Here is a 142,757-nt window from a genome sequence, read left to right as displayed (position 1 = left end):
CCGTTCCTGTCTGTCTGTCCCTATCTATCCCTCTCTTTGTAACAAATAAATAAATTAATTTAAAAAAAAAAGAAAAAGATGCATGAGACCCCTATCATTCACATGCTCTGGGTCTTGCATCCCCCTACCTGTGTATCCATTTCCTTTGCAAACAGTAAACTTTTTTTTTTTTTTTTTTTTTTTTTGTATTTTTCTGAAGCTGGAAATGGGGAGAGACAGTCAGACAGACTCCCGCATGCGCCCGACCGGGATCCACCCGGCACGCCCACCAGGGGCGACGCTCTGCCCACCAGGGGACGACGCTCTGCCCACCAGGGGGCGATGCTCTGCCCCTCTGGGGCGTCGCTCTGCCGCGACCAGAGCCACTCTAGCGCCTGGGGCAGAGGCCAAGGAGCCATCCCCAGCACCCGGGCCATCTTTGCTCCAATGGAGCCTCGGCTGCGGGAGAGGAAGAGAGAGACAGGGAGGAAGGGGGGGTGGAGAAGCAGATGGGCGCCTCTCCTATGTGCCCTGGCCGGGAATCGAACCCGGGTCCCCCGCACGCCAGGCCGACGCTCTACCGCTGAGCCAACCAGCCAGGGCCACAGTGAACTTTTTTGAGCATAGCCCATTTCTTTCCAACATTTCGACCTCCAGGACTCACTGCTCAACGCACGTCTCAGTCTCGGTCAGGTTGACTTACCTCGGGCCGGGGGTTCCCCAGGTGTGTGACACCCATCACTGGGCTTCCCTTGAAAATGTAAAACATCCAGAAGGTTCTGTGACACCCCCCCCCCCCCCCCGTAGCCTCAGAGGACTCAGTCTGTCCCCAGGACACCATCTGTTTATGCAAAGCAGTATGTGTAGGGAATCTCCCCCCACCTCTGCACGGTGATATTAGATATGCAAGAAACCGTGGATAGAAATAAAGTAAACCCAAAAGGGGAGATGAAAATAAGAGGGGGGGGGGAGCTCTAAAAATATATTTTTTAGGCCTGACCTGTGGTGGCGCAGTGGATAAAACGTCGACCTGGAAATGCTGAGGTCGCCGGTTCGAAACCCTGGGCTTGCCTGGTCAAGGCACATATGGGAGTTGATGCTTCCAGCTCCTCCCCCCTTCTCTCTCTCTCTGTCTCTCTCTCTCCCTCTCTCTGTCCTCTCTAAAAATGAATAAATAAATTAAAAATATATATATATTTTTTAGGCAATGCCACAAAAAACAAACTCCTATCTTCCCCCCCCCCCACACTAGGGATTTGATATCAGAATGCAATTATGATTGAGATAAATTGCATAAGCTACTTCCCTTTTCTATAACTTAAACACTAAATCGATTATTATTTAAGTGATAATCGTATAATCCCCAAACAGAGAGGCACTGGTTTTTAACATTAAGTGCTCTCTCAATCCGAAAATCAGAACTGTAGTGGCGACCGGACATGTTGTCCATTCCAACAATCAAGTGGGTGCCATTAATGGTTCGCAGAGAAGGGTCTGTTTTTCTTTCTCCGTGAACGCCGACGTGCGGGAGACAAAAGCCTTCCACGACTCGCTTACGCTCTAATTAAATTCAACAGACGAGAAGAAGCATCCCAACCAATGAATAACCCTTCTGGTAAAACACTGAGAAGCCGGATTTTCCTGGGTTGTCCGTTGATTTTTATCCAGCAGGGCATAGGTCGGGTGGTCTGCCTGTTTTAATTCATCATCACTTTAAGAAGGGTGACCGGATGACCCGGTTCTTCCTGAGAATACAGATTCGACATCTCATTCCTCTGATTCTTTTCTTTTTTTTTTTCTTCTGAGTTTTGGATGCCTATGTTCTTATCTTTAAAAAATATATATATATATTTTTTAATGTATGTTGCTACTGCCATCTGTTGGATGGAATGTGAGTCCTACTCAGTCAGACCCATGGACTTTTTAAACACCCAAATATCTGCCCCTTGTCATTGTTTTTTGTTTGTTTTATTTATTTATTTTTAGAGAGAGAGAGAGGGGAGAGAGAGAGAGAGAGAGAGAGAGGGAAGGGGCCTGACCAGGCGGTGGGCGCAGTGGATAGAGTATCGGACTGGGATGCGGAGGACCCAGGTTCGAGACCCCGAGGTCGCCAGCTTGAGCTCATTTGGTTTGAGCAAAAAGCTCACCAGCTTGGACCCAAGGTCGCTGGCTCGAGAAAGGGGTCACTCGGTCTGGTGAAGGCCCACGGTCAAGGCACATATGAGAAAGCAATCAATCAAGAAACTGATAATTGATGCTTCTCATCTCTCTCCGTTCTTGTCTGTCCCTATGTATCCCTCTCTCTGACTCTCTCTCTCTGTCCCTGTAAAAAAAAAAAAAGAGAGAGAGAGAGAGAGGGAAGGGGGAGGAGCAGGAAGCATCCACTCCCATATATGTGCCTTGACCAGGCAAGCCCAGGGTTTTGAACTGGTGACCTCAGCATTCCAGGTCGATGCTTTATGCATTAAGCCACCACAGGTCAGGCTGCCCCCTTGTTTTCCCTTCAACTTCCCAGCGATTTCCAAAAGGGTCGTTTTCCTGCCTGTAACCCACGGACAGGAGGCATGGCTTCGGGGTCCCAGCCTCAGAACCTAACTGTATTGTAGGAGCATCTTCGGCTGCGGTGGGGTCGGCGGTGGAGGACCTTTCTCTTCAGAGGTTGAACTTCCCTCTACTGATGGGCAAGTGTGCAATGTCTGTGTCCTTAGGAAGATGGAGGACAGAGAGGCGGGCTTGTGTGTGTGTGTGGTGGTGGGGGGGGGTAGGCAGGCTGTGGACGTGGGTCTGTGGAGGGGCAGGCATATTGCGTGCACAGGTCATAGATCTGATGTTGGACGGAGAGGCAGATGAACGCGGCAGGGTTCTGTGTCTACATGGCAGTGCATTTCGAGGTGAGCAGTGATCTGTCTTCTTGTGTCTTTTATTTATTTATTTATTTATTTATTTATTTATTTATTTATTCATTCATTCATTTTAGAGAGGAGAGAGAAAGGTGGGAGGAGCAGGAAGCATCAACTCCCATATGTGCCTTGACCAGACAAGTGCAGGTTTCGAACTGGCGACCTCAGCATTTTCAGGTCGACGCTTTATCCACTGCGCCACCACGGGTCAGGCTCTTTTTTTTTCTTTCTTTTTTTTTTCTGAAGCTGGAAACGGGGAGAGACAGTCAGACAGACTCCCGCATGCGCCCGACCGGGATCCACCCCGCACGCCCACTAGGGCGTGACACTCTGCTGCGACCAGAGCCACTCTAGCGCCTGGGGCAGAGGCCAAGGAGCCATCCCCAGTGCCGGGGCCATCTTTGCTCCAATGGAGCCTCAGCTGTGGGAGGGGAAGAGAGAGACAGAGAGGAAGGAGAGGGGGAGGGGTGGAGAAGCAAATGGGCACTTCTCCTGTGTGCCCTGGCCGGGAATCGAACCTGGGACTTCTGCACGCCAGGCCGACGCTCTACCACTGAGCCAACCGTCCAGGGCTAGTCAGGCTCTTCTTGTATCTTCACCGCCCCAAGTCACATCCCCCTCTGTCACCATCTGTCCCCCTCAACCCTCCTCGATCTCCCCTTACCCCCACCCTGCTGGCTGTATCTCTAAGTTCTCTTTTCTTTGCTGCGCCCTTCCACCTCCTTTCACCCAGCCCCCCCGACTCCCATCCGCCCTGACAGCTCTCAGTCCTTCTCTGTGTCGGTCGAGGAGTCTGTTTCCATCTTGTTCGTTAGTTGTTTTGTTTCTTAAAAGACCCTCCTCGAAGTGACATCATACGGTACCCGCTTCCGAGTCAGGCAGATTCCGGGTAGAACCCTGACTCTGTCTTTGAAGTGGGAGGTGCACCGGTCAGGTGACCTCTGCGCCCCAGCCTCTCCGCCTGTGACCTGCAGGGAGGGACGCCTGCCTCGCCCCCGTGCCATCGTGGACAGATCTGCAAGTAGGACTGAGGTCAGGAGGAGGTGTCAGAGGAGACAGGGCCAGTGCAGGGACGGATGTGGGAGACCAGGAGAAGGAAGGGACCGAAGCCCGAGGGCCGCCGGTGGAGGTGTGCTCACAAGGGCCCAGGCGCCGCGGAGGCAGATGGGACTCAGGAAGAGAGTCCCGGGGTGGGGGGTTGGGGGCTGGACTTTTCCCTTCAAGCCCCAGGAACTCCCAGAAGTTCCAAGTTTCACACCACGTTCTCATGTCCAATGCCACATCTGCAGCAAGCAGTGGCCAAGGTCTTTCTGTTTCCCTCCAGAGCTCGAGAAGCAAGTCATACACACACACTCACACACACACTCACACACACACTCACACTCACATACACACACTCACTCACACATACACACACACACACACTCACATATACACACACACTCACACTCACTCACACACACTCACACTCACACTCACACATACACTCACACTCACATACACACACTCACTCACACTCACACACACTCACTCACACACACTCACACTCACACACACACATACACTCACTCACACACACTCACTCACACACACTCACATATACACACACTCACACTCACACACTCACTCACACTCACACACACTCACTCACACACACTCACACTCACACACACTCACACTCACACATACACACACTCACTCACACACACACACACTCACACTCACACTCACACTCACACATACACTCACTCACACACTCACACTCACACACACTCACACACACACGCTCACACACACTCACACTCATACACACACTCTCACACTCACATACACACATGCACACACACTCACACATACACACACTCACACACACTCACACACTTACACACTCACACTCACACTCGCACACTCACTCTCACACTCACTCTCACACACACTCACACTTACACACACACATACACACATACACACACTCACACACACACTCACACTCACATACACACACTCACACACACTCACACTCACATACACACACTCACACACACACATTCACACACACACACCCCATGCCGTGGTTTCCTCCCGAGCAGCCAGCCTGGCCAAGAAAAGCACCCTTTGTTTGGCTGTGAATAGGAGGCACGCTGCTCTGTGGCTCTCAACATTGACTTCGCCCCTGGGCTGGGGCGGGCAGGGGACACAGAAGCAGAGCTGCAGCTTGGCCCTGGGCTGGCCGTTGTGATGAGCGGGGGCGGAGATGGGAAGAGTCTCTCCAGTCCTCGGTGGGCACAGCAGCCCTCACATTTGGACGTGGGCCCTCAGCTTCAATCACGGTGTGTTCCCTAATGGCACTGTTTACAACCGGGCTTAGAAACACAGAGTCAGGGACTAGAAATCACACACGGTCCCTGAGACGTGGTGAGACAGATGCTTGGCCTAACTGCCCCCAACCCGCACCTCCAACCCCAGAGAGATGAAGCAGATGTGCACACCGTGGAAAACGTATCACAAGGAAAGGCCACAGGAAGGCGAAGATAAATCTGCTAGAGGGGGTACCCAGGGACCGGCTCCCTAAGTCATGTGATGCTCCGACGGAACGCTATGTGGCCATAAAAAAAGAAGGAAACCGTCCTGGCCGGTTGGCTCAGCAGTAGAGCATCGGCCTGGCGTGTGGGAGTCCCGGGTTCGATTCCCGGCCAGGGCACACAGGAGAAGCGCCCATCTGCTTCTCCACCCCTCCCCATCTCCTTCCTCTCTGTCTCTCTCTTCCCCTCCCGCAGCCGAGGCTCCACTGGAGCAAAGATGGCCCGGGCGCTGGGGATGGCTCTGTGGCCTCTGCCCCAGGCGCTAGAGTGGCTCTGGTCGTGGCAGAGCGACGCCCCCTGGTGGGCAGAGCTTCGCCCCATGGTGGGCGTGCCGGGTGGATCCTGGTCGGGCGCATGCGGGAGTCTGTCTGACTGTCTCTCCCCGTTTCCAGCTTCAGAAAAATGCAAAAAAAAAAAAAGAAACAGACTCACCGATACAGAGAACAGGCTGGCAGCTGTCAGAGGGGAAGGGGTTGTTGGGGACGGGGTGAGAAAGGGGAAGGGATTAAGCAAAGAAAAAAAAAATAGAGACCTGACCGCGGTGGCTCAGTGGATGGAATGTCGACCTGGAACGCTGAGGTTGTCTGTTCAAAACTCCAGGCTTGCCAGGTCAAGGCACATATATGGGAGTTGATGCTTCCTACTCCTCCCCCATTCTCTCCCTCTCTCCCTCTCTCTCTCTCTAAAATAAATAAATAAAACCTTGAAGAAAACATAGAGACACAGACAACAGGATGGGGATTACCAGAGGGGAGGGAGAGTGGGGAGGGATGGTGATGGAGGGGGTGTGACTTGGGGCGGTGAACGCACAATGCAATAGACAGATTCTAGAATTGTCCACCTGAAACCTGTATCAGCTTAGTAACCAAGGTCATCCCAATAAATCCTAACCTTTTTTTTAAAAAGCCACTGTCGTTCCTCCCCCCCAAAAAAATGGTGCAATGCTATAGAATAACACTTATATGGACATCAGGTATGGACGTCTATTCTGGTGGTGGTGGGGTTCCCAAGGGCCCTTTGAGTGTCCCTGGAACTTTAGAAGTCCATGATGACAGGACTCGGAAATTCACGTCACTTGGAGACACTTCCAGATCCTGCACAAATACGCGCTTCTCTGTTGTCACCAGCAGAGGTCACTGTCCACATAGGAAATAGAAAAAGCCCTCTTCCCGCCCTTCCTATTCTGAAACAAGACCAGCTCGTTTATTCACTTTTTTTTTTTTTTTTTTGTTATAAAGCCTCATGACACGGTCATTTTGTTGTTGTTGTTCCGGACAAGAATGACACTGTTGGCCCTGGCCGGTTGGCTCAGTGGTAGAGCATCGGCCTGGTGTGCAGGGGTCCCGGGTTCAATTCCCTGCCAGGGCACACAGGAGAAGCGCCCATCTGCTTCTCTCCCCCTCCCCCTCTCCTTCCTCTCTCTTCCCCTCCTGCAGCCAAGGCTCCATTGGAGCAAAGTTGGCCCAGGCACTGAGGACGGCTCCATGGCCTCTGCCTCAGGCGCTAGAATGGCTCTGGTTGCAACAGAGCATCGCCCCCTGGTGGGCGTGCCGGGTGGATCCCGGTCAGGCGCATGCGGGAGTCTGTCTGACTGCCTCCCCGTTTCTGGCTTCGGAAAAATACCAATAAATAAATAAATAAATAAAATAAAATAGCCCTGGCTGGTTGGCTCAGTGGTAGAGCGTCGGCCTGGCGTGCAGGAGTCCCAGGTTCGATTCCCGGCCAGGGCACACAGGAGAAGCGCCCATCTGCTTCTCCACCCCTCCCCCTCTCCTTCCTCTCTGTCTCTCTCTTCCCCTCCCGCAGCCAAGGCTCCACTGGAGCAAAGATGGCCCGGGTGCTGGGGATGGCTCCTTGGCCTCTGCCTTAGGCACTAGAATGGCTCTGATTGCGGCAGAGCGAAGCCCCAAGATGGGCAGAGCATCCCCCCCTGGTGGGCGTGCCGGGTGGATCCTGGTTGGGCGCATGCGGGAGTCTGTCTGATTGCCTCCCCGTTTCCAGCTTCGGAAAAATACAAAATAAATAAATAAATAAAAAATAAAATAAAAAGAATGACACCGTTCATCCCTTTAAAGGAAAACTAGATACATGAAAGAGGGACCGGCTCACTGGAGACATACCCATTTCATAGAGTAAGCCATAGTGTGAATCTCTGTTAAAAATAATTGATGGAAACGGACTTATATGTGAAGAGAGGCATTCCCCAAAAGCTAGGAGTCCCGATCCCCCTCCCAGGGTCTCGAAACTCTTTTTGGAGAGATAAGACTTAAAAAATAAAATTAAATTAAAAAATGACAGAGTCACAGAAGGTACAGGAAGCCCCCAAGACAAAGAAGTGACTTGGTTAAGGCAGGCACCTGAGGGTGTTTGTGGTTGTTTGTTTGTTCTGACGGGGTTCTGACATATGTAACAGAGGAGGCCCATGAGACTGTGGGATCCGGGAGGGAGAACGGAAATCCCTTGCTGCGGTTTATGTAGAAACAGGACCAAGTCCCAGGGACATAAGGGAAAGGACAGGCCACCAGGTCACTATACCTGTTGTCCTCTCGAGTCCCAGATCCCGGTGAGAAGGTTGACACAGGCCACAAACTGGAGGTCAGAGCCGTTTCCAGGGACGCTCTGGGCTTACGTAGCAAAACAAGTCTATGTGGAGAAGCAGGTGACTTGAGTCTTTGAATCTTGGGCCCCTGGTGGGGCGACGGTGATGACGTCCTCCAGAGAGCTGGGAAACCTGAGGACGAAGGTTGGCTTGAGTGGAGAGACATCAGGTCTGCTGTGGTCCACAGAGGCTGGTTGGTCCAGATGTAACACTGGCTCGGGTCAGTTGGGGAAGTGATTGTGGGGGGAGGGGGGTGTCTTTAAGATCACGGGTTCAGGTAAGCAGCCCCAGGCAGTCCTAGCTGATAGCATCACTCTGGATAGATAAGACCAGGTGGATGTCCCAGACATTCCTAGCCAAAGGTAGCATCACTATCAATAGGACGAGACCAACACCAAACGGCGCTAAATGCTTCTCTTAATGTTAATCCTTACAATGGTCCCGTGAGCTGGTTATTATTATATTATCCATCTCCCCATTACACAGAATAAAACACTGAGGCTAAGGGAAGGGAAGCACCTGGTGTAAACATTACAAAGGTGAGTGAGGGAACCGGGAACTCAGCAGGTGGTGTGTTCTCCGAAGTCCTTATACTGACGCTCCGGTCCCTGCTAACCGTTGAAGAAGAACAATTTCATCCCTCTCACTGGCTTTGGGTCATTATTCATGTTTGTTCATTTCTACGAGGGTTCTAGAACACCCCCCTCAGCTTGCACCCGTCGGCAGTGACCCTACTGAAATGAAGAAAGGCACCTGTTTTCATGGCCGAACGGGGGGGGGGGGGGGGGGGGCGCATGCCAGACCTCAGCAGCCACCTGTTGACGGAATGCATCCCTGATAGTTTCTGAGGGTCACCGCCGCCTTCACACAATCTCGGAAGCTTGTACGGGAGGCTTATGGGTGAGTCACATGTGGCCAAGCCCCAAGTGACACAGAAAATACCACTTTGAAGGCTCCTGACACCTGTCATTGAGACAGATCACTTCCTGAATCATAGGAGGAATAATTCTTTTTTTTTCTTTTTTCTTTTTAATACTCTTTCAGATGCCTTGTCCCTGGAGGCCATGCCTATCTTCCCTTACTCGAACATGCGTGAACACCACCCCACAGACAGGCAGGGGAGAGTCTGATCCCTGCTCAGAAAAGCAGAGCTCAGCGTGGGACCAGGAGCCGTGTCCGGGGATGGATGGCCATTCCCCATCCCTATCTCTCCGTCCCCATGGTTACCAGCCCTTGACCATGGTTGGTAAGAGATTCTGCCTCTCTCTGTCCTGAGGCACTGAAGGCTTCCTTCCTTGTGTGTGTAGTGAGTGTTAGTTAACAACCTACAGAACACGAAGATAATGTTACCCTTCCCCACAAAGGGCTCCTAATTCTCTTAGCTACGCCTCCGGGTTTTTATGCCAGGCTGCTGGGAGCGCAATGAAGGCTTCCTAAAATAATACAGTGGACGCGATCACTGTTCACGGAGGAGGACCGAGAGGGCATTATCTCCTGTCTCAGAAGAAACGCTTTTGTTTTTTTCCTTCCATGGCCGCGGGTATGGGGGCAGCCCCGCCTCCACGTAATTATCACAGGTTAGGGACCTCAATCCCCCGAGGGACCTAGGACCTGCGGTGAAGCAACAAGGAGTGACTGGCACGAACCTGACCTTCAAGTCAGACAGACAGCACTGGGCTGAAACCTGCCTGCCTCCCGGGGTGCCAGGGTGGAGCCAAGGGCCCAGAGGGGATGCCTGCGGAGTGGATGTGCGTGTCCTGTCAGCACCAGACTGGTGACTCTCACGTGGCGTGGGTGTGGGTGTGGGTGTGGGTGTGGGGAGAGGTCAGGAGCCCCGTGGGAGCTCTCCTCCGTGGGCACAGCTGATGGATTATTTGACCAGAGATAAGAAGTATATGGGCGTGGCCCTGGCCGGTTGGCTCAGCGGTAGAGTGTCGGCCTGGCGTGCGGGAGACCCGGGTTCGATTCCCGGCCAGAGCACACAGGAGAAGCGCCCATTTGCTTCTCTACCCCTCCCCCTCCTTCTCTGTCTCTCTCTTCCCCTCCCGCAGCTGAGGCTCCATTGGAGCAAAGATGGCCCGGGCGCTGGGGATGGCTCCTTGGCCTCTGCCCCAGGCGCTAGAGTGGCTCTAGTTGCGGCAGAGCGACGCCCCGGAGGGGCAGAGCATCGCCCCCTGGTGGGCAGAGCATCGCCCCATGGTGGGCGTGCCGGGTGGATCCTGGTCACGCATGCGGGAGTCTGTCTGACTGTCTCTCCCCGTTACCAGCTTCAGAAAAATCCAAAAAAAAAAAAAAAAAAAAAAAAAAAAAAGAAGTATATGGGCGTGAATAGTGCAGGTCCTGTCCCCTCACCCAGCCACGTGAGTCACCAGAGGCCGGTTCCTTCCCTGTAAAACCCCGTGCGCTTCATCTTCATCCAGAGAAAGGTGACAGAACATTCCGGGTCCACATCCCAATTGGGATGCTGGCAAGGCTAGTGTCTTTGTGAGAATGTTGAGCGATTCATCATAAAAACAGCAAAACAGGGCACTTTTATTTATAGAGAACTGTTGCTAAGCAGATAATAGACCCCTTTCAGGGCTCACGTGTTTTGTGTGGGTTTTTTTTTTTTCTTTCTTTCATTGAGACTTTCTTGGCTTGTCCAACGGTTTCTCAGGTGGAATAAAAACCCCTGCAGGTGCATGACAAGCCCCGAGTGTGTGTGGCGTTTTAGGCCAACGTCCTTGGCTGGCATTAGCCAGCCCCTGCAGGGGGGGGGGGCGCGGAGAGGGGAGCAGGCCTGTGCCGGGTGGCCGGGGAAGGGCTGTGGCAGGCTCACTTTTACAGCTGATGGGGTGGTAAAGAAGTCCCTACAGCCCTGGCCGGTTGGCTTGGTGGTAGAGCGTCGGCCTGGCGTGCAGGAGTCCCGGGTTCGATTCCCGGCCAGGGCACACAGGAGAAGCGCCCATCTGCTTCTCCACCCCTCCCCCTCTCCTTCCTCTCTGTCTCTCTCTTCCCCTCCCGCAGCCTAAGCTCCATTGGAGCAAAGTTGGCCCGGGCGCTGGGGATGGCTCCATGGCCTCTGCCTCAGGCGCTAGAATGGCTCTGATTGCAGCAGAGCGACACCCCAGATGGGCAGAGCATCGTCCCCTGGTGGGCATGCCGGGTGGATCCCAGTCAGGCGCATGCGGGAGTCTGTCTGACTGCCTCCCCCGCCCCCCCCCCGTTTCCAACTTCAGAAAAACACACACACACAAAAAAAGAAGAAGTCCCTTCAGATGGAAAATGAGTGAGCCACCCAGGACAGCCCAGATGGGCTCTTGTGCCTTCCTCTGCAGGCTGCCATGTCCTAGGCCACCTCCTGCTGTGCTGGGCACAGGGGGCGGGGGCGGGGCAACACAGTGGTCATCAGTCCATCGGACTTCCCTTTCCTGGCTCCTCTAGTCTAGAGGTCAATGCCGCCGCCTTGCAGGAAGTGTGTGTGTGTGTGTGTTTGGGAGTTTAGGGGGGGCAGATACCAGTTCCAGAAAGCCCCCCCCCTTTGTACTAGCGAGACCTAGCAGGATGATTCCCCAAGTTCTTCAAAATCCAAGGGCTGAGTTTTCACAGTTCCTACACGGAGCAGGTGCTCAAGTCATTGGTCAAGTCCACGAGGGACCCCAAGCATGCCTTTGGCTCTGTACTTTAAGCAAATAGAAGATGTGGCAGGCTAGAAACTCCCCTCCGCCACCTCCTCGGCCACAAAGGTACTTCCATTCTTCTGATCCCTGGAACCACAGCCTGGGCTGGGCTGCGTGGGAAGGCGGGGCGGGGGGTGGCTGGAGTCGGCCAGCCGGGTGAGCTTCTTGTTAAAAAACCAAGGGCTTGCCTGACCAGGTGGTGGCGCAGTGGATAGAGCGTCAGACTGGGATGCGGAAGGACCCAGGTTCGAGACCCCAAGGTCGCCAGCTTGAGCGCGGGCTCATCTGGCTTGAGCAAAGAGCTCACCAGCTTGGACCCAAGGTCGCTGGCTCCAGCAGGGGGTTACTCGGTCTGCTGAAGGCCCCCGGTCAAGGCACATGTGAGAAAGCAATCAATGAACAACTAAGGAGCCGTAACGAAGAATTGATGTTTCTCATCTCTCCCCCTTCCTGTCTGTCTGTCCCTATCTGTCCCTCTCTCTGTCTCTGCCACACACACAAAAAAGTGGATAGAACAAACAGGGAAAAATTAGATGCCAGATGTAAGCCTGACATAAAAACCATTACATTAAATGTAAGTGGCCTAAGTATCCTAGTTCAAAGGCCAAGATTAAATGTGAGTGGTCTACATCTTCCCAACTAAAAGGCAGAAAGTGGATTGAATAAAAGAAGTGAGCTAACTCCATAGTGTCTATAGTAAACACGTTTCAAATACACAATATAAACAAGTTGAAAAGAAAAGGATACAATAAGGTGCATAATGAAAACATTAGTCAAAGAGAAGCCAGAATGGCTACATTAGTATCAAATAAAGCTGAGGTCAGGACAAAGAAAATTATCAAGGACAGAGAAGAATATTTCATAATCCTGAAAGGTTCAATCCATCACGAAGATGTAGCAGCCATCTCGACACCAAACAACAGAGATTTAAAAATATGCAAAGGGCCTGACCTGTGGTGGCGCAGTGGATAAAGCGTCGACCTGGAAATGCTGAGGTCGCCGGTTCGAGGCCCTGGGCTTGCCCGGTCAAGGCATATATGGGAGTTGATGCATCCAGCTCCTCCCCTCTTCTCTCTCTCTGTCTCTCTCTCCTCTCTCTCTCTAAAAATGAATAAATAAATATTTAAAAAAAATAAAATAAATAAAAATATGTAAAGGAAAAAAAAGTTAAATGAGAAATAGGAAAAAAAATATCCACACTTTTCTTTAAGGGATTTAACACTTCTTCTTCCTGATATAACAATGACACAGACAACATGAGAGAACTCAGTAAAACTGTCAACAAACAGGAGAGAAGAGAACCCTCCACCTCAAAAGAGCAGAATTTAATTCTTTTCAAGCGACTATGGGAAATAGACCGAGAGAGAGAGAGAGAGAGAGAGAGAGAGAGAGAGGATAATGCTGTGAAATAAGATAAAACCTGAACGCACGGGAAGGAAGTGAAATCGTACAGAGAGCATTTTGCAGCCACAAGGAGTCAAACTGGAAATACAGTCAGTCGGAAAAACAGACCCAGCAGAAAAACCAGAAAAATCTCTCAACAGCCTCCTCCGTTGTTTTGTGGGTCAAAAAGGAAGTCTCACATGAAAAAAAAAAATTTTTTTTTTAAAGCATTAGATTTTAAAAATCAGCAATAAATGAATCAGTCGTTACAAAACGGTCACAGGGATGTAAAGCACAGCCTGGGAAGAGGGCTGATGGAGTTGGGAGAGTCGTGCGTGGTTACCAAGCGGGTACTGGAAATATGGGGGGGGCACTTTGTGAAGGGTGTATTTTTCTAACCACAATGCTGTCCGCCTATACTGAACACAAAATAGTGTTGAAAATAAAGAAAAAGGTACCCTCAATAAACACTTGTTGAATGAAAAAAAAAAGAAAAAGAAAAATATTTTTAAAATGTATTGAAGTAGCCTGACCAGGCGGTGGCGCAGTGGATAGAGCGTCGGACTGGGATGCGGAAGGATCCAGGTTCGAGACCCCGAGGTCGCCAGCTTGAGCGCGGGCTCATCTGGTTTGAGCAAAAGCTCACCAGCTTGGACCCAAGGTCGCTGGCTTGAACAAGGGGTTACTCGGTCTGCTGAAGGCCCGTGGTCAAGGCACATATGAGAAAGCAATCAATGAACAACTAAGAAGTCGCAACACGCAACAAAAAACTAATGATTGATGCTTCTCATCTCTCTCCGTTCCTGTCTGTCTGTCCCTCTCTATCTCTGCCTCTGTAAAAAAAAAAAAAAAAAAAAAAAAAAAATATATATATATATATATATATATATATATATATTGAAGTAACTGAAAATAAACAAACAATATAGAGCGCTGGCTGGGTGGCTCAGTTGGTTGGAGTGTTATTGTCCTGATGCACCGGGGTTGCAGGTTTGCTCCCTGGTCAGGGCACCTACAGAAACAGATTGATGTTTCCATCTGCCTGTCGGTCAGTCTCTTTCTCTCTCCTGCCCTCTCTCTCTCTCTCTCTCTCTCTCTCTCAAATCAATAATAATAACAAAAATACAACATATAAGAATCTGTGGAACTAAAACCATAGCAACACTGAGAGGGAAATTGATAGCACTAGGGAGACATTTTAAAGCGAAACGAACACAAAGCAAGTAGAAGAAACATCAAGGAGAGAAGCATCAGGTGAGTGTGTTGAGGGTGTGGGATGGGCTGCATTTTATGAGCAAAAGGAAGGCTAAGGGTGGGGTGGGGGGTGGGGTGGGGTCCAGGTTCAGCCAGAGCCCAAGACGCAAGCTCATTGGCTTGAGGCTGGAGAGAGAGAGACCCTTGCAGGTGGGTATTCACGGTCAGGAGATAAATCTCGGTCTTCCTTCCGTAAAGAACTCGGGCGTGGACAGGAAACCAGCCTCCCCGTGGCTGAGTCCCATTCTTCCGACGGTGGGTGCTCAGCTCTCTTTGGAGAGAAATCCTTTCACCCTGGGAGGGAGGTGTCTCTAGGATCCTGGACTACAAACCCAGTTTTACCCTATCTCTGTCTTCCACGGCTGTTTACGGCATCAACACCCTTCCAAGGGAGAGATCCCAACAAAGGGAGCCTGTCCCTTCGTTGTACATCACGCAGAACCGCCAAGAGAGGGACAGATGTAACAACAAGGATAATAACATTCACAACGCTGTTTGTGCGTGTGTGTCTGTGTGTATGTCTGTGTCTGTGTGAAGTTGTTTGCTTTCTTTGGGGGAGGCAGAGAACACAGTCCAGGCTTTGCACTTTTGAAAGGCTTGGCCCCGTTCCTGAAACACGGTAAGTACCGAGTAAAAAAGGAGTTGCCAACTTTTTGGAACATTTCCTCACGACGGCAGCGGCTCCCTGTCAGCGGTCACGTCACCTTTCTTCTCCCCACCTGCGCTTCCCATGAAATGTTCACGACTCTGGCTTCTCACACGCCAACATTTTTTTTTTTTTTTTGTAAGTCCTGCTCCTTCCTTTGTCTTCTCGGTCGCCAAGGCGTCAAGAACATCTCGAAAACAGTGAGAAGGGACGTCTGGCAGCTCTGTGCGGGCCACTTCATCTCCCCAGGACGAAGCTGATAAAATAAATGATCTGCTTTGGGCCGAACCGCTTTTTCAGATCGCCAAGGTTGACATTCCATAGGCTTGGGCTAGGGATGCCTTGCAAAGTCTCCGCTCCTGGTTTATTTCTGGTCTCTACCTTGCGTTGAAGTATAAAGCAGCCTGACCTGTGGTGGCGCAGTGGATAAAGCATCGACCTGGAAATGCTGAGGTCGCTGGTTCGAGACCCTGCACTTGCCCGGTCAAGGCACATGTGGGAGTTGATGCTTCCTGCTCCTCCCCCCTTCTCTCTCTCTGTCTCTCCCTCTCCTCTCTAAAAAAAAAAGAATAAATAAATAAATAAAAGAACTTAAAAAAAAAAAAAGGTTTCTCAGCCCTGGCTGGGCTGCTCAGTGGGTTAGAGCATCGTCCTGATACGCCAAGGTAGCAGGTTTCATCCCCGGTCAGGGGCACAAACAGGAATCAACCAATAAGTGCAGGAAATAAGTAGAACAGCAAATCGATGTTTCTCTTTTTCTCTCAAATCAATTTTTTTTTTTTTTTTTTTTTTGCATTTTTCTGAAGCTGGAAACAGGGAGAGACAGACAGACTCCCGCATGCGCCCGACCGGGATCCACCCGGCACGCCCACCAGGGGGCGATGCTCTGCCGAGACCAGAGCCACTCTAGCGCCTGAGGCAGAGGCCAAGGAGCCATCCCCAGCGCCCGGGCCATCTTTGCTCCAATGGAGCCTCGGCTGCGGGAGGGGAAGAGAGAGACAGAGAGGAAGGAGAGGGGGAGGGGTGGAGAAGCAGATGGGCGCTTCTCCTGTGTGCCCTGGCCGGGAATCGAACCCGGGTCCTCCGCACGCTAGGCTGACGCTCTACCGCTGAGCCAACCGGCCAGGGCTCAAATCAATTTTTAAAAAAGGTTTCTCTTCCGTCTTTAGTTTTGCACCAGGAGACACTCAGGACACCACCCAGCGATGCACCAGCTCCGTTCTTAGAAAATTCTAGCAAATATTTATTTTTTAAAATTTTCTTGCCAAAGCCTGACCTGTGGTGGCGCAGTGGATCAAGCGTCGACCTGGAACGCCGGGGTCACCAGTTCGAAGCCCTGGGCTTGCCTGGTCAAGGCACATACAGGAAGCAACGACAGTGAGGAGTTGACGCTTCCTCTTCTCCCCCATCTCTCTCTCTCTATCTCTCCTATCTCCAAAAATCAATCAATACACAAATTTAAAAAATAAATAAATAAAAAATAAATTTTCTTGCCAAAGAAACGATCTCAGCTTGTCATTGTGATCCTTCCAACCTAAGGTCCAGGCAGAGGAGAAGAGAAGGGAAAATAACCGAGACAAAACACTGCAGGGCCCACCCGGCCTCCCAGACCGGTCCAGGGCTCCATGCTTCTCTCAACCCTAGAGAAATGCGATGTTCAGCTGGTTGTCATTTTCAGATGGCCTCCTTTCTCAGAGCCTCTGTTTTTTGTTTGTTTGTATTTTTCCAAAGTGAAAAGCTAGGGGGAGGCAGACAGACTCCCTCATGCATCAGACCGGGATCCACCCGGCACGCCCACCATGGGGCAACACTCTGCCCACCAGGAGCGATGCTCTGCCCATCTTGGGGCGTCGCTCTGCTGCAACCAGAGCCATTCTAGCACCTGAGGCTGAGGCCATAGAGCCATCCTCAGCGCCCGGGCCAACTTTGCTCCAATGGAGCCTCGGCTGCGGGAAGGGAAGAGAGAGACAGAGAGGAAGGAGAGGGGGAGGGGTGGAGAAGCAGATGGACGCTTCTCCTGTGTGCCCTGGCCGGGAATCGAATCCGGGACCCCTGCACGCCAGACCGATGCTCTACCACTGAGCCACCCGGCCCGGAGAGCCCTTATTTTATGTCCAAACTTATATGTTGCTCTTGTTTTAGAATTACAGGTGGATGCTTTATCCACGGCACCACCACAGGCCAGGCTAGTACATTACTCTGGACTGTTTCCATGCGTGTCTGTGGGCCCTTCAGGGTCTGGTCGGTGACAGGGTTCCCAGTCAGCCTAGATGGATGAGATAATCAGGTGGGTGTGACCCACGCGTGGTGGTACGTGGTTGTCCGACTTGCACAGGAAACAAGCCACGTGTGATATGAATCTACTGTCTCTCTTCTGTTCTTGGGGACACCGGGCGTTTCCTGGGGCATTGGAACCAGCCCCGAGGTTTCAGAAATACATGTCCTTCCTCCCTCCCAGCCAAACGAGAACAAGAAGTTCACAGGGGCCTGTGGAAGAAAATGGATTTTTCTCTGCTCACGTTTTCAGGTGGTTTTTGTGGAATTTAAAGTCGGCCCCCTCCCCCCCCCCCCAAAAAAGCACATGAAGTCTACAACCCAGATAGGGTCCGACCTGCTGCTGTGTCAGGAAGCTATCTGAAGTCTACAACCCAGATAGGGTCCGACCCGCTGCTGTGTCAGGAAGCTATCTGAAGTCTACAACCCAGATAGGGTCCGACCTGCTGCTGTGTCAGGAAGCTATCTGAAGTCTACAACCCAGATAGGGTCCGACCTGCTGCTGTGTCAGGAAGCTATCATGAAGTCTACAACCCAGATAGGGTCCAACCTGCTGCTGCGTCAGGAAGCTATCTAAAGCCTGTTCCAGCGAAGGGCTCCCTCCCTGGGCCCATTTTCATCCTGTTTTCCTTCCTTCGAAAAGGGGTCAAAGAGAAGTTAGAAATAGCCCCCCGCCACCAGACTGGAGTGAGGAGAGGAGAAACCCCCAGTCCTTCATTAGGGACAGGCTTGGCTCCTGGGGAGAACCCAGAGTTGGCTTTCAAGGGACAGTCCTGTCCAACTTCTGTGGGTGCTGAGCGGTCAGTCCGAGTTACCATGGGCCGCACAGCGTTTGGGCTGTTTGTGTCCTACTAGAGGTTCACATCCCACTGGCCCTCCCACCTCGTTCCTGCCATTGACTCCGTCCTCACGGAAACCTGCACCTTTTTCTTTGTCCTTCATAATCCTTAAGTATTTTTCTTATAGTTCCCTTTTTCTTCCCTCTCTCCTTCCTTCCTTTCCTTCATTTTATTTATTTTAAATTGATCTTTAGAGAAAAGAGGAAAAGAGACAGAGAAAGACAGAGAGAGAGAGAGAGAGAGAAAGAGAGAGAGAGAGGATCATTGATACATTGTCCCACTTATTTATTTATTCACTCACTGGTTGACTCTTGTAGGTGCCCGGACCAGGGATCGAACCCGCAACCTTGGCATATCAGCACGATGCTCTCTAACCAACTGAGCTACCCAGCCAGGGCCCTTCCTTTCATTAAATTTTATTTTATTATGGCAAGGACACTGAACATGTGACCTTCCCTGCCAACACATCTTGAACTGCACGGTCCATGTGTTGACTCTTGCTACCATGTTGCACCATAGGTACATGTGTTGACTCTTGCTACTATGTTGCACCGTAGGTACATGTGTTGACTCTTGCTACCATGTTGCACCGTAGGTCCATGTGTTGACTCTTGCTACCATGTTGCACCGTAGGTACATGTGTTGACTCTTGCTACCATGATGCACCATAGGTACATGTGTTGACTCTTGCTACCATGTTGCACCGTAGGTACATGTGTTGACTCTTGCTACCATGTTGCACCGTAGGTACATGTGTTGACTCTTGCTACCATGTTGCACCGTAGGTACATGTGTTGACTCTTGCTACCATGTTGCACCGTAGGTACAGGTGTTGACTCTTGCTACCATGATGCACCGTAGGTACAGGTGTTGACTCTTGCTACCATGATGCACCATAAGTACATGTGTTGACTCTTGCTACCATGATGCACCGTAGGTACATGTGTTGACTCTTGCTACTGTGTTGCACCGTAGGTACATGTGTTGACTCTTGCTACCATGATGCACCATAGGTACATGTGTTGACTCTTGCTACCATGTTGCACCATAGGTCCTGACTGGACTGAATGCCCAGAAAGGAAACATCTCCTTTTTGCCACGCTGTTGGCTGCCGCCCATTCAAGTCACCGCTGTTGCCCCTTAGCCTTTATTTTTTAAGAGGTCCTGGAGATGCCTGAACTCCCCTCCCTCCCCTTCTTGATCCTGTGCTCTTGTGCCCCGCTGTTCAAAAGGAGCCGGCAGTGGGCACTTGGCTGGCACATTGGCCAAGTAGTTCCCTGTCCTGTGGCTGCTGTCCCTGATTTCCCTAAGGTCATCACACGTTGAGCATGGGATCATAGACATGACGCCAACGTCACTGGCTTGAGCAAGGGGTCACTCAGTCTGTTGTAGCCCCCTGGTCAAGGCACATATGAGAAGCAATCAATGAACAACTAAGTTGTTGCAACAAAGAATTGATGCTTCTCATCTCTCTCCCTTCCTGTCTGTCCCTGTCTGTCCATCCCTGTCTGTCCCTCTCTCTGTCTCTGTCTCACACACACACAAAATGTTCATTTTGTTGATTATAAAGAGAGAGAAAGGCCCTGGCCGGTTGGCTCAGTGGTAGAGCGTTGGCCTGGCGTGCAGGAGTACTGGGTTTGAACCCGGCTGACGGAACGGCCACCACACCGGTCATTAGATAGAGAGGCTGAGCGGGAAGTGCCTCTCGGCAGGGCGGGGCTGTGGAAACCGCTCAGGTCTTCATCTCCCTGCAGAAAACACAGCGTCCGCCCGTCAACCTTACAGGGCCCTCCGCCGCGGTGGGTCTGCAATACCCTCCTGTCTTGAATAGGCAGAGGGTCTAGAAGGCCACAGTGCTCAGAGGAGATCTGCTAGTGCCATTGCAAGGACCTCCTTCTCTCCCTGTTGGTTTCGGCTGATGCAGGCCCCAATTCTTAGAGCACCAAAAACAGAGAAAGCAGACTGAGCCAAGTCAAGCTGCTGTCTGACCGGGAGGTGGCACGGTAGATAGAGCGTCATACTGGCACGCAGAGGACCCAGGTTTGAGAGACCCCGAGGTCGCCAGCTTGGGAGCGGGCTCATCTGGTTTGAACAAGGCTCACCAGCCTGAGCCCAAGGTCACTGGCTCGAGCAAGGGGTCACTCGGTCTGCTGTAGACCCCCCCACCCCCGGGTCACGGCACATGTGAGAAAGCAATCAATGAGCAACTAAGGTGCCACAATGAAGAATTGATACTTCTCATCTCTCCTTTCCTGTCTGATCCTATCTGTCCCCTTCTCTGCCACTCCCCCCAAAAAAAGACAAGCCGCTATTTAACTGCCAAATCCCAAACAAGGTATTTAAACCCTGGAATTAAAACAGCAAAGGGTGTGTGTGTGATGGCCAGGTTATCTTCTTCATAAAAGCTGGACAGAGGACCGGGCCCCCTTGTTGTATGTGATCTAGGGACACCCTGAAAACTAGGTTTTTGTTTTAATTTAAACATCCGAAATGAAATGAGTTTTGTAAACAGGGAGCTGATCGTGAGGGAATCTTAGGATGAGATCTCTCTGTAAAGCAAGACATCCTTTGTTTATTAAGCTGTAAAAATCAATAGAACAGGACCATGGGAATATCAAAACTCATTAAAAAAAATTAGTTATCTGCAAGCTCCTCATTCCAATGGGGACTCATTTCAAATGTCCTTTTTTTCTTTTTTCTTTTTTCCTAGCTTTGGTGTATTAGAGATATAGGTTGCAACTTCATCCTAAGATTAAAGTCTTTACAAACTATAAAATTTCTTTACACTGGTCATTAGCACAGCGCTCCACGTCCCCCTCCCCTCCACCCCACCACTTTAATCAAGACTCTGGTCCATGAGGAGCTCTGACCTAGTTGACAGCAACTAAAGACTGAATCGCCTCTCCTTCGCAGAGAGCCAGTGGGTCTGCTCCCGCGGGGTTCCCAGCATGCATCGCCCGTCCACGTAGGGAGCGCAAAAATGATTCATCTCGTGGTCCAAGGGGGACAGCGAGCAGCATATAAAGTCGAGGTAATAATAGCTCAGAATCCTCTGCATTTTCTCCATATAGCTGGTGATGGATAGAGGTGGTTTTAAACCACACTTGAGTTTGAGAGGAAGAGGGAGGGAGGGAGGGAGGGAGGGAGGGAGGGAGGGAGGGAGGAAGGAAGGAAGGAAGGAAGGAAGGAAGGAAGGAAGGAAGGAAGGAAGGAAGGAAGGAAGGAAAGCAACAGCAGAGAGAAAAAACAAAACAAACCAAAACATGGCTCAGAATTGAGGACCCTTGACTTCCTTTTCTACTTTGATCACTAACTATACAAACTTGAGGCAGAAGGGTCTATCTATCTCCCCCAATGCCCAAGCGGAAATAGGAACAGGAGAGCTTCCCTCTGAGTTTATCCTAAGGGGACAGTGCTCTGAAACTACTTGTTTTTAAAAAAATTTTTTTTCACTTATTGATTTCAGAGAGAGAAAGGGAGAGGGAAGGAGGGAAAGGGGGAGAGGGAGAGGAAGCAAGAGAGAGAGAGAGAGAGAGAGAGAGAGAGAGAAAGGAACACTGAGCTGTTCCTGTATGTGCCCTGACTGGGGATCAAACTGGCAAGACGGGGCTCTAACCAACTGAGCTATCCAGCAGGGGATCATCCATCCATCCATCCATCATCCATCCATCCATCCATCATCCATCCATCATCCATCCATCCATCCATCATCCATCCATCATCCATCCATCCATCCATCATCCATCCATCATCCATCCATCCATCCATCATCCATCCATCCATCATCCATCCATCATCCATCCATCCATCCATCATCCATCCATCCATCATCCATCCATCCATCATTTAGCTATCATCTACCTATCATGTATTTATCTATATAGCTATCATCTGTCTATCTATCTATCTATCTATCTATCTATCTATCTATCTATCTATCTATCTATCTATCTACCTATCTATCTACCGACCTATCTATTTATCTGTCTATCTATCTATCTATCTATCTATCTATCTATCTATCTATCTATCTATCTATCTATCTATCTATCTATCTATCTACCTATCTATCTACCGACCTATCTATCTATTTATCTGTCTATCTGTCTATCTATCTGTCTATCTATCTATCTATCTATCTATCTATCTATCTATCTATCTATCTATAGATCTCCCTCCCTCTCTCCACCCACTGCAGACCCCATGCCTCTGCCTGTACCTCCTCCCTGGAAACCCCAGGCCCTCAGACCCGCTTGCCCGCACGCCGCTCTGCTTTATCAAAGATGGCCTGTTTCCAAGCTCTGGGCTGCGAGCCAAGGTTTGGTCCGATGTAACTCAGGAGGAGAGAGTCTCGTTCTTCCTCTCCGGGTCACTGGGGTCAGTCTGTAAGCGGCATCCGAGGCAAAGAGGACATGTTTATCCACTACCGGGCTCAGCTTTGAAATCGAGCTGACGAGGGACCCAGGTCCGAGCCGGAGCCAACGGGACACCCCGCTCACCGCAGTCACACGCTGTGGGGACACCCCGCTCACCGCAGTCACAGGCCTTGGGGACGCCCCGCTCACCGCAGTCACACGCTGTGGGGACGCCCCGCTCACCGCAGTCACAGGCCTTGGGGACGCCCCGCTCACCGCAGTCACACGCTGTGGGGACGCCCCGCTCACCGCAGTCACAGGCCTTGGGGACGCCCTGCTCACCGCAGTCACACGCTGTGGGGACACCCCACTCACCGCAGTCACATGCTGTGGGGACACCCTGCTCACCGCAGTCACATGCTGTGGGGACACCCCGCTCACTGCAGTCACATGCTGTGGGGACACCCCGCTCACCGCAGTCACACGCTGTGGGGACACCCCACTCACCGCAGTCACACGCTGTGGGGACACCCCGCTCACCGCAGTCACACGCTGTGGGGACACCCCGCTCACCGCAGTCACACGCTGTGGGGACACCCCACTCACCGCAGTCACACGCTGTGGGGACACCCCGCTCACTGCAGTCACATGCTGTGGGGACACCCCGCTCACTGCAGTCACATGCTGTGGGGACACCCCGCTCACTGCAGTCACATGCTGTGGGGACACCCCACTCACCGCAGTCACACGCTGTGGGGACACCCCGCTCACTGCAGTCACATGCTGTGGGGACACCCCGCTCACCGCAGTCACACGCTGTGGGGACACCCCGCTCACTGCAGTCACATGCTGTGGGGACACCCCGCTCACTGCAGTCACATGCTGTGGGGACACCCCACTCACCGCAGTCACAGGCCTTGGGGACACCCCACTCACCGCAGTCACACGCTGTGGGGCGCGTCCCCAAGCCTCCTCTCTGGTTTCTTACTCCCCCCACCCCCCCTGTCAGGTCTCATCTTCTCACCTGTCCAGCTAGGGTCCCTCCTATTCCCTCTCTGTGTCCGGGGACACAGGGGACTGAAGGTCACGAAGCCCAGACCCACACCGTGAACACCGCCCCACCCTGGGGAAGATCACGCTACCAAACCGCAGTCGCCAGGGGGGCCACGCGTCTGTCTGTCCGCCTGTTCCCTCCCCGAGTGCTGACGGAGTCCCTGCCGCCCCCCAGCCCCCCGGGCCGGGCACTGGCTACAGGTGTGAAGTTGTCCGGGAGGCGGAGTCCCTGCTGCCCCCCAGCCCCCCGGGCCGGGCACTGGCTACAGGTGTGAAGTTGTCCGGAAAACGGAGTTGCCCAATAAGCCCCGTGGTCTTCATGTAAAAGGGGAACAAGACGTGTGGACGTCACAGGGACACAGAGAGCCGTTCGGTGATGTCCGCCCATGCTCAGGGGGTTTGATCAGCACAAGAGTCAATGAAAACAATGCTCTAAGCCAAAAAGTTTGAGATTAAATGAGGACAGAGAAGACCTGGTTGGTACCCCCAGTTGAATGACATTCTCTCGCATGTGACCTGAGGCCACCCTCAGAAACTTACAGGCCCTGGCCAGGCTGCTCATTGGATTAGAGAGTTGTCCCAATAGGCCGAGGTTGTGGGTTCAATCCGCAGTCAGGGCACAAATAGGAACCAACCAGTGAGTGCACAAATAGGAAGAAGAACAAATCCTTGTTTTCCTCTCTTTCCCTCTCTCAAATCAATTATAAAACCTTTACATAAATTCTTTTTTTTTAAATTATTTTTATTTATTCATTTTTTAGAGAAGAGAGAGAGAGAGAGAGAGAGAAGTGGGGAAGGAGCAGGAAGCATCAACTCCCATATGTGCCTTGACCAGGCAAGCCCAGGGTTTTGAACCGGCAACCTCAGCATTCCAGGTTGATGCTTTATCCACTGCGCCACCACAGGTCAGGCTACATAAATTCTCTAAATGACTTTTTATAATGAGAGAAGGCTTCCCATAAGTCATTAAAACATATGCTATCACCTTTATCCAACTTTTTTTTTTTTTTTTGTATTTTTCCAAAGTGATAAGTAGGGAGGCAGAGAGACAGACTGCTACATGAGCCCGACCGGGATCCACCCGGCATGCCCACCAGGGGACGATGCTCTGCCCATCTGGGGCGTTGCTCCATTGCAACTGGAGCCATTCTAGCGCCTGAGGCAGAGGCCATGGAGCCGTCCTCAGTGTCTGGGCCAACTTTGCTCCAGTGGAGCCTTGGCTGCGGGAGGGGAAGAGAGAGACAGAGAGGAAGGAGAGGGGGAGGGGTGGAGAAGCAGATGGATGCTTCTCCTGTGTGCCCTGGCCGGGAATCGAACCCGTGACTTCCACATGCTGGGGTAACACTCTACCGCTGAGCCAACCAGCCAGGGCCATAATTCTCTTTTTCATCTCAGCATAGAATGACTGTTTCTAGATGCACTGTGATTGCTGCACCTGAAAGCTGGGTTGTACCCCTCAGCTGGGACTATGGGAATCCCAGGTCAAAGCCTGTGACTCCCTGGACCACACGATGACCCAGAGCCTGGGTGGCGGTCTAGGCCTGGGCTGCTTCAAGGTCACGTCCTCTCACTCTGAGGGTGCTGGCCGTTAGGGTTCCATAGCTGCAGGAAGGTGTGTTGTTTTCTTACACCCCATTTCAGGAGAACTTCTACCCTAATATCAGTTTTCCTGTCGTTTCTTTGGGGAGAGTGGAAATGCTCAGGCAATTATCTGCCAGGAGCCTGCAGTTTATTTTCCTGGTTCCTTTTATATATATATATATATATATATATATATATATATATATATATATATATATATATATAATAAAAAATATATATAATATATATATATATATTTAATCAAAGTGCAGCCTCATGATCCTTCACGCTCATGTTAGCTCTTGGATGCTTTTAAGATGATATATTTTAACATCAGCAGATAGTTTGTTTCTCTCAGAGCCAGAGTCCAAATGACTCCTGTCCCAGTGCATGGGACCATTTGTTACTTTTGTATCTGCCAGGCAAGTAAAGATTAAAAAGAAACTTCCAGGCTTCCTTGGGCCACCAACAGTCAGCCTTGACTGATAGCCCCCGGACCACAAGTCTCAGGTCAGCACATGTCGTCGTCCCCCCCCCCCCAGTTTTCCAGCTGTAAGGTTCCCTGAAGCGGTGGAAACCCAAGCACCTTGGAAGAGGACGCTTTGGTGTGGAGCGCGGGACGCTCCCAGAGCCCCTACAGGTGAATGGACCGTGATCGGTTTGGCCCGTCCCCCAGGTCTAAGATACCCCTTCCCTTGGTGCCTTGAGCTCATGATCCCAAGGGGAGGGAGAGACACCTTTTCTTTCTGTACTCACTACATTACCATGACTGGATTGTGTGGAAATTTCCACCAACACGACTTGACTCTTTAGTATCATGCATTTTTTAAAAAATTTTTTTAAGACTTAGCCTTTCCCACCCGTTTAATACTAAGATCTTTTTTATTTTATTTTTTTAGAGATACAGAGAGAGTCAGAGAGAGGGATAGACAGACAGGAATGGAGAGAGATGAGAAGTATCAATCATCATTTTTCGTTGTGACACCTTAGTTGTTCATTGATTGCTTTCTCATATGTGCCTTGACCGCGGGCCTTCAGCAGACCGAGTGACCCCTTGCTTGAGCCAGCGACCTTGGGTCCAAGCTGGTGAGTTTTGCTCAAACCAGATGAGTCCGTGCTTAAGCTGGCGACCTCGGGGTCTCGAACCTGGGTCCTCTGCATCCCAGTCTGACGCTCTATCCACTGCGCCACCGCCTGGTCAGGCTCCATGCATTTTTTTATGCTAGGCAACTCTTACTCAGAAAGGTCAAAGCTGTCAATTGCTCTGTTGTGAGTTTCAAGATCATCCTACCTACACCCACCTCTCAAAAAAAAAAAAAAAATAGTTGAAGTGAACATCAAACTCTGTTTCCGGGGGGTAAGTGTCATCCCCCAAGATGCTTTGGACTGGATTTCAAATATCTCAGCAGGCCCTCCATCCACCGGTCCTCAGTGACTACAGAGTGATTTTTATTCGATCTTCCCAAAGCCACCCACTGAAAGATTCACCTTCAATAGAACCAGAGGCAACTTCTATCAGACTAGCATGACACGGTCCTGAGCCTCCCGTTCTGCAATAAGGCCGATAGGCCCTGGCCGGTTGGCTCAGTGGTAGAGCGTCGGCCTGGCGTGCAGGAGTCCCGGGTTCGATTCCCGGCCAGGGCACACAGGAGAAGCGCCCATCTGCTTCTCCACCCCTCCCCCTCTCCTTCCTCTCTGTCTCTCTCTTCCCCTACTGCAGCCGAGGCTCCATTGGAGTAAAGTTGGCCCGGGCGCTGGGGATGGCTCTGTGGCCTCTGCCTCAGGCGCTAGAATGGCTCTGGTTGCAGCAGAGCATCGCCCCCTGGTGGGCATGCGGGGGGGGGGGAGGGATCCCAGTCGGGCACATGCGGGAGTCTGTCTGCCTCCCCGTTTCCAGCTTTGAAAAAATACAAAAAAAAAAAAGGCAGATGGACGGGAGACGCTGTAACTATGCTGTAACTGTGGATTAGAAGGTCAGTTGGGCAAATGATGCGGAAAGCCACTTCGTCCAGCTCAGGTGTGGCTGGGACTGTTGAGGAGAGGGTGTGAGTCCTGCGGTATAGACGGGCCTGCTCCCAGGAGAGCAGAAATCGGGCATCCCTTGTAGCCACAGCGCCAGGAAGGACGCACCGGGGCAACGGAAATGACACAAGCCCTGAGTCCTGCCCCGGGTCCCTCTGGTGCCACCAGCGCCCTTGGCACTTTGAATTCCAGCCGTAGATGCGACTCGTCTTCCGGACTTGAATCCCGTCCCCCTGCACCAGGGGGGGTCAGCGAGGCTGCACAGGAAGGTGGACTTCGAGGCGGTCTGGAATGGAGGGGATGGTTGGGCAAAGGGACGTCGGATCGTGTTGAAAAGGGGTGCGGGGGGCCACCTGGCTCTCCAAACGCCGACTCCCAACGGCGGACAGGGAACGGTGGTGTGTGAAGGGCCTACCAGTAGGGTGGTGTCTGTGGACGGCTCACCCGTGGCCAGCAGCAGGGCGGGAGCCTCTGGAATCGAGCTCTGCGTGGGGTCTGCGGGGAAACGCTCCATTCGGCAGCACCTCGCCTTGTGGACGCCCGCCAGCGATCGGCGCTGCCGCCAGGATCTTGCAGTCAGGCCGCTCCCACTGACCCTCTGCCTACAATCCAAATCCAGCGGATTGTTGTTGAAAGACGGTGATCCGTCTCCAGGGACTGGAAAGATCCAGGAGGCACAAAACCACGGTCTCAGGACACGTGAACCTCTGGGCAAGACCTGGGGGGTGTCTGTCTGCTGTGTCCCCGGACCTGGACCCTTCTGTCTTTTTTTTTTTTTAAGTATTTTTATTTATTTATATTTTAAGCAAGCGAGTGAGAGAGACAGAGATAGACAGACAGGAAGGGGGAGAGAGAGGAGAAACATCAGTTCTTTGTTGCGGCTCCTTAGTTGTTCATTGATTGCTTTCTCACATGTGCCTTGACCAGGGAGACTCAAGTGGCCACTTGCTCAAGCTGGCGATCTTGGGCTCAAGCCAGTGACCGTGGGGTCATGTCTATGATCCCCCGCATGCAAGCCGGATGAGTCCATGCTCAAGCTGGTGATCCCACACTCAAGCCAGTTACCTTGGGGTTTTGAACCTGGGTCCTCCGTGTCCCAGGCTGACGCTCTATCCACTGTGCCACCGCCTGGTCAGGCTGTATCTGTGCATCTTTCGCTCTGACTTCTCCTCCTGCCTGTCTCCCTCTCTTTCCAACCTGGTTCTTCTCTGGGACCCACTCCACCGCCTCCGTCCGGCTCTCCTGACGCCCCCTTGCTGCCAAACCCAGCACCCCTCACTCTCTTGTCCTCAGAAAGAACTCACTCACTTTGCTGGGATGCAGGGGACACCCTCCCTAGCTCTGGTTCCGCCTGCCACCTGCCAGCCAGCACCTTCTGAAGGATGCAGACCCCGTCGTTATGGAGACTTGAGCCATGACCCCTCCTGGCACGGTCACAGATTTCCAAGTGGTGGGACGAGGTCTCCTGGCGCTGAACCATTGTTATAAAGTACCGCACCCCAGATTCTGAAAGGCACTGTACCTCACTTCATGGAGTTCACATAGAGACACCCAGTCCAGATGAATTTTGAAGAGTTTTATTAGAGGAGGAGATTTATTAATATGCTGGTCGCATATGGCTGACACGGGGCCATCTGCAAGCCCAAATCGTGCAGTCCCAAAAATAGTTCAGGGGCTGCTTATATACCCTTGATCACACATGGGCGGGGGAGAGCATGACATCATGGTACGAACTGGCAACATTTGTTTAGGGGATACACAGAAACATTAAGACTTTCAAGGTAAGCCTGACCAGGCGGTGGCGCAGTGGATAGAGCGTCGGACTGGGATGTGTAGAACCCAGGTTCTAGACCCCGAGGTCTCCAGCTTGAGTGCAGGCTCATCTGGTTTGAGCAAAGCTCACCAGCTTGGACTCAAGGTCACTGGCTTGAGAAAGGGGTTACTCGCTCTGCTGTAGCCCCACGGTCAAGGCACATATGAGAAAGCAATCAATGAACAACTACAGTGTCGCAAGGAAAAACTAATGATTGATGCTTCTCATCTCTCTCCCTTCCTGTCTGTCTGTCTGTTCCTGTCTATCCCTCTCTCTGAATCTGTCTCTGTAAAAAAAAAAAAAGAAAGTTGATGCTTCCTGCTCCTCCTTCCTTCTCTCTAACTAAAATGAATAAAAAAAAAAAAAAAAAAAAAAAAAAAGGACTTTCAAGGTAACACAATCAAAGACATTTAGGAATCTTTCAGGGTTCCTCTTCCCTCACTAGCCTAGAGGTATTTTACCCTCAAGATTCCAGGAAGGGGTTGGAACTACAATCAATGCAAGGAGGTATGTAAATTCTGCCTCCTATTGAAAGAGAAGAAGTTTCTCAGTTAACCTTTATTTTAGATTTAAAACTGAATGACCAGAAACTTCTACATTCTTCTCCCTCCCCTCCCTAAGGAGGGACGGGACAGGAAAGCCTGACCTTTCTTCCCAGAATATCAATATCAATTTTCAGCTTTTCGGTACCTTACAACACCATTAGCTCTCTCTTGTTGCTAACAGCAACCCTGGGCGGGGTGCTGATGTGTGGAAGGGCTCGAACCCCCAGGAGGGGAGCCATTCTGGGGGCCTGGGGGGAGGCCAGGACCACAGGGAAGCCAGGAAGAGCCAAGGGTACAGCTGGAGAAGCCCATACGGACCAGAATGCCCATCATAGGCACTTTATTTTGTTTTGTTTTTCCCACATACATCCCAGTATTTTTTGCTCCGGGGACCCACGCTGATACTTCTTAACTGAGATGTTTCTCAAAGCAGGAGGTCTAACCTACCTAAGCTTCCTTTTCTGTGTTAGAGATCCACATCGAATGACTCAGCAGGCTCCCCCCCCCCCCCACACACACAGTTAACTGCCTGGTCCGGTTCTGCAGGCTGATCCTGCATGAGTGGGTGAGGTTGGGGAGGTCCCTGGGGACTGTCACACACCAGCGGGGACTGTCCCAGGGGTGCAGGCACTCTGGAAAGCGGTCCAGCACCCTTTATTTATTTTTAGAGAGAGCAGAGAGTGAGAAAGAGAGAGAGAGAGAGAGAAAGGGGGGAGGGGAACAGCGGGAAGCGTCATTTCATGTGTGAAGTCAGTAGCCAGGGCCACCATTGAAAGATGGAAGACCCCTATATGCCGCCAATGTGCGAATGAGCAAAAGACCAATCAGCCGAATAAACAGAATCAGGCTTTATTGGGAGCTCCGGGAGAGTTCACTGACCCTAGGACGCAGGTCTGTGAAGGCGCGCCCGGGTTAGGACTTTTGGGTTTTTTATATTTGCAGGAGGGGGTTGGTAACAGCCAGCGGGATGGGGGTTTGGTGAAGCATGCAGTTCCTGGAACAACCTCAGGGATGATTCCGAGGACTTGGGCGTGTGAGGTTTCGGTGAGATTAGCACTTGCCGGAAAATTCAGGGCAAAGGAGGGTTTCACAACCCAACTCCAAGGCAACTACCGGACAACCATCATGGCCATTCACAAGCAGGTTCGCATTGGATTCGGACAGTCGGTAAAGAAACAACGGAGTCACAAACTGGTGGGCCATCATCTTTAATCCTAGCTTGCACCTGGCGGGCAAGTAAAAACACACACTGGGCTCCAAAACCCACTCATTCAGTGCTCACCAAGCTACTGACTTTATCCGAGTTTCCTAGAACCAAAGGTGTAAGGTATTTTTCCCCCGCCAAGAAGGCAGGAAGAGGCCGGAGCCACGAAGTGTGGAATAGTAATAGGCTTTACTGAGTACAGAGTGTGCATCCCCGCCTGGCGAGGTTCCCTGGCCCCGAGGAAAGATGGAGGCCAGGGAAGTCGCAAGGGGTGACCTGTGTGAGGGATATTTAAAGGGTCCCTAGGGTGGTGGAGCTAATATGACGTGGTGAAATCTCACTGGCTGGCAGACGGTCGCTGTTTTCCAAAGGGCTCCTGGGAAGTTTCTTTTGGCGCACTTGGTTGTGGGTGGTCCTAGCCAAAGTTCCCGGGCCTGACCTTTCCCATTATCCACTGACCTTACAAAAGGTTTCTAGCTCACCAGACTTATTCACCTCTGTTCCTCATCTCTTTCCTTCTCCCAGCACAAACTCTGCACAAACTGGCTTTTCCTTCAGCACTCTGCCATCTTGGCTGCTTCTCCTGGCCTCCTCCATGTGGCCTTTCTCTGCTCTCTGCTCTCTCATGCTAATTTCAGGAACCAAGAGAGCAAGCTCCTGTTCTGCCCCCATTTTATAGTGTAGATTCAAAACCTTTAATCCAATATACAAAATAGGAAGTCTCTGATACAAAGTCACTTATCTGAGGCATGATGGGATTGCACCACCCCACATCAAAAAGGGTGGGAAAGGCTTAGTCCTAAAACCAAGCCCCAGGCTACAAGGATCCTACCTGCCCACAGCCCGCCCCCAACACACATTAATATCACCTGGGCGACGGGCTTCCATGTGGGCAGCACCATCTTTAACAAAGTGAGCATAATATATATATATATATATATATACACACAATATATATATATATATAATTTTTTTAAGTGGACTCACATGCCAATCTTTTAAAAAAATTTTTTTTATAAATTTTTATTTTTTGTTTATTCATTTTAGAGAGGAGAGGGAAAGACAGAGAGAGAGAGAAGGGGGGAGGAGCTAGAAGCATCAACTCCCATATGTGCCTTGACCAGGCAAGCCCAGGGTTTCTAACCAGCGACCTCAGGATTTCCAGGTTGACGCTTTATCCACTGCGCCACCACAGGTCAGGCGCATAATATATTTTATCTGCCCAACATCATGGTACAGGGAGGTCCTCGGGTGACGACACAGTTCCGTTCCTATGCCAGTGACATGACGGAATTTTGCTGTTAAGTCAAAACACACCCTTTGCCTAAGTCACTTGCCTATCCTAACATCATCATCTAGAACATAAAAACACAACTAAGCCACAGAAAAAGGAAAAGGACGTAAATATACCGCACTATACCCTATACCAGGGGTCCCCAAACTTTTTACACAGGGGGCCAGTTCACTGTCTCTCAGACCGTTGGAGGGCCGGACTATAAAAAAAAACTATGAACAAATCCCAATGCATACTGCACATATCTTATTTTAAAGTAAAAAAACAAAACGGGAACAAATACAATATTTAAAATAAAGAACAAGTAAATTTAAATCAACAAACTGACCAGTATTTCAACGGGAAATATGGGCCTGCTTTTGGCTAATGAGATGGTCAATGTCCAGTTCCATATTTGTCACTGCTAGCTGTAACAAGTGATATGACGCGCTTCCTGAGCCGTGACGCGTGCATCCTGCGTCACCGGAAGTAGTACTGTACGTGAGCGATGCTGCCAATGACCACCAATGAAAGAGGTGCCCCTTCCGGAAGTGCGCGGGGGGCCGGATAAATGGCCTCAGGGGGCCGCATGTGGCCTGCGGGCCGTAGTTTGGGGACCCCTGCCCTATACTGTAGTAACAGAAAAAATGAGTGTAAAAAACACTCCTTACCTTCATTCCTGAGGTTGGCTTGCACCCCGGAAGGGGCATTTAAGGTGGGAGAGAGTCACCCATGGGCAGGAGGAAGCTGGAGAGGCAGGAGAACCCGCAGCAGGTGCTGGAGACACGGGGTCAGGTGACTCGGGATTGCCTGAGGACCAGTCAGGAGACGCTGGAGATGATTCTACCTGTACGACAGGTGTTTCCTCTCGAGAAGCAGCTGATGTGGAGGGGACGGGATTTGCTGCAGGCCTCCCTACCTGCTTACAGAGTTGTTCCGGGCTGGTCTGGAAGACTGACGATATCTTCTCTTCCGGAATCTGCCTACAGTCTTGCCAGGCATCCTCAATGTAAGCCAGTGGCCGCCGCTGGGCGGTTCCCACTGGGTTCGGGCAGGACGGTAAAAGAACCGTGGAACCAGAAAATGGTGGGCCATTCCGTTCATTAAAGTCTTTTAACGGTGGAGGGGCGGACAGGCGGGGAAGACCCCCTTCCCTTTCTCTTTCAGGACTCACCTGGACTCAGGGGCCCCCCACCATCAAAACTGATAGATACATGTATTCCAAACTGCCCTCTTGATGTTCCGCTTATCTGTCAGACCTCACCCTTACTGGACTATCGCCCCTGAGACAGAGAAGCTGGCAAGCCCCCCAAGAAGGAGCATTCCGGACATACCAGGACTTTTGCCTCAGTATCCCCTCAGGCTCTCCCAAACACTATATAACTCGCCCCTAGTCTGTAACCGGTGCTCTTTTCCCCCAGAGAAGTGCCTGGCAGGGTTCCTTTCTTCCTTTCAATAAAGCCTGTGACTCTGGTCTTTTGGACTCCCATGGATTCCTACAAAAACAGGGCTCCTGCCTGACCAGGCGGTGGCGCAGTGGATAGAGCGTCAGACTGGGATGCCGAGGACCCAGGTTCGAGACCCTGAGGTCACCAGCTTGAGCATAGGCTCATCTGGTTTGAGCAAAAGCTCACCAGCTTGGACCCAAGGTCACTGGTTTGAGCAAGGGGATACTCGGTCTGCTGTAGCCCCACGGTCAAGGCACACATGAGAAAGCAATCAATGAACAACTGAGGTGTTGCAACAAAGAATTGATGTTTCTCATCTCTCTCCCTTCCTGTCTGTCCCTATCTGTCCCTCTTTCTGACATGCCAAAAAAAACCCCAAAAAACAAAAACAAAAAAACCAAACAGGGCTCCCAAGCCCCTCAGCGCCCGCGCGCTCTCTCTTTCTCTCCCTCCAGCAAAACTGGGTCTATGAAAAAACCCCCTTCGAGAACAACGGCCCCTCCCAAGCAGGAAGGCAATCTGCTGCTCTGAGGGCAAGCACCTGCAGCCTCCCCTAGACTACACACACCTGGTGCCTCCCAGATACAGGGGAGCAATCCTATAAAACACTTGTTTACCCCATGTTGGGCAGATAAAATATAGTATAACTCACTTTGTTAAAGATGGCGCTGCCCACGTGGAAGCTGTCGCCCAGGTGATATTAATGTGTGTTGGGGACGGGCTGTGGGCAGATAGGATCCTTGTAGCCTGGGGCTTGTTTGTTTTTTTGTGTGTTTTTTTTTTACAGAGACAGAGAGTGAGTCTGAGAGAGGGATAGACAGGGACAGAGAGAGATGAGAAGCATCAATCATTAGTTTTTCATTGCGCATTACAACACCTTAGTTGTTCCTTGATTGCTTTCTCATATGTGCCTTGACCGCGGGCCTTCAGCAGACCGAGTGACCCCTTGCTGGAGCCAGCGACCTTGGGTCCAAGCTGGTGAGCTTTTCCTCAAACCAGATGAGCCCGCGCTCAAGCAGGCGACCTCGGAGTCTCGAACCTGGGTTGTCTGCATCCCAGTCCGATGCTCTAGCCCAGGGGTCCCCAAACTATGGCCCGCGGGCCACATGCGGCCCTCTGAGGCCATTTATCCAGCCCCACCGCCCTTCCGGAAGGAGCACCTCTTTCATTGGTGGTCAGTGAGAGGAGCATAGTTCCCATTGAAATACTGGTCAGTTTGTTGATTTAAATTTACTTGTTCTTTATTTTAAATATTGTATTTGTTTCTGTTTTGTTTTTTTACTTTAAAATAAGGTATGTGCAGTGTGCATAGGGATTTGTTCATAGTTTTTTTTATAGTCTGGCCCTCCAACGGTCTGAGGGACAGTGAACTGGCCCCCTGTGTAAAAAGTTTGGGGACCCCTGCTCTAGCCACTATGCCACCACCTGGTCAGGCTGGGGCTTGGTTTTAGGACTAAGCCTTTCCCATCTTTTTAGATGTGGGGTGGTGCAATCCCATCATGCCTCAGATAAGTGACTTTGTATTAGAAACTTCCTATTTTGTATATTGGATTAAAGGTTTTGATTTCTACACTATAAAATGGGAGCAGAACGGGAGCTTGCTCTCTCAGTTTCTGAGATTAGCATGAGAGAGCAGAGAGCAGAGAGAGGCCACGTGGAGGAGAGGAGAAGCAGCCAAGACGGTGGAGTGCTGAGTGAGAAGCCAGTTAGTGCAGAGTTTGTTTAGGGAGAAGGAAGGAGATGGGGAACTGAGGAGAATAAGTCTGGTGAGCTAGAAACCTTTGATTCTAGGAAACTCGGATAAGCCAGTAGCTTTGTGAGCACTGAATGAGTGGGTTTTGGAGCCCAGTGTGTGTTTTTACTTGCCCGCTGGGTGCAAGCTAGGATTAAAGATGACGGCCCACCAGTTTTTGGCTCCGTTGTTTCTTTACCGACTGTCCGAATCCAATGTGAACCTGCATGGGCCAGGTCGCTGTGATGATCGCCGTGGCAACTGGCCCTACACCCCACAACTCACAACTCAGTTTTTTTAGGTTTTAATGGGAGTGAGCATCATCAGCTCTGAAACGCCCTTACGTCGACACTGTCGTAACCCGAGGACCCCCCTTCGTTGCTTCTCATATGTGACTTGAGCGGGCAAGCCCTGGGTTTTGAACCGGTGACCTCGGTATTCCAGGTCAAAGCTTTATCCACTGCGCCCCCACAGGTCAGGCTTCCAGCAGCCTTTGTGTTTTTCAAGAGTTGCATGCAACCCTAGGATAGGATCCAGCGATTCTGCTAGTTAGGTGTTTAACCAGGAGAGAAGGAAACCTATGTCCCTGCAAAGACTAACACCCCAGTGTTCACTGCAGCCCCCGGGTAAGAGCTGAGAACTGCGAACCTCCCCACCGTCCATCAGGGTGGGGGCGTTGAGTAAACACTCTTCTCTCCACACAGTAGGCTACTTTTCAGCATCGAACAGAAATGAACTTCTTTTTTTGGGGGGGGAGGGTTTTCTTTGTATTTTTCTGAAGCTGGAAACGGGGAGAGACAGCCAGACAGACTCCCGCATGCGCTCAACAGGGATCCACCCGGCACGCCCACCAGGGGGCTATGCTCTGCCCCTCTGGGGCGTCGCTCTGTTGCGACCAGAGCCAGTCTAGTGCCTGGGGCAGAGGCCAAGGAGCCATCCCCAGCGCCCGGGCCATCTTTGCTCCAATGGAGCCTTGGCTGCGGGAGGGGAAGAGAGAGACAGAGAGGAAGGAGAGGGGGAGGGGTGGAGAAGCAGATGGGCACTTCTCCTATGTGCCCTGGCTGGGGATCGAACCCAGGACTTCTGCACGCCAGGCCGACGCTCTACCACTGAGCCAACCGGCCAGGGCAGGAATGAACTTCTTTATAATTCATGCAACCCCACGGTAGGGCCACCTCAAAATAACGATAGGCTGAGAGAAAACAAGCCAGGGGACCACGGGCAGTGCGGTTTTATTTGTAGAAAAACACATAGAAAGGACAGGCCCACCTACAGTGACAGAAAGCAGACCACCCCCTCCTAGGGGGGTGAGGGGAGGAGGGAGGGAGGGAGGGAGGATGAGAGGAGTTGTAAAATGTGGGAGTCACCGTCTAGTGAAGTGACTTCAGGGGTCCTCCAGGCGGGGCGCTGGGTTCCTTTCACCTCGTCCCAGGTGGCTGAGTTCACTGACTTCAAAGCTCAGAGATGTAGAGAGAGGGGAAGTATCTGACAAACTCACGGAGATGCGGCTTCTCTCTAACATCTAAGAACCGGAGTGCTTTGCAGACAGAAGTCGTTCACTGTGGTGTGTGTGTGTGTTAGGGTCGGGGACAGTTTGCAGATAGAAGTCATTCACTGGGGTGTGTGTGTGTGTGTGTGTGTGTGCGTGTGTTAGGGTCGGGGACAGTTAGAAAGCCTTCCCAGGGGGTTCCCTACAGGCACTTTCTTTCTGGGACCCACCCCACCCCATCACTTCCCGGCCATACGCGTCTTAGCAGCCTCCCTCCTGGGCTAAGTTTTATAAGAACGTTAAGGGCAAGCTTTTGTAAACGGTGATTCCCAGAGGTGTAGCATCCTATCGGCCTCTCGTTGGGAAAATAAGGGGATTCTTCTCTTCAAGGCTGCATCCTGATTCATCTCAAGGGATCTCTCCGCAGCCCTGGGCTGGGGCGGGGCTGTGTGGCTCCGTGTTGGATTCTGACACCGGGCCCGGTTTGGGACTCCCTGGCAGCGCGCGGGGAGAGGGGGCAGCGCCTCGGCCGCGTTCTGCAGACTCACCCGCGGGAAGCCGGGAAGCCGCAGGCAGCTGCAGACCGCAGCCAAAAATAACTCAGAGCCGCGCACACACTCCCGGGGGCGGGCGGTGGAGGGGAGAGGGCGCAGGTGTGGGGCTGGGGGGGAGCTCTTTCATCCAGGCTTCCGAGTGGCCCCAGGCGGGCTCTCTGCACCGCACAGAAGCTGAGCACCAGAGGCTTGGCTCTGTTCTACCCCGGACCCCGGAAAACACCGCATGATTTCTGATGCAATCTGCAGTTTGCCCAAGGGTGGGGGGGGGGTGGAGGGGGCGCCAGGCTGAACACAGGACCCACCCCCCTCCCAGCCTAGGAAGGGGGCGAGGCTCGTGGTAACACAGGTGCCTCCCTCTAGCAGAAGGGTCATGTGTTTTAGAACGTGTCACGTGGGCTCCACGGAAGGGGTCAACAATGTAGCTGCATGTTGGGGTGTGGCCAAGAATCTCATTCCTCCCCTCCCCCCCTACACAGTGGAATGGAATATCACACTTCCTTTTTGAAAATAAATAAATAAATAAATAAAAGAATATTATCTTCAGCAGTAGAACTGCCTGGCAGGCTCCCCGGGCATGATTTAATTAGAAAAGACCAAAAATAGGAAAGTTTTTGGTAATCTCTAAATAATATCTGAGGTTTCAAGGGATACCCCGTATGGAACTCCTTTTATGGTAAGCTATTGATAAATGCCGGTGGAATTATGTGTGTTTCCAAGGGCCCATGTTTTTTTCCACAGCAGGGAGCTGGTGGAATTGGTTTTTATTTCTTGAAATGTCCATGGGCTTCCCAGTATGGCCTGGGGCCAAAGTGCCAGGGTCAAAGGTCCCAACGATGTTTGTTCATTCTAAAAATGGTCTTGGCCCCAGGGAGCTTCAAAGTTGCCTGTCAGGGTACGTACAGGAACAGATCAAGGTTCCTCTCTCTCTCTCTTCCTCTCTCTAAAAATCAATCAATAAAAGATTTTAAAATCGTCCTCAATTAAATATAACAAATACTGTCTCGTCAATCAAATAATTTCTCCCTCTGTCTGTATGTCTGTCTCCCTCTATGGGATTATTGGGATGGAAACATGCCCCTATCCGTGGAAAAGGGGAGAAAAGGGAAACATATTTAAAAGCAAGTGAAAAGCAGACAAGAAAATGTCCTGGTCCTGGCCCTGGCCGGGTAGCTCAGTCAGGTAAGAGTGTTTTCTCCATATACCAAGGTTGCAGGTTCGATCCCTGGTCAGGGCACATACAAGAATCAACCAGTAAATGTATAAATAAATGGAAGCACAAATCGATGTTTCTGTGTCTCATCAATAAATAAAAATAAAAATAAAACAATTCTGATATAAAAGAAGTCTAACTTTAAAAGACAAATTGAAAGTAAATTCAAAATATAAAAAGTATTTGATTCATACATCTTCGTCTGTGAGGAACACTCCACCAATCCAGATGTACTTTTCCGAGGGTCACGCATCTATATATATATATCACACACTTTGGAAATTTTTTTTAAATCATTTTTTCCCCTGTCATTTTCTCTGTTTAGAGGGATGGGAATAATGACTCATCAAGACAAAAATGCCTAGAAATACCCACGTCAAAAGCCTAGCGTGTGGGCAGGACGGGTAGGGATGGGGTTGCTGGTAGCCTGGTGCAGGGCTCCGGGGTGTAAGTCACTGTCAGGATGTCCCAACGGATGGCCCGTGTGTCACATCTGCTTTCTGCCTGGTGCCTACAAAGGACCCTCCGTGGAGGAAGTACCCTGCGGTCCTGGGGACATGCTCTGTGGGGTCACTTATTCATCATTTCACACAACAGTGGCCTCTTACAGACGGGACTCGCTCAACGCCTGCGTCCAATCCAGCACAGCGATGACCTCCACACAGGTGTCTTTCTTGAAATCTCAGGTTTCCCCTTTTCCTGGATGAAGTGGGAGTCCCACCCTCCCTTCCCAAGTCGTGGGGATTGGGGACAGACTGTGGGGGACCTGCCACCGGGGGCTCCTGGGCTGTGCTGACCCCCCCCATCACCTCCCTACACTGCTGTCCACCCCCCCACCCCGGACCACTGCACACACGTACATTCACACGTTGGGAGGGGGAGGCCACACTCAACACATGTCAAACAAAACCAATCAACAAACAAACAAACAAACAAAAAAAAACAAAACCAATCACACGGCCTTTTTTTACAAAATGAGGTGGAAAAGGAAAAAAAAAAACACTCCACCAATCCAGATGTACTTTTCCGAGGGTCACGCATCTTGAACTGTTTTTTTAATATATATATATATATATATGTTAAAGTTCTGGCTTTTCTTTTAACATATACTCTAATTTAGAACTTCTAAAAAATAAACATTCCTTTCTGGGGGGGGGGGGGGACCTTGCGCTTCGGGGTGAGCCTGGGGAAGGTATAAAACCCATCTCTCGCTAGAACTCTCCTGTGCAAATAAGAAACATAAATAATCTGTGTTCTATATATATAAAAAAAAGAAACATAGTAACAATCAAGGCCTCGCCGAGGCCTCCTGCCCTGGAAGAGTCCCCTAGAGAAGGTGTGTCCGTGTGTCCGGGGGGCCTAAGCCACCAGGTCCTGGTCCGGCTGTGAGGGGGCCAGGCAGAAACTCGGCCTCCTGCTTGTCCATCTGTAAACCGCTCCGGGAAAAGTGCAGGACGCTGCCCAGCCCGCTGACCAGCGACAGCGGGGACAGCCAGCGGAGCGAGCGGAGGTTGGGGAGACTGAAGATGGACAGGGGGGTGGCCCTGCCGCTGTGCGACAGTTTCCTCTTGGAGTCCTCTGGACACCTTTCCAGGGCAGCCTGCCTGGGCGCGCAGGTCCCCGGGGGGTGGCCGCTCGACCCCTCCCTCAAAGGCACGCTGATGTTCACTGCGCCGGGCTCCTCGCTGGTGACCTCCGGGGAGCTGGGCGGCCTCAGGGTGAACCAGGAGCCCCGGGAGGCGCAGTCCTCGGGGACGGAGCCCGCGGTGCTGAGGCAGCTCTGTTCAGATGATGGGTCGGGGTCGGGGTCGGGTCTGGGGAAGCCTTGCCGAGGCCCCCCGGGAGCGCCGAGTTTCTTGGGGGACCGCTGGGCCAGCTGACGGGCCAGCTGCAGCTGCGTGGGGAACAGGCTGCCCTGCAGAGCTCTGAGGAACAGCCTGGAGAGGGCAGAGAGGGCGGGTCAGCGGTCAGCGGGGTCCGCACAGGGTGGGTCAGCGGTCAGCGGGGTCCGCACAGGGCGGGTCAGCGGTCAGCGGGGTCCACACAGGGCGGGTCACTGGTCAGCGGGGTCCGCACAGGGCGGGTCAGCGGTCAGCGGGGTCCACACAGGGCGGGTCAGCGGTCAGCGGGGTCCACACAAGGCGGGTCAGCGGTCAGCGGGGTCCACACAGGGCGGGTCAGCGGTCAGCGGGGTCCGCACAGGGCGGGTCAGCGGTCAGCGGGGTCCACACAGGGCGGGTCAGCGGTCAGTGGGGTCCGCACAGGGCGGGTCAGCGGTCAGCGGGGTCCGCACAGGGCGCAGACTGGGCGGTGGAGAGGCTATTGTCAGGGCTCCCCGAGGACACTGGGGGGGAGGGGGGCCCCATCCCCGACACCCACCTAGGCAGCAGCGCGGTGACGGGCGTGATGAGACAGATCAAGTAGAAGATGGGGTCGCCCACCAGGGTCTGCATGGTCCAGTAGGGGTTGGACGGGGGGAAGCATGTGGCACAGGAGGCATTGTAGACGAAAGCCACCGTGAAAAATAAAAGGGCACTGAAGCCACACGTGGTCCAGTTGAGCCAGGTCTGGGGTGATGGGGGCGGGGCAGAGAGAGAGAGAGAGAGAGAGAGAGAGAGGGAGAGAAGGGGCTGTTATTCCCATAAACAGGCACTGGTCAGCGTGAGTGGCGGGGATGTTCTAAGGCAGGGGTCGGGAACCTTTTTGGCTGAGGGAGCCATGAACGCCACATATTTTAAAATGTAATTCCGTGAGAGCCATACAACGACCCGTGTACGCGACACATTATCCAATAAAAATTTGGTGTAGTCCCAGAGGACAGCTGTGATTGGCTCCAGCCACCCGCAACCATGAACATGAGTGGTAGGAAATGAATGGATTGTAAATACATGAGAATGTTTTACATTTTTAACATTATTATTTTTTATTAAAGATTGGTCTGCAAGCCAGATGCGGCCATCAAAAGACCCACATCTGGCTGGCGAGCCACAGGTTCCCGACCCCTGTTCTAAGGGATTCATGAGAACGGGGCTGATTGGCATGGCTGGTGGGTGGGGCCTGGGGACCTGGTGGACCAGCCTGGACACAGTGGGGATGTGACAGGGGTGTCAGGGGAGAGGCGGAAGGGACTGGTGGACCAGCCTGGACACAGTGGGGATGTGACAGGGGTGTCAGGGGAGGGGCCTGGGGACTGGTGGACCAGCCTGGACACAGTGGGGATGTGACAGGGGTGTCAGGGGAGGGGCGGAAGGGGACGGAAGGGACTGGTGCTGCCCAGGAGCGGGGGGCGCAAACTGAGCAGGATCTCCAGAGCAGTGGTCCCCAACCTTTTTTGGGCCACGGACAGGTTTAATGTCAGAGAATATTTTCACGGATCGGCCTTTAGGGTGGGACGGATAAATGTATCACGTGACCGAGACAAGCGTCAAGAGCAGGGGTCCCCAAACTTTTTACACAGGGGGCCAGTTCACCGTCCCTCAGACCGTTGGAGGGCCGGACTACAAAAAAAACTATGAACTATGAAATCCCTATGCACACTGCACATATCTTATTTTAAAGTAAAAAAACAAAACGGGAAGAAATACAATATTTAAAATAACAAACAAGTAAATTTAAATCAACAAACTGACCAGTATTTCAATGGGAACTATGCACCTATGAAAGAGGTGCCCCTTCCAGAAGTGCGGCGGGGGCCAGATAAATGGCCTCACGGGGCCGCATGTGGCCCGCAGGCCGTAGTTTGGGGACCCCTGGTCAAGAGTGAGTCTTAGACGGATGTAACAGAGGGAATCTGGTCATTTTTAAAAAATAAAACATCGTTCAGACTTAAATATAAATAAAACGGAAATAATGTAAGTTATTTATTCTTTCTCTGCTGACTGGTACCAAAATGGCCCACAGACCGCTACCGGTCCGTGGCCCGGGGGTTGGGGACCACTGCACATGGTGGGCTGGAGGATCAGGCTGGCTTTATAGTACCTCCCCCCTTGTTTGCTCAGAACCTTCTGGATCTCCCGGACCGGCATGGCCGGGGGTCCCGCCCACGGCCCTCACCCAGGGGGGTCCCGCCCACGGCCCTCACCCAGGTCTTGGTCTCGATGCCCAGGTGCAGCAGGAAGGTGAGCAGGGCGATGGTGGTGACGGGGGTCCCCCAGGTGAACACGTCCACATCCGTGTCGTAGTAGGCCTGGGAGACAGACAGCAGGGTCCCGGGTCTGTGGGTGGCTGGGTGACCCTGTGGGGTGGGGACGGGGGGAGAGGTGACAGCTCACCAGGTACGGGAGGAGAAAGCAGACCAGGCTCTGGAAGGCCGCGTCCGCCATGTTGATCCAGAAGGTGCGGGGCCGGTATTCCTGGGACACAGACACGAGCGCGGTGATGACCGGGACGCGCCCGTCTCTCCACGTCGTCCCGGACATCACAGGTCCAGCACCCTGGGGACGCTTGCTCCTTCTGGACGTTTGGAGAGAGGGGTCCTAGAGCACCTGGTGAGAAAACACCAGACACCTGCGGAGCCCTCTGTGCCAACAAGAGCAGCTACACGAGGTTCAGCGTCAACCTAAGACGCATCCCTGTGGAGCAGAGGGTGCCGGGAATCCCGGGCCCCCTCCTGGTGGGAGAGGAGGGGACGAGAGAGAGAGAGAGAGAGAGAGAGAGAGAGAGAGAGGGAGAGAGAGAAGCACTCACTTGTTGTTCCACTTGGTTGCGTGTTGTGTGTTCATCAGTTGCTTCCCGTATGTCCCCTGACTGGGGATTGAACCCACAACCTTGCTGTTTAGGGATGACGCTCTAACCAACTGAGCTACCCAGCTAGGGCTCCTGTGTTTCTTTTTCCTTTTTTTTGTGTGTGTGACAGAGACAGAGACAGAGTCAGAGAGAGGAACAGACAGACAGACAGGAAGGGAGAGAGATGAGAAGCATCAACTCTTTGTTGCGGCTCCTTAGTTGTTCATTGATTGCTTTCTCATATGTGCCTTGACCAGGGGGCTACAGCAAAGCCGCCAGTGACCCCTTGCTCGAGCCAGTAACCTTAGGCTCAAGCTGGTGACCTCAGGGTTTCCAACCTGGGTCTTCCACATCCCAGTCCGACGCTCTATCCATTGTGCTACCACCTGGTCAGGCTCCCCTGTGTGTCTTAAAAGTGATCATTTAGAATTCAATTATGGATGTTTCCGAATGTCAAAATCGAAAAGCTGTTGGCCCCAGCTGGGTAGCTCAGTTGGTTAGAGCGTCATCCTGATACACCAAGGTTGCAGGTTCGACCCCCCAGTCAGGGCACACACACAAGAATCAAACCAAAGAATGCACGAATAAGGGGAACAACAGGTCAATATTTTCTTTTTTCTTTCTTGAAAATCAATCTATAAACATTAAAAAAACAAAACAAAGCAGAAAAGCTATATACCAAAGGCAAAATTAACCTTGACGCAGACCCACCAAGTCTTCATGGCCTGGGTGGCCCCGTGCACCTAACCGTGTTTGTGCGCACAGCGTGCAAAGCGGCCAGGAGCGGCGTGCGCTGGGCACTGGGAAAGGTGCCCGCTGACCCCTTCCCGTCGGCCACCTGACCCCACAGGGCTGACGCCCCGGGCCCCGGCCCCACCGTGGAGGGTGAGGGCCTAACTTAGTGGGCAGAACGAAAAGTCCCCAAGGTGACAGGGACGAGCAGGGCTCCTCCACATCAGCCTTCCAGACGCCCCGGGGCCCCTGGCACCCCCGGCTGCCTGTGTCTCTGCGTCCTGGGGAGCCTCAGGTCAACAGAGGTGACCAGGGGACGTCGAGGGGTCAGCAGACAAGCTCTGATTAGAGACCTCAGGTGGTGATACGAGCAGAGGGGCGTCACCCGGTCCCCTAGCACGAGGAGAAGTCCTTAACAGGCTCACTGTCACCAGCTGGCCAGGAGTAGCTGGTCATGAGCACGTCAATCCCGGTGGTGTGTTTACATGTATTTATATCAGTTTATCTTCCCATGCTAAAAAGTCCCTTTTTGGAGGGTGGTTGTTTTAGAAAAAAAAAACAACAACAACAAAAAAATCCTGCTCAGACAGCAGCTATGACTGTCACCCTGACTTAGATTTCCTCAGGCTTCCAGACTCCAGTGTAGGGAGAGATTTCACCCCAATATATATATACACCCAGCATATATATATATATATATATATATTAGTTCTCCCTTTCTAAAGGCTGTGTTGAAGTCAAATGATCTATGAACTCTGCACACACTTAACGAATCACCCCTCCTTTTTTTTTTGACAAGAGACAGAGAAAGTCAGATAGGGACAGACAGACAGGAAGGGAGAGAGATGAGAAGCATCACTTATTCGTTGCGGCTCCTTAGTTGTTCACTGATTGCTTTTTCATGTGCCGTGACGGGGGTGCGGGGGGGGGGGGCTACAGCAGACCTAGTGACCCCTTGCTCAAACCAGATGATCCCGCGCTGAAGCCGGGACCCACCTGGGGGGTCTCGAACCCGGGTCCTTCGCATCCCAGTCCGATGCTCTATCCACTGCGCCACCGCCTGGTCAGGCTAACGCATCCGTCTTGATGGGTCTGGATACATGCACGACCCCGACACTGTCACCACGCCCACCACCACGCACAGTCGTGGAAACAGAATTCTTTTCCCCTCTAACTGGTCAGATTCTAGAATGTTCAGATTCGGTCCTAGGAGCCCTGGCCGGGCAGCCCCATTGGTTAGAGCAGGGGTCCCCAAACTTTTTACACAGGGGGCCAGTTCACTGTCCCTCAGACCCTTGAAGGGCCAGACTATAAAAAAAAACTATAAACAAATCCCTATGCACACTGCACATATCTTATTTTAAAATAAAAAAAACCAAAATGGGAACAAATACAATATTTAAAATAAATAACAAGTAAATTTAAATCAACAAACTGACCAGTATTTCAATGGGAAATATGGGCCTGCTTTTGGCTAATGAGAAGGTCAATGTGCTCCTCTCACTGACCACCAATGAAAGAGGTGCCCCTTCCAGAAGTGCTGCGGGGGCCGGATAAATGGCCTCAGGGGGCCGCATGTGGCCCGCGGGCCGTAGTTTGGGGACCCCTGGGTTAGAGCATCGTCCTGATACACCAAAGTTGCGGTTCGATCCCCCCGGTCAGGGCACATACAAGAATCCACCAATGAATGCATGAATCAGTGGCCCAACCAATTGATCTCTCTCTCCCCTTTCCTCTTGAAAATCAATCATAAAAATAAACAAATGAACAAGAGTTTGTCGTCCTAGGCAAGGCCAGGGGCTGGCATTCGCAGAGGGTGCACAGACCGGGCAGGAGAGAGCCCGGGGCCTCACCTCCATGCTCTGGCCGCTCCTGTAGAGCTGCGGCTTGGTCAGCAGCACGTGGTCCGGCACGTCCTTGTCCAGCACCCCCGTCACCAGCTGGGGGAGCGACGAGAAGAGCAGGTTGAAGAAGATCAGGTACCACTGGTCGATCATGGCGGACGCTGAGAAGCCACAGTGGAACTGGAACCAAAACAGGAGACCCACGAACATCTGGAAGGAGGAGGAGGCGGGCGTGGGCACGGGGCAGGTCCCGGGCGCCTGGCAGAGCAGAGCTCCGAGGGGCTCGGAGGGTCTCGCCAAGTGTAACTGCAGTCGGGTGGCCCGGTGTGGACGGCGGTGGGCTTTCCTCCCAAGGCAGCCCCGCCCTGGTGGCCTGCAGTCCCCTCCCCCACGGGGGATGTCCTCGTCCCCATGAGAACAGAGGATGGGTGATGAGAGCCAGGAGTCCCCAGGAACGGCCCTTGAAGGACGTCTTGGGACAGGAGACCCACAGAACATTCTCGGGAAACAGAACCAAGCTCTGGCCACGGCTGGACTTGCTCGTATTTCTAGAGGACCAGGGGACTCGCCCACCTTGTACCCCTCCCTCTGTGGCTCTGAACTCAACCTACCTGTGCTATAGCCCAGATCCTTTCCCCACCGCGCGCCCCTTTTTAGTTCTATCCCCTTTTGATGAGGAAGAGCGGGCGATTATGGAGCCCCCCGGGTAGCAGGACATGCACAAGCACGGTGGCTCAGTGAGGACGCCAACGTCGCCGTCCTTGGCCGAGAGCGTCCACGGGGCAGGTGGCCGGCGGACGAGCTGTAGGCACCGTCTGGTCCTTACAGCTACCCCCGCGTTGCCAACAGGAAAGTGAGGGTCAAGAAAGGTTCAACGGCCTGCTCAAACCCATGCTCCGGAGAGGACAAGCTGGGTTCATCTCTTCACACTCCTGTTTGACCACTGAACACCAGTGGAGTGGCCGTGTGCTTTTATTGGGGGGGAGGCCATGACATTCTTAGTTATTAACCGTGCAGCTTGGCAAAGCTCACTTCACCCCTCTGTTTCAACATCCTTATCCACGAATGGGCCGTAGCAACAAGGGTCCTGGGCTGTGTTGTGATAAGGATTAATGAGCTGACACATCTGAAGAACTCCCTAGAGCTCTCTGCCTACCATTGAAACTCACCCCGCCCCCCACCCGTTTTTTTATTTTTTATTTATTCATTTTTAGAGAGAAGAGAGAGAGAGACAGAGACAGAGAGAGAGAAGGGGGGAGGAGCTGGAAGCATCAACTCCCATATGTGCCTTGACCAGGCAAGCCCAGGGTTTTGAACCGGCGACCTCAGCATTTCCAGGTCGACGCTTTATCCACTGCGCCACCACAGGTCAGGCCCCCACCCGTTTTTTGTTGTCCCCGTTCACAGGACAGTCATTTCCCTTGTCGGAGGCTCGGGCGGGGCCAGCGTGACTGCCGCGTTCCCAGAAAAGGAAATCGAGGTCCAAGAATCTTCAGTGACTCGACTACGGTCACGGCGTGAGTCACCAACCCCGTCTGTCCCACCGCTCAGCTGGGGGGTCTCTCAGCCTGGGGGGCGTGGGCAGTCCCCAGAGGCAAAGGGATATTCTTTGCTGGGCACCACAGATAACGGCTTGGAGCTGTCACTGTCTACCATTCTGACCTTGATGCGGCCATTGACCCCCCCTTCGAGCTTCAGTTTCCTGACCAGACAGAACCAGCGCCCAGGTTCTGAAGACCAGATAACAAGGAGAGACTGTTGGACAGAACCTGTCGCAACAAACATCCTCCCAGCCCCACCCCAACCTGCGACGGGGGGTGTGACGTTCCCCTTCAACACTGAAACCCGCACAGACCTGGCTTTTTCCTGGACTTTCTCCCTGGTTTCTAAACCCCCCCCCCCCCCGCCCCTGTCGGCCTCGTTCCCTCCCCCCCCCGCCCAGGCTCAGCCTCCTGAGTCACTGGTGCTGTGCGTGTCAGGAGAAAGAGGAGAAAAAGTACGAAGACAACCGAGGTTCCTTTCTGTTCTTTTTACCCCCCTCCACCCTCTCTCCTCCCCGTGGTACCAAAAACCACCGTTGCTATGGAAACTTCTCTTCATCAGAAGGAGGCTGACATATTCCTCAAAACGAGTGAATTCCTCTCACTTTGGGAGGCAGAGCGAGCACCCTGGAACGGTCTCGTGTGGACCGACATGCTGGTGGACAGGGGGGCCCTCCGTCTTGAGATGGAGTAAAAGAAGGAACCCCTCCCCCCTTTCTCCTTCCTGTCCCCGTGCCCTCAGCGAGGACAGGTGCGCGGTGCCCACTCCAGGGGGCCAGCTCGGTCCCTCCTCTGCCAAGGAAGGTCAGCGCCCTCCTCTCCGTCTGGGAAACGTTCATGAGGTGCTACAGAGTAGAGCTCAACTCCCACATTTGGATTTGTAGGTTACACACAAAACCAAACCAAACCAAACCAAACCAAACCCGTAGAAAGCAAACGCCTTGGTCCAGACCGCACGATGAATGAACGGCAGCCGCAGGGCCAGGGCCCCCTGTCCCCCCCACCCCACCCCAGCCCTCCTTCCTTCCCTCACAGCCCCCATCCATCCCTCCGGGAGTCGAGGATGCAAGAACCTCAGGGCTGGGGCTGCAAGGGGGTCAGAGGGCTGTGGCCGAGCAAGGACACAGGACAGCCTTCCTCACACCGAGTCCCGGGCAAAACGGAATCTGAGTTCACTTCCCCGCCAAGCCCATCAGACACGCCCTGGGCAGGCCTGCACATCTGGGCTCGTCTGCTAGAAGACGTTCCTATAAATGGGGAGAGAACCGGAGGACAGGCACAGGCGGGAAAAGGCAGGCTGGGCTCGACCTCCAGAACAAGCGATTGACGGAACGGACAGGAGCCCTGGCTGGTTAGTTCCACTGCTTAGAGTGTCGTCCCCGTGCGCTGTGGTTATGGGTTCGATCCCCAGTCAGAGCACAGACAAGAATCAACCAATGAATGCAGAGATTAGTGGAACAACAGGTCAATGTTTCTCTCTCTGTCCCCCTTCCTCTTTCTCTAAAATCAATAGAAGTATAATTTATTTATTTATTTATTTATCTTTTAGCAAGAGAGACAGAGAGAGAAAGACAGAGAGAGGGACAGACAGACAGGAAGGGAGAGAGATGAGGAGCATCCGTTTCTTCATTGCGGCTCCTTAGTTGTTCATTGATTGATTTCTCATAGCTGCCTTGACCAGGGGGCTCCAGCTGAGCGAGTGACCCCTTGTTCAAGCCAGAGACCATGGGGTCATATCTACGATCCTGCGCTCAAGCCAGCGACCTCAGGGTTTTGAACCTGGGTCCTCTGTGTTCCAGGCCAACACTTTACCCACTGCGCTACCGCCTGGGCAGGTAAAAAAATTAAAAACAAACAAACAAACAAAAAAACACCACCAAAAACATAAAGAAGAGGTGCACCGATGGTTAGCATGGAGATTTTAAAATGGAATTAGAGAAATAAAATAAATACACCTTTTCAGGGATTGTACTTCATCCTTTCTCAGAAGATGACAGGGCAGTCTTGACCGTGGAGCTGTGGCCTCCCGTCGGCAGAGGCAGGTCAAGGGGGCCGCCCTGGACGACCACCTAACCCGAGTTTGTATATTCTGTCTCCGTGTTTGTTCCTTGGACCCCAGACCTCAGAGGCTGGGTGGCAAGGGGAAGCCCAGAATCTCCCCCACAGATGTCTCTCTGTCCCTCACGCACATGTGGAGCAGGGTCCTGGAACGGCCTCGGTCCCTCCTGGAAGGCCACGGAGAATGGTACCTGTCTGCCCGGGTCTTAGTACTGAGGAAACTGAGTCCAGTGTTGGATTCCACATGAAATGGACCAGGACCCTGGATCAGAGCCCCCGGACAGAACTGGCCTCAGCCCACCAGGCTGGGCAAGACCTCACCGAAGGGTCCCCTTCAGACTGAGCTGACCGCACAGGGGGAGGGGGAGTGTGTCTACCCCACCCAGTATACGAGACAGTGTGACAAGACCCCTGCGTGTCCTGGGACCCCCCTGCTCACTGACTGGAGGACTCCGGTCGGCAGTCACGTTGGCGGTCACCTCCCCACACACACACATGGACAGGTCTGTTAAGAGCTGAGGGGCCGGAGTCCTGTGGACCGGGGTTGAACACGGCCTTGACTCCTCCTTACCAGCCTGGCCAGGGGACTCCGTGCACACCACTGGGACCTCCCGGTCACTCCACATCTCACGATGAAACCGTAAACGGGACAATCTTGTTGGATCTGCCCGTTTCCACCCCCTTCTTTCTCTCCCGGGGTGTGGCCAACCTCCTGCACCCATGACGCAGACTTCCGAGGCTACAGGGTGCAAGGCCAGGCCGGACGGAACCGCGCCGGCCGCGTCCGGGGTGTGGTCCTCACGCATCTCCGGCCGTCTCCTTCCAACCCTCCGGGACCCGCGGCGCCTGGTGCCTACCGTGTTTTTGTAGAAGAAGTAGAGCACCATGTTGGCGAGGCGGGAGTAACACCAGTGCCCGTGGACCATCAGCAGCCTCTCGAGGTGGCGGAAGCGGGGCACCGCGAAGTCGCTGGCCATCACCGCCTGGCTAGGGGGAGGGGGACCCCGTGACCGGCGGCACCGCACGCGGCGCGCAGTGTGTCCCCCCCCCCCCCACGCAAGGCAGAACACGGACGGAGAAACCCAGCTCCGGACACGGCTCGCGTGTGTGTGACTGGCCAAGGCATGGATGACCCCCAGCTCTCGTTATCTCCTTTGAGGCAAGAAAACCTCTATCTCGACGGGGACTTTGGGTGTCATCTTAGAGGACACACTTAAGATGTCGTGTCGACCTGAGCAGTGGGTTCGTGGGGAGTGTGTGCTTTCTCCTTCCCAGGCTTTCTTTAACACGCCAACGTCTATCTATTTTGGGGGGTGCAGGGGGTCACCCTAACTGTTCTCTGCCCCTTAACCCTTTATTCATCAACATCGCATCGGGGTCCTGACCCGACCGTGGACCACACCCCCCCCTCCCTGTATGAAGGAGGCAGACGGTCGGCCGTCCTTCCTAGGAGGTGCATTTTGGGTCCTTTTTCTTGGAGCCAACGGTGAAAAGTAAGGCCGGGCCCATGGCTGTGCTGGCATCCGTGTGACCCCATCGCAGGGTGGTCACCACAGGACACCGGACATCACCGGGGGGTGAGTGGGGACAACAGGTTTCCTCCACGGACAGAAGAGGTGACAGGGTCAGGGGTGTGGGACAGAAGCGTCCCTTCATTTCACTGAGGGTCATTCTGTCCCCAGCTAAGCTAACTGGGCCAGACCGGTGCCATGGCACATGCCACCCTCTGTGTGCCCAGAATGACTTGGAACCCAGCCTGTCAGGAAAGATGCTACTTGGAAAAGAAAAAACAAACAAACAAAAATCAAAGACAACGTCACGAAGAGAGAGATATTGCCGTATCTTCAGGGGGTCATTCCACACGCTGAGGCAGGGATGACCCTTGGTGAGTCAAGATGGCCACAGTCCATGTTTCCAGTGGTCCCAGCTTCCAACGACAGCAGAATCAGTTTTCCAAAGGGTGTCACGTGTGTTCGGGGGCCGTTAAAAATAAAAAAGGAAAAACCCCTCTGCCATTGGATGAGGAGGCAGGAATGGCCACTGAAGAGGTGAGGACTCACCTTCCCTCTCTGTTCTACTTCACTTTGCAAAAATATACTTGTGGACACAGGCGGACCTGTCCCCTGCACACGGCATCCTCAACATGGAGTCACCTTCGCCTGCCCTTCTGCTGTTGGCTCAGCAGCAGGCGAGCTTCCGTCCTGCGGAAGGCCAACCACCCTCCAGCAATGCCGGACAGAGCCCCCGGGGAAGAAAGGCGTGGCAGCCAGCTGTGTGGTCACCCGGGGCGGCCCCCCACAGGGTCTTTACCTGCATCCCCTCCTGGCCCGAGATCCCCACGCCCACGTCGGCCACCTGGATCATGCTGACGTCGTTGGCTCCGTCCCCTGCAAGCGGCACAGGCAGGCAGAACGTGTGAGCACAGGGGCGTGGAATCAGATCGGCCGGACGGCTCTTCCGTGAGGTCCCCACCGGACCGAGTCCCCCGGGGGGGAAAGGGTCTCGGGAAGAGCAGGGTTTTGTGGGGGACGCAGCCCCGGAACCAGCCCCCCAGGCTCCTCTGCTCCTGCCTCTCACAGGTCAGGTCACTCCAGCCCCAGGGAAGGGCTGTCTGTCTGTCTGTCTTCCCTCTGCCTGGACCGGGGGCATGCTCACTGCTCAGCCTGGCGGTTACCAAAGCCCTCAGGGGGTGCTGGGTGGGTGGTCTCCACGGCCACCACGCTCAGCATACTCCACTTCAGACCCAGGCCCCACCCTGGCCTCCACTCTGTCCCGGTGACCAGCCCCGTGCCTGCATCAATGAGCACGGGGCTCTCGGGGACCTTCTGCGGGAAGCAGTGTCATCACTACTAGTTGGCGAGGATGCTCTATTTGAGACTCAACTTTCGTGCAGGTGTGAGTTCTCAGCGGATGGAAACAACAACTGATCATCTGGGGTCACGGGCATCATCACCCTTTTCTCGCAGTGACCTGCGGGTTTTCCCGGCCCTAGCCAGCAGGTGGAGCTGCTGAGTCCCTGAACCCCGCGGGAGGCCAGACCCAGAACTGACCCTGAACCAGACATGGACGGGGGAAGATGCCCGGGCAGGGGGCAGGGGGTGGGTGACCACCAGGTACCACGGAAGAGGGATCTGGAAGGCTCTCCAGGCCGACAAGCTGCCAGGAAAAACCACTCACAGAGGCACAACCCTTTCCTTAAAGACTGTAAAAGGTTCCAGCTATTCAAATCTGGGGATGAAGTTATTTAATTCCAGCCTGTCTGGGAACCATCACAAGGCGATGGGGAGGCTGATCGCCCAGGTCGCTGGGTCCTCCCGGCACCAGGAAGCCTTGGACCCCAGGCACCTCCGTGACCGGAAGCCCCTGCCAAAGCCCCTTGGTTCCGAGTTGGCCCAGGGTTGATGATGATGACCAGGCGGGGCCCTCCGCCCATGGTGACTGCCACCTCATCTCCCTGGAAACCGGCAGAACACGTCCCCGTTTTCTCGGACCACAGTGGCAGTGCTGACCTCCTCCTACGGGAGGGGGGGGGGCGGCTATCACTGTGACCCCCGCCTTGGCGGCTTTCTATCTGGGACAGGCTGCGGTGTATCTCATTGGGTGTGATTTTATATGTAGGCCAAAGAGAGAGAGCGACAGAGAGAGAGAGAGCGAGCGCACACGAGGGAGCACTTTGTGTTGCAGCGGGTGCATGAATGGGGCGGGCGGGCGGGCCCGACCACGTACCGATGGCCAAGGTCATGGCCTTGAGCTTGGTCCTGACCAGCTTCACCACCATGCTCTTCTGCAGGGGGGTCGAGCGGCAGCACAGGACCGACCGGCACCGCTTGGCGAGGAACAGAAACTTGTCTTCCAGGCTCTTCTCCAGGGCGTAGGCCAGACTCCTCCCATCGATCACGAGGCTTGGGCCGGGGCCGGAGGTGGCGGTCTCAGAGGGCGTGAAGAGAGGGGAGAACCCCACGCTCACGTTGGGGCCGCCGCTGCCGGGGGCCTTCTCCAGGGGGACGCGGGGGCCCCCGGCCTGGACGTAGCAGAGACATTGGTCCAGCAGGGCCGCGCACGCCTCCTGGGAGTGGACACAAGGGGGCACTACGGCTGACTCGGCCACAGCACACAGCACACAGCAGGCCGCCCCTCCTGGGAGTGGACACAAGGGGGCGCTGCAGCCGACTCGGCCACAGCACACAGCACACAGCACACAGCACACAGCACACACCGGGCCGCCCCTCCAACCCCACCCCAAACACATCTGGGTCTCCTGCCGCGGGAAGAGCCAGGCTGCAGGCGCTGCCCAGGGTCCCTCCTCAGACTGGGCTGGTTAAAGAGGGCAGCTTCCCGCACAGGAGAAGGGGGCCCGTGGAGGGCTCCTGTCAATTCCCACGTGGTGGCGAAGGCGCTGGAAGGGGACGCCGCTCCAGGAGGCCTGAGCACACAGCGGCTCCGTTCTGGCCGGTGAGACGGGAGGAGCCGGCGTGCACTCTCCTCCGAGGACTCCCTGAGGCTCTCACTCAGCCCCTCCCAGCCCCTATGCAGAGACCGGACCACAGGGCACAAAGCCCCTTTCCAAACCCTTGTCAGGACGGACCCCTGAAAATAGGGAAGTCTTCATGTTCCTTCCATGCTCCCCAGTTGACCAGGAAAATAAAGTAAAAAAAAAAAAAAAGGCGCCCAGGCTGGTTGGCTCAGTGGTAGAGCGTCGGCCTGGCATGCAGGGGTCCCGGGTTCGATTCCAGGCCAGGGCACATAGGAGAAGCGCCCATCTGCTTCTCCACCTGTCCCCCTCTCCTTCCTCTCTGTCTCTCTCTTCCCCTCCCGCAGCTGAGGCTCCATTGGAGCAAAGATGGCCCGGGCGCTGGGGATGGCTCTGTGGCCTCTGCCCCAGGTGCTAGAGTGGCTCTGGTCGCAACATGGCGACGCCCCGGAGGGGCAGAGCATCGCCCCCTGGTGGGCGTGCCGGGTGGATCCTGGTCGGGCGCATGCGGGAGTCTGTCTGACTGCCTCCCCGTTTCCAGCTTCAGAAAAATGCAAAAAAAAAAAAAAAAAAAAAAAAAAAAAAAGGCATAATCCCTAATCCTCCTCATTGGCCATGTTCTTCCCAAACAGACTCTGGGTTCCAGGAAGAGAGCAGGAAGACCAGCTGGGGGTGGGGGTCCCTGCAGGGTCAGGGGACAGAGGCTGCAGGAAGGACAACTGTGTCCAGGAACAGACTCGTTCTTTCCAGGGAGGTTCAGTGCCTCCTGGTCCTTGGCGGACGGCGAGGCGGCCTTGTGACCGAGTTCATGCACCGCACTGCAGAAAAACTAGCCTGTGTGTCCAGCACGCGTTCTTTTTTTCTTGGGGGTGGGGGGATGGGGACCTTTTATATTTAGAAAAGTGAGCCAAACTAGAGGAGAAAAAGATGGAGAGGACAGAGCCGTCGGCCTCGAGCGACAAGGCGGGTGGGTGGACGCGGACACACAGAAACTCGTGACCACAGCCAGTCAGAGACCAGGTTGTGCAAAAGTGTTCCTGGACAGACAGAGGGCCTGCTCCTGACATCCTCAGGGATCTATATACATAAATGTGAGCAGATACATCCCCTCTGTGCCCATTGGCGCACCCCTGGGGACAGCCCGTGCTGACGTGGACAGTTTTGACAGGAAAAAGCAGTTTGAGCTCATCAGGAAACAAAGCGTAGACGCGTGTGTTCCTTTGAAACTAAGACGCCCCGGTAAATTCCCCATGTTACTGGGCGATGGTGACCCGGCGCTAATCACTGGACAGGGAACACAGGTGCAGAGAGAGGCGGGGGGACCATGGCTGGAAGGCCCCTGGTGGCATCTGGTGCTGAGCTCGTTGGCCTGGGGCCCCAGGTAGGAGGCTGCCCCAGGCAGAGCGGGGGCGTCCCCGAAAGGCACGGACGCACCTGGACGCACCTGGGACTCGGCGTTCAGGGTGATGACCTCCTCCCCGTGGTCCAGCAGCTTGCAGGCGTAGGCAATATTCATGGCGGTCTCTTGTTTGTCACCGGTCAGGACCCAGATCTGCAGGCCTGCCTGGCGCAGCTTAGCAATGGTTTCGGGGACCCCGTCCTGCAGGCGGTCTTCGATCCCCGTGGCCCCTGGTCGGAGGCAGAGCATGGGTGGGGGCGCGGTGAGGGAGGGGAGAGGGCCCTAGCAGGCACCAGTTGTTGAGAAGCCTGGCTTTCTTTGCCAGTGGGAGGAACAGGGTTTAAAGGGAGGCACGTGGGCTGTCCTGCTGGTGTGGCTGGAGGGGGGACACGAGAAGCCCCATGAGTCCAGGATGGTTCGCCTCAGACGCCACCAGCTAGAGCCATGCCACCTCCCCCTCCGGGACCACCTCTGCAAACTGCATGCACACCGGTCCACGCACCACGCACGCAGGCACGCGGAGCGCCATTTACCCAAAAGGTGCAAGTTGGTCTCCAGGCGGATGGCCGACTGGAAGAGGAGCTCCTCGCGGTTGTCCACAGATGACTCCGCCTCCAAGTGACCCTGCAACCAGCGAGCGTACTCCTCCTGACTCAGCACCTGCGCAACCGAGAGCGCGCAACTGAGCACCGAGCTCTGGGGGCGGCTCCGAGCTGCGCCGAGTGCCCCCGGGATGCGTGCGCATGCGCCCAGGCAGGGCCCCCCCACTCACCCGCTTGGCGATGCACAGGGTCCGCAGGCCCTCCACCGCGTACACGTTGAGGTAATGCTGCGTTTGGCTGCGGATTTTTTTTTGGTGCCTGCCTCTGGCGTCATCTGGGTGTCGGCGGGGAGAATCAGAAAGGCGGGATAGATAGGGACAGACAGGAACGGAGAGAGATGAGAAGCATCAATCATCAGTTTTTCGTTGCGACACCTTAGTTCATTGATTGCTTTCTCATATGTGCCCTGACCTTCAGCAGACCAAGCAACCCCTTGCTTGAGCCAGCGACTTTGGGTCCAAGCTGGTGAGCTTTTGTTCAAACCAGATGAACCGGTGCTCAAGCTGGCGACCTTGGGATTTTGAACCTGGGTCCTCCGCTCTATCCACTGCGCCACTGCCTTGGTCAGGTACTTTTAATTTTAAAACATTTTTTCTTTTTTGTATTTTTCTGAAGCTGGAAACGGAGAGACAGTCAGACAGACTCCCGCATGCGCCCGACCGGGATCCACTCGGCACACCCACCAAGGGGCGATGTTCTGCCCCTCCGGGGCGTCACTCTGTTGCGACCAGAGCCACTCTAGTGCCTAGGGCAGAGACCAAGGAGCCATCCCCAGCGCCCGGGCCATCTTTGCTCCAATGGAGCCTTGGCTGCGGGAGGGGAAGAGAGAGACAGAGAGGAAGGAGGGTGGGGGTGGAGAAGCAAATGGCGCTTCTCCTATGTGCCCTGGCCGGGAATTGAACCCGGGTCCCCTGCACGCCAGGCCGACGCTCTACCGCTGAGCCAACCGGCCAGGGCCAATTTTTAAAACATTTTTATTTCTTGCCTGACCAGGCGGTGGCGCAGTGGATGGAGCGTCAAACTGGGATGCAGAGGACATAGGTTCGAAACCTCGAGGTTGCCAGCTTGAGCACGGGCTCATCTGGTTTGAGCAAGGCTCACCAGCTTGAGCCCAAGGTTGCTGGTTTGAGCAAGGGGTCACTCGGTCTGCTGTAAATCCCCCCCCCGCCCCCGTCAAGGCACATACGAGAAAACAATCAATGAACAACTAAGGAGCTACAATAAAGAACTGAGGCTTCTTATCTCTCTCCCTTCCTGTCTGTCTGTCCCTATCTGTCCCTCTCTCTGTTTTTTTTTTTCACCAAAAAAAAATAATAAATTTTTTTTAGTTCTCAATTACAGTTGACATTCAGTCTTCCTTTTGTATCAGTTTCCGGTGGACGGCATCCACCGAGGTTAGACAATCACATCCTTCACAAAGCGCGTCCCACCCCAGGCACTGGACGTAGCTGTTACAACATTACAGACTACATTTTCTAGGCTGGACTTGACATCCCCATGACTGTTTCTGTAACTGGCAATTTGTACAGCTGCATCCCTTCCCCCTTCCCCAGCCATCCCCCCCATCCCCACCCCCCAGAAACCACCAGTCTGTGTTTCTGTTTCGTCTGTTCATGAATTTTGTTCTTTCGATTCCATGTATCCATGAATCATCAAGTATGTGTCTTTCTCTGTCCGGCTCATTTCCCTGAGCCTGTATCCTTCCTCGAGGTCACAGGTGGCGTGGCTGTGTTCTATTCTATTGTATCAGCACCCCCTCTTCTTGATCTGTTTGTCTTATCAGCTGGCCCTGGGGCTGCGTCCACGTCTTGGCTAAAGGTAAAGAATGCTGCACCAAACACCGGGGTGCCTACGTTCATCTGCACCTGTGTTTCAGGTTGCTCTGGATAAACCCCCGGGAAGTGGAACCACTGGGTCATAAGGCGGAAAAACCCCACGGTGTTCTTTTTATTTTTATCTATCTATCTATTTATTTACAGAGAGAGAGAGAGAGTTAGAGAGAGGGATAGACAGGGACAGAGAGAGATGAGAAGCATCAATCATTAGTTTTTTTTTGTTGCACATTGTAACACCTTAGTTCATTGATTGCTTTCTCATATGTGCCTTGACCGCGGGTCTTCAGCAGACTGAGTATCCCCTTGCTCGAGCCAGCGACCTTGGTGAGCTTTTGCTCAAACCAGATGAACCCGCACTCAAGCTGGCGACCTTGGGGTCTCGAATCTGGGTCCTTGGGATCTCAGTCCCACACTCCATCTACTGCGCCACCGCCTGATCAGGCCACGGTGTTCTTTTTAGATGTGATCATTGATTGCCCACCAACCAAGAGCCCAGCATGTCCCGGAGGTCCTACCTGGAAAGCCCTTCTGAACACTCAGCGTCTGGGCGAGCTTCCCGTGTGTGTGTGACATGAGTGTGTGACATGCTGCCAAGGGGTTCAGACCCAGAGAGACAGAGCGTAGGATAGTCGTGGACAGGGGCTGGGGGAGGGGTGGGAGAGAGAGCCGTTTAGTGGGTACAAGATCTCCGTGTTCAATGAGAAAGGTCTGGAGACCTGTCACGTGGCAATGTGAATGAATATACTGAACACTCCTGTCCACTGAGAAATGATCAAGGTATCAAGGATACTTTTATGTTATGGATTTCAAAAATTAATTTACTGATGTTTAGAGAGAGAAGAGGGGAGAGAGAGAGAGAAAAAAGAGAGGGAGACAGTGATTTGTTGTCCCACTTAGTTACACATTCATGGGTTGATTCCTGTGTGTGTGTGCCCTGACCAGGGATTGAACCCGCAACCTTGGTGTATTGGGACGACAATCTCCCATCCAAGTACTAACCAGGCCCGACCCTGCTTAGCTTCCGAGATCAGACGAGATCGGGAGCATTCAGGGTGGTATGGCAGTAGATTGGGATGACGATCTAACTAACGGAGCTACTTGGCTGGGGCTATGTTGTGTTTTTAACCACAATTAAAGAAAAAAGAAAAAAAACTGAGAAATTAGCCGTCGTTAGTAAGAGTTCTCCCAACATCCACCCTTTTCTGTTTTCTGTGGACAAAGAGGAGGAGTTTATTACAGAACTTGGCAAGTGCTGACCATCAGCCGCCCCCAGGTGAGGAGTCCACAGCCCGGGGACACCCCTCAACTCCCCCTGGGTCAACCACGCCGAGGGGGAAGACAGAGGGCGCTTCTGTTTGTGCGCAATGAGAGCACGTGACAAGTGAGTGTGTCTGGGGACCACAGAGTGGTACTTGGCCCTAGCCTCGCTCCACTTGGAATTTTGTCACCTGTCAGTAAGCAGGAATGTCATGTGAGTGTCCTCGCCCTGGGCTGTGTTTTGGCCGATGGGGAATACCTGTACCCACTGTTAGCAACCACTAGCTTCGTTCACCTGTCTGTCCCACCCCATGTCAACGGTCCCTGCTTCCCATATAAAATCCACTTTAAAAGCTGTTTCTTTAAAAAACAAAAAACCCACCAAAATATGTATTTTGGGCCGTTTTTTAATATCCCTGCTCCAAACGAGAAGCTCATCTAGACAAAAGCCCCTGTTTAGAGTGACCTGGCATCATCCACCCGTTCACTGAATGGGGAGGCACAGACACCCTTCTTGTTTATGAAAGATTGTCCCTTAATAGACAGGGAGGCTTCTACCCCCGAATATCCCTCACATCTGTTGGCCTCGCCAGACAGAAATAAGATGCCTGGATATTGCCTAAGACCTTCTTTTATTTATTTTTTTTACTAAAAATATTAGTTGGTGTTTTTTTTAATTTATATTTAACTAAATATAAATATATATACTCTAAATATATTGGATATACACAGCTAAATCCGGCAACCTTACTAAGTAAGCGGTCATGAGAACACTGGTCTGGGGAAGGCTGTCCAACCAGGGTCAGGGACACTTGTTGCCTCCCAGACCTTGTTTATGGAGAAAACATGGGAAAACCCTCAAGGGGCCCTTGCCACAAAGGTGGGTCCTTCAAGGCCAAGAAATAAAATTTTGTTTTAGATCCACAGCATAGATACACCCACAGTACACAAATGGATACAGAGTATCTGGGGCATGACAATGTCACACACAATCAGAAACAAAATGTCTGAGGATCCTCCTTAAGGAATCAATAGTGAAGGAAAGAAAGGGTGGGTGGGAGGGGACATGGCCCTAGGGCAGGGGTCGGGAACCTTTTTTGGCTGAGAGAGCCATGAACGCCACATATTTTAAAATGGAATTCCGTGAGAGCCATACGACCCGTGTATGTTACGCATTATCCAATAAAAATCTGGTGTTGTCCTGGAGGACAGCTGTGATTGGCTCCAGCCACCCGCAACCATGAACATGAGCAGTAGGAAATGAATGGATTGTAATACTTGAGAATGTTTTATATTTTTAACGTTATTATTATTTTTTATTAAAGATTGGTCTGCGAGCCAGATGCAGCCATCCAAAGAGCCACCTCTGGCTCAGGAGCCATAGGTTCCCGACCCCTGCCCTTAGGGGATTCTGCTTTAGGAATTTAAAATTTCCTGAAAAGATCACAAAGCCAGCCCTCTTGATCTTGAAGACCATTTCCTCCTGGGATTGGGACATTTTTCTAGGCAAGTGAGGACACTCTTAGTCCATATGCTGAATGTCCTTTGAGTAAACGGTATGACAGTCTCTGAGGGACTTGGAAATGACAATAATACTAAAGTGTGGCCTGACTGGGTGGTGGCGCAGTGGATAGAGTGTCCGACTGGGATGCAGAGGACCCAGGTTTGAGACCCCGGGGTCGCCAGCTTGAGCGCAGGCACATCTGGTTTGAGCAAAAAGCTCACCAGCTTGGACCCAAGGTCGCTGGCTCCAGCAAGGGGTTACTTGGTCTGCTGAAGGCCCACGGTCAGGGCACATATGAGAAAGCAATCAATGAACAGCTAAGGTGTTGCAATGCGCAATGAAAAACTAATGATTGATGCTTCTCATCTCTCTCTGTTCCTGTCTGTCTGTCCCTGTCTATCCTTATCTCTGACTCCCTCTCTGTCTCTGTAAAAAAAAAAAAATACTAAAGTGTGTCTGTGGTCCAGACGAGGTGTGGGGGAGGGGACGGTGGCCACAGGCTGGGCCACTCTAGACCCCAGGGGGCCCCGAACGAGGGCGTGGTCCTGCAGGCAGCCATGGAAGAAGGGGATTTTGTGTGGGAGCCATCACCCTCCGGGGTCGAGGGGGACAGAGCACCCAGCCATGCGGTGACAGAGGCAGGGACCCCGCCCGGTCCCTCTCCTCCAGACTCTGGTGAGACCTTGCTCCTCCTCCTTGGCGCCTCTCCCTTTCCGAACCCCCTGCCCCAAGGGCTGCGAGCCACGGGGAGAACCCAGTGTGGGACTTCACACCCTAAACTCACTGTCAAGGTCGGGATGCGGCCATATTCTGATGGGGGGGGCAAGAAGGTGGGAAGAACTCAGGTTCATCGAGCACACGGCTAAGGAGCTGGGGTGGGCAGGCAGATGGACCGACGGACACCACCGTGGAGCCCAGGACCCTGCTGGGGAGGCCCTCAGGGGAAGATGCCCCCTGCCACTAATTTAAGGAGTGCTTTTAAAAGGGGCAAAGCAACACTTCCAGTTCTGTTATACCTCAGACAAGGTTCTGTCTCCGCCCGTGTGTGTCGCCTTGGTCAGACAGGCCACTAAGGAGGCGAGGTCTGTCCTTGGCTCGTCCGTGCCTCTGCGGACTTGCCGGACAGCGCACGGCGAAGTGGGAGGCCTGCTAGGGGGGCGCCCACCTCTTTCTCGTGCCGGGAGGTCGGCGGAGACCTCAGAGGCCACCGGTCTGAACCCCAGGCCGGTCAACGTCAAGGGGTCAGGACCAGAGAGAGAGAAGAGGGACACAGCTTACGCTTCACGCCTATAAGATGCCAGGCCCCGTGCCATGAGAGTGGGCAGGGGCTTCCCAAGATGGGGAACCGAGGCACAGACTGAGGGGCCCGCCCAGGGTCACCCCAGCTCTGTGAGTAGCCTCTGCTGTCCACCCGAGCCACACAAGGTCTTGCGACAGCGACAGATTCTCACACGGTCAAGCCCACCAGCTCAGTGCCTTCCTGCCCCCCTCTTTTTCTTTGGTAAGAGTGTTGTGAGCGCTTGTTAGAAAATGCCGGACCCCGTCCAGAGGGCGACACCTGTACACACTCCTCCCTTTATCACCTGCACACGGGGGGGGGGGGGGGGGGGCACCTTGGCCATCGCCCTCGGCTTCCGGAGCACAGGTCGCCTCTTCTCTTCTCCACCCGCCCCCCCCCCAAAGTAAAAACGGAGTGACTGTAAATGATGCCGGGTAGAGCTGGCGCCCAACTCAGGGACCCTTCTCTTGGGAAAACCAGGGGGATCTCTGAACATCCCTCATCGTAAACTGCCCAGTGTCTGTCCGTATGTTCTCCCCGACCCAGCCCCTCAGAACCACACACAACACAGGCTCCCGGCACCCTTGACGGATCTCAGGGACGGAGTTCTGTCTGCACTTTGTCTAGAAATCTGAGACCTTTTCCCTCGGTGACAAAGTGCGTCCCCAGCAGCCATGGCTGCCTTCTCAACTACCCCCTCCCCACCCCCCAAGTGCATTCCAGTCTCTCAACCTCTCCAAGGAGGGGCTGGGGTGGGGGGCAGGAGGCAGGTCTGAGGGGCGCTGCTTTAAAGAAGACGTAATGAGGCCCTGGCCGGTTGGCTCAGTGGTAGAGCGTTGGCCTGGCGTGTGGGAGTCCCTGGTTCAATTCCCGGCCAGGGCACACAGGAGAAGCGCCCATCTGCTTCTCCACCCCCCCTCCTTCCTCTCTGTCTCTCTCTTCCCCTCCCGCAGCCGAGGCTCCACTGGAGCAAAGATGGCCCGGGCGCTGGGGATGGCTCCTTGGCCTCTGCCTCAGGCGCTAGAGTGGCTCTGGTCGCAACAGAGCGACGCCCCGGAGGGGCAGAGCATCGCCCCCTGGGGGGCGTGCCGGGTGGACCCTGGTCGGGTGCATGTGGTAATCTGTCTGCCTCCTTGTTTCCAACTTCAGAAAAATACAAAAAAAAAAAAAAAAGAAAGAAAACGTAATGAAAACGGCTTTACCCCTGGGAGGGGACACGGGGGGAGGGCTGGTTTCTGGGAGAGCGCCACCTGGAGCCAGGGATGCGTGCCTCTCCGGGCGGGAGGGACACTTACCCGAGGAACAGGTGGTCAGCAGGTCCATGACGGCCGAGTCGGCGCCCTTGGTGTAGACGTGGATCTCGTCGGTGAGCGGGTGCCGGATCACCACCGACATCCTCTTGCGGACAGAGTCGAAGCCCAGGGTGTGCAGGATGTCGAAGGTGAGCCTGCCCAGGTGGGGCAGCTCCACGGCCACCTGGTCGTGCAGCCGGTGCACCAGGGTGCAGCTGTAGGCGCGGGCGGCGTAGACCAGCGCGGCCTCGTCGGGGCTCTCGGCCTCGTAGCGCAGTTCCGGCCTCGGCTCCGGCTCCGCCTCCGGCTCCCGGGCGCGCTCGGGGGCCCAGCCGTCCTCCTCGCCGCGGCTGCAGCAGCCCCTGGCGGCGGCCGGCCTCTCCTGCAGCCCGAGCAGCGCGCTGTCGGAGGACAGGGCCGACAGGAGGCCGGAGCCCGGCTGGTGGGCGGACCTGCCCGCGGCCAGGCTGCCCACGCTGCTGCAGCTCGAGGTCAGGCGGCTGGGCGAGAACCTGCGCAGGAAGTCCTCCAGGGTCTTCACCGGGGACTTCAGCTCCAACCTCACCCTCACCTGCAAGAGACGCGGCCAGGCCAGGGGACAGGTGAGGGGGACCCCTCCGGAGGCCCTGCCCAGGCTGGACTTCCAGGCCCTACGTTTCAGGGCATGCAATGAAAATTGCAACCAGAGCCTGGCCAGGCGGTGCTGCAGCGGATAGAGCATCGACCTGGGGGTGTGAAGGACCCAGTTTCGAAACCCCGAGGTCACCGGCTTGAGCGTGGGGTCGTTGGCTTGAGCGTGGGATCGTAGATGCGACCCCATGGTCGCTGGCTTGAGCAAGGGGTCATTTACTCTGCTGTAGCCCCCCACCCCCCATCAAGGCACCTATGAGAAAGCAATCAATGAACAACTAAGGAGCTGCAACGAAGAATTGATGCTCCTCATCTCTCTCCCTTCCTGTCTGTCCCTGCCACTAAATAAATAAAAAAAAGAAAAAGGAAATTGCAGTCAGACCCCACATCTTTTTCTGGACACCATCCTTCGGCCTCTCCACTTAAAGGTTAGGCCATGCGCATTTACAACTTGAAATAATTTTCCATTGATTTTAGTGAGAGAGGCAGGAAGGGGGAGAGAGAGAGAGAGAGAGAGAGAGAGAGAGAGAGAGAGTGCGACAGGAACATTGCTGCGTTCCTGTATGTGCTCTGCCCGGGGACTGAACCAGCCACCTCTGTGCTTTGGGATGCTCCTCTCACCACAGTCAGGGTGTCGTGTCCATTCTCTCAGGATGCCATCACCAGGGTCACCACAACCGCGCCTCGATGACTCAGTGGCCTGCGTGGCTGGGGGTGTCTGCAGGCTCACAGACGGCTCCCTCACGGCACCGTCTCACCGCTTTGCAGATCAGGGTCAGAGGAGCGGGCCTGACGTGGCCTGACTCACAATCCAGCGTCCCCCTCCACCCCTGATGATAAAGCCACCCAACCAAACACCAGTTTATACCATTTCTCTGAATGAGGTCCACGAACCATGTAAATATACAAAGAACCTTCCCAAACCCCAGAGAATCTAATAAACCAGGGGTCGTCAACCTTTTTATACCTACCGCCCACTTTTGTATCTCTGCCAGTAGTAAAATTTTCTAACCACCCACCGGTTCCATAGTCATGGTGATTTATAAAGTAAGGAATTAACTTTACTTTATAAAATTTATAAAGCAGGGTGACAGCAAGTTAAAGCATGTAATAATAATTACTTACCAAGTACTTAAGTTTGGCAGAATAAATCTTTATAAAACAACTTACTATAGGTAGTCTATCTTTTTTTTTTTTAATTTTTTTATTTTATTTTACAGGGACAGAGAGAGAGTCAGATAGAAGGAGAGACAGGAACAGACAGACAGGAATGGAGAGAGATGAGAAGCATCAATCATCAGTTTTTCGTTGCAACACCATAGTTGTTCATTGATTGCTTTCTCTTATGTGCCATGACCGCGGGCCTTCAGCAGACCAAGTAACCCCCCTGCTAGAGCCAGTGACCTTGGGTCCAAGCTGGTGAGCTTTTTGCTCAAACCAGATGAGCCCACGCTCAAGCTGGCAACCTCGGGGTCTCGAACCTGGGTCCTTTCGCATCCCAGTCCGACGCTCTATCCACTGCGCCACTGCCTGGTCAGGCAGTAATCTATCTTTTTATTTATACTTTGGTTGCTCCGCTACCGCCCACCATGAAAGCTGGAACGCCCACTAGTGGGTGGTAGGGTCCAGGCTGACCACCACTAGGGGGTGGTAGGGACCAGGCTGACCACCACTAGGGGGCGGTAGGGACCAGGTTGACCACTACTGTAATAAACAAATGATGAGCCTGACCTGTGGTGGCGCAGTGGATAAAGCGTCGACCTGGAAATGCTGAGGTCGCCGGTTCAAAACCCTGGGCTTGCCCGGTCAAGGCACATATGGGAGTTGATGCTTCCTGCTCCTCCCCCTTCTCTCTCTCCTCTCACTCTCTTCCCCTCCCCCCGTTCTAAAATGAATAAATTAAAAATATATATATATATATAAAAATAAAATAAAAACAAATGAGCTGCTCACTTAGCCGGACAGCAAAGAAGTCAGGGGTCAAGTCCAGGGGGGCTTGTCCCAGAGTCTGGGTCCCCAGCCTGTCCTGTCCTCTCACCCATCTCTCCCCTGTGTGAAGCGGGGACCCTGAGACTCCGGGGAGGTCGCGGAGGGGGGCTCCCTTTCTGCCCCTGCCCTTCCTGTCCCCGGCTCAGAGGGGAGTCTGTCTCCTCTCTCCTACCGCAGGGCCACCTGCTGGCCTGCCCGCTGGCAGGGAGAAGCAGGACGAAGGACACCCCGCCCCAGGGCGAGGGCCTCACAGGCTCCAGAGGGAACTTGCCTTCTGTTGCGGTTGATCCGGGGACGTGACCACCACGGTGTTACAGACGGTGAGCGCGATGAAGAAGTCAAACACGTCGGCCAGCTCGGGGGAGAGGGGGGCCAGGGGGTGCCCCTGGTGCTTGGCCACGGCCAGGGACCGGTTGCACTCCCTCACCTTGGTGAACAGCTTGGGGTCGGGCGTTATGTCCTTCTCCTGGGGACACCAGAGGCTGAGTCAGGGTGCGGGTCGACCCAGGGACCTCCCGCGTCTTGGTGGCGGACGGCAGATCGAAAGGCACCTTGATCTTATGGTACACTGCCAACACGCCTTCCTCACATGTGCACTCCCATGTGCCATTCTACAATGGTAACAGTGCCTAATGTCCATTGCCTAAGAATACGTAACTCACAGACGAAACGAAACGCCTCTATTCTTACACTAGGTCCACATTCTTACTGTAAGACGAATACGTCTGAGTATGTGCTGGTATAAAAATGTCTTAGAAAGATTCAAAAAAAAAAAGCGAAAGAAAAAGAGATCTCACAACATCTCATGGCAAGACCGAGGTTGGCAAAGTGGGTTTACAGTGGTGAGTCTGCAAAACAGAATTCATTCTTCCTTCTTCATTTATTAACTATTGTATTATTTTCCACGCGGAAAACTGTCAACCTGCTTTTGCCCGCCCTGTGTGTGCTTTTTTCCAAACAAAAAAACACTTCAAAAAAAAAACCAAAAAAAAAAACTTCATGTTTTTCTTTTTTCCTTCCAGGCTTTTTTCCTGTACATTTACATTGTACACACACACACACACACAGAGAAAAAAAATCAAAGTATTTTAATATATTTCCTTTGGAAATATAGGCAGAACTAACATTCCAGGACCTTAGGATAGTTCTATTTTTATTTACTTAATTTTTTTTTTTTTTTGTATTTTTCTAAAGTTGGAAACGGGGAGGCAGTCAGACTCCTGCATGCGCCCGACTGGGATCCACCCGGCATGCCCACCAGGGGGCAACGCTCCGCCCATCTTCCGCCCATCTGGGGCCTTGCTCTGTTGCAACCAAAGTCATTCCAGTGCCTGAGGCAGAGGCCACAGAGCCATCCTCAGCGCCTGAGCCAACTTTGCTCCAATGGAGCCTTGGCTGTGGGAGGGAAAGAGAGAAACAGAGAGAAAGGAGAGAGGGAGGGGTGGAGAAGCAGATGGGCGCTTCTCCTGTGTGCCCTGGCCGGGAATCGAACCCAGGACTCCTGCATGCCAGGCCAACGCTCTACCACTGAGCCAACCGGCCAGGGCCTATTTACTTAATTTTTTTTTTCTTTCTTTTTATTTTTTCTGAGCTGGAAACGGGGAGAGACAGTCAGACAGACTCCCACATGCGCCCGACCGGGATCCACCTGGCACGCCCACCAGGGGCGATGCTCTGCCCACCAGGGGGCGATGCTCTGCCCCTCCGGGGCGTCGCTCTGCCGCGACCAGAGCCACTCTAGCGCCTGGGGCAGAGGCCAAGGAGCCATCCCCAGCGCCCGGGCCATCTTTGCTCCAATGGAGCCTTGGCTGCGGGAGGGGAAGAGAGAGACAGAGAGGAAGGAGGGGGCAGGGGTGGAGAAGCAAATGGGCGCTTCTCCTATGTGCCCTGGCCGGGAATCGAACCCGGGTCTCCCGCACGCCAGGCCGACGCTCTACCGCTGAGCCAACCGGCCAGGACCTACTTAATTTTTTTTGAAGAACTTTCTTACTGGTTCCAAAGTGGCTGAACCCATTTATAACCCACCCACAGTGCCCCCCAGGGTCTCAATTTCTCCCCTAACACCTGTGATCTGCTGTCTTTTTTTGATGATGGCCATTCTGACAGGTGGGTGGCAACCTCGCTGTGGTCTGTCCTGTATGTCCAGTGACGTCCACTCGGACACCGTCACATGTCCGTTAGATCTCAATACAAATTTGTACGTAAACTGGCAGATTCCATTTCCCCTCCCCTTAACAGGTTATTGTCTGAATTCTTCCAGGAAAACTTTAAGAATAGGCCCTGGCTGGTTGGCTCAGCGGTAGAGCGTCGGACTGGCATGCGGGGGACCTGGGTTCGATTCCCGGCCAGGGCACGTAGGAGAAGCACCCATTTGCTTCTCCACTCCCACCCCCTCCTTCCTCTCTGTCTCTCTCTTCCCCTCCCGCAGCCAAGGCTCCATTGGAGCAAAGATGGCCCGGGCGCTGGGGATGGCTCTGTGGCCTCTGCTTCAGGCGCTAGAGTGGCTCTGGTCGCAACATGGCGACGCCCAGGATGGGCAGAGCATCGCCCCCTGGTGGGCGTGCTGGGTGGATCCCGGTCGGGCGCATGCGGGAGTCTGTCTGACTGTCTCTCCCTGTTTCCAGCTTCAGAAAAATGAAAGAAAAAAAAACAAAAAAAAACTTTAAGAATTACAGTTGGCCCTCCTCGCCATCCATGGCCGATACGTGCCCAAATCCACCCCCCTGCCCCCCCAGTGGACGCCTGAAATTGCAGAGTCCTGAACCCTATAGAGACTATATTTTTTTCTTCTGTAAACACACCTATTCACCAAAAGAAAGCATTTTATAGCTTCTAGTTGGCATAGCCAAATGGCCAGCATTGCTACTCTAGAGCTTTGTGGCCACTGTTACGTAACATAAGAGTCACTTAAACACAAGCCCTGGAATACCAGAACAGAACCGATGACCCAGATGGGTACTAAGGGACCCACAGGTCAGGAGCATCTACAAGCGTGAAGATGATGGACAGAGGAAGGGATGGCGGGAAGATTCCCCACATGACCCAGAATGGCTCACAATGTAAACACCATGGATTGTGTATTTCTGGAATTTTTCACGGAATATTTTTGGGACTGCAGTTGGCCTAAAGTGGAAACCACAGGTAAGCGGGGGGGGGGGGGGGGGGGGGGGGGCGTGCTATTGTATTTGAAAACACAGCTTTGAACAAGTGCAAAATAGACGTACCATGACTTATTTCATCACACCTTTATCACCAGATACAGATTTTAAAAGTTTTGCTGATATAGGTCATGCACTCACATAAACTTCTGTGCATATAAATCTTTAAAAAAAAATCCCCCCCCCCCATTGATTGGGAAAGAAAGAGAGAATGAGAGTGGGAGAGAGCAATAGAGAGAAAGAGAGAAGCATCAACTTGTTCCACTTGGTTGTTCCATTTAGTCGTGCGCTGATTGCTTCTTGGATGTGCCCTGACTGGGGCTTGAACCTGTGGCCTAGGTGCACCAGGACGACACTCTATCTACTGAGCCAGCTGGCCAGCGTCACGTCAGCCGCAGCGAGAAGGGGCTGGCCGGGGAATCTGGTGCCAACCCCTCCAGCAACCGCTGTGTGTATTATTTATTCATTTTAAAAATATTAAAAAAGAATTTTTAGTTCATTTTAGAGAGATAGAGAGCCTGACTAGGTGGTGACGCAGTAGATAGAGCGTCGGACTGGGACACAGAGGACCCAGGTTTGAAGCCCAAGGTCACTGGCTTGAGCAAGGGGTCACTCGCTCTGCTGTAACCCCCAGTCAAGGCACATAAGAGAAAACAATCACTGAACAACTAAGGAGCCAGAAAGAAGACTTGATGTTGCCTGACCAGGCGGTGGACAGTGGATAGGAGCGTCGGACTGGGATGCAGAGGACCCAGGTTCGAGACCTCGAGGTCGCCAGCTTGAGCGCGGGCTCATCTGGTTTGAGCAAAAGCTCACCAGCTTGGACCCAAGGTCACTGGCTTGAGCAAGGGGTTACTCGGTCTGCTGAAGGCACATGGTCAAGGCACATATGAGAAAGCAATCAATGAACAACTAAGGTGTCGCAACAAAAAACTGATTGATGCTTCTCATCTCTCTCCGTTCCTGTCTGTCTGTCCCTGTCACTGGGCGACCCGGCCAGGGCCCAAGGCCGCTGTGTGTCCACAGGCTTCTCTGATGGACGCGTGGAAAGGACAGAGGAAAGGTGGCATGGGGCAGTGCCGTCCTCAGGGAAGGACTCACCATGGGGCTGCTGAAGGCGGTGTGCTTGGACAGCACGCTGGCCCGTGTGGCCTCAGCCCGGCTGCCTGAGCGCCGATGCGACTTGGTGCCGTGGGTCCCGGGTGCCAGGCGGGCGCTCTGCTGGCTCCCGATGCTGCCACGCTGGGGCAGGGAGCTCCCCCTGGGGGCCGCCTCCTCCGAGTCCGAGTCGGCCTCCTGGTAGGTGGCCAGACGCTGCGCTGTGGGGCGGGGGACACGGGTGACGCGTCATGGGGAGGTGGGCGGGGCCGAGGGAAGCGAGTTTCTGGAGCCCCCCCCACTCTCTGGTGGCCTGGCCCCCGGTGACGAGGGTTTCCATGGGGGGACAGAGCATGCTCTCAATTATCTGCCTCCCCACTCAACCCAAAGGGGGCTGTGAACCTCTGCGCCCACTTCACAGATGAGAACCCTGACTCTCAGAGGGCTTCCAGAGCGTGCTCAGGGCACAGGACGCAGGGGGGTGGGGCTGGAGGCAGCACCCGGCCCGTGGGGAGACGGAGCTCGCGTCCCGTCCTTGGAAGGCGCACCCACAGGCAGAGACGGGTCCACACACAGCCCCCTCTGTTCAGGGGAAGCCTGGATGTGAATGGGGTCCCGGGGGGGGGGGGGGCGGCGGCCCAGTCTGCGGACCCGGAGAGGTCAGGTCACAGGCGGAAGATGCTCGTGGCTTTGGGGGCACGTCCACAATAGAACAGAGAACTGTGTTGGAACACACAGCGGGGATGCCCGGCTGTTGGGCGGAAAATACGTGTGTATGCCGATGCCGTCCACACGGAGATGCTGCGGGGGACAGGACCGTGCCCAGGACACCCGAGTCCCCTCTCCATAGATGGGCTCAGCGGCTCCCTCAAACCCCCCCCCAGCAATCCCTGAATGAGCTAGCGTCCGCCCCCCGCCGGGAGCGCGCCCTGCGCCCCGCCCTCAGACCCACCGTTGGCGTCGTGCGCGTACTCGAGGCCCCCGCCGGGAGCGCCCCCTGCGCCCCGCCCTCGTCGTGCGCGTACTCGAGGCCCCCGCCGGGAACGCCCCCTGCGCCCCGCCCTCAGACCCCAGACCCACCGTTGGCGTCGTGCGCGTACTCGACGCCCGACACCGTGCACCGGCGGAAGAGCATCTTGTTCTCCGTCAGCGTGCCGGTCTTGTCGGAGAAGATGTACTGGACCTGGCCCAGGTCCTCCGTGATGTTCAGCGCGCGGCACTGCAGCGGCGTGTCCGTCTCCTCGTCGTACAGCTCCGCGTCCTGGTGAATGAGGTGCACCTGGCACACCTTGACGATCTCGATGGAGACGTACAGCGAGATGGGGATCAGCACCTGCGGGACCGGGCGAGGCACGGCCGGCCGTGAGGACCCCCCCACCCCGGGGGGGGGAGCGGCGGCAGCGGCCTCGGGCTACTCGGTGGCGGTGACGACGGGACCCCGAGGCAGGAGCAGCCCTGCCGTACCTGGGGGGGCTTACGGGGGCTGCTCAGAGTCCCACTATCAGAACAGGCCAGGCTACTGGCAGAGGGTCTACACTAGGGCGGCCCACAGCGGCGGCGCGGCAGAGCGGGGAGTCCACGGCGGTGTCTGCAGGCAGGGCGGCCGTGGCCCGGAGAGAGGCAAGCGTTCTCAGAGAGGCTAGAAGAGGAAAAGAGAAAGAGAGAGAGGGAGAGGGAGGGAGAGAGACAGACAGACAAAACACGTGTCACAGTCAGAGTCCTCGTCAGCACAGTCACCTCGTACCACAGCAGCCCTCGCCCTGGGCTTGTCCCCGGACCCCGGCTGCCCATCTCTCTGCTGGGATGGTGTCCAAGGAGGGTTTCCGTGACATTCGATACGGAGCCAAGAAAAGCAGGTTCCGAGAAAAACAGTCAGTGATGCTTGGACAATTTTAGAACAACCTTTTATGAAATAAACGCTTAATTTTTTTTTTTTTTTTTGGTGGATGCACAGTCTTGAACCGGTGGTGTGTATGGGCTCAGGTCATTATTCAAATTTTTTAACCGGTCCTCCTGGGAACCTCACTCAGTATGTCAACGCAGCGCCCACGGGAAGGACTAACCCAGGGCTCAAGTGAAATTTGTCATTACATAAAGAAGTGAAACAAGCCAGACAGAGAAAGACAAACGCTGTTCCCTGCAGAACTAGGGTTCTCCATTATCTGTAAAATCTAAACAAAAGCCAAGGCAGAGGAACAGAGAACAGACTGGTGGTCCCCAGGGGTTGGGTGTGTCCGGGGAGGGGCAGGGGCTGAACCGGGCACAGGGGGTCAAAGGTACAAACTCCCAGTCCTAAGATGTCACATCCCGCACGCTGCCTCAGGTTCACGATACTGTGTGGTCTGTCTGGAAGCTGCTGAGAGAGGTGAGACCTTGGAAGCTCTCAACCCAAAACACAAACGGCAAGGACGGGAGGTGTCGAGTGTTCACGACATGGATTGTGGCGATCACCTCGCCACAGGCACACAAGCGCCGAGTCACCCTGCCGGGAACCTGCGACGCGTACAACCTAAAACTGAAGGGAGGGTCGCCCGGTCCTCAGGACTGTCACCTGCAGCACGATGATCATCGTCAGAAAGGAGTACACGGCCGCGGTGACCGGGGACAAACTGGAGCCATCGCCCTCGGGGACGTCAAACAGGGCTTTCTTCCCTTGATACCGCTGCACCCACAAGCCGTGTCCTGCGGTGAGACGTTCAGTGAGAAACATGGTTCACCCAACGGGAAAAAAATCAGAACACTGCTCAGTGCCAACGAGAGCCAAACCCGGAGACTGTAGCTCAACGCAGGCAGCCTGGGCCAAAGGAGGTGACTTCTCGTCACCTTAAGAAAGCAAAGCAGGCCCTGGCCGGTTGGCTCAGTGGTAGAGCGTCGGTCCAGCGTGTATAAGTCCTGGGCTCGATTCCCGGCCAGAGCACACAGGAGAGGCGCTCATCTGCTTCTCCACCCTCCCCCTCTCCTTCCTCTCTGTCTCTCTCTTCCCCTCCTGCAGCCAAGGCTCCATTGGAGCAAAGATGGCCCGGGCGCTGAGGACGGCTCTATGGCTTCTACCTCAGGCACTAGAATGGCTTTGATTGCAACAAAGTGACGCCCCGGATGGCAGAGCATAGCCCCCTGGTGGGCGTGCCGGGTGGATCCCAGTCGGGCGCATGCAGGAGTCTGTCTGACTGCTTCCCCGCTTCTCACTTCGGAAAAATACATAAAAAAGAAAGCAAGGCGTGTGGTATCGCTGCTGCACCCACGACCAGACTGCCTGGAGGCTCGGGTATGGGGCCGCCGCCTCACACTCGGGGTTTCCCACTGTTGGTGCCGGAGCGCACCACCGGTCACGAGGTGGGAAGCGGACTGGTGTTGGTAGTAACCCATACAGACCCTCCAGGGAGGACCGTCCCGGCACGTGCCCCACACAACCCCAGTTTGGGCGGCAGGCTCTGGACACGCCCCTTATCGGCCCTTCTTGTAGAATCAAAACCCACATGTCCTGGACTCCCAAGAAGGCAACCACCACGCACGGAGTTTCATCAACTGGTCGCCAAGCTACGGGATCACAGATGCCCTTGACACGCTTGTGTCTGTGACCACGGAGCTCTGAGACCGTGTGAAACCCAGCCGCCTAGACATGGTGAGGAGGTCATCCACCCAGAGGTTGAACACTCCCCCCCTTGTGAGACGTTCCCCGGCCAGATCTGGAGGCCATCGGAGGGCTGCAGCGCCCCACAGCTTCCATGCAAACTAACAGCCGGCTCCTCCTTGGGAGCCAAGTCCTGTTTCTCCTCTTTGTATGGAATTCCCACTTAGCTGTGTCTATGCTTCTCCTACTTCCCATGACTCCCCAGTCATCACCAGGTTCTAGAATTATGTCTCCTGCCGTGGCCACACCATTGTTCCACCCATTTCCCAATGGGACAAAGAGCACCCAGGGGCCAAGCCCACATGTCCGGGCGTCTCAATGGGGCCCCCAGCTGATGCGAACATCCCGCGGGTTCCAGCCTGTGACAGATGTGCCACTTAATGTGGGGCCGTACGGAGGAGTGGTGGCCAGCCCACCAGGCTTGCCCAGGGTCAGTCCCCTTGTGGAGACTCACCGACTGCCGAAATCAGAGACATACAGACGAGGAGGAGGACACACCACAGCACGTCACAGTTCATCTGCCGCTCCAGCTTGCTGCGCTTGTAGCGAGGTCCACTGTTGTTCAGCAGGGCCTTGGTCTCATGTCCTGGGGGGGAAGGGGGGAGGGGAGGGGAAAGGATGGCAGGGAGTCAGTGCTCGGCGGTGAGGGGACGCATGGCACTGACTCCACCGATCGAAGGCCGATGCAACCATCTGACGACACTTCTGGGACAGGTTTGGTCAAAAGAGCAGGGTATAAAAATAATCAGAAATAGGTGCCAACCATGGAGACACATGGAATGATTCCGGCTAACACGTTAAGAGGAAACATTTTTTGGTCAAGAAATGATTAGGCCGAGCCCCTTCCCCAGTTATGGCCACCTCCAGCACTGAATGAGTCAGCTTTTTATGTCATTACCTATATTCCTCTCCCCCTCACCATCCGTCTCTCTCTTTCTCCTTTCTTTTTGGAAGACAAGCGGGCCCTTTCAACACTGCTTGTTCCCTGGTCGCCAGGCAGAAATGAAGGGAACCTCTACCAGAATATCTTAGGAGGCCTGACCTGTGGTGGCGCAGTGGATAAAACATTGACCTGGCATGCTGAGGTTGCTGGTTCAAAACCCCAGGCTTGTCTGGTCAAGGTACATACAGGAAGCAATTATGAGTTGATGCTTCCTACTCCTCCCACATCTTTTTTACTCTCTCTCTCTCTCCTCTCTGTAAAACCAATAAATAAAATCTTAAAGAATATATCTTAAAGAGGATTTTCCTCGCAAAAAAAAAAAAAAAAAAAAATGATTAGGCCCTGGCCGGTTGGCTCAGCGGTAGAGCGCTGGCCTAGCGTGTGGAAGTCCCAGGTTCGATTCCCGGCCAGGGCACACAGGAGAGGTGCCCATCTGCTTCTCCACCCCTCCCCCTCTCCTTCCTCTCTGTCTCTCTCTTCCCCTCCCGCAGCCAAGGCTCCATTGGAGCAAAGTTGGCCCGGGCACTGAGGATGGCTCCATGTCCTCTGCCTCAGGCGCTAGAATGGCTCCAGCAGCAATGGAGCAACGCCCCAGACGGGCAGAGCATTGCCCCCTGATGGGCATGTCAGATGGATCCGGTTGGGTGCATGCAGGTGTCTGTCTCTCTGCCTTCCTGCTTCTTACTTCAGAAAAATATAAAAAAAGAAAAGAAAAAGAAATGATTAGATCTTGTTCTTTTTGTTTTCTTTGCTTTCCGAATTTTCTAGCATGGGTCTATGCTATTCTTGTGATCAGAAATAAAAAGTAAACAAACAAGGAGCAATGTTTGAGGATGTTTAAGACAATGTGGCGAGGGAGGCAGGGCCATCCCAGACCACGCGTGACACGTGCCCCTACCTGCGTAGATGACGATGCCCACGACGGCCTCCGTGTTCCTGACGGTGCAACCTCGGAGCAGGAGGTTCTCCTTGTGTAGCCCGGCCTTCCTCCCGTTGCTGTGCATGCTGTCGAGGAATGTTTGTCACACGTCACTCGGATGCCTGCCTGCATCTTACATTCTGACGAGCGCTGCCTCGGGGGAGGGGAGGCCCCGATGCAAGGCTGGGAGGGGGGAACAGGGACCCTAGAAAGGGCCACTTGCCTCAGTGGGTTCTACAAGGGCTGGGAGAGAGCTTGTGCTCACTAGTCACCGTAGTAGACCGCAAGTGGCAAAAAGTCTTTGTAGATTGGAGGCTTAGCAAAAGGCTAAGTTCTCCCCCCTCCACCTCCACATTGGCTGTGATGCTGAGTATTTGCACCCACTTCGTTTGCGTCCTTAAGTTGCTGGAAGCGATTTACATGCCTTTCTTCTCACTCTTTGTTCAGATGTTGGTTGATTTCACTTATGTGTGGTGGTGGGGATTCCTGTTTATGCCTCAGATGTGTAACTTTGTATCAAGGACTTCCTTGTTTGCATATGGCTATATAATGAAGCAAACTGGGGCTATGGGGCACTCGGATACTGCCATCAGCATTGAAGAGGCCTCCCGATCCCATCCTTTTTTCTCAATGAATCTGTTTTCTTAATTCCGCACCGTTCTCACTCAAGACCCAGAATTACGAGCTGCGCTGGTCCGCAGCAAGTCACTGGGCTTCTAGAAGCATCTCCAGAGCCTGATAGTTTTTGGGTTTTTAAAAAAATTTTTCCAAAGTGAGAAGCAGGAAAGCAGACAGACTCCCACATGCGCCCAACCGGGATCCACCCGGCATGCCCACCAGGGGGCGATGCTCTGCCCATCTGGGGCGTCGCTCTGTTGCGACCAGAGCCACTCTAGCACCTGAGGTGGAGGCCATGGAGCCATCCTCAGCGCCCGGGCAAACTTTGCTCCAATGGAGCTTTGGCTGTGGGAGGGAAAGAGAGAGACAGAGAGGAAGGAGAGGGGGAGGGGTGGAGAAGCAGATGGGCGCTTCTCCTGTGTGCCCTGGCCGGGAATCGAACCCGGGACTTCCACATGCCGGGCCAACGTTCTAGTGCTGAGCCATCCAGCCCAGGCCCAGAGGCTGATGTTTTCTTGCCTATGTGGGCTCTAGAAAATATTAAGAAGTATGTGCATTGGTCTCTGCTCCGGGTTCCTGATGCAGGGCTCCCAAAACACTCCTCGAGTTCGGCCCTTGTGTTTCCATTCGTGAGGCCCCCATGCAGTCAGCTGAGGCGTCCCTGACTCCGTCCCCCTTCCCAGGGCTCCCTGTAGGCACTCTGGGTAAGTTTCTACTGTTGACAAAATATTATGAGCTAGTCTCATATGCAACCAAGAGGGTCAGGTGCCAGCAACATCCCTAAAGGCCTACAGAATGGGGCGAAGAGTATTAAATGCTTATTGTAGTGGTGTCTGTGTGTGTGTGTGTGTGCGCGTGTGACCCTTGAATAACATGGGTTGAAAAGCTGTGGGTCCACTTATGTGTGGATGTGTTTTTCTTTTCTTCAATAAATACAGTGTGTCCATAAAGTCATGGTGTACTTTTGACAGGTCACAGGAAAGCAACAAAAGACGATAGAAATATGAAATCTGCACCAAATAAAAGGAAAACTCTCCCAGTTTCATACCTATTCAGTGCAGTTCCATGTGGGCTCACGCACAGACTTTTTAGGGCTCCTTAGGTAGCTATCCCGTATAGCCTCTACAGACTCGTCACTGACTGATGGCCTATACCAGAACGGGGTTTCTCCACCAAACTGCCGGTTTCCTTCAACTGCTTATCCCACCGAGTCATGTTATTCCTATGTGGTGGCGCTTCGTTATAAACGCGCAGATATTCATGTTGCACTTTGGTCACAGATTTGAGTTTAGTGAGCCACAGAACACACTGAACTTTCCTCTGTACCGTCCACATCGACTGGCATGGCCGTGGGCTGCTCCGCTGTATACATGGTGTTACATCATCATCTGCAAATGCACACATGCTGCCACATCATCCTACAGAAACTGGGAGGGTTTTCCTTGTATTTGGTGCAGATTTCACATTTCTATCGTCTTTTGTTGCTTTCCTGTGACCGGTCAAAAGTGCACCATGACTTTACGGACACACTGTACTGTATGTTTGTTTTCTCATCTTTGTAATTTTCTTAATAACATTTCTTTCCTCTGGTTTACCTCCTTGTAAGGATACAGTATGTAATACCTATACCATACAAAACATGCATCAATTGGTTGTTCATGTCATCTGTAAGGCTCCTGGTCGACGGTTAAAAGTTTTGGGGGGTGTTGAAAGTTATACGAGGATTTTCGATTGCATGGCGGTCAGTGAGTGCCCTGAACCCCTGTGCTGCTCATGGGTCAACCGCTCACGTAGAAAGAGTCTGTCAGTCACAAGGACAAGCTCGGGCCAGACGGATGATAGATACTCACATGCAACCTCGAAACCTGCTCAGGTCATTGTTTGGCTTCTCACACTCGATCACGCTGGTGAACGCCAAGGGGTTGAACTCGGAGACCTACAACGACAGCACGGACAGGTGAGCGACACCCGGACTCCGCTGCTCTGTCCTCAGGGCCCCTGGCCTCTGCGGCTTGTGCCCACAGGAGGCGAATCCCACGTTAAGAGGCGCTGCCTAGGAGCCTCTGCAGAATGCCAGCACCTGGGGCCCATCACATGCCTTCATTAAAAAATATATATTGAGGCCCTGGCCAGTTGGCTCAGTGGTAGAGCGTCGGCCAGGCGTGCAGAAGTCCCGGGTTTGATTCCCAGCCAGGGCACACAAGAGAAGCGCCCATCTGCTTCTCCACACCCCTTTCCTCTGTCTCTCTCTTCCTCTCCCGCAGCCAAGGCTCCATTGGAGCAAAGATGGCCCGGGCGCTGGGGATGGCTCCTTGGCCTCTGCCCCAGGCGCTAGAATGGCTCTGGATGCAACAGAGCGACGCCCCGGAGGGGCAGAGCATCGCCCCCTGGTGGGTGTGCCGGGTGGATCCCGGTCGGGCGCATGCGGGAGTCTGTCTGACTGTCTCTCCCCGTTTCCAGCTTGGGGGGGGGGGGGAATATATATATATATATATATTGAATTTATTAGGGAGGACACTGGTTAATAAAATCACAGGTGTCAGATGCACAATTCCACATGAGGTCATCTGTGTATTGCATGGTGTGTTCACCTCCCCAAGTCACATCTCTCTCTAGCACCATCCATCCCCCCTCCACCCTCCTCCATCTTCCCCACCTCCTTTCCCTTCCTGCCATCCCACACTGCTGTCTGTGTCTGTGTTTTTTTTGCTTACTCCCTTCACCCTTTTCCACCCAGCCCCTCCCCCCAAGCTCCCTCCCCTCTGACAGCCGTCTGTCTGTCTGTTCTCCTTACCGAGGAGTCTGTTTCTATCTTGTTTATTTGGTTCCTGAGATTCCACATCTCAGTGAAAGGATGGGGTGAGAACTGATCGCTGTCAGGCAGCCCCAGTGAGCGAGCCAGCCAGCCAGCTTGGAGCTCTAACAAAGTCAGAGACCCCGACGAGGACAGCAAAGGAAGCCACCGGAGAAGGAAAGGCATGACTGCATGATTGATTGATTGATTGAGTCCTAGCTGGATGGCTCGCTTGGCTAAAGCATTGTCTTGCAATGCCGAGGTGGTTGGTTCAGTCCTTGGCTGAGGCACATACAGAAACAGATCGATGCTTCTGTCCCCCTCTTACCCCCTTCCTCTCTCTGGATTCAATAAAAATATAAAATTTGAATAATAAAATAAATAAATACAAAGATTGATTGACTGATTGATTGATTGTGCCTGGGGGTAAATACATCAATATTTTCTTTTTTTTACAGAAGCAACTTCCACCTGGCCAATACAAACTTATCCTAAGCTCTTTTCTTCAGTGTGGGCCAAAACGTCTTCACCGATCTAAATAACCAGCGCGGAAGCCCACAATGTCTGTATTATTCTGCTCAACGGAAAATAAAAATAACAGCTCGCCACAAAACAAGTCTTGCATTTGGAAATCTGCCCTTGATAGGTATGGTGAAAAAAAAAACAGAACCGTGTTTGCTCACACGCACACACGCTGCAAGTGATTAAAAGATCACAGGCGTGAATGGCACAAGGTTGACACCACCCCCGGTCAGGACTCTGCCGCCACCACCACCACAGGCACACTCCCTGGCACAGGTTGACAGCCATAAAGGGAATCACTCAAGGGTCAGTTCTGACTGTGCTCCAGGGGAAATCGCATACTCAGCAAAGGGGAAGGTGCTATACAATAACACAGAGCCCGGTTCCCTCGCTGGAATTCCAACGCCACGTTCCAAGGCTCCTCCCGGATTTTAATTAAGCCACCGGCTCTTCCCTGCTTGGACCGCAATGGCCTCTCTCTGGCTCTCTCCACAGGGACACTCTGCTCCGAGCTGCCCCACGTCTGTTTAAAGTCATGGGGGTGAACCGGAAGCCCGTTTGGTAGCTTCTTGCGGGGCAGACATCTATCTGCAGAAAGAGCCGCTAGGTAGGACGGCCAGGGAGGGGGTGAGTCCCAGAGCACGCAGGAACGGTTCCTGGCAGACGAGGAAGGCAGCTAGCAAGCATTCCGTCTTTGTTTATTATTCTTTCCCAAGGAAAATGCCACATATACGGCTCGGACGCGGTGAGACATTCTGTCTCTGGAACTTAAGGACCACGTGGATAATGTTCTCCCCGTCACCCTGTGCCTTGGGGGTACATGCGTGCATCTAGCATGCCCGGCTTCCCCTGCTCGCTCAGAAACCTGGGGAGGCCTCAACGGATTTTTAAGATCTGGGGAGCATCTTTCGAGACTGTTAGGGGTTGACCTGTGTTCCTCCACCTGACCCCCTCAGAGTTCATATGTCGAGACCCTAACCCAGGGGTCCCCAAACTTTTTACACAGGGGGCCAGTTCACTGTCCCTCAGACCGTTGGAGGGCCGGACTATAAAAAAACTATGAACAAATTCCTATGCACACTGCACATATCTTATTTTAAAGTAAAAAAACAAAACGGGAACAAATACAATATTTAAAATAAAGAACATGTATATTTAAATCAACAAACTGACCAATATTTCAATGGGAACTATGCTCCTCTCACTGACCACCAATGAAAGAGGTGCCCTTCCAGAAGTGCTGTGGGGGCCGGATAAATGGCCTCAGGGGGCCGCATGTGGCCCGCGGGCTGTAGTTTGGGGACCCCTGCCCTAACCCCTCTAACCTTCTGTACCTCGACTGTGACCATTATCTGGACCTAGAGTCCTTTTTTAAAAAACTGATTTTAAAGAGAGGCAGGGAGAGAGCAAGTTCCTGTGTGCTCTGACCGGGGATCGAACCAGTCACCTCCGTGCTTTGGAAGGCAGCTATGCTCACCACTATACCACCAACGCTTCAACCTCTGTGCTTTGGGAGGACGCTCGAACCAACCGAGCTATCCGGCCAGGGCTGGGCATGGAGTCTTGAAAGAGATAAGTTAAACTGAGGTCCTTAGGGTGAGACCGAATACAATCAGACTGGTGTCCTTGGGAGAAAACGTGGACACAGGCACTCTGAGACAGAGGCCCAGGAGAAGGAAAAGGGAGGAGGTGGCCGTCTGCACGCCAGGCAGGGGGTGTCCCAAGAAAGGAGCCCTGCAGACTCTTGGTCTTGGACTTCCGGCCGCTGCCACCGTGTGTGGGAAAAGAAATCTCAGTTGAACAAGCCGCGCAGTCTGTGGTCTTTTGTCCCGACCGCCTGAGCAAACCTACAGAGCTTACTTTTGAGGGTTTAAAAAAAATTTTATTTATTTTTTTTTTCATTTTTCTGAAGCTGGAAACAGGGAGAGACAGTCAGACAGACTCCCGCATGCACCCGACCGGGATCCACCCGGCACGCCCACCAGGGGGCGATGCTCTGTCCATCCTGGGCGTCGCCATGTTGCGACCAGAGCCACTCTAGCGCCTGAGGCAGAGGCCAAGGAGCCATCCCCAGCGCCTGGGCCATCTTTGCTCCAATGGAGCCTTGGCTGCGGGAGGGGAAGAGAGAGACAGAGAGGAAGGCGCGGCGGAGGGGTGGAGAAGCAAATGGGCGCTTCTCCTGTGTGCCCTGGCCGGGAATCGAACCCGGGTCCTCCGCACGCTAGGCCGACACTCTACCGCTGAGCCAACCGGCCAGGGCTAAAAAAATATTTTTAAAATTTGAATAGGGTTCAAAACTAGACCACACCTTTTTGGCCGAGAAAAGTCTACTCTCATGAGTTACTTCTAACTTACTTGGCAATATAATAACACCCCCATGGATAAAACGTCTTTATTCAGCCTGTCCATTTCATTCCAAACTGGCCTCAGGACCATGCCCTGGTCACCCAACAGCCAGACTTCTGTTACCCCTGTCCCCTACCCCAGAGGCTGGGTGGGGTTAGAGGGTCCCCAAGCACCCTTCTTTCTTTCTTTTTTTTTTTTTTACAGAGACAGAGAGAGAATCAGAGAGAGGGATAGACAGGGACCGACAGACAGGAATGGAGAGAGATGAGAAGCATCAATCATCAGCTTTTTGTTGCAACACTTTAGTTGTTCATTGATTGCTTTCTCATATGTGCCTTGACCACGGGCCTTCAGCAGACTGAGTAACCCCTTGCTCGAGCCAGCAACCTTGGGTCCAAGCTGGTGAGCTTTTGCTCAAATCAGATGAGCCCACACTCAAGTTGGCGACCTTGGGGTCTCGAACCTGGGTCTTCCACATCCCAGTCCGACGCTCTATCCGCTGCGCCACCGCCTGGTCAGGCCCCAAGCATCCTTCATGTCAGAGCGTGCTAACTCCTTTTATTTAAAAAAATTCTTTAAAAAAAAAATTTATTAATTTTAGCCAGAAAGGAAGGGAGAGAGAGAGAAAGACAGGAACATAGATCTGTTTCTGTATATATTCCAAGCGGGAACTGAACCGGCAACCTCCACACTTTGGGGCAATGCTCCAACCCACAGAGCCATCCGGCCAGCGAAAACTGCTTTTATTTTAAAGCAGACACACACTTGAGGAGGATGACAAAGTTCTGAAGATGATGACGATGACGGTCGTGTCACAGTAAGATGACCGCCACAGGACGCGGCTCAAGCAGGGTTAAAATGCTATGCGCCCTTTGCCATGATAATAAAAGAGACATTTTTTTTTTTAAAGCAGATAGAAACAAACATTGAGAACCAGCCATGAGGAGGACACTAATTAATTACCGCCCAGAATTCCAGGGTCTCCCGGGACAAACACAGAGCCTCCTGTGTAAGGAATTCCTCCCACCCTTCTTATTACCCCGAGTGACATAATTATAAAAGTACAACTGTGTCTCTGTACGAGGGACTCGTTGTAAACACAACAAGTGAGAACTTATTTAACCAGTCCCTGACCTTCATTTCTCTTCAAAATAAGTTAACCATTCTGACACACACACACACACACACACACACACACACACACACACACACACACACCTGAGAGAGAAGATGTTTGTTTTCTTTGGGCTTCTGCACAACCATGTAGCAGTTCTCTAGGCATTTCTAGATTTTTTTTTCTTGTTAAATGTTGACCTAGGTGCCGCCAGATGCTTGCGTTTCCAATGTTTCGTGTGATAGGACGTGAGCGAGCAGCTGTACCAGGAATTGTGTTTTCAACATCCTGACTCCAGTAAGTGAGCCGTGATCTCCAGTTATCTCTAGGTGAGCCGATGCCTGGGTACCACCGTTACCTAGGCGACGAGGGTGACTTGATGGAGGGAGAGTTGAGGCGGGGTGATGAGCACACCCTGCGATGCACAGATGATGGATCAGAGAACTGTGCACCTGACGTCTGTATCATTTGAGTAAACCAATGTCCCGCCAATACATTTAAAAACAAACAAAAGCACTTTTCAGCTCCCTCCCTTCACTCCCTGGGATCGTCTCGCACCAGCAGGAAACGATGACCCTGTGTGCGGTAAGCCAGAAAGTAGGTCATCAATTCTACGGAAATTTCTAGAGAAACTTAAACAGGCCTTCAAGTTTCCATGTTTCCAAACACAAGTCCGTGGCCCCCGGCCGGGTCGCCGATACCCGTTTCCCGCCTGTGGAGACGCCTGCAGATGTGAAGTGAGCAGGATTCACCGTGCGTGCCACACGGAGTGAAAACCAGGAACACCCCCTGCCCCCCCGGGAGCCAGCACTCACTCCTCTCATCAACGTGTGACTTCGGCGAGCGAAGAGGGGGCGCTGGGACGCGAGATCCCCCAGGACTGTGGACCTCACGATTCCGCAGCACGCCCAGGCAGCAGCGGCTCACCCTGGGCTGCCTTCCGACCACAGGCGCCCAACCTCGGAGACGAGGACGCAGCACGGAGCGTCCGAGGGCGCGAGGACAGGCCCCCCCGCCGCGTGCAGGCAGGACGGTTCTCCTGCACACACGGCCCACACGGGCCCGGCTGGAGCCGACTCCACGGGTCTTCTCTAGCCCTCAGCTTCCCGGACACGAGGAGCTCTGCTCCCCGAGTCCAGCACGGAGCCTGGTGCACAGGGAGCACAGGGGTGGGAGTACAGACACAGGGAGCGCAGGGGTGGCGGACGCCTGTTTCCCAAGGACCTCGTGCGTCACACGTGATCGTCCCAGCGCTCCTGCTGGGCTGCCCCTGCCCTCTCACCCGCCGGGCGCTGGGGCAGACGGGGCTGCTGGGTGCCCAGGAGGGCTTCGCTCCTGTTCCCGAGGGCTCGGTCCCTCTCACACAGGCACTCGCATTCTCCCCGGCGGCAAAATGAAGCGACGTCCCCCTGCCGAAGTACAGACACAGGGTGAGCCATTCCCCCATTCTCCGAGGTGATCGGGGTACAGACACAGGGCGAGCCATTCCCCCATTCTCCGAGGTGATCGGGGTACAGACACAGGGCGAGCCACTCCCCCATTCTCTGAGGTGATCGGAATACATACACAGGGAGAGCCACTCCCCAATTCTTTGAGGTGACCGGGCGACCCAGAGGAAGTGGGACAATGGCCCCCAGGTCTCGTGCTGCGCGCCCCACCCACCCTCCGTTCCCAGGCTGACAGTGGGTGCCAGCTCCAGCAGCAGCCGGTGGCACTGGTACTGGGTGTACGAACAAACGCACGGCGGGGGGGGGGGGGGGGGGGGGAGGGCAGGATTCCCTTCACGATCGCAAAGGTTGTGTTGCCAGATCAATTATTTCGAAGAGTTAACCCAAAATGGGACAGAAACGGGTCTTGTCCACCACAGTGTCCCCCACACCCCCCCCAGCCCGATTCCCAGTCCTTATTAGATAAATAAAAGCCTGAATGAAACCGGAGGTAATTTTGCAACAAGCGGCAGGAGGTGTCACACCTGCCAGGAGCCTTAAACCAAGGTCTCTTTCCTCCGGTTTTACAGTCAGTGTTGCCCTGGGGAGTTCAGGCCCCCATCCAGATAGAAACAGAATAGAAACGGTCACAAAAACACTTTTAAGTAACTCTTGTCATCTACAGTTGCCATTCTTTAGTGTCCTAAACAGGGAGGTAGGTACCTGCAGCAGGTGAGGTCAACACCTGGGTTCCATGGGACACAGCACCAGACGGTTCCTGGGAGGGAGGGGACAGCCACCCCCGATGTTGTTCCCATCTCCAGGGAGACAGAGCTGACTGATGGAGACCGCGGGACCAGTGCTGGGCCTCAGCGAACCCGGCAGGAGGCGTGGGGCGGCCTCGCGCCTCCGACATTTCCCGGGGGAAACTGATCAAGGGGTGCCCGCCTCCTTCTCCTAACCACAGACTTTCCGGTCATAGAAGAATAAGCATCAGAGATCAAGCGGACGTCTCGTGGCTCGGAAGCAGAAAGCCAGTCTTTGCCTCGTTAAATGCAACCCGAAAATCAAAAGAGCCAGCCCTCCCCTTTCCCTTCCCCTCCCTGCCTGCCCTCGCCTCCTTGCTGTGTCAGCTCTCCACAAAAAAAGCCCCGAAGCCTCAGTTTAGACGGCCTCAAGATTCAAAGGCTCAGAGTGGGCCCTGGCCGGTTGGCTCAGCGGTAGAGCGTTGGCCTGGCGTGCAGGAGTCCTGGGTTCGATTCCCGGCCAGGGCACACAGGAGAAGTGCCCATCTGCTTCTCCATCCCTCTCCCTCTCCTTCCTCTCTGTCTCTCTCTTCCCCTCCCGCAGCCAAGGCTCCATTGGAGCAAAGATGGCCCGGGCGCTGGGGATGGCTCCTTGGCCTCTACCCCAGGCGCTAGAGTGGCTCTGGTTGCAAAGGAGCACACCCCAGATGGGCAGAGCGTTGCCCCCTGGTGGGCGTGCCAGGTGGATCCCGGTCGGGTGCATGCGGGAGTCTGTCTGACTGCCTCCCCGTTTCCAGCTTCGGAAAAATGAAAAAAAAAAAAAGGCTCAGAGTGCGGCGTGGGAGCCTGAATTCTCAGAATCAAAAGCCTGCCTGCCCCCCCCCCCCAGGGCGACCAACGCTGCTTCGTGCGTTTCCTCCGTGGGTGGTGAGGCGGCTGCCCTGCAGAAACGCGCCTTCTCTTTCATCAGATGTTTAAGGGAATCTGAGGACTGGCCACGCAGGCGGACACCGAGCAGAGGAACTGGGGAACCTAATGTGGGAGCCTTTCTTCCCATGAGCCGCTCTGTACTTCAGGAGACACGGCGCCACTGATGAAACACGTCGTCCACAGCAACGCCGCCAAGCTCATCTGCACCAGCCTGTTCGGTGCCGGGGCGCCAGCCACTTCGTGTCCCACCTCCACGAGGCCGGCGGGCTTGAGGGGCTGGGCAAAGGCCCAGGGCTCACAGAGACCCCTGAGGGAAAAGGCGCCCTCTCTCCCCGGCGCATGGCAGGGGACGTGAGCCTTGGCACATTTATAATGAAGTGGCCCCCTGAGGACAGGTCCCTGGGGTTCACACGCAGGACAAGGTTAGCCGCCGGTCTGAGAAGAAAATCTAGGTCAGCGGTGGTCAACCTGATCCCTACCGCCCACTAGTGGGTGTTCCAGCTTTCACTGTGGGCGGTAGCGGAGCAACCAAAGTATAAATAAATAAAAAGATAGATTTAACTATAGTAAGTTGTTTGATAAAGATTTATTCTGCCAAACTGAGCGAAAATCCGACATAAAATACTTGGTAAGTAATTATTATGATATGCTTTAACTTCCTGTCACTCTGCTTTATAAATGTTATAAAGTGAAGTTACTTCCCTACTTTATAAATCACCATGACTGTGGAACCGGTGGGCGGTTAGAAAATTTTACTACGAACAGAGATACAGAAGTGGGTGGCAGGTATGAAAAGGTTGAGCACCCCTGGTCTAGGTAGAAGACACGCAGAGACACAGAGAAGCAGCCAGACACGTTGCTCTCTGCAGACTGACTCTGAGGTGACGATGGCAGCAGGCACTGGGAAATTCTCATGCACAACCAGATCTGTTCGGTCACCACAATTCAGAAGAAAAATCCACCTGGGCGATGCGGACCCAGCGCCCACCGGAGGGCGAGGAGAAACCGGGGACCAGAGGATACAGACGCCGGCCCAAAGCGATCAGGGAGGCTTGACAAGAAGAAGGTCAAGAGTGACCAGACCAAGTCCGAGAAAGGACGGGAAGGGACCCAGACGGAAGATGGGAGGTGCGTCGCTGCTCGGCGCGATCCGAGTTAACACAGGGCAGAAGAATAGATCATCCTCTCTCCCGATTCCCAGCGGACCCCCCTCCCCACCCACAGGGGGCACGTGACCGCCTGCAAACTCACAACGAGGCTCTTCTGGACCAGAAGTCATCAGGAACGCAAGAACTGTGCGGCCGCTCTGGAAAGAGGTCGGCAGTTTCTTGGAAAGTTAAACACGTGTGATCCAGCCACTCTATGCCTGCGTGTTTTCTGTTGCTCTTGTTTCTCCAAGAGGAGTGAACGCGTATTCCCATATAAAGACCTACACATGAATTTCCATCGCTACCTGTATTTGTAACAGCCCCCCCAAACCCTTCAAACGAGCCAGGTGCCTCCCAGCCGAGGAGTGTGTCACGAGGCACACGGCCGAGACATTCTGGGTAACAGAATCAATTAGACTAGCAAGGAAAAAGGACAAATTATTGACACATTTTTCTCTTGAGAGAGAGAGAGAGAGAGAGAGAGAGAGAGAGAGAGAGAGAGAGAGAAATCGATGTGTTGTTCCACTTATCTATGCATCCATGGCTTGATTCTTCTATGTGCCCTGACCTGGGGATCAAACCCAAAACTTGGGCGTAGGGGGACGATACTCTGATCGACTGAGCTACCCAGCCAGGGGCTCAAAATATTTTGTACTGAAAGAAAGAAGCCAGACCAAAAAATTTAAATAAATTCACCTTAACTGTAGGGTTCCATTTCTAGAAATTTCTAGCAAACCCCAAATCATCTGTAGTGACTGATCAATCGTTCTCTGGGGGGGGGGGGGGGTTCAAAGATGGTGGGGGAGACAGGACTTATGAACTTAGGGATGAAGGGTCTGTTCACCACCCTGACCAGGCTGTTGACATCCCTGCTGTGTCTCTATTTCAAACCTCAGCGAACGGCCCACTTCACATATAAGCACAGCTGATGGGAGGTCTGCTCTGCCCCAACGACGGAGCAGTTTACAAAGTAAAAGGCAGGTCAGACGGCTGCGGACACTGAACTCACAAACTCAATCCCTCCCCAGGGTCGCCTGGAATTTCTCCCAACTCTTTATGTTGCAGACGACTGCGGCAGAGCGGCTAACAACAACCACCACCACCGAATGAACTGCCTGCCCTCTCGGCAGCGCACGGCCACCCGACTTCTCCGAGGCTCTCTGCACAGTAAGGAAAAGAGGTCCTTCTTTCTGCAGGAGAAATAATCACTCCTCTTCCTGAGCCCCGTCCATTCCCCAGCGAAAGGACTCCGCCCAGTGCGAGGGGTTTTCCTCCTAACTGCCTGAAGGTGTCAGCACAGAGAATTCCTTGAAATCAGGGACTTGATTCACGGGGACTCGGTGTCCTCCGAATTTGAGATCGTTCGTGTCCCCGTGGTGTGTCTGTCTCTCGAATGTTGGCGACGAGTAAGCCTGGCTCCAGTCAGGTGACAGCTCCTGACAGATGGCCAGGCTCCTGCTCGGGGCTGCTCAGTCCCGGGGCTCAGGACCCACGTCCTCCCGGAGGGCTGGCTCTCCGGCATCGCTTCAAGCTCTGTGTTCTCTGCACCACCACCACCAGTGGTGTTCCCGCTGGCCCTCATATCTAGATCTTCCCATCACCTGAGGCTTGGCTGGGCTCCCACTCACAACACTTCCGACCCTGTCCCCTGTGAACACCCTGTCCTCTGCACACCCGGTCCCAGGCAGACACATTGAGCCACTAACGACGACACACCCGCGGGTGCACACAGCGGGCGGGAACACTCGCCAGGCACGGTGGTGGCTCCTCTTCTTGTTGACACCCAAGTCCCCACTGAGCTTCCGGTCTTGATGCCTGAGACAGACAGTCCAATCTCAGCTACAAACACAACCCTGACCCCTCCCCGTCCCCGTGTCAGCCGCTGTCAGCCTTGAAACGCCAACAAGTCAGGACACTGGAAAAGGTTCCCATGGGCAATGCTGGCTGGTCTCGCTGGACCAAGGTGGAGACGTCCACCTCACAAGGTCTGTGTCCTCATGAACTTCCTGTCCTGGTGGTGGTGGTCAAGGCTCCAAGGAGCTTGATAAAGCCCGGATGAGCTGGCCAACTATTTGAAGTTTCATCCAAAGCAAACCGGAATCCACAGCCTTCTGAGGTTGGCCGCCTTCGTCACCCAGATGAAAGGGCTCGCGTCTCAGCCCACGGCAGGTGGCCACTGTTGAAATGTCAGTCGTCACAGGTGAGTGAGGGCTACTTCTATTCTGTTTTTCTCTCAAAGAGACAAGAGTCACGCACAGACATTTTTGTTCGGGGAGGTCAGGTGTGCGTGCACGTGACTAGGAATGATTTTAAAGCTTTGGCCCCATTTTAACTTATTTTTTTTTTATTTTATGTATTCATTTTAGAGAGGAGAGAGAAAGGGAGAGAGAGAGGATAGAGAGAGACAGAGAGAGAAGGTGGGGAGGAGCTAGAAGCATCAACTCCCATAGGTGCCTTGACCAGGCAAGCCCAGGGTTTCAAACCGGCGACCTCAGCATTTCCAGGTCGACGCTTTATCCACTGCACCACCACAGGTCAGGCCCATTTTAACTTATTGAACCCCATCCAGATGTACCTAAGCATCTGCTTTCTGGAACCCCAGGGAAGGCTCGTCCTCACAGACAATGCACCCCCCTTTAAATAGTGGGAGTGGGAGGGCAGGCATTCTGACCGGTAGACTAATGAAAATGACTACTGAAAACCAACAAGCTAAAGAAGTTTGCTAGGTCCTAGCTGGGTGTAGCTGAATGGGTTAGAGCAGGGGTCCCCAAACTATGGCCCGCGGGCCGCATGCGGCCCCCTGAGGCCATTCATCCGGCCCCCGATGCACTTCAGGAAGGGGCACCTCTTTCATTGGTGGTCAGTGAGAGGAGCATATTGACCATCTCATTAGCCAAAAGCAGGCCCATAGTTCCCATTCCCATTGAAATACTGGTCAGTTTGTTGATTTAAATTTACTTGTTCTTTATTTTAAATATTGTATTTGTTACCGTTTTGTTTTTTTACTTTAAAATAAGATATGTGCAGTGTGTATAGGGATTTTTTTTATAGTTTTTTTTTTATAGTCTGGCCCTTCAACGGTCTGAGGGACAGTGAACTGGCCCCGTGTAAAAAGTTTGGGGACCCCTAGGTTAGAGTGTCATCCTAAAACACCAATGTTGTGGGTTCGATCCCTAGTCAGGGCACATACAAGAATCAACCAATGAATGCACAAATAAGTGGAACAACAAATGAATGCCTTTCTCTCTCTCTCTCTCATCAATTAAAAAGCAAAAAAGAAAGAAACACCCTTGAGGAGCCACGTGCTGGGAACAGGTCTTTATGAAAGCCACAGCTCGGTAAGTCAGCAGTCAGCTGGTCATAAGTGCTCCTATAGCATTAAACGGCCTCCCAATACTGGTCAGCTGCAGACTGGGCACTGGCTGGGGCATGTCAGGGGTCCACTCAGACCCTCAGTCCCACCTCCATCCACTAGGAAAGGCAGCTTGGCTTGATTGGGGGGCGGGGGAAGGGGAAGGCAGGTGCTCTGACACCCCGAGGGCCAGTCTGCGGGTGCCCAGGAAGCCCCGGGTCACTCACCAGCTCCGAGAAGCCGCGGACCACCCGCCGCCGCTTCAGGTTGGTCTCGCCGTCCAGGTTGGCGGTCTCGATGTGGCAGAGCCCGTCGGGGTCGCTGGAGGAGAGCAGCAGCACGTCGGCGGGGATGATCTCGTTGCAGCGCAGGCGCACGAAGTCGCCCACGCGGATCTCTTTCCAGAACCGGTTCACAAAGCGCTTTTCCTCCCTGGGAGAGAGACGGGCAGCCATTAGCGAGCAAAGCTGGCGGGAGAGGACGGGGTGGGGGTGGGGGTGGGGGCGGTCCCTCCCACATGGAGACCCCTGCGCGGTCCGCCCGCTCCCTGAGTGGAAAGTTTCCATGAGAGAAAGTGTTTTATTTTATTTTACTTAAAAATGCTTTAAGTTGCGTCCCTGGCCGGTTGGCTCAGCGGTAGAGCGTCGGCCTGGCGTGCAGGGGACCCGGGTTCGATTCCCGGCCAGGGCACACAGGAGAGGCGCCCATCTGCTTCTCCACCCCTCCCCCTCTCCTTCCTCTCTATCTCTCTCTTCCCCTCCCGCAGCCAAGGCTCCATTGGAGCAAAGATGGCCCGGGCGCTGGGGATGGCTCTGTGGCCTCTGCCTCAGGCGCTAGAGTGGCTCTGGTCGCAACATGGCGACGCCCAGGATGGGCAGAGCGTCGCCCCCTGGTGGGCAGAGCGTCGCCCCATGGTGGACGTGCCAGGTGGTTCCCCGTCGGGCGCATGCGGGAGTCTGTCTGACTGTCTCTCCCCGTTTCCAGCTTCAGAAAAATGCAAAAAAAAAAAAAAATGCTTTAAGTGAAACACTGATTTGTTGTTCCACTTACTCATGTATTTATAATGGGTTGATTCCTGGCTGAGCCCTCACCAGGGGTGGAACCCACAACCTTGGCGTACTGGGACAATGTTCTAATCCAGTGGTTCTCAACCTTTCTCATGCCGTGACCCCGCAATACACTTGCTCGTGTTGCGGTGACCCCCAAACCAAAAAATAAATTTTGGTGGCTACTTCATAACTGTAATTTTGCTACAGTTATGATTCAGAATGTAAATACCTGACATGCATTATGTCTTCTCATTGCCTCTCCGCCTCCTAGGCTTCTGTCCTCCCGCGCTTGCTGCGCCCGCCCACTGATGACGTCAGCAAGCGCCGGACACACGTAATGCGCTGCTATGGACTGTGGAGCGTGCCCCCTTTCCCCGCCCCTTAGGCCCCTACGGATGATGCAATCACGTCTGCGCATGACCGCAGGCATTCAGTTTGGAACCTACGTCCATAACGGCCTGTGTTCAAGCTGAATAGCGCTGCTGCAGATGGTAGCGCGGCTTCTCAGCGGCTAAAGCCATCGGGAAATACGTATTTTCCCGATGGCTTTAGGCGACCCTTGTGTTTTGGTTGTTCGCCGGACCCCGCCGGGGCCGCGACCCACAGGTTGAGAACCGCTGTTCTCATCTAACCAGCTGACCTACCCAGCCAGGAAGGGCTCTGCTTCCATTTTCAGCTTCTCTTTTCTTACATTCCACTGACTCAAGATCCATCAGTCACAGGCCAAGCACGTTTTGGCTGCTAGGGCCAGTGACGGTAGATGTATTAGACCTAACTCGGTCCTTGAAGATCAATCCAAGGTAAGACCAAACCACCTGGGAGCACCCCTGGGGGGGGGGGGGAGGGCTGGAGAAACAGGCGCCCAGGGTGAGCCCGGAGATTTTTCTTTCTGGGTCCACCCGGCACGACCCCCCAGGGCCAGGCATCCCTTGAGGGGGGTTCCTCCTGTCGTGACAAGGTCCTGAGGTCAGCCGGCCCCGAGGTGAGGCGCGGTCCCACCTCCTGGCAGGGAACAGGGAGCCCTGGTGTCCGGTCCACTGCCCACTTCCTTCTCTAGAGGTCAGACTGCGGTGTCGTCACACGGCACGCCGTGGGCTCCTCCGTCGTTCTCACCGTGACTCTCTGCAGGGCTCCCACAGAAAAGGGTCAAGAGGAAGTGGAAAGAGCCCGTCTTCCTGCAGAAGGAAGCGTCCAGAAGCTAAGTCACGGGTCAGTCTCAGAGGAGAGCAGCAGACAAGCTGAGCGTGAGATGGATGGGCTTTGGTGTGGCCGAGGGAGTTGCCAAGGGACCAGTGGCCCTGGATGGATCTGGGGACAGCCCGAGGGAGGTAATGACAGAGAAAAGAGGAGGCATGGACGCTGCCTGTGTCTGGTTTATCTTAACCACATTTCACGGACGGAACTCATCAGAAGCAGGGTTGCTTTCTCCTGCACTGGGATGTTAAACCATGAGCTCACCTGCCCGCCCCTGTCTTGGCTCCCGCTGTTAAAACTCACTGTAGTGGAGGCGTTTGAGCCCCGAATGGGGTGCCACCCCGCCCTTGGATGTGCCCGGGGACAGCACCCGGCGATGAGGAGACCTCTGGTGACTGTCTGGCTGGGGACTCACTGGGGACACGAGAAGCAGGGAGGCCTGGAAGCTCCCTTGCCAGCTCTGAGTGGGCACTGGGTTCTGTGAAGAGGCCCTCAGCGCACAGGGAGTCCTGCAGAGGCAGTAGTACCCCAGGGACCCAGACACAGGGCTCACCTGGGAAAGGACAGCCAGACGGGACCCCTGCAGGACCCGAAGAGACCACAGATCCCTCACGCACCCCCACAGTCCAGAGCACCCCACACCATGTCTGAACCCTACACCCAGCCTGGCCTGCCTTTCTCTGACTTGTTTATGTTATATTAGATAATTATTCATTATACGACATATATAACCTATACTTTATATACCGCATTATAGACACTATATTATACTGCTCACAAAAATTAGGGGGTATTTCCTAATGAATATGAAGCAATAAAAAAAAAGAAGCATTTGATTTTCTTTTATTAAAGAACATCAGGCCCTGGCTGGTTGGCTCAGTGGTAGAGCGTCGGCCTGGCGTGCAGAAGTCCCGGGTTCGATTCCCGGACAGGGCACACAAGAGAAGCACCCATCTGCTTCTCCACCCCCACCCCTCCTTCCTCTCTGTCTCTCTCTTCCCCTCCCGCAGCCGAGGCTCCATTGGAGCAAAGATGGCCCGGGCACTGGGGATGGCTCCTTGGCCTCTGCCCCAGGCGCTAGAGTGGCTCTGGTCGTGGCAGAGCGACGCCCGGGAGGGGCAGAGCGTCGCCCCCTGGTGGGTGTGCCGGGTGGATCCCGGTCAAGCGCATGCGGGAGTCTGTCTGACTGTCTCTCCCCGTTTCCAGCTTCAGAAACTTACCAAAAAAATAAATAAATAAATAAATAAATAAACAAGAACATCAGAAAAGCAAACAACAAGTCAAAGAAAGTTTGATTATGCAAATGAGATGCAATCCCAACTTTGATCACATTGGTGAGGATGCACCAGACAAAAGGCTGAAAGTCCTGGAGTATCTACACATTCCCTGACCCCCTAATTTCTGTGAGCAGTTGTATATACTATATTACACGTGTACATATATAATACAGGTTACATATACTATGATTATATATAATAAATTATAAGTGACTGTATATTGCAATAACTTTAATAACAATCTATTTGGTTATTGTACATGAGATAATTATACCAACCTAGTTATTCTGTATACTAGTGTGTTATATATATTACATATAGCACATATATATAGGTAGGTTTCCTTTTCATGAGGAGGGTATTCTATTTACTTATCTTTTTCCTCCCAACAAGGGCATTTGGATGTTGAGTCTTTAATTTTATTTATTTATTTATTTATATTCATTTCAGAGAGGAGAGAGAGTGAGTGAGAGAGAGAAAGGGGGGGGGGGGGAGGAGCAGGAAGCATCAACTCCCATATGTGCCTTGACCAGACAAGTGCAGGGTTTTGAACCGGCGACCTCAGCGTTCCAGATCGACGTTTTATCCACTGCGCCACCACAGGTCAGGCTAGGATGTTGAGTCTTTAAAGAATTAAGTGAAGCCTGACCAGGCAGTGGCACAGGGGATAGAATGTTGGACTGGAATGGGAAGGACAGAGGTTCGAAACCTCCCCGAGGTCGCCAACTTGAGCACGAGCCCGTCTGGTTTGAACAAGGCTCACCAGCTTGAGCCCAAGGTCGCTGGCTTGAGCAAGGGGTCACTCACTCTGCTGCAGCCCCCCCCCCCCCGGGTCAAGGCACATATGAGAAAGCAATCAACGAACAACTAAGGAGCCGCAACGAAGAATTGATGTTTCTCATCTCTCTCCCTTCCTGTCTGTCTGTCTCTACCTGTCCTTCTCTCTGTCTGTCACTAAAAAAATAATAATAATAATTAAGTGGAAATGAGGCCTTAGGGTGGGTCCCTTGTCCAATGTGACTGGTGGCGTTTGAAGAAGAGGAAAGATCCCAAGGTGGCAGCCGGCTGGGGGGGAGAGGCTGTGTAAAGTCAAAGCAAGAAGATGGGAGGGCCGTCCGGGGGCACCCGCCCTGGAGCACCTCGGTGGTGAGTGGACTTCATTTCCCAAGACTGCAGTGGACGGAGCGGCTCCCAGAGAGACAAGGTGGGCACAGAGGAAGCGGCTGGCAGAGGGTCATCGCACCAGTCACGGGTCCCCGCTATCCCCCCCATCCACACACAGAAGACAGGACGGAGTCCCTGCCGACACCGCAGGCCCGCGGCCCCCTCCTCACATCCCTCCCTCCTCTTCGGATTTTTTATACCCAGCAAGTTAAGTGATATGAACGCCTTCCACTTCCTGGGGTCCCTGTGGAGACAGTTTGGGATGGCCAGCATGGGTGACCCCTCCTTCTCCATGGAGAAGTCTCCAGGGTGCAGCAAACTCCGAGTCGTAACCCCCCCCTGGCCCCCCCGCAACCCTGCAGGCAGGTGCCTGACTCCTCCAGGAATTACACAGGCTTCCCCGGAGATGCTGAGGCCGTGTTGCTCAGAGTGTCAAGGTTTCCCAGTGTCCCGGGTCCCCTCCACACTATGGGTCTGTTCATAGACACTTCAGGAAGGACTTGGATTTAAGGACACAGCTGTGTTCGCCCACGTGATATTCCTTCCAAGGGCGGGTGCCCACCCCCAGGTGGTAGCTGGATTCTGCATGGCCTGAGACCCCCCCCCCACTGCCTGTCCCAGCCTGGCGTGCGTGCCCCTGCCCGCCCTGAGTGACGTGGTGGGGCCGTGCACGGTGAGGGTCACTCCTGGCGGGGCGACGATGGTGACGAATCAGTGGACAGGGAGCCACACAACGGGTCCACACTCCTGGACCCAACGGAGGGAACAGCCCATGGAAGGGGGCATGCACAACGCTCTTCTGAGCAAACAGAACTGACCAGGCAGCCAGGACGGAGGGAAGGAAGCCAGCCAACCCTGAGTGGGCGGCTCACAGCCCAGGGAGCCAAGAATCTCGTGGAACTATCGTCCCAGCCTGGGCCTGCTGCCTTCGGGGTGAGAAAACCCCGCACGGAATGTATTTTTCAGACTGTGGATAAAGAGAGGAGGGGGTGGGAGGGGGGCAGAGAGAGAGAGAGAGGGCACATTTCCACGGCAGACAGAAAAGCCCCACTGCCACCCTTAATTCACACGACCCCGTGTTTCAGACACACTCGTCACACCACAGGCAGACTCAACAGCTTCAAAGTGGGGTTTCTCCAGCTCGGCCTGACTGAGGTCTGGGCCCGGGTCATTCTTTCTGGTGGGGGGCTGTCCTTATTCTGGGACATTCCTTTCTATAGTGTCCCTGGCCCCACACACCCGAGACTCTGTCGGCCTGTCCCCCCCATTCCTTTCTATAGTGTCCCTGGCCCCACACACCCGAGACTCTGTCGGCCTGTCCCCCCCACCCGACACCCCCCCACCCCAAGCTGTAACAGCCAAACACGGCTCCAGATGTTGTCAAATGCCTCCCGGCGCGGGATGGGGGCATGTCATCCCAGGTGTGGGGGGGCTGTTGTTGCTTTAAAGCCACCGAGGGAACAAATGCTCTGGAAAGGGATTTTTAAAAAGAACACGTTGACAGGGGGGGGGGCACCTCTTGTTTTAAAAAAGCACAGAGGTGAGAATTCAGCCCTGAATCAGAAAAGGCAAACAATAAATAAAAGTCTGCAGCACAAACTTGACCCACAAGAGGCTGCGGAAACGTCCACCACGTGTCTTCTCCCCAGTCCCTAAACCGAAACATCCGTCTCTGCTGATACATTCGGAGGCCAATGTGGCGAGTCAGGCGCAGTGACAGGGCGGAGGGGGCGTCAGGGTGGGTGGGGGAGGTCCCGCAGCGAAACCACCTACCAGCCTGACCACCCGGCAGCTCATTTAAACCACAGGCATCCGACCAGCCCGTGTTCTAAGACGCCTTCTCTTCCAGGCGCGTCCTAAAAGCTGCCTGTAACCCTCAGACACGGGGCCCCCGGTGCGTGTGCAGGAAGCACGTGTGTGCGTGCAGGAGACCCCTCAGGGGAGCCAGGAGGAGCGACAAGACAGACCCACCCGAGGGGGAAGTCGCAGAGGGCGAACGCTGACTGGGCGGCCGGAACCCTGGGTCCCCAGGCTACAAGGAAGGGCCTCTGGCTGCTTCAAAACTATGGTTCCGGCTTCCCGGCCCACGTGGCCCTCGGCTAGGACCCCGGGGTTCCCCAGCACAGCAGGCACCAGCAGTCAGGGGGCGTGTTTCCCCAGAACCGACCCTGACAATCCCGTGAGAGCAGAGTGATAACAGGAGACCTTTCTTCCTGACTTTTCACATCGATTTTTTGGGGGATTATGCATCATCTATTGCTCCGAAGTCTTTCCTGAGTCTAACGGGACACTCTGAACACATCTCGGCAGGGGGGGGGACCTCAAGGTGAGGGGGTCGGCGGCAGCGTCTCCGTGACAATACGGCCCATGTGTGGGGGGCACTTTCAGGTTTGTCCAGGTCAGTTCTTCTATGCACGATATGACATTCTCACCAAGTGGGCAGAACGTAGTGTGATCGACCTACTTACATACAGGTGGTGTCCTAACGTCAGAGAGGTCCTGTGGTTTGTTTTTTTTACTATTTTATTTATTGACATGAGAGAGAGAGAGAGCTGTGGTTCCACTTCTTGGTGCAATCACCGGTTGATTCTTGGATGTGCCCCAACTGGGGATCGAACCTGCAACGTTGGCATATCGGGCGGGACAACACGCAGCCGGGGCCAAGAGGTCCTACGCTCTTAATCATCTCTCCTGAGACGCTCTGACGTCTCCATGGTATCTAAGAACACACACCCTTTGTTTCTGCAGATGGATCGCTGCTTCTTTCTTTTACAAACCTCCCTGCCCGTCTGGGAAGGCAGGAGGACTACCTCCCGGCACTCCACCTGCCCTCCGCACCTGCCAGATTCCTGGGCCATTGGGCGCGCTCTGGAAATGAATCATGTCTTCGGTTCCCTGCCTTCCTGACAACCTAATCCATGAGAGCTTTGCTATGAAAAATATCAACCCCTTTCTACCTCCTAGGCAGACCTGCCCCCTGCACGCGGGCACTATCCCTTGGGGCAGGGGTCTCAAACTCGCGGCCTCTCTCCCTCCCTTTCTTCCTCCCTTCCTCCCTCTTTCCTTCCTTCCTTTCTTTCTCTTTCTTTCCTTCTTTCTTTCTTTCCTTCTTCCTTCCTTCCTCCTCTCCTATTTCCTTCCTCCCTTCCTTCCTTCCTTCCTTCCTCTCTCCCTCCCTCCTTTGTTTTTTTTTTTTTCTTTTTTTCTTTCTTCTTTCCTTCTTCCTTCCTTCCTCCCCTCCCTTATTTCCTTCCTTCCTTTCTTCTTGCCCTCCCTTGCTTTTAAAATTAAGTTTATAGAAATGACATTGGTTAGTAAGATTACACAGATTCACGTGCGCACGCACGTCTGTGTGATGTGGTCTGCGTGTTGCATCGTGTGCCCACCACCTAAAGTCAATTCATCTTCTGTCACCACACGTGGGACCCCTCCCCCTCTGGTCACCGCCACACTGGCATCTGCATCTACTTATTACACTGGGGAACAAGTTTTTTTTTTCCATTTTCTGTTGCATGAGGTTTTAGAACTGTTTCTATATATTTCTGCATCGCTGATTCCAAATCTGAAATCCGTTTTTTGGTGCATGCTTTAGTGTTTATGCGATTTTAATTTCTTTTTGTTAGTTAATGGTATGCATTGGTTTTTAAATTGGAGTTAAAGGGCAACGACTCTTGGGTTGAACATAACCACAAGGCAATTAATGTTTTACAGACATCACTTTTACATAATTGTAGTTGTTTTTAAATGTAAAAAATTATTATCTGATAAAAACATCCTCTTATTTTGTTTTAAGATTGAATCATGGCTTCTTCGAGTAGGCGTCAATGTAAGAATAGTCCTGACAACTGTTATATATGTGGCTGTTACGTCAAAGGCACAATATTTCACCATTTGTGACATGTGTATATATTGCCCATTTTCAGCGGTTCCAACTGGTTATTCAACTCATCTACAAGAAGATTAAAATGACATAAAAATTTTCCTCAACTTTCTAAAGTATGAGGAGCATAACTGAGTCATTTGTGTGGATCTTAAAATGGTAAATTTCCTGCTAGGACAACAGAGAGAGGTTTCACGAAGTATCCTTGCTTTCTGTGTTTGTGGGACAGCCGAGCTCGGGAGAAACTCTGGACACAGAAGGAGTGGCCGAAACGTGAAGCTCTGGAAGTAGGGATGCAAAATATTGTGAATGAACCTGTAGTTAATCGAGACAGGATCATTTTCCCCCACTTCACATCAAACTTGTCTTAATGAAGCAGTTTGTTCAGGCTTTGGATAGAGAAAGTGAATGCTTTCAACATATTATTTCTGCTTGTCCTGCCTTGTCTTTTGAGAAGATAAAAGCAGGTGTATTCGTGGACCTCAAATTCGAACCCTCATACGTGATGAAGAATTTGCCAGGAAGATGAATAAGGAGGAGAAAGCAGCATGGCAGTCTTTTGTGGCAGTTACAAAGAACTTCCTTGGCAACAAAAAGGCAGAAAACTATGAACTTCTGGTTCAAAGGATGCTGTTGGCTTTCCGTGACATTGGATGTAACATGAGTGTTAAGATTCACAGTCACCCTGATAAGTTTCCCAAAAATCTTGGAGCTGTTAGTGATGAGCAGACTACTGCTGGAGCATCAAACGAGACTGTCCTCAACAAGTACACAAACGCAAAAGCTACAAACGCAAATTTTTGCCTGAATAGAATTTAAGTAAGTTTTGTGCAAATTTTATGATTAAAATAAGTGTTTTAATATATTCTATTTTGAAATTGTAGACAAATTCTGATGCAATCATATCTTTTAGTGTATTTACTACATTCTAGAAATTATTATATTTTCACAAAGATGATACCCAAGAAGACATTCTACTTCATTATGTTAAATGTTGAAAATATTACCATAAGATGAAAACCTAAAATCTTGAATTGCAAAAAAAAAAACTGTAGCCTACAGAGAAATACTAATGTCAGATTTGAGATCGGCACACTCGAATTAGGTAAGAACAAGTGTTTCTGTGGATGCAACAGCAGTTTTGTTGCCCAGTGTTATGAGATTTTGCGTCTGTTGCTTTCTGTTCTACACTCCACCTATGAGTGACACCGTTCGGTTCTTGTCCTTTGGTGACTTATTCTGCTCAGCACAATCTTCTCAGGGTCCATCCCTGTTGTCACCAAGGGCAAGAATTTCCTCCTTTCTTATGGCCGAGCAGCACCCTATTGTGTATAGGGGGACCACGTCCTCCTTATCTGTCATCTTGTGAGGGACGCTTGGGTTGTTTCCACGGCTTGGCCCCCGTGAATTATCCTGCTATGAACACATGTGCGTGTGTGTGTGTGTGTGTGTGTGTGTGTGTGTCTCTCTCTCTCTCTCTCTCTCTCTCTCTGGGAGTAAATGTTTTCAAAACTTGGGGGGTAGATACCCAAAGAGCTGAGCCATGAGGCAGCCCTCTCCATGATTGTTGAGCCCCCCGCGCATTATTTCCCAGCGCAGCCACGCCCACTCACGTCCCCACGGCGCAGGCGCCTCGTTCACGAAGGTTCTGGCCCCTTCTCCTCCGCAGGTTCCTGGGCGGAGTCCAGCTTTCGTTCCCGTCTCAGCGCACAGTCTCCGCACTTCCTACCCCGCGGGCTGGCCGCTCCGCCGATGGCCACGCACCCTTCTCCTCCGTGCGGTCGGAAGCCTTCCTCCTCTTCCTCCCCTTCCTCCTCTTCCTCCCCTTCCTCCTCTTCCTCCCCTTCCTCCTCTTCCTCCCCTTCCTCCGCGGCCCCGTGTCTCCAGGTCGGAGTTCCCTTTGCTCAGACCCCCTCCCTCTCCCCGGAGGCCCGACCCTCAGGAGGACATGGTCGCCCTTGTTCTTGGTTTTAGCACGTTGTCAGCACTGCTCTACTTTCTCAGGAGAAGGCAGGACCCCCCCCCCCTCAGGTGAGCGGGAAACGCCAAGCTTCCCCCCCCAATCCCTCCCTGGCGGTGTCTCCCAGTACAAAGGGTAAAGCAAAATTCACCCCGGGGACCGGAGTGTCTGGTCAGCTGTGCACGACCCGCTGGCCACCTTCCCCACTGGAGGCCCAGGGACCTCTGCAGGCCCAGGCGGATTCTGCGCTGTGGGTCCCCTCACCCCTCACCCCACCATGGCTCTCTGATGCAGCCCTCCAAATGCCTGTGGCCCGCGGGGGTGGGGGGTCAGCACCAAGCTCTCTAGGGACCCCGATGAAACCCAGGCTTTCCTCCCGAGGTCCAGAGGCCCCAGGGGCAGCCACTGTGAGGTCCGAGGGGGGAAGGGTTGTGCGTCCAGGCCACCATTTCCCCAGAGGCCCCACCCCCCACCCCCGCGTCCTCCTCTGGATCTGGACTTGGACTGCATTCTGCCATGCGTCCCTCTCCCTCATTTTGCATTCTGAGCAGACCAGTGTTCCCGCTCCCCTGGGGGAGGCAGGCCGGGGACACCCTCACCCGCGCGCGGCTGGGACGCCCGCCCGGGGTGACACCTCGGGGACTCACAGCGTGGGAGCCAAGCCCCACTTTTATTCTGGGAGAGCAGTGACGGCCACGAGAACCTCAGGGGAACCGATTCCACCCAGAGGTTTCCTGAGAACGACCCTAGGAGGCTGGAACTCGAAACCAACAGGTCACCCTTGGCTTTCTTGGGTCAAAGTACAGGGAGACCCTCCACCCTGTCTGCCACATCCTCCTGTGTGCCGCGTGAGCTCAATCCCACAGTGGCCACTGCGGTCACTGTTTTATTTTTTAAAACTTTTCCATCGAGTTCAGAGAGAGAGAAGCATCAGTTCATTTCATTGAGTTGTTCCAGCTACTTGTGGGCTCACGGGGTGCTGCTCACACTGTGCCCCGACCAGATGTCGAACCCCGCAATCTCTGGTCTCGCCGGGTCCACACTCTGTCCACTGACCCACCCCGGCAGGGCCCGCGATGCTGTTAAGGAAGAAGATCCTGAAGGTCAGAGTGGTGTCCACCGCCAGACACTGAACGAAGGCTGCACACGACGGTGTGACGTCACTCAGGAAAGAGCCGACGGTGGTACGGATCGCTGCATCGCTGGCGTTCTTGCCTTTGTTGAGGGAAAGAGACGTTTTCTTCCTTCTCTGGGACACCCAGCAGGTTGCGTCTCTGTCCCCGCACAGACAAAGGTAGAAAACGAAGCCCCTCGGGGGAACTGAATCAACCACGGGGTCCAGCAGAGCCCCCCCACCCGGATGCCCCTCCCCTCCCCACCCAGCGAGGTTTGGATGCCACATGTGGCTGTCACACAGGGCCCCACTGTGGGAAGGCCTGCACGGACCTGTCACCTCTGGTCCCATATCCAACATGGCACAATGACAACTCCGGGCTCTGGCTGCGGTCCACTGTGTCGCACGAGCGACAGACACGGCCCCCAGCCCCTCCCACACCCAGGTCATTCGGGATTCAAAGGGTTTGTGACTAGGAATAAAAAAAATGCCTTAAAAAAAAAAAAAAAAAAAAAAAAGCCTTAACGTTTTGGGGTGTCCGTTTTTTTTTTTTTGTTTCTAACAATCAAAATGCCACGGGCTCCTAGAGTTCTGATTCCGGTGTGAACACGGGGCCACTCTCCTTGTCCCGACTCGTAGAAGCAGGGTTTATTTTTTCCCAAAGTGGGCCAGATAGGTTCCGGCTAGTAAACTGACTGCGTGAAGGTATTTCTTGGGACGTTATTCCCTGACTCTGGAGCAGTGTGTCGGGGAATCTGCAGGGAGACATCCGACCCTGGCCAAGAGTTGGTTTCTGAGCTAATAAATATGACTGCCATGGGTCTATCACGACCCCGCGGACACACACACACACACACACAGGAGGCCACCAGGGAGTTGAAAAGATATCTCTGTCCACACGCACGCTCAACGCTGACCGTCATCACGGAGTGGCGACCTGTCTTTATCTGGTGGCGTCCTCACGCCAGGGCGGGTGGGTAGGCAGGCAGGAGGCAAACCCCACAGTAACAGACCCACCCCCCGAGGCAGGCAGGCACCCTGGGTGTGCCCAGAGCCCCATGTGCCCTGGGCAAGTAGGTGTTCTCTGCCTGGAACCTGTCCGGTGTCCCCTGGGACGGACCAACGGGGCGGCAGGACGAGCTGTCCCCGGACAGAAGGGCGGCGGCCGCTGTCATTCGAACTCTCACCTGGGACAGGCCCTGGCCTCCTCTGGCGGCTGCGGAAACTCGAGGAGGTAGGAAATGTGCCTTTTTTCAGAACAGAATGCCGTGACCGTGTCTCAGGTGTGATTTGTGGGGGAAGGTGCCGCTCGGGGCCAGGGCAGGGCGGGGCTCACTCCTGTGCCCATCCGGGCAGCCAACGCCTGTCGCGTCCTTAGCTGTCCCCTCTCCCACCTCAATGCGCTCATCTGGGTCAGATTTTTCCCTCTGGCCCAGGACAGCTGGCTTTCAGCACAACACACATTCTGGCTCCGAGAAACATCCCGATTCTGAGCCTGCCACACCCGAGGCCCACCTGGCCCGTGGTCTTTCTCCATCACCAGGCCAGAAGGCACCCCAAGTCCCCCGCGCCCCCAAGTTAACCTCTGCACCCTACTGTGCGAAACCGCCCGGTAGGAGTCAACCTTTCCTATTCCTACGGCCCTCGGCTGATAAACGGATCCAGGCAGGTGGGCGGCTGGGGGCCACGTACCCCGGTTCCCGGAGCTCCAAAGAGCAGGGCCGACCCCGCACAGGGAGCACGCGCTGCCCACGACGGGGACATGTGGTCTCCTTACGGCCAGCGCCGCGCACAAAGCCGGCTCTGTTCCCTAGAGAGACCCGCTCAATGACGTCCCTGTTTGAAGTGAGTCAAATGTTGCTTTTGGAGCGAGACTTCGGTCGGAAATTGCATCTGGGGGCTTCCTCCTCCTCCTCAGAGGACAGAGACGAGGCCAGGGGGCGCGGTGGAAACACGGGCGTGCGCCCATCCCCGCAGCGCAGAGCCCGTGGTCTGAACCGCGTGCGGGCACAGGGCGGGGCCTTCCTCTCCCAAAGTCACGACGGCCACGCCCACAAGGGCCCCGGGGGTTCAGTGGACTTGAGTAGGTAACAAGTCCTCCTGTTCCTCCCCCCTTTCTCTCTCTCTTTTCTTTAAAATGAATAAATAAAACCCTTAAGAAAAAGCCAAACTCCCTGTGAGTCACCTCATCACAGGGACTCCCGTAAGGACACTGCCAAACGATCCCTGCAGGGAGCATGCTGGGCTGAGGGCGACCCCTGGGAATGACCTAGAAGGAACCAGACTACATGTCCACACAGGACCTGTGCACCTGCTGCACACCCGGTGACGTTCCTACGCTTGATGGCTGACCCGCTGTGCAGGTGGACGTGGTCACCCAGCCACCTCACTGGCCTTGGAGCCCGCACCTCACCAGGGGCCGAAATGACCCACCCACTGCACAAGTTCTGGGTTGTTCTGGGAGCCCAAGGGTTGGATCCAGGAGGAGACACTGCTTTTGTTAAAAAAAAAGACACAACAGGCCCTGCCTGGTTGGCTCAGTGGTAGAGCGTCAGCCTGGCGTGCAGGAGTCCCGGGTTCGATTCCCGGCCAGGGCACACAGGAGAAGCTACCATCTGCTTCTCCACCCCTCCCCCCCTCCTTCCTCTCTGTCTCTCTCTTCCCCTCCCGCAGCCGAGGCTCCATTGGAGCAAAGATGGCCCGGGCGCTGGGGATGGCTCTATGGCCTCTGCCTCAGGCATTAGAATGGCTCTGGCTGCAACAGAGTGACGCCCCGGAGGGGCAGAGCATCGGCCCCTGGTGGGCGTGCCGGGTGGATCCCGGTTGGGCGCATGTGGGAGTCTGTCTGTCTGCCTCCCCGTTTCCAACTTCAGAAAAATACAAAAAAAAAAAAAAAAAAAGACACAACGTCTTTTCTCATAATCAACACAACAGTAGCATATAGAAAATAATAATAATAGTAATGTACCCACCATCTGCACCATTTTTGTGCTCTAAGGAATGAATGGGTTATTTACAGATTTTGTCGGGGAAGAGGATGCATTTTCATATGGGTCTGCCTCCGATGAAAAAACCCAGCCAAGACTTGGGGGGGGGGGGGTCACCTTCTCAGGCCACACCTCTCTCCCAAAAGCAGATTAAAAAAAAATAAAGAAAGTACAGGTTCCTTCCTTCCCCAAGTTCACCTCCCTCTGCCAAACATGTCACAACCTGCTTCACGGAAACAAGCATCTACCTTGACCCAAAATAAAAGGGGGAACCCCCCCCCAAAGCCGGTCATTCCCACACAGAGAAATATGGAGAAAAGCTGTTCCAGAATGAAAGATGGGAGGTGCACACACTAATATTAATTAGCTCTCCTTATCGCAAGAGGACCTTTGTGCTCGGAGAAGAAAAAACTGTGAACCACTAACCAGGAGGACCCTCTAATTCAGGAGAGTAGATGTCCTCTGGTCTGTCCATCGGACCGGGGACTTCACATCCACCCCGCCCGACAGTCGCCGTAAGACTTTGTTTTCTCGTCCCCAGCGACCACTCGTGTCCCTGGGTGCCAACCGTCATTCACTCTCTCCCCCCCGAAACAGCTGAAGGGCGGGCACCCCTTACTCTCCGCAGGGGCACCTCTAACGCGCACAGTTCTGATCATGGCTCTCACCTCAACCACCCCTATCTCTGTCAGAGGAAGGAGCTTCCCCCACAGCAACTGGAGAGCAAAGGGGGGGAGACCCCGGCCGGCCGGCTCAGCGGACAAAGCGCCCACCCGTTGTACCCGAGGTCGTGGGTTCAACCCCCTGCCCCGGGTCAGGACACGTATGAGAGGCAGTCAGTGAGCACACAACTAAATGGAGCAACTAAGTGGAACGACCAGTTGATGTTTCTTTCTCTCTCTCTCTCTCTCTCTCTCTCTTTCTCAAATCAATGAAAAAGTTAAAAAATAAAATAGCAAAGGAGGAGAGAGAACAGTCCAGTGTCCCTAACTTTCCAACCCCTGGTCACCAACTGCACAGTAGCCACAAAACCCGCGTGGCTGCCCAGAGGCTCAGGTGAGTGAGCTGTCGGGCTGACCATCAGGGTCTGCGTGGACACGTGGCTCAGCGTCCACGCCCCCTCAGGTAGTTCTGGGGGGGGACAGTTCAAGTGCTCTGTGGACCCTGCTCCCTAGCCTGATGCTTGTCTTCTGGTCCCTTTAAATCTGAGCCCGTCCCGGGGAACAGACCTGGATGGATTTCATTGTTTGCTTTCAGAAGCCTAGCATTGCCAAAAGGGCTCCGGGCACACAGGCTGTTTTTGCGAAAGTTAAAAATACCCGGTGGTGGACTACGGCCAAGGATAACAGAAGCCAAGCTAAACTCGGATGACATGTCCAACAGGGCTTCACCGCCTTACCTGCCCACGCCAGGCGCACGCGCACACACACACACACACACACACACACACTCCACAAGGCACGTTGGAACCGCCGTCTGGAAACTGAACAGACCATCCCCGCGCAGGACTCGCGAGGCAAAGGCGCCTGGGGTCTGATGGGACCACCTCCCCCCAACAGAAAGCGGCCAGACCTGGGGTTCCATGGATGACCCTTGGGTGGTTTAGCTATGCGCTGTCAAAGCCAGGAAGGTGGGGGGACTGCAGGGACCCCAGCCTCAAAAACCAGGTCTGACAGTGAAGGAGAGGGCTTCCCTTGGACCCACAGCCTCACACACACAGAGGAAAAGGAACAACACCCTCACTGGAGGTCTCGCAGCGACGACACGACCACGTTTGTGTTTCAGCAACATCCAGCAATTGTTTTGTCCGGCAGGGGGTAGGGGGGCCGCCAACGGCACCTGGGTGGGCACTCCTTACTTGGCTGGGTTGGTTCCAAACAACGGACATCCTTGAGCCACTGAAACACGGGGTCTGGGGAACACAGGTCCTAGATGTGTCAGGGTGGGCGGGCCACCATCAGCGTCAGGGACACACACACGGGCCCAGAAGGTCCCTGCGGGGATGTCTCAGGCAGACGGAGTCAGCATCCCCTCCGACCCCACCCCAGCTCACAGGGTCTCAGACACACCCGAGTTGGGTGATTTAAGAGGAAGAAAAGATGGATGTGTAAACTTTGCCGATGGCCGATTGGTGGGTCACCAAGAAGGAGGGCCTACGTGGGAGCTGGGGGAAGAACGGAGAGAAAGAAAGCGAGGAACAGGAGACGGTGACCCAAGAGGGAGTCGGTGGGGCGCACTAAAGCCTCTACTCGTGTCCCACGCGATGGCTGCTCGGAGTCGGTGGGGCGCACGGAACCCTCCACTCGTGTCCCACGCGATGGCTGCTCGGAGTCGGTGGGGTGCACCCTCCACTAGTGTCCCACGCGATGGCTGCTCGGAGTCGGTGGGGCGCACTAAAGCCTCCACTAGTGTCCCACGCGATGGCTGCTCGGAGTCGGTGGGGCGCACTAAAGCCTCCACTCGTGTCCCACACGATGGCTGCTCGGAGTCGGTGGGGCGCACTAAAGCCTCCACTAGTGTCCCACGCGATGGCTGCTCGGAGTCGGTGGGGCGCACGGAACCCTCCACTAGTGTCCCACGCGATGGCTGCTCGGAGTCGGTGGGGCGCACGGAACCCTCCACTCGTGTCCCACGCGATGGCTGCTCGGAGTCGGTGGGGTGCACCCTCCACTAGTGTCCCACGCGATGGCTGCTCGGAGTCGGTGGGGCGCACTAAAGCCTCCACTAGTGTCCCACGCGATGGCTGCTCGGAGTCGGTGGGGCGCACTAAAGCCTCCACTCGTGTCCCACACGATGGCTGCTCGGAGTCGGTGGGGCGCACTGAACCCTCCACTCGTGTCCCACGCGATGGCTGCTCGGAGTCGGTGGGGCGCACTAAAGCCTCCACTCGTGTCCCACGTGATGGCTGCTCCCTTGAGGATCTGCTCAGACTTCTTCTGTTTTCCTTGAGAGACGCAGGGAGAGAGAGGGGTGGAGAGAGAGAGAGGGGTGGAGAGAGAGAGAGAGAGAGAGAGAGAGAGAGAGGGGGAGAGAGAGAGAGAGACATGGAGCTGCTCCTGTGTGTGCCCTGACCGGGGAACTGAACGGGCGACCTCCACACTCTGGGCTGACGCCCTAACCGAGCTCTTCGGCCAGACCTTAACTTTTATTGATTTTTTTTTTTTTAGAGAGACAGAGAAGGAAAGGGAGAGAGAGGAGAGGGGGAAGGAAGCATCTGTTGTCCCACCCAGTCACACATTTTTCTGGTTGCTTCCCATGGGTGTGCCCCGACCGGAGATCAAACTCGCAACCTTGCCGTTTTGGGGACGATGCTCTTAACTGACTGAGCTCACCGGCCAGGATTTCCGCTCTGTTTTTCAACAGACCGGTCACCGACACTGCAAGGAGGAGGTCCTACCTAGAGAGACACTGTGGCAAGACGGATCAGACGTAAGAATGTGACCTGAGCCCCGACAAGCAGGAAAGCGAAAGACCCTTGTGACATCGTGCGAGGGAAGGGACAGCCCGCACGGGCTTTTGGACCCTCGGGGACCCTGTTCAGTCCCAGGCCACCGCTCAATGGCGGTGGGTCCCCACCAGCTTCTGTGTATCTGTACAAGCTTGGCTTTCCCGCCATAAGACCCGCCCTGGAGGCCAGGGGAAACTGAGGCAGGTGTCTGGCAGCCACTGGCCGCAGAGTATCAGGACCCGTGGGCGTCACACAGGCTCAGCGCAGGGCCTGGGAGTGTGTGCTCTCCGCCTCTGCCCAGGTGGCTCCCAGGGATGACCCACCCCTGTGTCCCTTACTTGGCACTTGTAACAAACTAACTAAAGTCCAGGAGTTGAAACCAAGATGACTGTGACTCAGCTTTTTTTCTTTTTCTTTTTCTTTATGGTAACAGTTTCCCTTCGTGTCTGACAGTGTAACCATTCTCCTGCGAGGAGCCAGGAGCGAGTGTGGTATCAACCACACCCGAAAAAAAAATAAAATAAAAAATAAGAAGAGCAAGTCAGGAAACAGGAACCACAGCCCGACTCTCACCGGGCTGCAGGACACTTTCGGGGTGGGGACCCCAGGCCCCCGCCAAAGCTCCGTTTTCTCTCTGCCTTGTAAAGCGGGGAATTCTGTCCCTCAGAGGCCACCACCTCATTGCTTTGAAGAAACCTTACTACACAAATAAATACCTTTTTTTTTTTTTTTTGTCATTCAAAGGCAGGGAACAGAACAAGGCGCCCCGAGCACGCCCACGGGCCTTTTCCAAGAACACTCGCATTTCTTGGGGGGGGGGGGGGGGACGTTAGACTATGGGTATCAAAGCCCTTTGATTTATCTGCGATCAGCCCGGCTCGGACACCGGGAGGAAAAAATACTCATTCTGTTCCCACTCTGAACTCAAACAAGCCATGTTTGGGTTCCCAGGCTGTCTTTTATTTGTCTTTGACCCCAGGAGGGAATAGTCTCCTGAAACATTGCAGCCACCGTGTGTGTGTGTGTGTGTGTGTGCACAGAATCCTGGGGTTGGATTTATTTCAGAAACCCCGAGATAGACTTCCCTTTTCTCAGAAAGGAGGGCAGAGGTTCGCTTCTGAACCAAGAGAAGAAACAGAATAAAATACATTTAAAATAATAATAATAATAGTTTTCAGACACTGGGCCGGGCAGAAGAAGTCAAGAACAAGAAAGGGGGACCCTACCCTTGTCTGGAAGGATGTCACCGGGCTGCAGACAGGGTGGGGGAGCCAGGCAGAGTCCCCGGGTATCCCCAGGGGAGCTGACCGAGCTCCAGGGAGACGAGGCGGCCACAGCATACAGGGTTACGAGTCCCAGGAAAGAGGAACGGTACCGAGAACGAAACTCAGGCATGTTTAATGGGAACGCAGAAAACAGTCCGACACCCTCCATGGTAGCAAAAGAGCAGGCATGCGAAGAGGCAGGGAAAAAACAGACAGACACCCACAATAAAGAGGAAAAACCAGCCACTTCACTCCGAGCCCCAAACGACCCAGACAGAAGGGGCAGCAGGCTGTGAAAACCACCACCATGGTGATGAGAAGTCCCTGGGTGTTCAGGGAAGGTGAACCTTTCAGGGACCTGGGGATGGATTTAAAAAAAAAAGAAAAGAAAAGAAAATCAAGTCCCAAAGCAACCTGGGACAGCTGAAAATGTCCCAAGTCCAAAACGTCAAACCCAGTAGATGGCATGAATGGTCAATCAGACATTGCAAAAAAAAAAAAAAAAAGTGTGAACTCAGAGAGACACACCAGGAAACATACATTTTAACACGCGGGGAGGAGGTGAGAAGAGGGTCCTGTCCCTGGTGGGTCCTGTCCCTGGTGGGGCAGCTTCTAGGAAACCTACTGTCTCTGCTGCCTGGCGCCTGGGAGGGGGTGGGGAGCGGGGAGGAGACACACGGCCGGGAGATCACAGCCCAGAGTTTCCCCGAGTCCCGTGAAGACCACCCAGCCGCAGATTCCAAACACTCAGCAAAACCCAAGTGAAAAGGACAAGAGGAAAAGCAACACCCAGGCTCATTCTCCTCAACCCGCTTCAAATTTAAATCAACAATAGAGAGAGTTGTAAAAACGGGTGGGGGTGGGGGCGGGGGCGGGGGGGGGGGGAGTATATTACTGCCTATCCTGAGAAGCAAAGATCAGGAAAGAGGACAGAGGACAAGCCCCTAAAGGCAAAGAAAATGTCTACCTAGCCGTGGGTGGGCAGCTCGCTCGGTTGGTTAAGAGCGTCGTCCCAAATGAAGCGCAGAGGTTGGGGGTTCAATCCCCGGTCAGGGCACATACAGGAGCAAATGGATGTCCCTGCCTCTCTCTCTCTCTCTCTCCCTCTCTCTCACACACACACACACACACAACTCAATTAAAAAAAAAATCAATAAAGAAAATGTCCACCTATAATTCTGCCCCTAGTGAAAATGACTATTTTGACCACAAAGCTCGTTCAGGCTTAGAAAAATGGGGAGAAGCCATTCTGGGGTGACCAGCAGTCTGGGAACGCCAGAAAGAAGTCTTTAGAAGGAAGATGGTGTCAGAGGGGAAGGAGGACGAGCGGTGATGAGAGAGAGGTCCCAGGAACGGCGTTGTGTCCACTGTCCACAGGCCCGGATGACGCCCAACACCTTCGGGTCGGGGCCCCATCCTCAGGGGTCCAACTCCTTGGGGCTGCCTTGGGCCTAACTAACAGGGGCCTTGTTTTCCTGTGTTTCTTTAAAGTTGTTCTGGAAAACACCTATTTCCTTGTGAACCTGGGGAGGTTTCCACAGGCTTAATTTAATGCCGGGCGGCTGGGAGTCAGTTACCTCCAAAGATAAATGAATAAGCCTCCTGAGCCCTGGCCGGGTGGGTGGCTCAGTGGATAAAGAGTCAACCGGGCGCACGCCAGAGGTCACGGGTTTGACCCCCATCACGGCTCGTAGGAGAAGCAACCAATGAGTGCACAGCTAAACGGAACAGCTCAGTGGAACGAGTTGATGCTTCTCTCTCTCTCTCTCTCTCAAATGGAAAAAAAATTTAAAAAAACAAGACTTCTTCCATTTAAATCAGGTTACTCTGGATTCTCTTGGAACGCTTCCTGGTTTGGGAGCTCACCTGACCCTACACGAAGAAGGAAAGCTCTGATTTCCACACCTGAGGACAGAGAGAGGACCCAGCCGGGGCCAGCCCTACACCCCCGGGCTGGGAGGTGAGTCAGAGCCTGGGACCCACGTTTAAAAGTGAATGGAGGCCCTGGCCGGTTGGCTCAGCGGTAGAGCGTTGGCCTGGCATGCGGGGGACCCGGGTTTGATTCCCGGCCAGGGCACATAGGAGAGGCGCCCATCTGCTTCTCCACACCCCCCCCTTCCTCTCTGTCTCTCTCTTCCCCTCCCGCAGCCAAGGCTCCACTGGAGCAAAGATGGCCCGGGCGCTGGGGATGGCTCCTTGGCCTCTGCCCCAGGCGCTAGAGTGGCTCTGGTCACGGCAAAGCGACTCCCAGGAGGGCCAGAGCATCGCCCCCTGGTGGGCAGAGCGTCGCCCCCTGGTGGGCGTGCCGGGTGGATCCCAGTCGGGCGCATGCGGGAGTCTGTCTGACTGTCTCTCCCCGTTTCCAGCTTCAGAAAAATACAAAAAAAAGAAAAGGTGAATGGAGCCCCGACCAGACAGGTAAGCTCAGTGGGTTAGACTAGAGCATCGTCCCAAAGCACCGAGGGTCTCAGTTCAATCCCCAGGCGGGGCACCTACGGGAACAGATGTTCCTGCCTCTCCCTTCTCTCTCTAAAATCAATAAAAGAAACATTAAAAAATTAATGGGACACACACAAATATAGGGGTACGGCCACAGCAGCTAGACAGTTGGGTGCAGGTTCAACACAGTATTTGTTCTTGTGTTGTTATTTATTACCTATCACTTTACACACACACACACACACACCCACACACACCGTTATCTGCAATTTCAGCTTACAGCAGCGTAGACCTTCTAAACACACGATATCCAACTGGCGCGGGAAGAATGTGTGTGTGTGCAGGAAGGTTCTCTCCAGACGGCCTGAATGTCCTTATTTTAAGTGAAAAGATGTTGCGATTAAATTTCCTGTTGGTTAAACACACACCCCCCAAATCGAATTTCTTTAAAACTGAACTCCCTCCACTCCCTGCCTCCTCCTTCTCTGCCAAGCTGCAGGTGACTGCCCCAGGTCAGCCCAAAGTCAAATCCCACCACACCCATCCGGCTGGGCTCCTTCAAACCCAAACCAGAGATCAAACACTCCATCGCGGTGAGGTTACCGAGCTCACAGCGACAAACAGAACCTTCAGTTCCACATCAGGAGGGCTGCTAGGGAGAGGACGTGGGGTGGGACCACCATCGCGTAACCCAGGCCTGCCTTCCAAACGCCTCCCGGTTCTATTCTGGGTGTTTCTGAAATAGCATCATCCCCCGAGTGGATGGAGGGTCTGCTCTGTGAGGGCGCCGAGGCCCCAAACCTCTGTCCTCCCTCGGCGTGTGAGAGAAAAGCGAACTATAAAAAGATCTCTCTAAAAATCTCCAGGCTGAGCCTGTGAAATCCAGCCAGCCAGCACGACTTCTCTCCGAGGTCCCCGCTCAGGGTCCAGCCGGCGTCTGTCGGCACAGAGAACTAGCCGTCTGTCCACCACGAAGTGCCAGGGTGCCCCCACCATCTGGCCAGCGCCACTGCGTGTGGACACACCCTCCTCCTGGCCTCTGGGTCCCTGGATTCTCCCTGATTCCCGGGGCCGGGGAGGCCAGGCGGTGAGAAGACGGAAATAACTTGAGAGGTGTCATCAGGGCCTTTGGGACTTGATGTTCTTCAAGCTGCAGAACCTTCCAGCCCAAGAACCTCCAAGCTCACCTCTTCCAACTCTGGACCACCACTAGGGTGACCCCTTCTGGGTATTCCGGGGACCACGGGGTGACATCTGATTCAGCAACGAACCAGACGAGCAAATATCCCGTGACGCTTAAGGCGATGACCGGATTTGCTTTTAGGTGTGAAAAATGGCTTTTCCCAAGAAAACGAGACTGGGTTGAAAGCTGGGACAGAAGACGGCCTGTATCTATGAGCCATTTAAAAGGAAATGGTCCCTTCCCTCCACCATCCACTCGCTTCCCCTGCTCAAGGCGACGTATTTCTCTGCCTCAAGTACAATAATACCTCTGTGCTTTTTTAAATGGCCGTTTTTAGTTCCAACTCTTGTAAATATAAGGAAATGTTACCTTTCCAATTCTGGGCTGATAATCTGTGAATTCATCTGACAACTGTGTCTCATTAATAAAAAAGAAAAAAGAAAAAGAAAAGAAAAGAAAGAAAAAGGAAGAACAAGACTTTGATCCTTTTTAACCATCAGTTTCCACGGCAGGAGATCTGAAATGCCCATCACAGATGATCTTACAGGGAAACTAAAACTCTTTCTACGAGGACATATCCCTGTTCCTTTCCTGTTAACGTTATTTAAGTTTTAGACTTGTAAAACGTTTGAAGTTAGTGAACAGAAGAACGTGGAGAAGAATGGAACAGATGATAAATAAGGCCCTGGCCGGTTGGCTCAGCGGTACAGCGTCGGCCTGGCGTGCAGGAGTCCCGGGTTCGATTCCCGGCCAGGGCACACAGGAGAAGCGCCCATCTGCTTCTCCACCCCTCCCCCTCTCCTTCCTCTCTGTCTCTCTCTTCCCCTCCCGCAGCCAAGGCTCCATTGGAGCAAAGTTGGCCCGGGCGCTGAGGATGGCTCCTTGGCCTCTGCCTCAGGCGCTAGAATAGAATGGCTCTGGATGTAACAGAGCGACGCCCAGGATGGGCAGAGCATCGCCCCCTGGTGGGCGTGCCGGGTGGATCCCGGTCGGGCGCATGCAGGAGTCTGTCTGACTGCCTCCCCGTTTCCAGCTTCGGAAAAATGAAAAAATAAAATAAAATAAAATGGCAAGTCTTATGTCATGTTTCTGGCTTGGCTTTTAAAATGAAAGTGAAAAAATAGGGGAGAAAAAACCAAATAAACTTAAAAGTTTTTCCTTTCTGTTCCCCAAAGACCAATTTTTAAAAAAATTTTATTTATGATTTTAACCCTTTTGAGTAGTGAGTTTTTTTCATGCTCGCTGACCCGAGAGTGAGTTTTTGTTTCAAAAAAAGGAAATTAGTTCTGGTTCCAGTTTTATTAACTGAAAATCATGTTTGTTTAATAACCAATTTATGGAAACAAGAAGAACGCACATTTGCCCTTCCTTAACGTTGCCTTGCATATTTTTTAAAATAAAAATTTTTGTAGGATCGTACTCTGGATGGACAGGAGGCACGAGGACGTACATGAATGTTCGTACTACTCAAAGGGTTAAATATTTTTTTTAAATTACTGATTTTAGAGAAAGAGAGGAAGGGGGGAGGAGAAAGAGAAACATGGATTTGTTGTTCCACTCATTTATGCATTTCTCGGTGGATTCTTGTACGTGTCCCGACTGGGGATCAAACCCCCAACCTTGGTTGTACTGGGATGCCACTCCGACCAACAGATCTACCCGGCCAGGACCAAAAGGGGCTTTGCCTTCAAGACGTAGGTCCCCTAGGAATGTATCCAGAAGAAATAACCAGAAGAGACCACAGGCACCCTGCTGGGATGTGTGACCAGTTCAAAAATGAACACGCAATGGAACGCAGGGGGCAATCCTCAGAGCAGACACTTTGCGCTCCCTTAAAAATCATACTTCTGCAGGATATTTTATAACAAAGGAAACATACTAACAAACTGACACACACGGACTGGGGAAACTATAGAAAGCACACTGGCAACAGTATCTCTGAGCAGCAGAAACATTGTTAGCCCCTCTCTGTCTGCTGTCTGGGCGCCTTGAGTCCAAAACTCCAGGATTATCACTCATCCTCCCACACCTGAGCTGTCCCACAAGGGCATCACACTTGAAGATTCTCTCTCTTCACCTTTAACAGTTAGGCCCTTTAAAAAAAATAGCGTTAGGGACCTGGCTGGGGAGCTCAGTTCATGTTAGAGTGTCACCCCAATACGTCAAAGTTGTGGGTTCCATCCCCGGTCAGGGCACCTTACAAGAACCAAGGAATGCATAGATGAGTGGAACAGCAAGTCGATGTTTCTCTCTCTCTCTGTTACTCCTCTCTCGCTCTAAAATCAATAATAAAAATTAAAAAAAAAAAAGCTTTAGGAAACGTGTCACCTTCAATCTCTTAACAGCTAAGGCAATTGGTATTACAAATCTGAGGAATCCACTTATAAGACACCCAAACCGATGAGCTGAGCTAACAGTGGCCTCGAGGGGACACAGCAACGCTTCTCCGGTTTTACGGCCAGGGGCTGTGGCTAGACTTCTATTCATCTGACTGCCTGACCCTTATTACTCAGAGCCAAGACTATATTTGGGGCGCATGACGCATGTGCCACGGCACGCAAACAGGGTTCCCAGCCGCCCACCCAGCTCCCCACCACACACGCCCGCCCTCTCCTCCTCCGTCTGTCTGTCCGCCTGTCTGGAATCTTCGCTGTCTCTGCACCACACCCTCTCCCTCCCTCCTAAGGAGCCCAGTCATCTCAAAGGCTTGTGTGTGGTGGCCAGGGCCTCCGTGGACTCCCCTCCAAGGTCCTCGACACACGTTGTGGGGTGACCACTGCCTGTTGGTGCTACTCCCAAGAAATGCCGGATTCATTCACGGACATAGTTCACCCTGGGAGCGTCTGCCATGGAACGCAGCGGGCGGGTGACCCCTAGGAGGGGCTACACTCACATCTGGGAATTCTCTAAAAGCACATGTTCAGCGTGCAGAGATGGGTAAGCCAACATTTCACGGAGTTCAAGGGATCAATGTTGCTCTTACAATAGCCTCAAAATACTTACAGGTTGTGTCTTTTAGAATTCTCACCCCTCTGCCCCCCAAATATCATACAGATTAATGTACAGTACCACATTTTCTGTTTTTCTCTTTATGCAGAAACTCTAACTGAATTTTTTTTTTTTTTTTTTTGCATTTTTCTGAAGCTGGAAACAGGGAGAGACAGTCAGACAGACTCCCGCATGCGCCCGACCGGGATCCACCCGGCACGCCCACCAGGGGGCGACGCTCTGCCCACCAGGGGGCGATGCTCTGCCCCATCCTGGGCGTTGTCATGTTGCAACCAGAGCCACTCTAGCGCCTGGGGCAGAGGCCATGGAGCCATCCCCAGCGCCCGGGCCATCTTTGCTCCAATGGAGCCTTGGCTGCGGGAGGGGAAGAGAGAGACAGAGAGGAAGGAGCGGCGGAGGGGTGGAGAAGCAAGTGGGCGCTTCTCCTATGTGCCCTGGCCGGGAATCGAACCTGGGTCCTCCGCACGCTAGGCCGACGTTCTACCGCTGAGCCAACCGGCCAGGGCTAACTGAATTTATTTATTTATTTTTTTTTAGCAAGAGAGACAGGGACAGAGACAGAGAGACAGAGAGAGAGAGACAGATAGGGACAGAGAGACAGGAAGGAAGAGAGAAGCATTGATTCTTTGTTGCGACACCTTACTTGTTCATTGATTGCTTTTCTCATATGTGCCTTGACCAGGGGCTACAGCAGAGTAAACGACTCGAGCACGCTAGAGCATGCCTTGCTCAAGCCAGCGACCATGAGGTCATGTCTATGATCCCACGCTCAAACCAACCACCCCATCTCAAGCCGGCAACCTCAGGGATTCGAACCTGGGTCCTCAAGCATCCCAGGCTGACGCTCTATCCACTACTCCACAGCCTGGTCAGGCTCTAACTGAACTCTTACGCCGTGCCAGGCATGGTGACGGGAACGAGGTGTTGTCACCAGAGAACAGAACGCTGTCCCTGAACTGAGAGAGGATCTCATGGGCACCACCCTCACTGCCCAATCTGGGCGGAAACATCTAGAAAACACGCATTGCCACGGATTTCTGAGAAGAGCCACACTAACTTCTGCTGTTCGAAAGTCATTCTTCAGCACCAAATGGAATTGTTTAAGAAGGAAAGGAAGGAGGGAGGGAGGGAAGGAGGGAGGGAGGGAGGGAGGGAGGGGGAGGGAAATCCCCCTACACAGATTTGCAGGTGTCAGTAGGTAACTATGGCAATTATCGTGTGTTGAACCTTGTCCTGCAAAACCTCATGTCTACCGGGAGCCTGGGCACATGACCTTATTTGGAAATGGGTCTTTGCAGATATAAGTAGTTAGGTTAAGACGAGGCCACCGGGAATTCACTGAGGGGACGAAAGGCCAGAGGGCCGAGGCGTTTCCCTCTGGTCAGCAGCTGTAAAGGAAGTGTGAAGACCCACTCTGCTCCGCCTCGGGGTCCCCGCCCTTTCCAGGTGTGCACCCCACCGGGACACACCTTTCCTGAGGCTCAGCAGGTGCGTGTCTGCCCTGCCTCGGCCGCCCCACAAACGGCAATACTTTGATTTTTCAGTATGAAACCAACACCTGCAAGAGTTCTCATTACTTAGCCGTTAGGAGCTCGGAGGCCTGGAACTTTGGCAGGTGCCTGTCCTACCATCTCAGGTCACCTGCTGTGCATCAGACACAGGCAGGGGACACCCTCCTCTTCCTCCGGGAGCCACAGCGGGGACCGTCGGTTGCAAAGGAGCCGGTGAACAAACACGCCGGACATCCCAGCCGGGCAGGGGTGACGATTCACGCCCCGAGCAAAGCCACTCTCCGGCTAACACCTTCCCAGCCACGCCTGCCAGTGTGCAGGCCTGAGGGGCCCAGCTGGGACCGTTCTGCACGGCATCCCAGGTACAGCCTTGGGCATGGCCCCTGCCGGCCCTTGACTCCCCCCTTTCCGCATGGACCGCATTTCACTCACCCAGGAACCGGGTGTCAGAACCCAGATGCAGACCAACGTTTAATTTTCTGCATCTTTAGACATGCTCTGCATTGCTGTCCTTCGATGCTTTAAAAAAAAAAAAGTTGGGCCCTGGCCCGAAGGTTCGGTTGGTTAAGAGCATCGTCCCAAGTGCAGAGGTTGCTGGTTCGGTCTCCGGTCAGGGTTCCTGTCTCTCTCCCGTTCTATCCCTTTCTCTAAAATCAATAAAATAGGCCCTGGCCGGTTGGCTCAGTGGTCGAGCGTCGGCCTGGCGTGCAGAAGTCCCGGGTTCGATTCCCGGCCAGGGCACACAGGAGAAGCGCCTATCTGCTTCTCCACTCCTCCCCCTCTCCTTCCTCTCTGTCTCTCTCTTCTCCTCCCGCAGCCAAGGCTCCATTGGAGCAAAGTTGGCCCGGGCACTGAGGATGGCTCTGTGGCCTCTGCCTCAGGCGCTAGAATGGCTCTGATTGCAACAGAGCAACGCCCCAGATGGGCAGAGCATCGCCCCCTGGTGGGCGTGCCGGGTGGATCCCGGTCGGGCGCATGCGGGAGTCTGTCTGACTGCCTCCCTGTTTCCAACTTCGGAAAAATACAAAAATAAATAAAATAAATAAATATATAATAAAATCAATAAAATAAACAAAAAAGACCCCAGCTAGCATACTGTATTAGTTTCAGGTGTACAGTAAAGTGATTTGGAGCAGAAGGAGATATTCCTGTCTGTGCAGAGATCTATCCTGAGCACCCTGCATCACAGCAAACGCCGGTGCACACACACACACACACACACACACACACACACACAGCCCCTTTAGAAATCTCTGAATGAACTGCTTCTCTCAACATCCCTCCCCAAGCCTCCCAGACCCCACTTCTCCAGACTTCATCAGGAACGCTTTCAAAGGGAACTCACCCCCAACACGAGGACACACACACGCACGGCCACCAACCAGCATGCGACCCCGGCATCTGCGCTCTCTGGGGGGATCCCACCGTGGCCTGCTGCTCTCACCACGAACCCTGCTGACCCCGGATGCCGTTTCTCGAAGCTCTTTCTGGCTGGTACAGGACAACCAAATTCAAGAACGCTCAGCAGGCCCTCGTCGGAAAGGGCTGGAGTCCCCTTGTCCCCGGTGAACCCTCCCTCAGGTCCCAGGGGGACTTCTGCAGTCTCCCTCTACCCTGACAACATCATCACCCTCTCCAAACCGCCCAGGTGGAGGTGACACCTTCCCTCTACTATGCCAACAACGGGAAGGAGCCACAAGGTCAAGAATAAATACATGACTCAAAGCCACCACGCCCTGAGGTAGTCGTCCCCTGTCATCCAGACTTTGGTAACACTGATGATTCCCAGGGGGTTGTATGTCCTTTTCATGGCAATCTGCACGTTTTTCAAAGAGAAGGGCGAGAGTTTGCCTTGAGGGAGACACGACCTTGAGATAAGAAGCCTCTGGTTTCTCTCCACCTCCGTCCCTGTGAGCCAGCTGGGCCCTCTACAAAGGACAGGATTCATAAACACCGCCCTAAAGTTCAGTCCTCAAGACACAGATAAAAGGGACTTTTCATGGTCCTGCCTCACCAAGGTTCCGGTCCAGGATCACGAAGTTTTTAAGAGAGATTTTTTTGTGTGTGTGTTGTTTCTGCCTATCAACAGGTTCATGTTTAGGATGTCCTATTTTTAGAGAAACTTATTAAGTTCTCGGGTAATCGGTGGGCGTGAAATAACAGTGTCTGTGTCCCTGAAAGTTTTTCAAATCTGGAAGAAGCCACGCTTGTTAGTAACAAGTGGAAACCAGCCTCTTTCAAAGGGACCTACAGAATCCCACGGTGACAGAGACAGATCAAGTCCCACCCTGGCTGTGCTCCAACCCGTGCACCGTGGGTGGCAGAAGGGAGACCTGGCCCGTCCAGGTGTTGGCTGGCTGTCCCACAGGGCTGTGGGTGTTCGAGGGGATGGGCAGGTGTGGCTCTTGTCCCAGCAGCCAGCACTGTGGCCCCAAGGACTCTCACCCTCTGGGGACACACGCTCAGCCTCATCTGTTGAATGAGACATAGAATAGGGCTGGGGCTATGTCCCTGTTCCTCTGATCACCTGTTACCGCGTCCATGACTTGTCAAAGGGTTGAGCAGACCCAGGAGTAACCCCCAAGTGCAGGGGGAAAGTGGCACCTTCGGGTGACGCCAAGCATGTCCTCGGTCCCACCCCGTCGGCGGGCCACTCTCAGGAGGAGCTCAGAGATAGACCAGTGGGCGGTTTCACGTAAAGGATGCAGACTAAGAATCCGTGGGAAAAAAAAACAGGGTGAAAAACTTGACAGACGGCAAAGAAGGCCAAGTCACGGCTTCAACATCAAGAAGGCAGCCTGGCCCCTCTCCTGTGGGGGTGCCGGTGACACGCCCCACCTCCTCCCTCCACGCTCACAGGAGCCCCTGGGGTGAGCCCACAGCAGTCCCCACAGGCCAGCAGGCAGGCTGCCTCAGGACCCCACAGCAATCTCACAAGTCCTTGATAAAGGCTTGGGTTGCATCTAGGCAACAAGAACTCAAAGGAGGACTTGACCCGGTCTCAGCTGACCGCAACTCCTTCAGCTCCTGCCTGCCGTGGGTCAACGCCTGGCCAGGGTCCACAGAAACCTGTCCCTGGGCAGTGCCACCTTGTGCGGAAGACCCGCCACGCCCCTTCCTGAGGAGCTCACCAGAGCAGCGTAGAAGCGAACGGTGGCCAGAGACACCCCGGTTCACGGAGCCGTCCATGGTCACCACCCCCGACTGTGACATCGGCATGTGACCCTGGCAAAGGCATTCAAGTTAAATCCATGCACCGTGTCCCCCCCTTCAAATCAAATCACGGGCGACTCAAGCAGAGATCGGCATGCCCGGGGCAGGACCCACGGGGGACGGTGGGAAACGGCTGGTCCCACAGTGACCCAGAGACCAGGACAGAGCGGTCCGTCCATCGTGGACACAGAGCTGGGTCAGGGGAAGGACACTAAGACCCGGGGTGCAGAGGAGGCCCTCCTGCCTGGGAGGGAGGGGGGGAGGGGGGGAGGGAGGAAAGGAGGGAGGGAGGGAGGGAGGGAGGGAGGGAGGGAGAGGGAAGGAAGGGAGGAGAGAGGGAGGGAAGGAGGGAGGGAGGGAGGGAGGAAGGGAGCTAGGGAGGGAGGGAGGGAGGGAGGGAGGGAGGGAGGGAGAGGGAAGGAAGGGAGGAGGGAGGGAGGGAGGGAGGGAGGGAGGGAGGGAGGAAGGGAGCTAGGGAGGGAGGGAGGGAGGGAGGGAGGGAGGGAGGGAGAGGGAAGGAAGGGAGGAGAGAGGGAGGGAAGGAGGGAGGGAGGGAGGGAGGAAGGGAGCTAGGGAGGGAGGGAGGAAGGGAGCTAGGGAGGGAGGGAGGGAGGGAGAGGGAAGGAAGGGAGGAGAGAGGGAGGGAAGGAGGGAGGGAGGGAGGGAGGAAGGGAGCTAGGGAGGGAGGGAGGAAGGGAGCTAGGGAGGGAGGGAGGGAGGGAGGGAGGGAGGGAGGGAGGGAGAGGGAAGGAAGGGAGGAGAGAGGGAGGGAGGGAGGGAGGGAGGAAGGGAGGAAGGGAGCTAGGGAGGGAGGGAGGGAGAGGGAAGGAAGGGAGGAGAGAGGGAGGGAAGGAGGGAGGGAGGGAGGGAGGGAGGGCTCCAGGGGTGTGCAGAGCACTCCAGAGCTCACAAGAGGTGGGGGCGGGGGCCCAGGGTCCCTGTGCAGGGAGAGCGCCCCGTGAGGAGGAAACCCTCTCTCAGTTCACTGGAAGGTACCAAGATTCAAAGAAAAAGCATATTTATCAACTGACAAAATAAAAAAATTAAAATCCCAGAGAGCTCCGGTGGCCATGAGGAGGGTGGGGATGCTGACATAGTCAGTCGGGGGAGTGAGCAGGAAGTCCCGGGTTTGATTCCCGGCCAGGGCACACAGGAGAAGAGCCCATCTGCTTCTCCACCCCTCCCCCTCTCCTTCCTCTCTGTCTCTCTCTTCCCCTCCCGCAGCCGAGGCTCCACTGGAGCAAAGATGGCCCGGGCGCTGGGGATGGCTCCATGGCCTCTGCCCCAGGTGCTAGAGTGGCTCTGGTCGCAACAGAGCAACGCCCCGGATGGGCAGAGCATCGCCCCCTGGTGGGCATGCCGGGTGGATCCCAGTCGGGCGCCTGCGTGAATCTGTCTGCCTCCCCACTTCTTAGTTCAGAAAAATACAAAAACAAAAAAAAAGGAAAAGTTTGAAAGTCTTAGAAAAGCCAGTCGGTTCCCTTCGGAAGAAGCCAGTGACTCGTTGAGAACTGACCCCCTCCCCACCCTGCCCTCCCTGAGTGGCAGCCCTGGGGACACCAGGTTGAACAGAAGGGAAGTTGTTTTTTCATAAAAGTCGCCCCGATACATGAACGAAAGCGCCGGGGCGCCCTGACTTTGCGACCTGTGACGAACGCAGAGAAGGAAGCGATGGCCATCAGTGGCCGCTCCCATCCCAAGAGCGAGGCGAGGAGACATGATGCTCCTTCTCTGGATAGAGGTGCACCACCACAGAGAGGTGTGACAAGGACCAAAAGGAAAAGAAAAGCATCAGACCTGAAGGCACCTGGACCACCTCCCAGGGTCCAAGGAAAGACCGTCGGAAGGAACGACGTGTCACGTGATACAGGAAAGTGACCGGCAACATTCAGGCCGGGGGAACAGACACCTGAGTGACCTGAGTCACCTTCAACGCCCTGCTGGGTGCACAGGGGTCTGGGGGTGGGAATCGTGCTCAGGCGCCCCCTTTCTTTCCACCTGTGGACCCAGAGAGAGGTGGTACCTCCCACCAGCCTTTGCCGGCACCAAGGGGAACCCTGGGACCCAGAAGGGCTTCCTTCCCCAAGCCTGCTCTCCTCACTAGACCACACAGCCCAGGGATGGGTACTCAGGGTGATCCTGCCACCGGGCGGGGGACACAGGCAGGACCTGACTCCTCCACTCCCACCCCCTGCTCCCAGGATCACGCAGGATGCCCAAGAGGGCTCTCCCAAACACAGGGTGTGCCAACAGCGAGTTCTCCTCCTCGAACCCCTGTGCAAACGGAGCTGTGATGGAGACAGCAGCGCCCACCCCCAGAATGCTCAGCAGGCGCAGTGGGAGGGGGTGCCCGGGTCGGGGATTCCCACGGGGAGGGGCCCGGGGCCCACGCCACTTGGACACAGTACGTCAACAAGGGCACACACGGCGATGCCCCAGAGAAGACACTGCGCAGAGACGGCGTCCATCCGCGGGCCAGGTCTCCCACCCCACGAGCGGGCGCGCTGTCTGTATTCCCACGGCGTTGGTGGACGGCCCTCTGTGGGTCCACCGGAGCAGACAGACGCCCAGACTCCCCGCGGTCTCCGCAGAAGAGGCACCGAGCCAACTCGGGTCTGACGCCCAAGAGGTCAGCGCCCGACGCCAGCTCCCCCAGACCCTGGGCTGCGGGCGTCCACCTCGCCCCCTCACAGGTTCTATGACCTGGTTGTGTTCTCAGGGTGCCTGAAGCTGTCACCTGCCCCGCCCTGAGGTCCCTCTCCTGCAGCATCATCTGCCCTTCTAGCCACATCCTCCCTGGTCCTCAGACTCATGCCAGCCTCTAAGTAGCCTCTCCGGGCCCTGCATCCTGCATCCCCAGGTAGAGACCCCCCACCCAGGACCCTGCATCCTGCATCCCCAGGTGGAGACCCCCCCACCCAGGACCCTGCATCCTGCATCCCCAGGTGGAGACCCCCCCCACCCAGGACCCTGCATCCTGCATCCCCAGGTAGAGACCCCCCACCCAGGACCCTGCATCCTGCATCCCCAGGTGGAGACCCCCCCACCCAGGGGGCCTGATCGCAGACGAGTTTGGTCAGAAACGTGGGGGAATGGAGTCTGACAGCTCTTAGGTTCAATAAGCTTCTGCATCCTGCATCCCCAGGTGGAGACCCCCCCCACCCAGGACCCTGCATCCTGCATCCCCAGGTAGAGACCCCCCACCCAGGACCCTGCATCCTGCATCCCCAGGTAGAGACCCCCCACCCAGGACCCTGCATCCTGCACCCCCAGGTAGAGACCCCCCCCACCCAGGACCCTGCATCCTGCATCCCCAGGTAGAGAACCTCCCCACCCAGGGCCCTGCACGGAACCGTGTCAGCGTGCAGTTGGTCCCCAGGGTACTGCCTCCTCATCTGCACTTCCAGAGCCTGGCAGGGGCCTGGCTCAATGAGGACCAGCTCAGGACACCGGTGGGAGCCAACAGGCAGGCCGTGGGAGGCAGACACAGGTGCAGCCCGAAATGCAAGGGGCACACAAGTCCCCCAGCATCCCTGGAGGCTCAGACACCCTCACTCCTTGCGCCCAGTCCTGAAAACACTAAGCCAGGCTCTGGCCGGGGAGGAGGCTGAGCTGGCCTCTGGGGGGGAGGGGTGGTAGTCACCTGACAGGCCCCCCTCTCACACTCAGGCAGACTACCCAGGGACCCACCCCAGCCAGAGGCCATTCTCTCCCCAGGAAGGTATTCAAGGAATCTGACCTGGGAGCTGGGAGGTTCCTGGGAACTCCTGAAGACACCCCCATCCCAGAGGGCGCGTTCCAACCCTCAGATAACTCGGCTCAGGGCAGGGCTGGGGTCAAGGGCGGGAGTGATGTGACAGGAAGGGAAGGTCTCAAAGCCTCACGAAGTCACCCAAGGCCATGGAATCCAGACAGCTGCTCTGGGTCCCACCCCCGCCCCCCGGGTTTCTCATCCGAGTGATGGGGGTGGAGGTGCCCACATCCCGGGTGGGAAGCACTTTGTCAACTGAGAGACAGCAAGTTCTTGAGGCCCAAGTACTTCTCACAAGGAGTTCACAGGAGGGACAGGGCTGCCCGACAACAGGCAGTGGTGCGTGTGCGGCGCAGACGGCAGACACAGGCTGCGCGGAGCCCTGGCACTGGGGACACTGCTGGCCTTGCTGAGGGGCAGCCCCGCCCTCTCTGGCTTCAGGCTTCCGGGGAACAGGAGCTAGGAAACCCCACGGCCGTTTCCAGCAATGTCACGTTTGCCGACTGGCCAGCTGCTGGGCTGGCTGTCCCCAAGAGCAAGCAGGACAGTGGGAGCCACCGGATAAGGGCCACCTGTGTGCGCATCAAACACGCAGACTCCTGGGGCCTGATCGCAGACGAGTTTGGTCAGAAACGTGGGGGAATGGAGTCTGACAGCTCTTAGGTTCAATAAGCTTCTCGAGTGATATTTGTTCGTGTTGTAAGGCAGTGTTCCCCAACCCCAGGGCTGTGGACCGGTCCCAGTCCGCAGAGAAAGAATAAATAACTTACATTATTTCCGTTTTATTTATATTTAAGTCTGAACGATGTTTTATTTTTTAAAAATGACCAGATTCCCTCTGTTATATCCGTCTAAGACTCACTCTTGACACTTGTCTCGGTCACGTGATACATTTATCCGTCCCACCTGTAAAGCCAGTAAGCCACGGCCACCATCACAGCAGCCAGTCCCGTGCAGGTTCGCATTGGATTCGGACAGACCAGGTAAAGAAACAACGGAGCCAAAAGCTGATGGGCCATTAGCTTTAATCCTAGCTTGCACCCGGCGGGCAAGTAAAAACACACACTGGGCTCCAAAACCCACTCACATTCAGTGCTCACAAAGCTACTGACTTATCCGAGTTTCCTAGAATCAAAGGTTTCTAGCTCACCAGACTTATTCACCTCTGTTCCCCATCTCCTTCCTTCTCCCAGATACAAACTCTGCCCAAACTGGCTTCTCACTCAACACTCCACCATCTTGGCTGCTTCTCCTGGCCTCCTCCACGTGGCCTCTCTGTCCTCTCCTCTCTGCTCTCTCCTCTAATCTCAGGAACCAAGAGAGCAAGCTCCCTTTCTGCCCCCATTTTATAGTGTAGAAATCAAAACCTTTAATCCAATATACAAAATAGGGAAGTCTCTAATACAAAGTCACTTATCTGAGGCATTATGGGATTGCACCACCCCACATCAAAAAGGGTGGGAAAGGCTTAGTCCTAAAATCAAGCCCCAGGTTACAAGGATCCTGCCTGCCCACAGCCCACCCCCAACACACATTAATATCACCTGGGCAACGGCCTCCACGTGGGCAGCACCATCTTTAATAAAGTGAGCGTAATATATTTTATCTGCCCAACACCACCCTAAAGGCCAGTCCATGAAAATATTTTCTGACATTAAACTGGTCCGTGGCCCAATAAAGGTTGGGAACCACTGCCGTAAGGTTCCAAAAAGCTGCAAACGAATATTGATATTCTAGGAGGAAAAGGTCAGGCTTTCCTGTCCTGTCCTTGGAAAGTGGAGGAAAAGGAATGTAGAAGTCTCCTGACTTACAAGGACAACTAGGGTCATTTGGTTTTTAAGTTCTCTGAAAGGATTAAAGTTAACTGAGAAACTTCTTCCCTTTCAATAGGAGGCAGAATTTACATACCACCTGGCATTGATTGTAGTTCCTCCCTTTCCTGGAATCTTGTGAGTAAAATACCTCAAGGCTAGTGAGGGAAGAGGAATCCTGAAAGATTTGTAAACGTCTTTGATTGTATTACCTTGAGAGTCTTAATGTTTCTGTGTGTCCCCTAGACAAATGTTGTCAGCTCCTGCCATCATGTTACACTCTCCCCCGCCCGTGTGTGATCAAGGGTATATAAGCAGCCCCTGAACTATTTTGGGGGGCTGCACGATTTGGGCCTGCAGATGCCCTGTGTCAGCCATATGCGACCGGCATATTTAATAAATCTCCTCCTCTAATAAAACTCTTCAAAATTCATCTGGATTGGGTGTCTCTATGTGAACTCCATGAAGTGAGGTACAGTGCCTTTCAGAATCTGGGGTGCGGTACTTTAGAACATTAGAATCAAAGGCCCTGGCTGGGCAGCTCGGTTGGTTAGAATGCTGTCCTGACACACCGAGGTTGTGGGTCCCATCCCCGGTCAAGGCAACATAGAAGAATCAACCAATGACGGCATGAATGAGCGGAACAACAAATCGATGTCTCTTTCTCTTCCTCTCTCTTTAAGAATCAATCAACAAATTTTTTTTTTTTTTTTTTTAATTGAGAAGCACCAGCACAAGAATATTGGTAATGCTGTGGAGTTTGAAAGACCTGGGTCAAATCCCAGGACCACTACCTAGCAGCTGTGTGGCCTTGGGCAGGTTACTTAATCTCTCTGAACCTCTGTATGCATTTGGAAAAATAAGTACGGAGCATTAACCTGCATAGGTAAGAGGGTCAGAGATACTCAAAGGCAAGAATAGGTACGTATTCATAGTCTTCATCGAAGCTCTCCTAAGAGGCATGAAGAATTCTGACCCCCATCTTTTTTTTAGGGGGGGGAGCAGGACAATCTGACACCGAGAACTCAGGGGACTTCACATGTGAGGGAGGCTGGACAAAGCTCGTGTCCTTGAACTCGGGAGGCCCCGTATTAGCCCCTGGGCCAGGACCCACACGGAGTGAACAGGGAGGAGGAAGAGGAGGTTGAGCTTCCAATGGAAGCCAACACCCGAGACCTACGACCTGCAGGTGGGCTCGGCCGCGTATAAACAGCTCCTAGATGGACCTGCATGCAGCCAAGCGGCCCTCCTGGGGGGGGGGGGGTGGAGGATAAAGGAAGAAGGGACAGCAGACATCCTGGATAGGCCCAGCCTGAGAATCCCCAATTCATGGGAGGTGCAGGTTCAGAGCGAGGGAACAGGAGGTGCCCAGTGGAACGATGGTCGTAGGCACGGGCAGGACTCACAAACCCCTCAGGGCCTCGGTCTCCCCTCTGTTCATAATAGTGTTATTATTATTACATGTTATTGATTCACTTTAGAGAAAGAGGGAAAGCATTCAGGTGTCCTTCAGCTTAGTGGCACATTCACCGGCCACTTCCTGTGTGTGCTCTGACAGGGGAATCGAACCAGCAACCTTAATGTTTCTGGAAGACGCTCTAACTCAGGGGTAGTCAACCTTTTTATACCTACCGCCCACTTCTGTATCTCTGTTAGTAGTAAAATTTTCTAACCGCCCACCAGTTCCACAGTCACGGTGATTTATAAAGTAGGGAAGTCACTTTACTTTATAAAATTTATAAAGCAGAGTGACAGCAAGTTAAAGCATCTAATAATAATTACTTACCAAGTACTCTATGTCGGATTTTCGCTGTTTGGCAGAATAAATCTTTATCAAACAACTTACTATAGTTAAATCTATCTTTTTATTGATACTTTGGTTGCTCTGCGACCGCCCACCATGAAAGCTAGAAAGCCCACTAGTGGGCGGTTGGGACCAGGTTGACCACCACTGCTGAGTCTAACTGAAGGCGCTAACCGGCCAGGGTCTCAGTCTTTCCAGCTGGAAACTGGGGTTTCACTTTAAGAAAATGAAACTGCACTGTGGGGATGGTGCCTCGCGGGGTGGTCTGCTCACAGCTCACAACAAGAGCCCGGCCCTGCTGGGGGCCCCACGCTGTCCTTTACCTGGTGCGCGCGGGGCATCGGAACCTGGAGCTACTTTTTTCACTCTGCCGTCCTAAGACTGAGATGTACTTATGACTTCGTTGGTTGCTCAAGTTATTAAAAACACCCCGGCCCGGGAAGTCTAGTAGCCGAAGCCAGAGGCAGAAACTTTCAGGCCAGGGCGCCCGGGGCAGAGATTTCCGTCCTTTTACCTTACAAGGCAGGAGTGGTTGAGGACTACGACAGCCCAGCAGCCGCTAGGTTCCAGCCCTGGGATCGTTCTATGTCGTTCAGAGGCCGAGTCTGAGTGGCCATCGGGGACCAGGGTACCCACCCTGCGCCTCAAGTTTCCCGCGGCTCTGTGTCCCTGGGCGCAGAAGGGCGCAACGTTCTCCTCCGTCCCACGGCCGTGCCGGCGCCAAGTCACAGCGCGCCCGTCCCCAAGTTCCGGGGGCCCGCGCCCCTCTCCTGCCCAACTCACCTGCTGAAGACCAGGCAGCCCAGGTGGTTGATCTCGTGGTCCGAGCGGTGGCGGCTGTAGTCCTCCCACAGGTCCTTGAAGGCCGTGACCGCCAGGATGAAGAGCACGGGTGCCAGCGCCAGGCCCGGCTGGAAGGCGTTCACCGCGGGCACGAAGTTGAGCAGCGCGATGAAGACGAAGTAGACGTTGGCCAGGCGGTGGAACTGCTCGAACAGGTTCTTGGGCAGGAAGGACAGCAGCGTGTACTTGGTGGTCTTGAGCCGGTTGTCGGCCAGAGGCTGGGCGGCCCCGCAGAGGCGCGCGTCCTTGGGGTCCTGGGCGCCCGGGGGCGGCAGCAGGTTGGAGCGCACCGTGCGCGTCCTGCCTTCCCGGCGCCTCCTTCGCCGCCGCCGCCTCCGTCTTCGCCGCCCGCCCGGGTGCGCGCGCTCCTCGGCCGCCGCCGGCTCCCGCTCCATGGCCGCGTGTCGCCGCGCCCCGCTCCAGCCTCCTAGGTAATCATCGCCGGCGGCGCGGGCGCGGCGCGGCGCGGCGCAGGCTCCCCGCCTGCGGGACGCACGAGGACAGCAGTCAGCGCGCCGCCCGGGCCGTTTCCGCCGCGGGCCGCCCCGCCCCAGCCCCGGCCCCAGCCCCGGCCCCGGCCCGGCCCGCGGATAGCGGGAAGCACAAACACGCGCGCTGCCCACTGGGGAGCCGCTCCGCTTTCCGTTCCCAGAAGCGCCCGTTGGCGCCAACGTGGAGAGACGCGCGCGGGCCCCGGGGCCGAAGGGGGCGGTGCGAAGGGTCGGAGGCCAGGCTCCTCCTTCCCGGGCCCGTCCTGGAGCCACTTCCCCCTCCCGAATGAAAATCCGAATGAAACCCGCGGACCTGGGCTCAGATTCTTCCATCTTCTGTGCCCGGGACATCTGCCCTGGACACACCCCGTTCTTCCTCCCCCAAAAAGGCGCGATGCCCCTGGCCTCTGACCCCCTTTCCCTGCCCCTGCCTCTGCCCAGCCTCCATCTACTTTAAGAGTCAGGACTTGGGTGGAAGAGGCTTTTTTTTTTTTCTTTTCTTTTCTTTCCCAGGACCACCCTGCTTTCCTGACTTTCTCTAAATAGGATGTTATAAAAAAAAACTTTCTTAATCGAAGGGAGGGCTGTGTCTCTGTTGACAAAAAAAGGCAGGCTCTGTTTTGCAGGCATTTCTGTCTCTTTTCCTACCTGCTTGCCGCGGAGGGACAAAATGCGCCTTGCGGGCTGTGGTTCTGAGGGGGACCCTGTGATCCAGGCAGGGAACTGAGGATGGATGTTGGGAAGGAGACGAAATGGGGGGGGGGCAGGAGGGTGTCTCTCAAGGGCCAGAACTGGTGGTTGGGGTGAAGGGCTCCCCTCAGCATTCACGGGGAGAGTGTGGAGAATATTCCCGCACGGCAGAAGGGAGGGGGGCGTCCCCTTTCCACAGTAACACACACACACACACACACACACAGTGCCACAGCGCTGAGGTTTGACCTCCCTTTTCGGAAGTACAGACACGGCAAGCAGGGATGTCTTGCCTCAGAGACCACAGCTGGGGACTTGGGGGGAAAGTCTAATTTGGGGTACCACCTGTCTCGGTTTGGGAAGCTGCTGGCCTCCTCCTGCCGCAGGCCAGCCCCTCATTTCTCCCACCGCCCTGGGTAGCCTCTGTCATCTCTGCATCTCAACAGCCTCTGCCGGCCTGGAGGCCTCCCCAGGACACCTGCTGATATCAATAAATCACTCATCTCAAGTGGCTCAGACCACCTGGCTCCTCGCCCTGACCCTTTCTCAGGAGGGTCCTCAGCCCCCGCACCCTGGCTTACACCCCACCCAGCCATGTCATGGTCTCCCCTGGCTCCAGGGAACCTCGCCACAGACCACGGTGCTCCCCAGAATCCAGCATAAGGAGGGTAGGGTGACAGGCAACAAGAAAATGTCCCTGGCCACGGACCAAGCTGCCCCCCCCCGACCCGTGCCACCCCTAAAAGGCAGGACAGCATGGATGTGTGGAGGCCCCAGATCAGAGGAAGGTTTGGCCCAGGTTCCTGCCTGTTGGGGGACAGAAATCCAGCCTCACAGCACGGACCCTTGGCATCCCAAATGTTACTAGCAGCTCGTGAAGGACCACAGCTTCCCTGGTTTCCATGACAAAGAAGTTTCCCTCCACCCAACCCAGCAAGGCCCGGGGCCCCTCCATTTCCACAGACGCCTGCATCCTTGTGGGTGTCCCCAGGGTGCCTGGGGGCCGGATGGATCCTTGCGGGTGTCCCCAGGGTGCCTGGGGGCCGGATGGATCCTTGGGGGTGTCCCCAGGGTGCCTGGGGGCCGGATGGATCCTTGTGGGTGTCCCCAGGGTGCCTGGGGGCCTCCTGGATCTCCCTCCCTCTCTCCCAGTCTCGTCGCTCCAGCCAGCCTGTCTGCCCGGGGTTGCCAACGCGGTCACCCCACCTCCTCATTGTCTTACCCTGGAGCAGCGCACAGGTGTCCCCTGTTGCTTACAAAGTCAAATGCTGACCCTTCAGCACCCACCGAAGGGCCTGCCGTTTCCGCTTGGCCCACCCCACGCCCCCGGCCTAGCCCCAGGGCGAGGGGTCTCCTTACCCCGTTCTGAGCAGGAGGCCTCCCTGGGGCCCGGCCACATTCCGTGCTCAGGTTCCGAGGTTCCAAGAGTCACACTGCTCCCACCTGGAACCCTCCCCGCCCGCTCTCCACCAATCCCTGTTTTCTGCCCCAGCTCGGCTCCCGCTGGCCTCTGGAGACGGTTTCCACACCGGAGAGTCCCCTGAACCTGGTGGAACTACTTCTGTCCTGACCGATGTGCCGGGGTATGTCACCCCCCTCAGACTGCTCCACACGGGGTTGAGCTCGGATGCTTTCTGAGCCCTGAATTCTGACACTCTTGACTTTCCAGGTTGGGTCAGTCGGGTGGGGGGCAGGGGGGGCAGGCTTGGATGGGCCCTGAGCTCGCCATCTGGACCCCTGAGCTCTGACGAGGCCCAGGGCTGGTTGCTTGCCTTGTTCTCCTTCTGCAAATACTGATTCACCACTTAGCTGCCCGTTCAGCACACTCGGGGCCCTGGGGACACGCAGGGGGGACGGCCTAGGACAGCAGTCCTTCTCCTGGACCTGACCGGTAGGAAGAGGCTCTGGGACATCGGGACTCACAATGAGAAACACACGTTTGACCCTCAGTTTGTTTTTGGCTCAGAGCTCCCCGAAACCCCCTTGTCACTTCCTCAGTGACAGGACCAGACAGTTTAGGAGGCAACTTCGGGGAAGCTCTTAAGGGTAGGGGGCCGGTTGCCAGGGGAACTGACCTGGTTGATGAGAGGGTTAGAAATTTCAGTCCCGACCCCGGACCTCTGAGGGAGGAGGCGTGGCATGGTTGAATTAGGGGGGGGCGGTAGGGAGGTGTGGGGTGGGTGGGGGTGGGGAGGTGGGGGGGTGATCAGTCACGCCTACATACTGAAGCCCCCCTAAAGCCCAGAAGGACGGGGGTGGGAAGAGCTTTCCGGCGGACAGTGCCCAGAGAGTTGTGGGCACAGAGCGAGTATGGGGCACTACTTGCCCCTTCTCCTCCTACCTGGCCCTTCCTCCCATCTCTTCCATCAGGCCGTTCCCGAGTTAGACAGAGCCTTCCATAACACTGAGGTAACCCATCGTCCTCCTTTAGGGAGGACAGGCCTTCTTGTGTAAGTTCCGTCCTTCCTCGAAAGTGTCCTCCTACCTGTCCTCCTTTTTGATATCGGAAGACTCATCTGTCAAGGTCCGTATTCGATCGATGCTAGTCGATCCGTGGCGTGTGACGTGACGTATTTGTGTCTAAATGAGTACTCTCTCCTTACAATGATGATTAAAAATTAATAGACAATTATAATATAAAATATTACAAATGTTTTTATTATGCATTGATCATATTATAGTGTAATATTGTTGCAATGAATAAAATGTTTCTTTTATTGATGATGATACTGTTTTCTTCTATTTATTTTTGTCCTTTTCACTGTAAAAAAGTTGGTCGCCTTAATAATACACGGATGCCCTTGTAGGTGAGCTGTTCCTTTTGAGCCTTGTGAGTCACTCCAGCCAGGAACTTAAACCTGAGGAGGTGGGGGGGGCACAGGATCCTCCAATTACAGCCCCTGAGCGGGGGGGGGGGGGGACACTGGCAGCAGGGACCCCTTCCTTTCTCCTACCCTGTCCTGTGCTTGTAAATACAATGCGTGTGGCCCTCCACTGAGGACTCGGGCCTGATGGGCCAATGCTGGGTGAGGCCCCGAGCTCACCCCATTTAGAATAAACCTCCCAGCCTCTTTGGGGGGGCCTTGACTCTACGGAGGTGGCTGGTTCAATTCCCCAGTCAGGGTACCTACAGGAGCAGCTCGATGTTCCTGTCTCTCTCTCACCCTGCCTTTGTCTTTTTTTTTTTTAATTTATTCATTTTAGAGAGGAGGGGGGAGAGAGAGAGAGAGAGAGAGAGAAGGGGGAGGAGCAGGAAGCATCCACTCCCATATGTGCCTTGACCAGGCAAGCCAGGGTTTTGAACCAGCAACCTCAGTGTTTCCAAGTTGACGCTTTATCCCCTGCGCCACCACAGGTCAGACCACCCTGCCTTTGTCAAAAAGAGAAAAGAAGAAAGAAAGAAAGAAAAATTAAAAAACCCTGGCCGTGAATCTGCCGTCACCACAGGAGCTCCTGCTCACTGCCCCGCCCACAGTCACAATATTGCATCTGACCAAATGCCAGCAGCCCAGGGACAGATCAGAATTCAAAATCGGAACCAAAGCCTCTTTTTGCCCTCCTGCCTCTCATGGCCGCACCGTTGCGGACGGGATTGGACCTTCCTAAGTGGAGTGTAAGTGACTGCCACTTTCCTATCACCCCTCGTTGATCGCCCGTTGATATGTAAACTACGATGTGTTTGTAATACACGAACTGTACCTTGTTACACGACATCCGTTCCCATAACGCGCTCTTGTGCCATCCACACCCACGCCGCCTGCGTGCTCACCTGCCGTGGGAAGGCACCGCTTTAAAGCAGTGAGGATGCCAATGGCGAAGGCACCTTGGAGCCCCTGACGGCGTCCCCGGAATCTGGAAACACGCGCACGAAATATCAGCAAAGGAGGGAGAAAAGGGTGACGCCCTGGGATGGGCGGAGGTTCACGCTGCAGGTCTGGGAGCCGGCACCGTGGAGACATCCCAGGGGACTTGGAGCAGAATGACGTCACGGGAAGTCCCTCAGCAGTCAACCAGCTGTGGCCTGTGCCCTGTGGCAGTCCACTGTGGCGGGGGGGGGGGGAAGAGGACACTGACCTTTCCCCGGGGCCTTTCGGAACCACGTGGATGTGTTCTGGACGCTGGCACTGCTCCATAAAAATGATGGATTAAACTCTCCCACCTTCCTGCTGGCCGCCCGGGGAGGCTCTGAGCCAACGGGAATATTCCCCGGACGGTCCCCTCTGTCCTGCAGGACCTGCGTTTCCGTGCCTGTGCCAGGCGTGAGCTCCCCGGTGACACTCGGGTCTCAGAAGGGCTGGCTGTCCCCTGGCCTGGTGGGTGGCTTCAGAGGAGGTTGGAACTGGTCCAGTCTTCCATGCTGAGGTGGAGGGGGACGCATGTGACACGCCTGGGGTGACAAGGTATTGAGCAAATGTCGGCTCTCACGGACAAGCTGAGTAAGGCTCTGAGTGGGGCAGGGGCAGGGACAGGGGCAGGCGGCGGCCAGCACGGCCACCACTGGCTTCCTCGGTGCAACGGGTGGTGGACGGGACAGGGCGGGTGTCCATCTTCCTGACCTCTGGGGTCCTGAGTGCAGTAGTGTCGCCCTTTGACCTGCAGGCCGGCTCCTCCCTCTGTCACCAGATGGTACCCAAGGGCCGCACATCCACCGAGCTCCTGCGCAGACCTGCACACCTGTCCGGTTATCGTTGTGTCCAGCTGAGGGTGAATTCACTGCTCTCCGAGGTCTGAGAAGGAAGTGGGGGGCGGTAGTTCCGGAGCCAGCAGCCTCCCCGGCTAGGGGCTGTGGCGGGATCCCCTCCTGTGTGTGTGGTGGGCAGAGTTCTCCACGGCTCCTGAGACCCCGGTCCCTGGTGCACAAGCTGTGTATGACCCTCTGCGCCTTGATGGGCCGGGCACCTGGGCGTGTCACGGACTTCGCCACCTGTGATCAGGCTCCTAAATTTTACGCTATTCCCTAAAACTGACTGATAACGTATAACACACCAGGCGCCCCAGGACTCTGCTGACTCTCACATCAGGTAAGGACGTCCTCTCTTTTTGAGATGGCGCGTGTCCGGTCTGGGCATTCTCCTACGACACAGGGTCTGTCGAGTGTCCTCACAATCTCCGACGCTGTCGCCCACATGCCTGACTTTCACGGGTAATGGCCAAAGGGGACACAGAGCTCGCTGTCCTGGCCCAGGAGAAAGGGACAGTCGCCTAGTGGCGTCCGTGTCGTGGACGAGGCTGCGGGGACTGTGTCGTGAGAGTGCGCCGTGCAGACCGCCACTGGCCGAGGGGCATGCCCAGGCGTGGCCCGATCGGTCACCTACAGACAGAAAGACAGACAGACAGACACCTCCGTGGGTCCTTCTGCCTTTATGCTTTCCCTTTCTTAGGATTCCACAGTGGCTACCAGGAATCTCTTTCTTCAAAACAGCTTTTTAGAAAAATGTTTATTTTATTGATTTTTCGAGAGAGAGCGAGAGGGAGTGAGGGAGAGAGAAAGACAGGAACATCCATTTGTTCCTGTCTGTGCCCCGACCAGGAATCGAACTGGCAACCTCTGGGCTTCCGGACGATGCTCTGACCAAAGAAGCTACCCGGCCAGGGCTCACCCTTCAATACAGTTTTCCTGTCTGCTCCCCTGGGGGGTCTTCCAGCCTGCACTGTGGGGCCCAAGGGCCCCGAGGACACTCTCCCCAGCCCCTGGCTCAGCCCCAGCCTCCCCTTCCTGGCCACTGGCTCTCCTCCGTCGCGTGGTCAGGGGGCGGCTGCTCTCTCACCCAGGCGGGCAGTCAGGGGGCGGCAGTTTGACCCCCAAACGACCTGTGCTGACTCGTGGAGGCAGTTTCCGTTTTCAGATTTGGGAGGGGACGCGGTCCGTAGGTCCAGGGGCTGCAGCGAAGTGTCCTACTCCCCCCCCTCCCCTGGGACGGTCCCGGTCCCTCACAGCAGAGGGCCCAGCCCCAGAGCCACTCTGGCTGGGACGCAGAGCTCCGACCCTGGAGGGTGGAGGAGTCAAGACTTAATCATTGTGTGGCGCTCAGGGAGTAAGAGCGAACCTTCCGCAGAGGCTGCGCTATTCAGTCTCAGCGAGGGGGGCCCCGTTCAGATGGGGGTCCCACGGTGGTACCAATCCGTTCCGTGGTCACTCAGCGTCGCATCTAACGAAGACGGCAATGAGGCGTGCAGCCCTCCCCCCTGCCAGGACCAGCAGCCAACGCCAGCCCGGGAGCACAGCGAGAACCCCCGCAGGACCCCGGGGTGACCGCCGGGTGGGGGGGGACACGCACTCCCAGTTCCTGAAGTGGAAGACGGAGTGGGAAGGAAGGAGGTTTGCTGGGGCGCGTTTACGATGAACCTCACACGGAGCAAGTCCCACAGGGAGTGAATCTGAATGCGGCAGCTTCTCCTCTGTGTTTCCACGCCCCCCGCTGGCTGAGACACCCAGAAATGAGGCGCGGCGTCCACACCAGCGCTGGCCTGGCACGGGGAGCAGCAGAGAGGGCCGTCGACACCGCGCGACTGTATTCGGCACTCACCCGGGCTGCCCGGCTGGGGGGGGGGATGTGTTGAAAGTCCCCCAGAGAACCCCCTTGTCTGCAGGTCTTGGTGTGGGGCGGGCTGTCCCAGAGGGGTGCACTAGCCGCCCTGTTCCCAAACTTCAGCGCAGCACTGAGCCGTGGGAGGCAGGGCGGCTCACAGGGCAGTGCCTCCCTCCCGCCGGGCCCCCCAGCGCCTCCGGGGTCCGGGTGGAGGTCTGGCCCTGCCGAATCCCAGACCTGACCCAGAACCCACCCAGGGCCGGGTCCCTCTGGGGCACCGGTCACCTCCCCTTTCTCCTTTCATTGTTACCCTTTGGCACAACCCTCAGGAACAGCCCCTTCCAGGACAGTGATTTGTAGCAGCTCATGGCCAGTTCCCACACAGGACGCAGCCTCTGTGCTTGGCCACGGGCGGGTGGGGGGCGTCCGTCCCCGAACTCCGTGCTGACCACACCCCCTCCTGGACAGTGATTCATAGCAGCTCACGGCCAGTTCCCACAGGGGACGCAGCCTCTGTGCTTGGCCACGGGGGGGTGGGGGGCGTCTGTCCCCGTCCCCGAACTCCGTGCTGACCACACCCCTCCCGCAGATATGCCCCTCATCCCACTGACTCTGCGTCTCGCCCTCACTTTACACAGAACGAACGTCACCAGGGATGAGGCCCCAGGGCCACCATGAGGCAGGTAGAGGGCTGCGTTTTAACTGAGGCCATGCAGAGAGCCTCCCCACAGCACCTGAAGGAAGGAGGCCCGGTGGACACAGCCCCCCTGCGGCCACCCTCTCGGGCCTTCCACCTCGAGCCTGCCCTCTCTCAGGCCTTCAGATGCACCCTCAGAGGGTGTCCGCCCGCCAGGCCCAAACTCAGTCAGCACGACCCCCGCCCACTTCCCCTGGGGGTGTCCAACTCACCCGCCCACTTCCCCTGGGGGTGTCCAACGTCCTCTTTGGAGCCGGACCCTCTCTTGGGAATCCCACCAGCCCAGCCCACACGCACGCAGGCTGGGTGCCTGTGGTCTCAGCCTGAGCTGTGGCCTGGCCCCCACTCACCGCCCGGGCCCTGGGGCAGGACTGCAGGGAGGTGTGAGCACTGAGCTCTGCCCAGGCCTCTGGGCAGATGGACCAGGGCTGGAAGAGCAAGAGGCATCGTGATCTCAGAACATGGGGGTCTGGGACAGTGTGTGTGTGTGTGTGTGTGTGTGTGTGTGTCTGGGACACTGTGTGTGTGTGTGTGTGTCTGGGACACTGTGTGTGTGTGTGTGTGTGTGTGTGTGTGTGTGTGTCTGGGACACAGTGTGTGTGTGTGTGTGTGTGTCTAGGGGGCAGGCTGGGATGTTTCCTTTGTGTGTGTGTGTGTGTGTGTGTCTGGGACACAGTGTGTGTGTGTGTGTGTGTGTGTGTGTGTGTCTAGGGCGTAGGCTGGGATGTTTCCTTTGTGTGTGTGTGTGTGTGTGTGTGTCTGGGACACAGTGTGTGTGTGTGTGTGTGTGTGTGTGTGTCTAGGGCGTAGGCTGGGATGTTTCCTTTGTGTGTGTGTGTGTGTGTGTGTGTGTCTGGGACACAGTGTGTGTGTGTGTGTGTGTGTCTAGGGGGCAGGCTGGGATGTTTCCTTTGTGTGTGTGTGTGTGTGTGTGTGTGTGTCTGGGACACTGTGTGTGTGTGTCTGGGACACAGTGTGTGTGTGTGTGTGTCTAGGGGGTAGGCTGGGATGTTTCCTGTCCCCATCTGAAAGGCAGACCTGCCCAGGGCGGGAAGGGTAATGTGGGCAACACTGCCACCTAGTGGCGCATGTGCCCCCTGCACCGCCCAGGGCAGGATGCAGGACCCCCTGATGGAAACTGGGAATGCAGAGAGGACTTAACTTGTGGCAGAACTTCTGTGGTCAACACTCCGTCCAAATCGGCTGAACCCCTGAAGACACGGCATTCCTTCCCCATGAGCGTCTTTCCCTGGCCTTCCCATAAAGATGTAGTTTTTTTTTTATCTTCCATCTAGCGCCATGCTGTTCCAGGGCCCACGCAAGGAAGGGCTTATTGACGCCAAGAAGAGAGAGCGGCTCATGTTTCTCAGATGGACTCATCCTTCCGGTCACTGAGGCCAAAACCCACGTCTCTGTGGTTCCTGGGAAAATCCCATGAAGGGAAATCTCGTCTACCAAATCTGTGGTCTAAGGCAGGAGCAACCTCGGTGTCTAAATCTACTAGTCAATCAGCAAACGCTTGAAGGGATTAATCAAGGTCTAAATCTACTAGTCAATCAGCAAACGCTTGAAGGGATTAATCAAGGTCTAAATCTACTAGTCAATCAGCAAACGCTGGAAGGGATTAATCAAGGGTCGAGGCAGGCAGGGGCTGACAGGGATGCAGTGGGTCCCCACAATGGTGGGGCGCTGTGGACGTCAACAGCAGAAGGATCTAAGAATCAAGGTGTCCTAGGTGGTCCATGGATCACACGGGGCGTGGAGGACAGAGCTGGACAGCAAGGGAGACAGGGAACAGAGCTTGGACTTTGAGACGTGCGTGGGTCCACCTCTCTGAATTTCTGCAGGAGGCCACGGGACACTTCAGGGGGAAGCCGGGCGGAAGCGCCTCCTCCGCCCTCCGTTTCTCAGCCTCGGGGTTCCTAGAGAGCGTCCTCACGTTGGCGCTGAACACACGTCACATTTGGGGGGGAGGTTGGTCGGTGAGACACCGAGATGTTCTGATTGCATTCATTTCTCATAGCACCACAGCCCCCGCCCGGCCAGGGTGGACAGCTGGAGACAGTCCCGCCAGCTCCAGGAATTCTGGACGGGTCCAGGCAAGCCGCTGGGAGGGTTTGCATTCCCGAGGACAGGCCCATGTTTGTCAGAGACTCCTGAGGAATGTTCCTTGGCATTCTGAACGTGTAACTTGCGTTGCATCGTGATTCCATTTGCCCGAGAACCTGTGACTTTCCCTGGGAACAATTTCTCTTTGTAAAAATAAACTTGACATCCCCCCCCCCCCTGTGCAAGAGCGGCCCATGGTACTGATGGGACTTTTGTCAAGGAAGCGCTGTCCTCTGGACACATTACACATGAAATGTCGAGCCATCCAAGGTGGAACTGTTATCATTATTGTAGAAAGAAAGATGCATTCCTAATTCCCTCCCCCCACTATTTTTTTTTTTTTTTGATCTATGATGGTGTCGTGATCCAAGATGGATGCATCTAGCCCAGTGCATTTATTGGGAATGTTTCAGTGACAAGTGTCAGCAGAGAGAGTTTTACAGAAACGGAGAATGACATGTCAGTCTGGCCAGAGGGTGTGATGCAGGGTAGCAAGCAGTTTGATACAATAAATGTTCCACGTTTGTCTTTTAGAAAAATTTTAAATTCCCTTAAGGAGGCCTGACCTGTGGTGGCGCAGTGGATAAAACGTCGACCTGGAATGCTGAAGTCGCCGGTTCAAAACCCTGGGCTTGCCTGGTCAAGACACATATGGAAGTTGATGCTTCCTGTTCCTCCCCCTGTTCTCTCTCTCTCTCTCCCCTCTCTCTCTAATAAAAATGAATAAATAAAAAATCTAAAAATGTAAATAAATAAAAAATTAAAAAAAAATTCCCTTAAGGAATAGTAATAGCTCATCTTTTATTTTTGTTTGAGGCCGTAACACCGGCTTTGTTTGAAATGGCGTGGAGCCAGAGAGGTCAGAGAGATGGGGGTCCCGATGCTCCTAGGATAGCCCCTCCCCCTTGCCCCCAAGCACCCAGCATGGGGCCGGTATCCCTCTTCCCTGTCCGTCCTGTGCTGAGGACCCTTGGCTGACAACCCCCCCCCAACTCTCAGCTGAGCTTTCAGACTAAATAAACACCTGTCTTCCGTCCACTCGTACCACTGCTTCCGTGTCCGCCGGTCCTACCTAGACTAATAAAACATAAAATCAGGCCCTGGCCGGTTGGCTTAGCGGTAGAGCGTTGGCCTGGCATGCGGGGGACCCGGGTTCGATTCCCGGCCAGGGCACACAGGAGAAGCGCCCATCTGCTTCTCCACCCCCACCCCTCCTTCCTCTCTGTCTCTCTCTTCCCCTCCCGCAGCCGAGGCTCCATTGGAGCAAGGATGGCCCGGGCGCTGAGGATGGCTCCTTGGCCTCTGCCCCAGGTGCTGAAGTGGCTCTGGTTGCGGCAGAGTGATGCCCTGGAGGGGGCGGAGCATCGCCCCCTGGTGGGCAGAGCATCACCCCCTGGTGGGCAGAGCATCACCCCTGGTGGGTGTGCCGGGTGGATCCCGGTCAGGCGCATGCAGGAGTCTGTCTGACTGTCTCTCCCCGTTTCCAGCTTCAGAAAAATACAAAAAGCAAACAAAAAAAAACCCCACCTGGGACGTGACTTCTCAAACCAATTTTCCGATGTGTGTGTGTGTGTTTCCCTCCACCCTGAAGCTGTTTCTCTTCCCACTCACAACCGAACTCCGGGTGTAAACAATTCGAGAAGAACCTGACATCTCTCTGCTCAAGTTGGGTCGAGTCATTTCCTGGATCCAGGAGGGCCGCTGGTTAGCTGTCATGGAAAGGATTTGAGCTCTGAAGTAAGAAATGTGTTTACACCATTTCTAACATGCCTACCAGTCCCCAGATTCCGTAGACCACGGAAACATGCAATCTGTGTACCTCCCGGTTAAATTTTAACTATTTGGGACATCCCTAGGGAACCAGGGATTCTTTGATCCCTGGGGACGGAAGAGGTACAGCAGCTGTGATTATGGAAGAATTGTTCCTTACTGATGTGCTTCTGGGGGAAGAATCAAGATCAAGTCAAAGGACAGCCCTGGCCAGTTGGCTCAGTGGTAGAGCATTAGCCCGGCATGTGGAAGTCACAGGTTCAATTCCTGGCCAGGACACACAGAAGAAGTGCCCATTTGCTTCTCCACCCCTCCCCCTTCTCCTTTCTCTCTGTCTCTCTCTTCCCCTCCCGCAGCCAAGGCTCCATTGGAGCAAAGTTGGCCCGGGCGCTGAGGATGGCTCTGTGGCCTCCACTTCAGGCACTAGAATGGCTCCGGTTGCAACAGAGCAACGCCCCAGGTGGGCAGAGCATCGCCCCCTGGTGAGCATGCTGGGTGGATCCCAGTGGGGCACATGCGGGAGTCTGTCTCTCTGACTCTCTGCTTCTAGCTTCAGAAAAAAAAAAAAAAAAGATCAAGTCAAAGGATAATTATGCCATTTTATTTTTGTATCGATTTCTTTTTAGAGAGATGTAGAGAGAGGAAGGGGGAGAGAGAGAGAAAGAAAGAGAGAGAAGCATTCATTTGTAGTTCTATCTGTTGTGCATTCATCCATTGCTTCCCGGGTGTGTCCTCCTGACCGGGGATCGAACCTGCAACCTTGGCCTTCGGGGGGGGGGGGGGCAACGCTCTAAGCGACTGAGAGAACCAGCCAGGGCTGGAAAGAGGCTGTGCTGTTTCCCCATGGATAACCCACGCCATGTTCCGAAGCGTCTATTTATTACATTTATTAAAATTGCTTGTATCCTCTATTCCTGTTTCCAGGAAAAGACGTGTAATTTAAAACTCCACGTTACTATGGAAATGAACTCTGTGCCAGGTGGTCTATCGGGTTTAAAAAGTGCACTTAACACACTTTTAGTCTTCTTTCTCTCTCTCTCCCCCCCCCTTTTTTTTTTTGCCTTGAACAGGGGTTATCTTCGCTCATAAATGGTATATTATGTTGCTAATGCTGGTGAGTTAGCTACATGCTGTCAGGTCAGAGCAAGATGCACAAACAGCACAGTTGGAATAAAACCCTTGGAGATGAAATAGAAAATGTTGCCTTTGTATCTGGATGTTTCACTTACGAGTTATCCCCCCCCCCCCAACCCTCCTGAGGACTCCC

The 142,757-nt window shown here is 54.2% G+C and overlaps 1 protein-coding gene across 1 annotated transcript; it reads right to left on the bottom strand.

The window, feature by feature from the left end:
* Nucleotides 1-39,437: 39,437 nt before the first annotated feature.
* On the bottom strand, nucleotides 39,438-129,731 carry ATP10A (ATPase phospholipid transporting 10A (putative)). Its single transcript, XM_066355699.1, is given in 22 exon segments — nucleotides 39,438-39,789; nucleotides 39,791-40,334; nucleotides 40,777-40,964; nucleotides 42,479-42,583; nucleotides 42,669-42,749; nucleotides 45,708-45,908; nucleotides 50,155-50,280; nucleotides 51,608-51,684; nucleotides 53,024-53,363; nucleotides 55,213-55,397; nucleotides 55,701-55,827; nucleotides 55,940-56,043; nucleotides 62,940-63,507; nucleotides 65,827-66,021; nucleotides 69,815-70,032; nucleotides 70,892-71,144; nucleotides 72,363-72,493; nucleotides 73,897-74,028; nucleotides 75,284-75,390; nucleotides 77,773-77,858; nucleotides 90,529-90,733; nucleotides 129,144-129,731. Coding segments are annotated over 22 exon segments (4,461 nt in total). The 5' UTR covers nucleotides 129,599-129,731; the 3' UTR covers nucleotides 39,438-39,756.
* Nucleotides 129,732-142,757: the final 13,026 nt, after the last annotated feature.

The sequence above is a fragment of the Saccopteryx leptura genome, chromosome 13, assembly GCF_036850995.1.
Source record: "Saccopteryx leptura isolate mSacLep1 chromosome 13, mSacLep1_pri_phased_curated, whole genome shotgun sequence".
NCBI classification, from domain to species: domain Eukaryota; kingdom Metazoa; phylum Chordata; class Mammalia; order Chiroptera; family Emballonuridae; genus Saccopteryx; species Saccopteryx leptura.
The sequence above is the reverse complement of the archived record's forward strand: the minus strand, read 5'-3'. Positions and strand labels throughout refer to the sequence as shown.